The sequence below is a fragment of the Eptesicus fuscus genome, chromosome 15, assembly GCF_027574615.1.
Source record: "Eptesicus fuscus isolate TK198812 chromosome 15, DD_ASM_mEF_20220401, whole genome shotgun sequence".
Classification (NCBI taxonomy): domain Eukaryota; kingdom Metazoa; phylum Chordata; class Mammalia; order Chiroptera; family Vespertilionidae; genus Eptesicus; species Eptesicus fuscus.
The window spans coordinates 73,672,397-73,788,433 of record NC_072487.1 but is presented as its reverse complement, the minus strand read 5'-3'; the positions used below and the strand labels follow the sequence as shown (position 1 = coordinate 73,788,433).

Sequence of the window (116,037 nt, the reverse complement as noted above, 5' to 3'; positions counted from 1 at the left end):
CTGCACATGCACCAGCCACCCACATAACGTTACCGTCAAATGTGGTGGCACCTCAGATTCATCCTGTCATCTGAATTCTCAGACACCCCACCCCCAATCTGGCTCTTCCCCCATGCCCTGCTCCCTCTCATGACGCGTTATCCTGTGTCCCTGACCCAGCCAGAAGCCTTGGCTTTCCTCCCCGCCTCCGTCCACAAGACCCCAAATCCTGTCAATTCTAACACACACCCAGCCACCTTCTGGGAGCAAAGCCACCACTGCCCCAAACCACGGGGGGCTTCCTTGTCCTCTCTGCCCCCCCCTCCCCTTCCCCCCAAATTGACTGACTTTTCAAAACACCTGAGCCGCCCTGGGCAGTGTGGTTCATTTGGGCATCACCCCATGCACCAGAAGGTAGCCAGTTTGATTCCCAGTCAGGGCATGTGCCCAGGTTGTGGGCTCAGTTTCTGGTGGGGGGTATGCAGGAAGTAGCCAATTGATGTTACCCTCTCACATTGATGTTTCTCTCCCTCTCTCTAAAAATAAAAACTATTCTTAGAAAGACTAAAAATATTTGAGCATCTTTCTCACTCAATGCTTCTCCGGGCCCCCAGCCCTCTCCCTACATGGCCAACGAGAACCTGCATTGCTTGCTCACTCCACCCACTACCATGCTGGCCTTTCATTTCCTGGCACTCGCCAAGGTCCTTTGCACATCCTACTCATAGTGGTTCAACCTATACTTACCAAACACCAGTCCATGCCTGGCGCTGGTACCCCATTCTAGGAGGAGATTTAGTAAACAAATGAACAAGACAATCTCTGACAGAAAATAAAACAAGGACATGTGATCAAGAAGGAGGAGAGGGGCCCAGCCAGTGTGGCTCATTGGTTGAGGGTCGACCTGTGAACCAGGAGGTCACTGTTCAACTCCTGGTCAGGGCACATACCTGGGTTGTGGGCTCAATTCCCAGTAGGGGGCATACAGGAGGGGACCAGTCAATGATTCTCATCATTGATGTTTCTGTCTCTCCCTCTCCCTTCCTCTCCGAAATCAATTATATATATATAATCTCAACCAAGGAGACAGGAAGGAATAAGGAAATGGAAGTCTGAGGGAAAGGATTTCAAGCATTTGCAACAGCCCCGGGGTGTGGAAGTTTTTGACGACTAAGGAATAGCGGGCAATTCCTGTGGCTGTGCGGTGGGTGAAGGGAGAGTAAATTGGGATGGGGCTGGAGCGTGGGCAGAAGGGCCTGGGGCCACGGGGAGGGGGGAAGGCTTTAAGCAAAGAGAGTGACATCACCCAATTTTATGCTTTCAGATCTGGCTGGCTGCTGTGCTCCTCTCATTCACCACTAAATGCCCGGGGCCTAGCACTGCTCAGGCCCATAATATGTGTTAAAATACTTGTGTCGAATGAATGCATGCCCCAGACTTGGTCTGTGACCTGGAGTGCTGGTAGTCATTCTCTCTCTAGACCTCCTCACCTGAAAGACGGGTTGATGGGAATTTCACGCCAGAGTGGGTAGGCGGGACTGCATTTAGCTTACCCACCTCCCCAGGCGGCGCCCGAGTCCTCCACCCCTGGGGAGAATTGTGGGGGGTGGAGGGGGGTCCACCCTCCCTGGGACCCTGACCACCGCGTCGCGGCCCCACCCGCCCTGCACCGCTGGCCTAAGGATGCTGCAGCTCCGGGGGCGGGACCAGCAGGCGACTGCCGGGGACTCAAGCTCCGATTGGGTGCCGCCGTGAACCGCAGCGCGCGATTGGTCGGTCCAGAGCAGGGGCGGGGCCTGGCTCCTGCCGCGGGGCGGCGGGGCGGCAGGGGATGCGGCCAGAGCCCGGGAAGCTGCTGCGGGGGCCATGGCCGCCCCGAGCCCGGGGCCCCGCGAGGTAGGTGCGGACCCGAGAGAGGAGAGGAGAAGGAAGCGTCAGTGGGTAGGAGCCGGGCCTCCCCGCTCCGGGCGGGGTGGACACACCCCCATCCCAGCTCAGGGGGGTCCTGCACTGGGCGGGGACCAGGACACGCCCCACGTGGGAACGGCAGGTGTGAAGGGAAAGTCGGGCAGGGGTGCCCCGAGAACTTGCTCAGTTCTTTCACAGGGAAAACGGAGAGGATCATAGGAGCTTCTCCTTCATAGGGCTGTTCGGAGGTCAAGCTCTCAGCCAGGGCTGGTCACATGGTGGGTGCCCACCACCGACGGGTCAGCGGCTGACCTCAGCTTGGTGCTGATCTTCCGAGCTGGCCCGGAGGAACTCAGCATAGATGAGGGGAGTACTTGGTACTTGGCTGAACCTCTTGGCATCGCAGCTCCTATCGAGGGTCCCTGTGCCCAGAGCTCAAACTCAGCAGTAACAGCAGCTAATATCTGCCGCGATGGTATAGCTCTCATTCTGCAAATGAGAAAACCAGGCCCAGAAGGTTAGGTGACTGACCTGAGGTCACACAACTGGTGAGAGGATGTCTAGGGCGAGGGCTGGCTGCGGAACTGCATGCTCTAACCCACTGCTAATAATAACCATCACTCTGTTTTGGCTGCTGACTGCATGTCAGGGGCTGTGTGGCCCCTCATAACACCGAGTGAGCCGGGCACCAGCATTAGCCGTATTTTACAGCTGAGGAAACCGAGGCAGAGAGAGCTGAGAGGAGGTCTCACAGTAGTGGAGATGGGCCTCACACCCACGCCTTCCCTCTCTGCGATGCTGCCACGTGCTCGATGCTTCTTGTTCCTTCTGCCACCAGGTCCTGGCCCCCTCCCCAGAGGCTGGATGCAAAGCAGTCACCTCAAGTTCCGGCCGCCGGGGCCTTCTCTGGCGTCTCCGAGACAAGCAGCTGCGCCTCGGCCTGTTTGAGATCAGCCCGGGACATGAGCTGCACCGGCTGACGTGTATGATGCAGGCAGGGCTCTGGGCTGCCACCCAGGTCTCCATGGACCACCCGCCCAGGGTGAGTGGCCAATCTGCTCTATGCACCAATGGCAAGAGCAGGCCGGTGCCCTGTTTTGCGACTGCAGAGTTGGGGATCGGGAAGGCTATAAGGGGAGAAAATCAGGGGTTTGGTGCAGGGAGGGAGGGACATGCTAGGCTCGGGGCTGAGGCCAGGCTGTGTTGGGGATGTGAGAACACCCTCACCCCGGTGGTTGCTGTGTGACTCCAGATGGGCCTCTGCCTCTCTTTGGGCACCAGGGTCCCCATCTGTGTAATGAATGATGACTTTGGGGGAGGGGATTGCATGCCTTCGTCTCTCAGGCCCCCCAGCTCTGCCAGGGTGTGTGGTTGAGAAGGGTCCCCACTCCACCCCGCCAGCATGGCCCATCCCCCCCAGAGCTCAGGCCGGGGCCAGGCTGGCTCAGCAGAAAGCGTCGCCCAACTGCAGGCTCAGCAGCTGGACGGGCCCGGGGGGCACGTGTGTTGTTTGTGTGTGCGCACAGTGTGACCACATCCCATAGGCACAGGGACCTAGAGGTGGGTCCAGGGAGAGTATAGGAGCCAGAGGGCATCTTCTAAGTCTCATCCTCTGCTGACAATCTCAATCTGACCTCTGACCATCTCCCATGGCTCCCCAGTGCTCATCATGGCCTCGGGGTCCTGCTGCTCAAGCCCAAGGATCAGCTGTCCAGCCCATGCACACTCCATCCCCCCCTTTCTCAGTGAAGCCGCTCGGGCCCTCCTTCCCTTCCTGGTGGCCACCCACGCAGTCCCCACTGCCATGAGCACCCTCCTCCTCCTCCTCGCCACTGCCCTTCAGATTTCAGCTTGCAGGTCGCCTCCCCCAGGGAGCCTTCTCCGATCTTGCCCCTCCCAGGCTGAGGCCGGCAGGCCCCTCGGCTCCAAGGCCATCATCCTTTATTCGGATGACGTGCAGCTGCACTGAGCCAATGTGTGTGTCTGGGTGAACCTGCCAGGTGTTGGGGACCCAGCGGTGGAGCAGTCATACCCAGGCCCTGCCTCAGTCCCTCTCTCTCCTCCTCCCGCCTGAGAGGGTCTGCAGCCCCCATCTGCCCAGCTCAGGAATCAAACTGGGGGAAGGGGTGAGGCCAGGTGTGGGATGCTTGGAGATCCTGGGGCTGGCAATGGGGGGCTGAGACTTGCTCTGAGCCCTTCTGCCCTCCCTGCAGGGGCTGCCCACTGAGGAGGACTTCTCCGAGGTCCTGACCCAGGTTCACAAGGTAGGAACCCTCAGACTGTGCAGGGAGGGGCGGGTACCATCTTAGTTCTCTCTCCTCCGTTTCCCACGGGTCCAGAGCCTCAAGGCCTTCCAGAAGGGTGTGGCTCCCTGGACCGTCCCCCACTAGGGCCAACTGCACACACCTGGACCCCGGTGGACACTCTTGGGGTTGCTCTTCCTCTCCTGCAGGGCTTCGAGCTGGGCACCCTGGCTGGCCCTGCCTTCGCCTGGCTGCGCCACTCCCTAGGCCTGGCCGAGGAGGACTATCAGGCCGCCCTGGGGCCCGGGGGCCCCTACCTGCAGTTCCTCAGCACCTCCAAGAGCAACGCCAGCTTCTTCCTGTCGTGAGCGGGCAGCAGGGGTGGGGCGGGTGGCAGTGGTGTCCTGGGGTGGAGGGTGGCGTTTGGGGAGAGAAATAGAATGGCCAGGGCAGAGGGGAGGCTGAGGGCGAGGGCCTGGCCCTGGGGAGACAGCGCCACACATGGACAGGAGGGGTCCGGGAGCCTGTGGGAGCCCCTGCAGCCCGGCCTCGGGCCTAGGCAGTGACCTCTCCCTGCCCCCGCCCCAGCCACGACCAGCGCTTCTTCCTGAAGACCCAGCGGCGCAGGGAGGTGCGGGCGCTGCTCGCGCACCTGCCCCGCTACCTGCAGCACCTGCAGCGGCACCCGCACTCCCTGCTGGCTCGGTTGCTGGGTATGACGGGCCAGGGACCCTGCACTGGGGGGCAGGGAGGGGAGGGGGAAGGGAGTGGGGATGTCCCAGGATGTGGCACCGAGCCTAGCCCGGTGGTTGGGACTGGACTAGAGGCGGATCCAACTGCCCGCAGAGTTCCGTGCAGGGCGGGTTCTACGTGGCAGCGTCGTGACAGGGGGTGGGCAGGTGGGGCGGTGGGCGGGGCCCAAAGGGCGGGGTTGGGACTGGACAGTCCTGGGCCGGGCCTGTGGGCGAGGCCATGCCAGACCCGGCATCTCTGGGGCTGAGTCTAGAGGTGGATCGGGTCGGCACCACTACCCACTGAGGTAGGGGTCTGGGGGCGCAGCTGGAGGGACGGGCTCAGGATGCGATGGCATTGAAGAGGTGTGGCCTGGAGCTGGGACCGGGGCCCCGTGGACCCCGGACTGCAGAGTTTGGGGCCCCTCACCTGGTTCCCTATCCCCTTCCAGGAGTGCACAGTCTGCGGGTGGCCCGGGGCAAGAAGGTGGGTGAGGCCGAGGCAGGGGCGGCCGGAGGGGGTGGCTGCAGGGGGAGATCCTGTCCTTCCTCACTCCCTACCCCGTCCCCAGAAATACTTCATCATCATGCAGAGCGTCTTCTACCCCGCCGGCCGCATCGCCGAGAGGTGAGCTGGCCTCGCCGGGCCTGGGCCCCGTCCCGCTGGGAATGTGCCCCCGGAAGCCCCTCACTCAGCAGAGATGCTGGAACGGAGGCCCGGGGAGGGAGGACGGGGTTGGGGGAGACAGGAGGGTCTGAACAGTCACCAGTGGACGCTCCTGTCGTGTTATCACCCGTGAGAGTCCCTGTGTGTGTCACGCCCGTGGAAAGCTGGATTCTGTTGTGTCCCCCAAATCCTCGCCTCCAGGTATGACATCAAGGGCTGCGAGGTGAGCCGCTGGGTGGAGCCGGCCCCTGAGGGCAGCCCCGTGGTCTTGGTGCTGAAGGACCTCAACTTTCAGGGCAAGACCATCGACCTGGGTGAGCCCCGGAGCCGCACTGCCTGCTCGTCCCCCCTTCGGGGTGAACATAGGCAGCTGTCCTTGGCACTGCCCTCCGTCCAAGCTGTTAAGAACCCAGATTCTGGTTCAAATCCCGGCTCCACAATTTACCAGCTAGTTGACCAAGGCCAGTTACAGATGAGTCTCCGCATCTGTGAAATGGGGCAGGCGTGACACCTCACTTTGGGGGCAGATGTGTGGGGGGCCCGCAGCAGTGCCCGGCACACGACGGGCACTCAGGCGGTGCTGATGCTCCCTCAGGGCCCCAGCGGAGCTGGCTCCTCCGGCAGATGGAGCTGGACACCGCCTTCCTCCGGGACCTCAACCTGCTGGACTACAGCCTCCTGATGGCCTCCCAGCACCTGCAGGACGACGAGCGGGGCCCGGGCAGCAGCCTCGTCTTCCGCACAGCCAGGTGGGCCCCCAGGGGCCCCGGCAAGAATGAGGTGATGGGAGCACGGAGGAACAGGCAGGCGGTGGGTGAGGTGGGGGACGGGACAGGCAAGGACTTGAAGACTGGAAGGTGCAGTGTGCGTGTGTGCGGGGCAGGAATAAAACCCCTCAATGGCACCCCATTTTCACCTCTCCCCGCCCCCAGGAGCACAAAGTCAGGGAACTGAGCCTGCTTCTGGCTGGGACTGGCGGCCGGTCAAAGGCATCTTCTGATTTGGATACATTTTGATGGGGCGGGGGATGGCGGGGGACGGCGGGGGGGCGGGACACGCCATCTGCAAACTGGGGGTGGGCTTTGTTCTCAAGGCTTCAGCTTTGCCACACTGAAACTTCAGGGTTGGACGACCCCAAACCGAAGTTTAGGAAATACCCAAATCCCGGACCTACCCAAAGTGATGTGGCACCGAGTGCACAGCGGGGTCTGTGTGGCCCCACTGCTCTGGATCAGTGCTCCCCAATAGAAACATAATGAGGGCCACGCGTGCAGTTTTGCATTTTCTAGGAGCCTCCTTAAAAGAAAGAGAAACGGGTAGAAAATAATTTAAATATGTTTACTCAATACTTTCACATTTGTATCATTTCATCATCCAATCAATATAAACATCCATGAGATATTTTCCATTCTTTTGCTCACCCTGTCTTGGAAATTCGGAATGTACTTTGCACTTACAGGGTATCTCAGTTGGGACTGGCCACATTTAAGTGCTCAAAGGCCACACGTGGCTGGCTAGTGGCTGGCTATTGGCCAGGGCAACTCTAGGCCAATAACTACACTTTACTCAGTTTATCTGACTTCACAGGCCTGGCACTCAGAGCTGTGAGAATCCACAAGGGAAGCACAGGGTTAGGGCAGAGTGCCAGCTAAGGGCAGCCTGGCCACGCTTACGGGGTCAACTGGCTGGAGCCCCTGAAGCGGGTGGTGGCCTCACCCCTCTGTCGGCCCCTAGGTCTGTGCAAGGGGTACAGAGCCTGGCTGAGCCGGGAGCGCAGAACCTTCGGCTGCTGCCTGATGGCCCCAACGCCCTTCACATCGTGGACGGACCGGAGCAACGCTATTTCCTGGGCCTTGTGGACCTCGCCACCGTCTACGGGCTCCGCAAGCGCCTGGAGTACCTGTGGAAGACGCTGCGCTACCCCAACCGGGCCTTCTCCACCGTCAGCCCGGCTCTCTACGCGCGCCGCCTCTGCCAGTGGGTGGAGGCGCACACCGAGTGACCGAGTGACCGGCGCGGGGCCGCGCTCTCCCCGTCTGGACAATGGGCACAGGCCCGGAATGCATGTTCCAGCTGGGTCGGGCTCCCCCAGCCTGCTGTTCCTCCATCCGGCCTCCAGAGGGCAGCATTCTCCAACTAATATGACAACCTTATTTAATGGCGATGCTGTGCCTGGCTGGTATTTTGCCAGGGACTCCCCATGTTAGCTCATGTTAGCCTCAAAAAAAAAAAAAAAATGCTATTATTCTCTTTTTACAGACCATGAGATGGAGGCTTATGGGCTGAAGGGACTGAGCAAGATCACTCAGCAATAAATGCTGGAACCAGGACTCGACTGTGCCTTTTGGACTCAGGAGCCTGTATTCTTACCAGCTCCCACAGCCCTGTCCTCATGCTCTCAGAAAGGGGGGAGGCTGAAGGCGCCAGCCCAGGCCCTTTGTCGTACAGATGGGGAAACCGAGGCCCAGAGATGTTAAGGGGCTTATGCACGGGTAAGTGGCAAGGCTAGCCCAGAACTCCAGGCCTCCCTAGCCCCTGCCCCTGGCTCAAGGAGGGTCCTTTAAGGATGCAGGTAGGAGGAGGTGGGGTATTGAGGGGCCTGCAGCTCTGGGAAGCACTGTGTGGATCTTGAGTAAGCTCTGCCCTCCTCTGATAGTCACTTTTCTCATCTGAGAAATGGGGGCAGGGGCGGTGGGCAGACCCAGGGCCCTTGCCAAACAGACATCACCAGGAGCCGAGGAGCAAAGGGTCTGCAGAGCCCCTGATCACTCCTTCTCCCTCCTCCAGGAGACTCCAGCCCGGCCTCTGACCTCAGTCCACTCCGACCGTGCCCAAGCGGGCCTTTCCTCTAGTGCTGCGCTGGGGCCTGACTGTGTGACCAGGCCAAGGTGTTAACCCTCTCTGCGCCTCAGCGGCCTAATCTGTAAGATGGAAGGATGAAAATGGACCTCAGTAACTCATTAAATATTTGTTGAGCACCTGCTATGTGACAGGCTGGGCTTTGGGGACCTCGGAGTGGAGCACAGATTCCACCTTCACAGAACTCAGTCTGGGGGGGGCGGGGGTGGGAAGGCGGTGACAAAGGCGGCCTGGTGTAACAGACCATGGGGCCATGGAGCTCAGGGAAGGGGCCCCCACCTCAGTAGTTGATGGGTGGGGTTGTTTCTAACCTATAAACTGAGATCACAAGAGTCAAATGTCAGGCGCTGGGAGGGTCCCAGGCTAAGAGCACAGCAAAGGGCTGGGGTGAGAGAGCGCCTGACATCCTATATAATAAAAGGGTAATATGCAAATTGACCCTAATGGCGGACCCACCTGGAATGACTGGCTGCTATGATGTGCACTGACCACTAGGGGGCAGACACTCAATGCAGGAGCTGCCCCCTGGTGGTCAGTGTGCTCCCACCGCTCAGCCAGAAGCTGGGATGTCCATGGGGAGCAGGCCTAAGCCGGCAGGTGGACATCCCCTGAGCGATCCAAGGCTGCCAGAGGGATGTCTGACTGCCAGCTTAGGCCTGATCCCCTGGGGAGCGGGCCTAAGCTGGCAGGTGGACATCCCCCGAGGGGTCCCAGACTGTGAGAGGGCGCAGGCCGTGCTGAGGGGACGACCCCCCCCCCCCCCCGAGTGCACAAATTTCCATGCACCAGGCCTCTAGTTTGAAATAAAGAAACATTTCCCAGTGGTTGGTGTTGAGAGTGGGTGGGGACAGTGTGGTGGGTGGAGAGCTGTGTGGGCCAAGAGCTGGCCACCAGGACTGGATGACTCTGGACCTCGGGAAAGCCGCTCAGCTACACCACACACTGCCATTCCACTGGCCTTCCGAGAAAAGGAAGAAAAATGGCAGATGGGGGAGGAGGAGGAAAGGGAAAGCTTATGTTGCAGAACTGGACTGTGGTTCCTGGAGGTATAGATCTAGATACAGATACAGATACAGATACAGATACAGATACAGATACAGATATCGATATGTAATTGACATCCCCCCTAGATACTGGGTGGCCCTGGGTGACACTCTGTCTGAGCTAGCACAGGCCATGGGGAATTTCTGGCTCTGACTCAGCAGGAAGTTGAGACATGGGGTGTGTGCAGCTCATTGCCCACCCGGGAGGTGGGCGGGTTGTGGGAACTCCCGGTGGTAAGGCCGCACAGCAGGAAACTGAGGTTTGGCCCCACGTTTCCCTGGGGTTTGTATCCACACGGCTGAGTCCGAGCCCCAGAGTCCTGCGCTCCTAGATCAGGATGGGTCAGCCCCTCACTCCCGCTGGGTCTCTGGCAGCGAGCTGAGGCAGGGCCTGACGCTGGACGGGGAAGTGACTTGTCCAAGATCTCTCCGGGCCCAGACTCTACTCCCCTAAGTTGCTCATTCAACAGACGTGTATGTGCTGGGCTCTGTGCAGGTGCTGGAAATGCCTGGAGGACATGACTGGCCTGAGTGCCCACACGGAGCTTAGAGCAGTATAATAGGTGGGTAGACCATAAGCAAGAAAACCAGTTAATACACAGGATGATTCCAGAGTGTGACAAGTACTTGAAAAAGATGAGTCAAGGTGGGTCAGGAGGGATGGGTGCAGTGTTGGATAGAGTGGTTGCCAAGGAGGTGACATTTGAACTGAATGACAAGGAGCTGGCCACGTGAATAGGGCAGTCCCGGTAGAGGATGCAGCAAATGCAAAGTCCCTGAGCTAGAAAAGAGCTCAGTGTGATTGGGGTTGGAAAGGTGACCCAGGTGGGTGGATGGTGACTACGTGGGAGTCAGGAGTTCAAACTGCAGGGCCTTGGCCAGGGTAAGGGGTGTAGGCTTTTGTCAAAACCAAATTAAAGAGCTGCATCTGAAACTGGGGGGCGGGACTCCCAGTGTCGTCTGGAGGTGTATGACCCTCACCTGCTCTGGGAGCCCAGGTCATTTGGGCGTGTCCCTGTCTCCACGTGGCCCTAGCGAGGAGGGAGTTGCCTTTTTCGGGAGGAAATGTCACTTCCCCAGCCAACGTGGGTGATGAACGAACTTCTCACCATTGTCCCCTAGGGGTTGGGTCTATGAAAACAGAAACTGGACAGATGAGGACCTGGGAGAGGCTGAAGGGTTCTGGTTTGGGGACTCACCGTGCGCCTTGCCTTGTATGAATGACAGGCCGCAGAGAGAGACTGAACCTGGGCCACTACCCTAGAGGTGTGCCCAGGGCGGGGGCGGGGGAGGCAGAAGGGCAGAGCTGCTTCAGCAGGATGGGGAGAGACCCAGAGGCCTGGAACCCCAGCTTGGGCGACGTGGCTTTGCACCCCGAGCAGGGGAGCCTTGGAAGGTTACTGAGCTGAGGGCAGATACCCAGCGTGAATACCCTGAGGTTGTGCCCACGCCAGAGCCTCTGAGAAACAGGAACCTGGACTTTGGAATGGGGCCAGAGCAAGAGCACAGGCTGGTGCCAGGCCAGGCCCCGCAGAGGGTGGTGGGTGTGGTGGGGTGGTAAGGTGAGCTTTCTGGACCATGAAGTATTTTGTGAAAACAACACTTTAAATGGAAAGTATGCTTTCCACTTCACCACAGGCCTGCCCCTCCCCATTGTCCCATATCTGACCTCTGAAGGCACTTGAGTTTGAAATCTCTAAGGGACCCCATCTGAGCCTTCAAATGGGACACGTTTCAGCACCTGCCGGGGCTGCACTGAGTTGTGTTGGACCTCGGGAAAGCTCAGGGAAGGGGGCTTTTGGGAAGTGAAGATGGTGGTTGGAGCCCTGGATCTGGAGTGAGACTGCCCAGGGGGGGAATCTGCCTGCCACAAGCTGTCCCGCACCGTCTCACTAGGAGGGAGGGAAGTGCTGTTATCCCACCTCACAGAGAAGTGCTGAGGCTCAGGTGACGGTTACACCATCAGAGACAGTCCAAGCAGGGCTGCCACAGAAAATGCAGGACACCCAGCTCCACCGGAATTTCAGATTTTTAACTATTCGTTGTTTATATGAAATTCCAAAGAAACTGGGCGTCCCATATTTTACTGGTAACCCTACCAACTTGAAACTCTGGGCTGCCTGGCCCCAAGCCCCTGTTTAATTTTCCTACCGACTCCCCCATTTCGGAAATAGAGAAATTCAAGTCCAGAGGGCCAGGCAGGCCGCTCAGCCCGAGCTGGGCAGGAGCTTAGACAACTGTGGCAGGACAGAAAAGATGGGGGAGGATGCTGAGCTCAGACATCACCCCCGGGCTGAGGCCCGCCTCCCGCCCGCAGGCCCCGCCCACAAACCCCGAAGACCTGGCAACCGGCCGCGCAGGTCCCTCCCAAGCCGCGCAGGCCGGACTCGTAGCCCCGCCCATCCCATCAGGCCCCGCCCCACCTCGTCCCTGTCTCGGCCCGGGATTCGCTGACCCCGCCCCCGCCGCTCTGGCCCCGCCCCGCCCCAGTCTCCGCCCGGGATTCGCTGGCCCCGCCCCCGCCGCCGGCAGCGCACTTTCGCCTTCCAGCTGCCAAAGCTGCGGCTGGGGCGCTCCCTGTGCCCCGAGGCCCGGGGTTCCAGCCCGGCTCACCCGGCCCGCGGGCCATGGAGCTCCGAGCAGCGGATCAAGAGCAGCCGGCGGGTCCCAACCTGCCCGCGCGGTTAGCGCTCGGCTGGGGGAGGGAGCGGTGGAAACGGGTAGAGGGGCGGAAATCCTCCTGTCTCTCCCCAGGCCTCTGCATGCCCCGCGGGTAGTGAGGTAGGAGGGTGGGTGGGAGTCGGAGCGCCGGGCTTCTGGTTCCATTTGACCCAGATTCGACCGGTGACCTTGAGCCCAGGGTTCCCCCTCTCTGCCTCTCCTTCCTCATTTGCACAATGGGATTTGGGTTGGTGGACGTGTTCAAAGGACCGGGACAGCGCTGCCTGGTGTTTGGGGACTTCGATTTTCAGAAGATATTTGCCTTGACCCGGGCCTGTACCCTCCCCTGCCTCAGTTTCCCTGGGAAGTTTCCTCTGAGGCCTGGGACCCAGCTCTGAGTTTCTGGGTCTTGACAGGTGCCTGGCTCCCACCCCTTCCCAGCCCTGGAGACAGCAGCCCCCCTGCTGCTGAGCGGCAGCGACAGCATGAAGGCTCGGGTAAGTGGGAGAAAGGAAAGCTCACCGGGGACTTGGAGGTGGCTTCTGGCATAGCAGCCTCAGTAGCCTCGCACACCCCAGGACTGACTCACTTCTGACCCCACTGAGCTGAGGAGAGGGGCAGACTGGCCTCAAGGCCCAGCTCTGGTCTAGCGGGCGGTGTGGCCCCAAACAGGCGGCGTTCTCTCTCTGGTTTCAGTGCCTTGCCCCTATCCCATCCCCTGTAAAATGGAGGTAATAGTACTATCTTCCGTGAGCATCCTGGAGCTCACCCGGGATGGGAGTGGGCTATGGGGTGAAAGTTCAGTTTAGCTGTTCTTGACCTGATCCAGGAGCCCCGGTGTGGGAGAGAGCACTGGAGGTTGGGGAGTCGCCCAGCCCTGCCTGAATTGAGATCTCTGGTCCCTCGTGCACAGGGCACCAGATGCCAGGCAGAGCCTGAGTACTCAGGGGCTGGACATTCCCACCCCATCCCCCAGCTGGCCACACAGATTTATTTTTAGAAGCTGATATGGTTTGTGGGCAGAAAAAGTTGTGCTTCATCGAGATATTCCTGTGGGGATGGCGGGGGCTGCTTTCCCACCTCTGGTTTTCTAAGAGCACCAGCCAGCCGCTAGGCGACTCCTCACGGTGGCTGAGGGACCTGGGCCTGGGCAGGCTTGGAGGAAATTAGAGTCCAGAGAGGTACAGGTGGTGACAATGGTAGCCCAGGACAGGATGGCAGCCCTGGGTCATGACCCCTCCCCCCCCCCAGCCCCCAACCCGGGCAGCCCCTCCTCAAAGGCTTGGTTGGGGCTTTCACAAATTCCGATGGCAGGGCTAGCCCTCCAGTAGGGCTTCTTAGTTCAAGTGGCCTTTGGTCCATGGTTTCTGGAGGCAGAGCCCCTGGACAGCAGCTTTCAATTATTGAATCTTTCCTTCCTTCCTTCCTTCCTTCCTTCCTTCCTTCCTTCCTTCCTTCCTCCCTTCCTTCCTTCCGTCTTTCTTTCTTACTTTCTTGATTTTTAGAGAGTGATGAAGAGAGAATGAGAGAGAAACATTGATTTGTTGTTCCACTTATTTATGATTCATTGATTGATTCTTTTTGTAAATATATTTTTAGAGGAAGGGAGAGGGAAAGAGAGATAGAAACATCAATGATGAGAAAGTTATTGATCGGCTGCATCCTGCATGGCCCCTATTGGGGATCGAGCCCGCAACCTGGACATGTGCCCTTGACCGGAATTGAACCTGGGACCCTTCAGTCCACAGGCCGAAGCTCTATCCACTGAGCCATACTGGCTAGGGCATTGATTGATTCTTGTATGTGTCCTGACCAGGGATCGAACCTGCAATCTTGCATACCGGGATGATGCTCTAACCAACAGAGCTACCCGGCCAGGGCAGCCATTTCCTGAATGACGCATCCCTCACATCCCTTCTTGATCTCCCTTACTCACCTCGACTGCTGACCCAGATCATGATCATCAGCCTGGCGGGCTGCTACTGAGTCAGCGGGTGGAGGGGATGGAGGATGGTCATACCGGCAGCCACAGTCCAGGGTCTGCAGGGGCCTGGTTGCACTGCTGAAGAGCACTCTCCTGTCCTCACGTGCACAGTGCTTTACAGTATACAGAGCACTTTCACCCCTGAATTCACACCGGCCCCTATTTTGTAGAGGCGGAAAGAGGCCCAGAGAGGCGGAGAGACATACCCCAGGCTGCACAGTGCACCTCGGCTTCTGCTTAAGAGCATGGGCTCTGCAGCCTGGGTTTGAGGTCTCACGACCCAGTTTTCTCGCTGTATGGATCTGAGTTACACACTTCACTCAAATCCGTTTCATCTAGAACCTAAGGCTTATCTCCAGAGCCTCCTGTGCCCTGAGCCTGGCAGCCCAGAAGAAGGCCTGGTTAATGGAGACTTTGGATTCTGCTGATGTTCTAGGACAGTGATGGGCAACCTTTTCAGCTTGGTGTGTCAAACTTCGCCAAAAAACTGAGTGTAACTCGGGTAGTGTGTCACTTTGAGGAAAAAACATTATTTCGCAAATGTTTCATCCTCAGGAGCAGCAAATGTTTCATCCTCAGCATGCGGCCGCCTTAGCGGCCACGTGTCATCAGAAATGGCTATGCGTGTCAGTGCTGACACACGTGTCATAGGTTCGCCATCACTGTTCTAGGAGCTACTGAGCTGGAGTTTGGACCCATGAAGCTGGGATACAGCCCCCCTTATAGAAGCTTCTAGGAGCCCCAGGGACCCACATCCCCACCTTATTTATTTAAAAAAAAATTTAAATCTTTATTGTTAAGATTATTATAGATGTCCCTCTTTTTTCCTTCCATTGCCCTCCTCCACCTGGTTCCCACCCCACCCCAGGCCTTCGCCCCTCTATGGTAATACATATATAAGATCTTTGTTTAAAAAAAAAAAAAAAGATCTTTGTTTAATCTCTTTCCGCCCTTCCACCCGCTTCCCTCTGAGAATCCTCAGTCTGTTCCATTTCCATGCCTCTGATTCTATTTTATTCACCAGTTTATTTTGTTCATTAGATTTCTTATTTGTTTAATTTGATTTTTAGATTCAATTGTGGGTAGGTATGTATTTGTTGCCGTTTTGTTGTTCGTATTTTTTATCTTTTTCTTTTTTTTCTCCCTCTTCTCAAAGAATACCCTTTAACATTTCATATAATACTGGTTTGGTGGTGATGAACTTCTTTAGCTTTTTCTTATCTGTGAAGCTCTTCAATCCTAAGGTCTTATCTGACCTTCAATCCTAAATGATAGCTTTGCTGGGTAGAGTAATCTTGTTGTAGACCCTGGCTTTTCATCAGTTTGAATATTTCTTACCACTCCCTTCTGGTTTGCATAGTTTCTGCTGAGAAATCAGCTGACAGTCATATGGGCATTCCCTTATAGATAACTAACTGTTTTTCTCTTGCTGCTTTTAAGATTCTCTCTTTGTCTTTAGCCCTTGGCATCTTAATTATGATGTGCCTTGGTGTGGGCTTCTTTGGGTTCCTCTTGTTTGGGATTCTCTGTGCTTCCTGGACTTGTAAGTCTATTTCTTTAACCAGGTAGGGGAAGTTTTCTGTCATTATTTCTTAAAATAGGTTTTCAGTATCTTGCTCTCTTCTTCTGGCACCCCCATATTGTGAATGTTGGTATGCTTGGAGTTGTCCCAGAGGCTCCTTACACTATCTTCATATTTTTGGATTCTTTTTTCTTCTTGCTCTGGTTGGGCGTTTTTTGCTTACTCATATTTCAAATTGTTGATTTGATTCTCAGAATCCTCTACTCTACTATTGAATCCCTGTATATTATTTTTTATTTCAGTCAGTGTATGCTTAATTTCTGACTGGTCATTTTCCATTTTTTTGGAAAATGGAAGATTTTGGAGGTTTCTAGAAGATTCTTGAGTAACCTTCTAACTGTGGTTTTGAACTCTATGTCCAGTACTTTGCTTTCTCCCATTTCTTTCATTTGTGACATGTTTCTTTGTCTCCACATTTTGGCTGCTTCCCTGTGTTTGTTTCTATGTATTGGGTAGAGCTGCTATGTCTCCTTGAGTTGGTAGAGTGGCCTTGTGTAGTAGGTGTCCTATAGAGCCCAGTGGCTCAGCCTCCCCACACCTGAGCTAGGAGCTCTAGGTGCACCCCTTTGTGAGCTGTGAGCACAGTCTTGTTGTAGTTGAGACTTGATTGCTGTTGGCGTCACTGGGAGGAGTTGACCTCCAGGCCAATTGGCTGTGAGGACCAGCTGCAACTACAGTGGGAGAACTGCTATGCAGGAGACACTCCTATGGAGCAGGACTTGCTTCAGTGGGGCTTTGGTGCTCACTGAGTCTCCCCCTGAGTGTGTTGCTTATGGATGTGTAGAGTTATAATCTGATATGGTCTGACACTGACCACTGGGTAACACTGGCTCTTGGGTCTCCAAGGAGGTGCAAAGTCAGCCACTGCCTGGGGCCACCCAGCAGGAGCTACAGAGAGATCTGCAGATTCCTCCTCTTTGTATCGGGTTTGGAAGTGCCTGGATGTGGCCCAGCTGTGAAGCAAGGCAGGCTGATGCTGGTGCTGGGTCTTGGGCTTTTTATTGATAGGTTTGGGGCTCCCTGACCAGCTGCAGCTTGTTTGAGATTTTAGCTTGAGCAAGGACAGGCCATTCATGTGCAAAAGCCACTGCAGGCAGCTTGGGTGGGGTTGTAAATTGGATGAGGAGGGGTCTTAGGGAATCACCAGGGCGGAGAAAACAGAAATGGCTGCCTGTCAGCCCTGTGACTGGGGAGGTCCCAGCATAGGAGCAATGATCCCTGTGGGCACCTCCGTCTGAGAGAAAGCTGCCCCCAAGTTCCTGCCCCGATGCCAGACAATCCAGTTCCTCCTCGTATGTGTCTGTGTCCCCCAAAGCCTTGCCCTGGTGCTGGAGCTCAGAGGAAGCAGGACCTTGTAAGTTCAGTTCGTGGCGCTGGCCTCTTAAGAGCAACAGCTTGGTCTCCAGTAACCTCCATGTCACTGAGCCCCAATCCTCACTGGTTTTTACAGCCCGTAGTTCTTACTGCCTGTAGGGACTTCTTTTCCCAGCTCTGGGACCCTGGGCTGGGGGTCTGGTGTGGGGCTGGGACCCCTTGCTCCTCTGGGCGGCCTCTGCAGAGACAATCTCCCTCCCGATTCAAAAAGCGGCACATGTGGATGCTGGACCAGCCCGTTTCACACCTCTGCACCCCCTCCCAGCCTCAGTGGGCTTTCTTCTTTACCTCTCTAGTTCTAGGACTTCCATTCAGCCAGCCTTCCAGCGGTTCTGGATGACGGTTGTCCTGTAATTTGGTTGTAATTCTGATGTGGTTGTGGGAGGCGGGGAGTGCAGGCCGTCACCTTCCTACTTTGCATATATTCCCCACACCCCCACCTTATGACCGCTGTCCCCCCAGGGTCGGCTCCTGCTCGTCATCCTGTGCTCCGTGGGCTTCTCTGCTGCCTACGTCCTGCTGTGCTGCTGGGCCTGCCTGCCCTTCTGCCTGGCCTCCTGCCTGGGCCCCCGCCTCGCCACCGCCAGGCCCACGGCGCCAGGGCCCCTGCCCTTCAGTGGATATAGCCGAGTGCCAGATGGGAAGGTGAGTCAGCCAGGCGGCGTGCCGGGGGCAGTGAGACCTGGGCTCCTGCCAGGGCAGCCTGGGCCTGGCTGGGCTCCTCTGCTCACCAGCTGTGTGGTGTTGAACTTCACCTCTCTGAGCCCCAAATTCTAAGAGGAAATGGATTTAAAAAAATTTTTTTTAAATAATTCTTTATTATTGTAAATATTACACATGTCCCCCTTTTTCCCCCATTGACCCCCTCCCAGACCCTCACCGCCCCGTTGTCTGTGGCCGTGGGCCATGCATATATATGCATACAAGGTTCTTGGTTGATCACCTCCCCCGCCTTCCCTCCGAGATTCTGCACTCTGCTCCATGCTGAGGAAGTGGGTTTTTTAATTCAACAAATATCACCTGGCTGCTGTCAGCTGCGCGCTGGGGGTGGCTGGCCTGCTGGCGCTCCCGTCCCAGCGGGGAGACGGACAGACATCCTAACGTGCTGCTGAGAGGCGCATCTTCAGATCTACCTGTGGGCACACAAGCCGCTTGTTCAACAAGCGTGTGTTTGGCGCCTTGAATGTGTCGCGCCTTGTGCTGGTTGCTGCTGGGGGTAGAGATGCCACAGGGAAAAGTCGTGAAGACCCAGAGCTGTCCCTCTCATGGAGTGACGGGGGTGCCGGAGCCCAGGTGCCGAGGTAGCTGTGCCCCGGCCCTGACAGCACCCACCTCCCATGCCCGCTCTGCCGGGCGAGGTCAGAGCACGTTACACCCCTCACCCTCATGTCAGTGGCCCCACACGGTCGGTCGGTTTCTCAAAGGCGTCCTGCCTGCATTAGCCCCGGCGCCAGGAAGTCCCATTTCGGAGTCGAAGGCTCTCTGAGTGTTGGTCGCAGGGAGGTGCGCTCAGGGACCCTGGCTTGGAGGAGACCTATTTTGGGTCTTCATTCCTCCGAGTTGCCTCCTTTTCTGTAAAGGATGGTCGTTGTAGCTTCTCTCTCTGTAGGGCTGCTGTGAAGGTTCAGCTGGGTGCCCCACAGGCTTGGCCTGGGGTGGGGTAGGCAAATGCTGGGGTGGCCTGGGGGGACCCTTCCAAGGTGGTGACCAGTGTTCATTTCAGACTCTCAGAGCTCATGGGGAGGTGGCCTGATCCTCTGGGTTTGTTAAGAGAAGCAGGAAATTCAAGTCTTGACTGTCAAGGAGGCTGGTTTTATAAATTAGGGAACGATTAGGTATTTTGAAGACTGTGTGGAACACAGTCTGGGGCTGGCTGTGACCTTGGATCTGAACAGACCCCAGTTGTCAGGACAAGCTAAGCTGAGGGCAGAAGGAGGAAGTCTTGTTCTTTATGGCTGGGTTTGGAAATGGTCCTACGAGTTCTTAAATCAACATGTTAGATATGAAATGTCCCTGAGTGGGGTATGACAGCGTGTCTTTTATTAACTGGAATGAATGTTCCCTAGCCTTTACTGGCCTCCGTAACCGCCTTCCCCCCGCAGGGCACGGAGGCCTGGGTAGGGAACAAGACCTGTCCTGGGAGACCCGAACCCTGACCCCAAGTGAATATTTGCAGGCTGGTTGGCTCCGATTCTGCCTCTTGGGGGATAATGAGATGGGGGCTGGGCCCTCATTGTGTCCTAACTCTGTGCCATAACTCTCTAGGCATTTACAAATTTTATATATATATATAAATTTCAGAGAAGAAGGGAGGGGGAGAGAGAGATAGAAACATCAACGATGAGAGAGAATCATTGATCGGCCCTGCCCCACACTGGGGATGGAGCCCACCACCTGGACATGTGCCCAGACTGGGAATCGAACCGTGACCTCCTGGTTCATATGTGGATGCTCAACCACTGAACCATGCCGGCTGGGCTCTCCAGGCATTTTTCATTGAATTCTCAAAACCTGGCCAGGTAAATGCTATTTTTATCCCCATTTTACTGCTAAGGGAATTGAGACTCAGTGAGGCAAAATGACTTGCCTAAGGCCATGCATGCAGCTGGGAACGGGCGGAGCCAGGATTCAGGCTCAGAACCAGAGGTTCCCGACATTGCTGTGGACACTAAAGACTGCTTTAAACATTTCTTTTTAATTGATTTTTAGGGAGAGGGGAAGGGAAAGGGGGAGAGAGAGAAATACCGATGTGAGAACAGAACATGAATAGGCTGCTTTCAGCATACCCCCTAGTGGGGATGGAGTTTGTGACCCAGGCATGTGCCCTGACTGGGAATCAGTGCCCAGGATGGCGCCAACTAACTGAGCCACACCAGCCGGAGCTAAAGACTCTGTTTTTACTTACTAAACTGGACACATGAGTGAGGCTCAGGCAGAGGAAGGAGTGACTAAGAATGATTTTGAAGAGTTGGAGTTTATATTTACTTGACAAACACATATATGGCACCCAGCCTGTGCTAGACACAGTGCTAAGTGCTTTATAAATATTTGCTCATGTGACCCTACTAACGCATTCACGATGAAGAGCTGGTTGGGGCCTCAGCAGTAGGAACAAGGGCTGTGTGTGGCTAATGAAAAGCATAGGGCTCTGAACCAGAAGCTCAGCTCTGCCACCTGCTGTGGGTATGGCCTTGGGAAAATCACTCCACCTGCCCAGCCTCAGTTTCCTCATCTGTAAAATGGGTTGATAAAGTACTTTGATACTTTGATACAGAGATCAAGTGAGGTCAGTGGATGTTTCTAGGGGGAGGAAGCAGAGGGCGGAGGTTATGTGCCCACACCTCTCTCTCTCTCTCCCCCCCACTCTCTCCCCCTGCAGCCATTGGTCCGAGGGCCTTGCCGCAGCTGTGCCGTGGTGTCCAGCTCTGGCCAGATGCTGGGCTCAGGCCTGGGCACCCAGATCGACGGTGCTGAGTGCGTGCTACGCATGAACCAGGCGCCCACCGTGGGCTTCGAGGCGGACGTGGGCCAGCGCAGCACCCTGCGCGTGATCTCGCACACGACCGTGCCGCTGCTGCTGCGCAACTACTCGCACTACTTCCAGCAGGCCCGCGACACGCTCTACGTGGTGTGGGGCCAGGGGAGGAACATGGACCGCACGCTGGGCGGCCGCACCTACCGCACGCTGCTGCAGCTCACCCAGATGTACCCGGGCCTGCAGGTGTACACCTTCACCGAGCGCATGATGGCCTACTGCGACCAGGTCTTCCAGAACGAGACGGGCAAGAACCGGTGAGCTGGGCCTGCCTGCTGGGCCTCCCTGGTGGCCGGGGTCAGCAGGGATGGAGGCAGGTGTGGCCCTGCCCTCTCAGGGGGAGCAGGGATCAGAGAGACCGTCGTTCATCAGATTATCACAGAGCTCGAGGCGGTGGAGAGGGGCATTGGGCCTCGCGAGCACTGACCAGCGTGGGGCAGTCAGGGAGCTCTTCCCTCTACCCCCGCCGCCTCCTCCACACATCTGTCTCCCCCCGTCCCCCCCCTGTTCCCCCCAGCTCAGGAAATATAGCACCCGGGTTTCCACCCACTCCCCTCATTCCATCACCTGCCACGTACAATGGGTCTTGAATCTCACAGGTGCCACTGTCCCCCCGCCCCCCCACACACACCCTTGCAGCTCCTCCTCAGTGGTGTCTGCTGTGTGAGCTCCAGTCACCCCAGTCATCCGTCACCTGCCCTCTACCTACAGCAGCTTCGATTCCCATGGAGAATAAAGTCCAGATTCCACCTTCTCCCCTCCCCTGGCCTACAAGCCTCGTATGATTTGGCCCCTGCCTGTCCTGTTCCTGCCATACTGGCCGTCTGGGCTTCCTCACATATCCACACTGGTTCTCACCTTCATGCCTTTGCATACGTCGTTCCTTCTGCCTAGAATGTTCTCCCCCCAAATCTCCCATGACTAACCCCTTCTTGCCCTTTAGGCCTGCGTGGAAGGTCACCTCCTCAGAGAAGCCCTCCCTGATCACCCCGTCTGGTGATACCTCCCACCTGATGCTCTTTATTCCTTTGTTTCCTTGTCTTCTCAGCTGTTCTCTCCCAGCTGCCTCCTCCTTTGAGAGGAGGGTGTGGCAGAGTCCAATTTGAGGGAATGAACCACCTCCTAATGCCTCTGTGGAGGTGGAGGTGAGTGGCCCTCAGATGGGCGAGTTACCAGTGCTGGTGTCTGAGTGAGTGACGGTCTCGCTCCGAGTTAGGTGTAAAGGCACGGGAGTGCTCTGGGCTGACAGTGTTCCCTCCCCATAGCCAGCGGTAATTACCCCCATTTCACAGATGGGTCACTGAGGCTCAGAGAGGTTCGTGAGCAAATCAGATACCCCAGAGCAGGTGCAGGGTTTGAATCAAAGCCCGTTTGACTCCAGACCACCCCCTTTCCCACTTCCAACCACTGCTCTGCTGCCTCCTGCTCTTCCCCCCCAGCTCGGTCCCTTAGATCCAGAGAGGATGTGGCCAGGGCCGCTCCCATCTTCCGAAGGTTTGCTCACGCCCTGCGTGGGTGGTGAGGACTTGAACAGATCCGGTTTGTGTCCAGCTCTGCCTGTGGCCCACTGCAGACCTTGGGCCGGCCCTGTCCCCTTCCCGGCCTCCCCCAGGACCCCTCTGTGGGGGTCAAGGTGAGTGGCCTTCAGCTGGGAGGCCCACCAGCGCTGTGCCTGGAGGGAGCCGAGGGAGGCTCGGGCCTCCACAGCCCCTGGTTCTGAGGGAGGGGCGGCCGGCTGACTGTGTTTTCCCTGCCAGGAGGCAGTCAGGCTCCTTCCTCAGCACCGGCTGGTTCACCATGATCCTCGCCCTGGAGCTCTGCGAGGAGATCGTGGTCTATGGCATGGTCAGCGACAGCTACTGCAGGTCAGGCCAGCCAGGCCCCGGGCAGGAGGGGCGCCGGGGAGGCCGGGAGGACCGTGGGCCTCACGCTGGAGGATCTGGGGAGCTGCGGGGCGCAGGGTGTGTGGGCTTCCGGGTGGGTGGTGGAGGCATGGACGTCCCTTGAGCTGGTGCCCGGGGGGAAGGGGCTCAGCCTCTGGGACTGGCTCGATGCCCGTCGCCACTCTGCCCGTGTAGCCTGAGGCCAGACACGCCACCTCCGTTTCCTTATTGTGAAAGAGGGAAAACAATCACACTTCTTCAGAAGGTTGTGCAAACATTTACGGAGAGAATAACCTACAGAAGTGCTCATTGCAACGTTGGGGCCGAGCACAGGGACGTGACATATTCCGTCTGCGTTTTTCCTTTAGCTAGCCTTCGATTTCAGTACTGTTGTAACTAATGAGTCCAGAAAGGGTCCCATGTTCTCACCCTCTCTTCTCTTTGGAACTTACTTGTTGAGCACGTGGGTGAGATGGCAGGAGCCTGTGTGCCCTCTGCCGAGGCACCTGGGCAGACCACCTACGGGCATGATGCCAACGAGTAGGTGGGTGGGCGCCACAGGGCATCAGGGGTGCCTTACCAGGAGCCTAGCACCAGCAAGGCACTTCGTAGTCTTCATCTTTTTTAAAAAAATATTTTTATTGATTTTATTTTATTATTTTTAAATATATTTCAGAGAGGAAGCGAGAGAGAGAGAGAGAGAGAGAGAGAGAGAGAGAGAGAGAAACATTAATGATGAGGAAGAATCATTGACTGGCTGCCTCCTGCACACCCCACACTGGGGACTGAGCCCACAACCGGGTATATGCCCCGAATTGAACCGTGACCTCCTGGTACATAGGTCGATGCTCAACCACTGAGCCACGCCAGCTGGGCTGTAGACTTCATCTTTTGGACCTGTGGACTCAGCATGGAAGGTGGATGCCACCATCCCCATTTTACAGATGGGTTCTTGAGGCTCATGGGGTAGGCCTCTGCCCTCTAGTCAACCAGCTTGCAAGAGGCGGAGCTGGGGATCAAATACTGGCCTTTGGGATGCGTAAGCTGCCCTGCTCCTCCGTCTGCCCCGGCCTCCCCCCCGGACAGGAATGGGACCCCGGGAGGCTGTAGTTCCCGGTGAGGGTGGCCGAGGTCAGGGCGGGGTCTGGCGGGAGGCCAGAGAGTTCCGGTGCCCACACCTGTCCCTGCTCCCCACCCCACAGGGAGAAGAGCCACCCCTCAGTGCCTTACCACTACTTCGAGAAGGGCCGGCTGGACGAGTGTCAGATGTACCTGGCGCACGAGCAGGCGCCCCGCAGCGCCCACCGCTTCATCACCGAGAAGGCCGTGTTCTCCCGCTGGGCCAAGAAGAGGCCCCTGGTGTTCGCCCACCCGTCCTGGGGGGCCCAGTAGCCCCGCTGCCCAGCCGGCCGCACTGCCTTCACCAGGCCTCCGTTCCACTCACTCAGCCAAAAACCTTTAATTTATGGATCCTGCCTCTGCCACGTGCGGGCGCACCTAGGGTTCCTTCCTGCCTCCCGTGGGGACACGTGGAGCCATCTCGGGCTCCAGACTTGAAGGGGAGAAGAGGGGGCCATGGTGACCTGTGTACACTCCTCCCCATCCCCCCTCCCTGAATAAGCTGAATCTTTTTTTTTATTTTTAATATATTTTTATTGATTTCAGAGAAGGGAGAGGGAGAGAGAGAGATAGCAACATCAATGATGAGAGAGAATCATTGATCAGCTGCCTCCTGCAGGCCCCACACTGGGGATCGAGCCCGCAACCCGGGCATGTGCCCTGACTGGGAATCTAACCATGACCTCCTGGTTCATAGGTCGATGCTCAACCCCTGAGCCATGCCGGCCGGGAAATAATCTGACTCTTAAACTTTGGGGTTCATCCCACCTCGGTGTCTGTCCAGTGGCCTTTGCCCCAGGGCTGATGGTCCCCCACTCACCAGCTTCGTGACCTTCAACCTTGTACCAGCCGAGGCCCTTCCTCTCTACACGCCCCGCCACCCACCTTTGGTGCCACACTCCCCAAACTGGTCGCCCAGGTCAGGGCAGCCCGGGGCTTGGTGCTGGTTGGGTGAAGGGGCCTTTGAACTGTGACTTGCCAGGGCCACCTCGCGTGTACGGGTAAACGTGTTTTCTGGAACCCTGTCTGCAGTGTGGTTGTGTGTCTGGGGGTAGGAAGTGGGGCTCCTCGCCCCGCCACAATCCCATCACCTGTTGACCTGAGGGCAGGCCGAGTCCTGGGCCCCTCCCCAAACCCACAGCTGGCTGGGCTTCTGGCCATTTCATCTGCCTGCGAGTTTCTTCCCCAAGAGCCCGCCCCTTCCCCACCAGGTCAGAGAGTCTGGCCGGCGGCTGCGCTGGGACTCCGCCCCGCACCCAGTGGCAGAGGGCGGAGAGTCGGGCCTGGAAGGAAAAGACTCTGGGTGGGAAGGAAATTCCTCTACCCCACACCACGCCCCTGGTCCAGGGTCAAGTTCCAAGGACCTTGCCAGTTAAATTCCCTATTAACTGGGATTGGTTACACTGCAAGAAAAGAAGGCTGGGCGGTGGGGGGGTGGGGGGGTGGCCTGAGGCTTGCCTTCTCTGAGCTTCACTCTCCTCACCTGGGATGTGGAAAAAGCCTGCCCACCAGCAAACAGCTAGCAAGGGTGTGCAGCCACCTGGCAGAGGGGCTCTGGGAGCCCACTTTACAGAGCAGGTGCAGCCACCAGCTGAGCCCGGATGGAGTCCCGGGTCTCAGAGCTGAGCCTGAGCCCCACCGTCTGGGCCCTGAACCAAGGGGCAGGAAGGAGCCACAGGGCTTCACACCCCTCCCTTCCTCCCTCCCTCCCACCTTCCTTCATCCGGAGACCAGGAGCCTGGCTGATGGAGGACCAGCTGGGATGGAGCCTGGGGTTCTAGCTTCAGTTCCAGGAGTCCGCCCCTTCATGGGGGGTGTGACCCCCGAGTTGCCCAGAGGGCCCTACGCTTGTTTAGCTGCTGATGCCGACTTGAAATTCTAATGAGTTGTGTGTGTTTTTAACAAGGAGTGGCATGTTTTCATTTTGTACGGGACCCCACAAACCCTGTAGCTGGTCGTGCGAGGGAGTGTGGGTGACCTTCTCCAGAGAGGCTGGAGACCTGGCATCCAGCCCACAGCCTGCCTTTTGCGCCTGCCTCCCCCTGCCCAGTGCCAGGCAGGCCCAGAGGCCCTGCAAGCGTGGGAGGAGGGCGGAGGGCAGAGAGCCCTGAGCTGGGGGAGAGGGAGCTGTGCGGTGGGAGGAGCAGGCCGGCAGCTGGACCACAGCTGCTGGCCTGGCAGCGGTGGGGTCTGGGCAGGTGTCGGGCAAAGTGGGTGTGGCCTGGCAGGCAGGGGGCTGGTGGAGGAACCGGGCGCAGAGGGAGGCCTCTGGAGTCAGATCCACCTCATTCTGGCTCTGGATCCTGGCAGATTGGTGCCTCTCTGGGCCTGTTTCCTCGTCTGTACAAAAGCCGTCCTTCCCTCACAGGATGAATTCGGAGAGGTGGCTGTCCCAGGGCTGACAATTGATATGTGGAGTCGGTCGCCCTAGCTCACCCATCGTCCTTGGCGGTGACAGATGGGTGTGAAGACCCCCACTCCCATCAACCCCCCTGCTCACAGCCTCATCCTTGGGCTCAGGGCCCAGGTCCGCCGGTCCTGATGGACTCAAACTGACCCTCCTCCCCGGCGGTTGCCTCCTCCCTCTCCCTCCCCTGGAATACACTGGCTTCACCCTCGGGTGTAGGGACAGAGGTGCCTCTGTCCTGGCCCTGCCCACAGGCAAGGCGGGTGTTTACTGCTGGGTTGGTCCAAGTAACAAGTATTTCTGGGCTTTGTCACCCCAGCGACTTCCTCCAGGAACCCTTCCCCCCGGGGGCTCCTGGCCGACCTGGTGGCTGCCAGCCTGCAGAGGGCTCGCTGGGGACCCCCTTCTCTCCACGGCAGCTCCTGCAGCTTCCGGGGTGAGTTGGGGCAGGAGCCCCCCAGCTCTAAGGAGTGTGGTGGGAGCACCCTGGTGTGCAGCTCCTCTTCGGGCCTCTGTCCACATCCTGGCTCCTTTGTCCCCTCAGCAGGCCAGCTGGGACCTCCTAGCTCCTCCTCCTGGGGGCACAGGGGAAGCCAGGTGAGCCTCACAGCCTGGAGGTGTCCTAAGGAGCCTCCATCCAGGTAGGAACTTGGGGCCAGGTCAGGAACTCTCACCAAACCTCTCGCCAGGAGAGGAAAGGGATATTGGTTCTTGCAGGTTCTGGTCCACACCCATGTCCAGGGCACCTGGGCCAGTCTGACGGCTCCCATCTCTGCCCCTGAAGAACCAGGTACTTCCTGGTTCCAGACCCACCGCCCAGGGCTTGGGGACAAGAGCTGTGGAGCAGCTACTGTGTGCCGGCCCTCCCCCAGCGGCTCTCTCGGCCCCTCTGGAGGGAGAGAGGCCGCAGTCCGCAGCCTCTGGGCGTCAGGTGGTCTGGATCCATGGCCATCCTTCCCTTATCCTTCGCGGCATAAGCAGGAGGCTGTCTGGGGTTTCCATGTACGTACAGGCATTGATCCAGGCCTGAAAAGCGTAAGTTCCCAGTAAAGCAAGAATAGAATCATTTCCTCATACCTCAGCCTACTTGATTTTAGTAAGTTAGCAACTTGACCAGAGCGGCTCCTCCCCTGGCTCTGCCCGGAACCCAGTGGGGAGTTTGGGGCGAGTCCTGTTCCCTCGATGGGTCCTGGTTTCCGTCTCTGTAAAGTGGGGGCGAGGGTGGCAGCTGAGGTCTCTGAGGACTCTTTCCGGGACCCCGTGGGAGGGGAAAATCCTAACGGCAAAGACTGCCGAGGGCCAAGAAGGGAGGTCACGCCTGGGATCCCCATCCTGGGGTGGGAAGGGCTGAAACAGAGGCCACGGGGGAGCGGCTCAGAGGTGGGGGCACACCAGGAGTGGCCACAGCCACCCATCCGTGAAGATCCTGGCACGGGCGAGGGCCGGCCTGGGCCTTCAGAGCGGAACGGCTTGTGGTTATTCAGCCTGGGACCCGTGCACACTCTGAACCTCACTTCTCGCTCGGGGCGGGGCGGGGGCGGGGGGGGGCGAGGAGGTGGTGGTGCTGGCAGTGCCCAGCTCACCGGCTGCGTTAAGGATTCAGGGAGGGTTGTTTGAAAGTGCTGTCATAGGAGAAAGCACATGATGCGTGGGAGCTGATGTTTTTCTCTTCCTAGCCGTTATTGAAGTGGTGGTTACTGTTCTTGGGCTGTCGGGCGAGCTCAAAAAGAGTTTGGAGGCTTTGGCTAGAAATAAATGATAAACATTTATTCAAGAGCCTTAGGGCTTGCAAACTGGAAAGACAGGCCATAGCCAGGTGTTCCGAAGAGGAAAGAAAAGCTGAGGGTCCTTTTAGTAAAAAGTCCATTCCTGAGGGGAGGCACTCCTGCACCTCAGCTCTGGGCTGGTGCTCACCATGCTGGTCTGGACCCAGGGCCATCCTCCCCTATCCCTCGGGGCATAAGCAGCCCCCACCACAGAGCCTCTTGGCCTAAGCCTGGGCCGGACACATGGCAGGCCTGAGGGGGGAGCTCCAGGTCCGGATTTGGTCCAGGAGCTGGGCTGCTGCACCCTCATTTCCAGAGGCCATTGGCCTGGGTCAGGGAGAAGGGCTGAGGACAGGATGCCCCACCCTAGCGCAGCCTCCAGCCTGCCGGGTGACCTCTGGCGAGGGGCTCCCCCTTTTCTGAGCCCCAGCAGGCGGTTCATCAGGCTTCCTGCCTGCCGGCCCTGGCCCCGGCTCTGTGGTTTTCCATGCCGGCAGGCCGCCAAGCTGGGCCAGGGATGGGCTGAGGCTCAGGAAGCAGATGGAAGTGACACCAGAGGGGCAGGAAGCCTTGAACCCGTGGCCCTCCCCTCTTGTGCCCACTGCCTAGTGGCCATGTCTCCAGAGCCTGGATGCTGGACCTTGCCCCGCCCCCTTTTGTTTTCATTAAAAATAAAATGATAGTAACTTATCAAATTAGTCCAATGCAAACGACCCGGAAGTTTATAAAGCAAAGAGTGAAGGTAGCACCCACGCCTCCCACCCCGAATCCACTGCCCGTGGTCCCTCTTAGATTCTTCCAGGCATCTGCTGTGTGCATTTACAAACATATACACATCTACGGTGGTATTTTTTTAAAAAAGGAATCATGCTACATATGCAGCTTATTTTTAATATATTTTTATTGATTTCATAGAAGAAAGGAGAGGGAGAGATAGAAACATCAATGATGAGATAGAATCATTGATTGGCTGCCTCCAACTGGGGATGGAGCCCGCAACCTAGGCAGGTACCCTGACCGGGAATCGAACCGTGACCTCCTGGTTCATAGGTTGATGCTCAACCCCAGAGCCATGCTGGCTGGGATGCAGTTTATTTTTTATAAATTAAAAAATAAGTTTTGAGTATAAGCATTGTGTGACCATTATCTTAAAACTTTTAGAAAATATAGTTAAGCCAAAAGAAAGAGAAAAAAAAGCAGCTCATAATCTCACCATTCCAGAAATGACCACTGTTAACACCTTAACCACTGTGATAGGCAAAAGGTATTTCCTTATTTTCATTTCTCTTTCCTATCTCCTTTTATTTTTTTATTTTATTGATTTTTTACAGAGAGGAAGAGAGAGGGATAGAGAGAGTTAGAAACATCGATGCGAGAGAAACATCGATCAGCTGCCTCTTGCACACCCCCTACTGGGGATGTGCCCGCAACCAAGGTACATGCCCTTGACCGGAATCGAACCTGGGACCCTTGAGTCCGCAGGCCGACGCTCTATCCACTGAGCCAAACCGGTTTCGGCTCCTATCTTCCTTTTAAAATACGGCAGTACACAAATGACAGCATTGATCATACCTGTAAGTTATAAAACATAATACAATGAACCTCTCGAACCCATGTCCCACTTAAAGACCAGACCTTTACGAGAAACCCACCCGCGGTGCCTCCTCCCCTCTCCCACATCTCTCCCTCCCCAGCAGACAACTGTGTTCTTGACTTTTGCTTTGAAAACTTTAATCACTCTGATAGGCACCAGCTATCTCCTGCCCCTGGCTGTGAGAGGTGGCCTGCTGCCGGCTATATGCTCAGACAATATATTGTGTAGCTCATTTGTCTTCTGAGACTTGTCTTTTTCATCCCTTATGTCTCTAAGATTCATGCTTGTAATCGCCGCTCATTCATTCCCCCTGCTATTTCATATTCCACACTGTGAAAGGAACATCATGTAGAAAAATTCCCTTCTGCTGCTGATAGGTATAGGGGTTGTTTCCAATTTAGTATCATTTCAAGCAATGCTGCTATGAACTCTGTTGCTGACATTTGCAAGCATTTCTCCAGGGTCTATACCCAGGAGGGGAATGCACGTGTTCATGCCTTTGTTTCCAAAGGGGATTACAGAGATGCAGTTCTTTAACTTGCGTCCTTCACGTAAACATCCTCTGTGCATCCAGGCCAACGCTTGTCAGTACATATTGATCCACATCACTCATTTTAGCAGGCCTGCGCCTCTCTTCCGCTAGGCCCCTATAGGGCTTCTGGTTATTTCTCACTATCACGTAAAATACGAGCACCCGGAACATCCTAAGAAGTCCTAACATTTTGGATCCTTACAACACCCTCCGAGGCGGCGGTTCTCCCTGTGTGCCAGCGGCAGGCAGGGGAAGGGGCAGGGGCAGGGGAAGGAATGTGCCCAGGCCACACAGAAAGGGGGCAGAGCTGGACTGGAATCCAAGGTGGACCCTGAGGTCACTCAGGGTGACTAGGGGTGCAGGCTTCTGAAGCCCTGGGTAAGGGAGCCCAGGGAGAAACTCAGCTGATTCCAAGCGCAGCGCGCTCTGGGACTCAGTTTCCCCGTTTCGGCCGTGGTGACGATAAAGCGAGATCGAAGAAGGCATGTCCCACACTAAGGGGCCTGGGAGGCTTTTTTTATGGCCACTACGCGGCCCAGAGGAGAAAGCGAGGCGCTGGCTTGGCCCGCCCCCCAGGGTCGCCCGCCCCTCACCCTTCGCTCGGGCGCCGCCCGGGGGCGGAGCCAGCCTGCCCCTCGCGGCTCCACGCGCCTCCCCGGCCGGAGCCGAGCGGCGAGCGGCGGCGCTAGGACCCGGCGGCCGGGGCTGCGGCGGGGCCTGGGCGGCCGGAGGAGCGGGGGATCCCGGACCCGGCTCTCAGCCCCCGGCGCCATGTGAGGGGGCTCGGGGGCCGCGGGGGGCCGGGCGCTCCCCGGGGGAGGTGAGCGGGCGCCGAGCGGGGGCGGGCAGCGGGAGGGGGCACTGCCTGCGCCCGAGGGCAGTCGGAGCCTCCGGGGATGGGGAGTGATGGTGTGGGGGCCCGGGGGAAGGGGGTGCCCGAGACCCACTCTCTAGGCAACCGCGCCCGGAGGTCCCGGTCCTGGTGCCCAAGGGCTGTGGCGGGGTTCGCGGGGCCCCTGCCTCTGTCCACCCCCCTGGAGCTCGGGGACCCGGCCACCGTCCTCCTCCCAGCCGGGCCTAGGGCTCTGGACCCCCCGGAGTGCGGGAGTTTGGGGGTCGGCGCCAAGGGGATGCGGAGGATGAGTCGCCCCCTACCCCAGGTGGACCCACGGGCACGGCGCTGCCCCAACTGGGAATTAGGTGCCCCCTCCCCCTTCTCCTCCCACGCTGCTGCTCGTGGGGGCGTCCCGACCCTGGGGGAGGACTCCCCAGGCTGGGCGAGGCAAAGCCCCCAAACAGAGGGCAGGGTGTGGTCCCCCCCTCATCCTGAGGGCTCAGCCCTCCTGCAGGGCCCGCTTTGGGTCCGAGGCCACGCTCCTGGCCCAGTGCTCTGGGCTGCTGTCTTCCCAGCCTGAGCAAGGCGCTCCCCAGCAGGCCTGCCTCTGGGGCCAGGCCAGAGCAAGGCACACACTCCGGGGCCTCTGGCCCATTCCAGCCCTGCGTATCCTTGAGGGAGACCCCGTCCACCTCAGCCCTGGGCTGCTCCCTGGGCTCCCAGCAGGCTCTGACAGCCCCTCTCTGAACCCCAGGCTCATCTGTGAATTGGGGAGTGAGAGCCCCTACCATGCAGTGTTGCCAGGAAGACTGAGTAAGTGGGTGACGCTTAGCTGGCTCCTGCATCCATTCCTGCCAGAAGAGGGAAGTCGCTGGGCTAGGGGTCAGAGGAGAGGGGATGTTTTGCTGGCAAACTGGGTGAGCCAGGCCTTGAACAATGAATAACCACTGGATTAACAGCCGCTGGCGCCGCCCCAGCCCATTGCCAACCCTGTGCTTCCCTTGCCACATGGGCTTGAATCCTTCCAACATCCCCTTGAGTTACCTGCTCTTATTCCTCCCATTTCGCAGATGAGGAAACTGAGGCTCAGAGAGGTACATGACTTGCCCTAAGGCCTCTCAGCCAGTAAGTGGTGGAACCGGGATTCACACTTGAACCTGAGATGCTGTATTGACCATGGCCTTCTCAAGAGCAGGATTGTGACGGGGCTGACCAGGGGACCATGGTCCTGGCTGAGGGCACTGCTCAGGCAAAGGTGGGAAAATTGGGGGTGGGGGGGGGTGCGTCTGGGAACTGGAGTGCTCTAGAGCATCTGGAGCAAGGGGCATCTGAAGGAAAGAATAGTGAGGGAGGAGGCTCAGCGTGGAGGCTCCTGGCCCACGCAGCTCTGCCATTCAGGGCCTGGAATGCCAGAGGCCACTGGACTGATGGGGGCGACCCTGGAATTCTGGACTCCTGCCTTTTGCTCTAATGGGCTGAGTCGAAAGACAGGCCACCACTCTTCCCTTCTGATGAGCCTCAGTTTCCTGATCTGTACCTGGCGAGAGTCCCCGGGCCTCCCCGACTGGCTATGGGGGCCGGCCTGGGCGAAACCCCGAAACCTGAAACCCGGCCCGGAAGGCAGGCGGGGGTGGGGGGGCCGAAGGGGGCGTGGCAGATAGGGGGCCGGGTTTGGGAGTGGGCGGAGCCAGGGCTTAACCAATCAGGAGCACCGTGTGTGTGTTTGGCCTGAGGTTCTCTGGCTATTCCTGGTGGCGGTGTAGGAGTAAACAGCCGCTAGGTCAGGGGGCGGAGATGGGGGCGGGAGCTGGGAGGCCGGTGGAAGGGAGGACGGAGCTGGGGATCCCCGCGCCCCCAGCTTCTCCCTTTGCACTCTGCCAACCTTAGAGCCCTCTGGACTTGAATCAGCTGGAGGCGGCTGGGCACAAGTACTTGTTTCCGTGTGACAGGTGGGCACAGGGAGATCTGGAGGGGCTGGGTCCTGCGAGGAGAGGCTGGGTGTCGGTGGGGGAGCGGGGAGCAGACCTGGGCTTGTTCCCTCGCAGCTGAGGCGGCTGAGGCTGGGGCAGGAAGGAAGGGCTGCCCCAGGGTGTCTTGTCCCCTGCGGATCCCACACACCCTCTGAGGGTGGGGCAGTGATTGTCGCCATTTGACAGATGAGTCTGTGTCCTTAACCCCTAAGATCTTACCGTGAATGAATGAAATCATTCAGCCATCCTCTGGCACCCATCCTCAGGGCTGTGGCGGCACAGCAGAGGATGTGAGAGCTCTCAGCCTGCTGGGACGGTGACACGCAGGGGAAGTTCCTGGCCCACCTCGGGCTTGGAGGATGAGTGGGCGTGAGCAGGGTGCAGGAGGGTGTTGCAGACAGTTTATGCAAGACCTGGAAGGGTGCAGGTGCAGAGGAGTTTGGGACCTACAGGGAATGTTGCTCTATTCCAAGGCCCCGGGGACCTGAAGCAGGGTTTGGAGGAGGGGTTTCTGCGGGATGGGGGGGGGGCAGGCCCCCCAGCAGGGGAGCCAGCTGCCTGGGAGAGCCAGGGTAAGGAGAGGACCCCGCTGAGAGAGCAAGGGGCAGGGAGAGAGGCAGGGTTCTGCCGCCACGCGGCCCTGTGACCTCAAGCAGTTTCCTGCCCTTTTTGGGCTTTAGTGTCTCCATCTGCAGAATGGAGACAGCCCCGAGTCCTGAGGTCATGGGCAGGAGGAGAGCTGGCAGGGGTGGTAGGGACAGTGTAGCCTTTGACCAGCTGGACCTATGGGAGGGCACTCAGGCCATAACCCTTTCTGTGACTTGCAGGTGTGAGCCCACATCCCCGCCCCCTGGGCCCCGTGCAGGACGCTGGCTCCTGCCCCTCAGCAGACGCCGGAGAGAGATGAGTAGCAACAAAGTAAGTCCTTCTTCACTTCTTGTCCCCATCTCAGCCTCTTCCTTCTCTCAGTGAGATGGGCTTCTAAGGACCTCTCTCGGACCCGAGCCACCACAAACCTCTCTTCCTTGCCTAGATGAGGCTGATGCCTGGGCGGCCCTGGTTGGAGCCCTGCTGTGCTACTGATCTGCGTGGCTTTGGGCAAGCTCCTGCCTCTCTGGGCCCAGGTCCAAGCTGACTTGCAATGCTGCGCAGGGGGTGGGGGTGGGAGGTAGAGGTGAGTGGGAGTCTGGAGGAGTGGGCAGAGGTCAGTCAAAGATGACAGAATGTTGTGAGCATCCTTCTGAGGGTGCCCCCATCATCCATTCATTCATGCTTTCCTGAGCACCTGCTGTATGCCCGGTCCTGCGTACCCCCTTCCTAGAGTCCACTGCAGCACAGCCTTAGCAGAGCCTGGGGGCTGGGGGCAGGGTGATGTGGGTGTATCAGTCTGGGTCCAGTCGGCAGAGAGAAACCACATAGTAATTTGAACAGGGCCAGTTTAATGTAAAGAGTTATTAACTAGAATCGGGCATCTGAGTAATGAGGGATGGGAACTCTAAGGAACAGCAGGTATAAGGAGCAGCCACCAGCCCCAGGGCTGAGGTCCAGGCCTCCTGGGGAGGGCACAGCTATGGGCCCCCGGGTGGCAGAGAGCTCAGTGTGGTGAGTTCACAGGTCCAGCCCGGAGGCACCCAGCCTCCACACAGAACTGCTCCAGGGAGGCACGCTGCTGGTCCCTGGATGTTGCAGGTGGCTGGGTTACTGATTGAGCTCCACTCTGGGGAGGTTGTGATCACAGCAGGATTCGGAGGCACTGGGCTCCAAAAGGGCCTGAGGGCAGGCACTGCAGGTACTGGAGGAAATCTGCTGAGTGCCGTTGGCACTGGAGATAACATCTGCTGAAGAAGCCAGGAGCGTCAGATGCAGGAAGTAAAGGCCTTGCTTCCTGCAGTGTCTCTCCAGCACCCTCTACTGACAAAGCTTAATCAGCAGTTAGCTGGCAAGAAAAAGCCAAGAGCCCAGATCCATTCTCACAGAGCTGCCAACAAGGGTGAACTCGGAGCCGAGAAACAATACCCGGATAACCAGCACAGGGGGCTCAGCACTGGGCACGGAGCCAGGCTCCACGGTCTCAGCTAGCCTTGCAGACCCGCACAGATACATCCCGGTGGGCCATTTGGAGGTGACTTCCCTGCCCTGTCATCCCCATGGCGGTGCACTGTCTCCCCAGGCAGCCCAGTCCCTGAGCAGATCCCCTCCGGGGGTAAAGGAAGGATGAACATTTATGGAGAGTTGCTGTTTGGGGAAGGCCTGGGTCCTCTCATTTGACCATCCCACCTGTCTCCAAGCATCCTTCCCGCTGGAGGAATCCTTCTGACACCCACATTCAGTCGAATCCAGCAGACCCTCCTTCTGAGAACCTTCCATGCTCCAGTCCCCCCCCTGACAGCTGGGAAACAGTGGGGAGCGAGGCTGACCCAGGCCCAGCCGCGGAACTCAGGGTAGTGTGATCAGTGCTCGGGGCTGCGGGAGGCCTTCCTGGAGGAGGTGGTGTTTGGGGTGAGGAGCAGGCGTCAGCCAGGTGTTGCAGGCGGTCATGGGGCAGGGCGCCACGCCTGCACGGTCGCGGGGACCTCACCAGTCCTCTCCCCTCTCAGGAGCAGCGGTCAGCAGTGTTCGTGATCCTCTTTGCTCTCATCACCATCCTCATCCTCTACAGCTCCAACAGTGCCAACGAGGTCTTCCATTATGGCTCCCTGCGCGGCCGCAGTCGCAGGCCGATCAACCTCAAGAAGTGGAGCATCACCGATGGCTATGTCCCCATTCTTGGCAACAAGGTAGGGCAGCCACTTTGGGGAACTCCCTGGGAGCTGCCGGGGAGCTGGTCCTCCCCATTGCCTGCCACCCCTGCTCCCTCCTCCTTTTCTCTCTACTCTCGCCATCCCCCCTAAAGGGACGGGTGGGGCCTGGGAGTCAAGGCCCTGGTTCAGAGAGGATGGGAGAGGGGGAGAGGGATAGAAAGTGGAGTAGCCGAAACCGGTTTGGCTCAGTGGATAGAGCGTTGGTCTGCGGACTGAAAGGTCCCAGGTTCGATTCCGGTCAAGGGCATGTACCTTGGTTGCGGGCACATCTCCGGTAGGGGGTGTGCAAGAGGCAGCTGGTCGATGTTTCTCTCTCATCGATGTTTCTAGCTCTCTGTCCCTCTCCTTTCCTCTCTGTAAAAAATCAATAAAATATATTAAGAAAGTGGAGTGAAAATCATAGACCAGCTGCCTCCTGCACACCCCCTACTGGGGATCGAGCCCGCAACCTTGGATATGTGCCCTGACCGGGAATCGAACCATGACCTCCTGGCTTGTGGGTGGATGCTCAACCACTGAGCCACGCCGGCCGGGCCAACCACGAGTTCTCGAAGGCAGGAGTGGGGTCCCTTTTGCTGGTTGCTCTGTCCTGAGTACTTGACCATTACCAGCTTCTTATGAATAGTTGTTGAACGCATGGGCTTCAGTTTCTCTGTCTTTAAAATGGGCATAATTACTTTGGCCTCCGGGAGGCCTGAATGTCCAGAGCCCAGGGCCTGGCACAGAGTGGTTGTGACAAGTGTTGACTTTCCTTGCTCCCCCAGACACTGCCCTCCCGGTGCCACCAGTGTGTGATTGTCACCAGCTCCAGCCACCTGCTGGGCACCAAGCTGGGCCCTGAGATTGAACGGGCCGAGTGCACAATCCGCATGAATGACGCGCCCACCACGGGCTACTCGGCAGACGTGGGCAACAAGACCACCTTCCGCGTGGTGGCCCATTCCAGTGTCTACCGCGTGCTGAAGAGGCCCCAGGAGTTTGTCAACCGGACCCCCGAAACCGTGTTCATCTTCTGGGGGCCCCCGACCAAGATGCAGAAGCCCCAGGGCAGCCTGGTGCGCATCATCCAGAGGGCAGGCCTGGTGTTCCCCAACATGGAGGCCTACGCCGTCTCTCCCGGCCGCATGCGCCAATTTGATGACCTCTTCCGGGGTGAGACAGGCAAGGACAGGTACCAGCCTTCTGCCTGCCCCTCTGGCCAGCCCTCTGCTCTTCTCAGCATGCTCTGTGCTGAGGGCCTGTTGCTCCCAGCAAGCACTGCTCTGAGGGCGTGGTCACTTCTCGGCGACCTCTGGTCAGGTTTCCTGGGGGAGTTCTCTTCATGTTTAGCACGAGTCATTTCCAACATGCTCTGCATGACCCCAGCTTCCCAGGAGGGCTTTCTCCCAGCATTCATTGCTCTGGGCGAAGGGTTCCCAGCATGCTCTTCTCTAAGATGGCACAGTCGTTTCTAGCATCTTTCTAGGAGAGCTCCCCGTAGCGTGCCTCCTGGAAAGTATTGACTATTCTTGCACTTCTTGCTTTAGGCACACCGTTGCTCCCAGCATGCTCTATTCTAAGTACACATCACTTCCAGTCCTGCTTTAGGTAAGCTAGGCTAGTGCCATCCAATAGAAATATAATGCAAACCACATACATAATTAAAATTTTTATAGTAGCCACATTAAAAAAGTAAAAAGAAACAGGTGAAACTATTATTTTTTTTTTTTTTTGAGCCTCATCCGAGGATATTTTTTCCATTGATCTTTAGAGAGAGAGTGGAAGGGAGGGAGAAAGGGGGAGAGAGAGAAACATCTATATGAGAGAGACACATTGACTGGTTGCCTCCCGCACACGCCCCAAGTGGGTCAGGGATCGAACCTGCAACCGAGATATATGCCCTTGACCATGAATCGAACCCGAGACCCTTCAGTCTGTGGGCCGACACTCTAACCACTGAGCAAAACCAGCTGTGGCTGAAATTATTTTCAATATAGTTTATTTAACTCAATGTGTCCAACATGTAGATCCGGTACATATTTTGTTTGATTTATACCTAAATATTTTAAATTTTGGAACTAACGTAAATGATATTTTAAAAAATGTTGGTTCCCAATTATTCTTGCTAATATTTAGAAATACAATTTTTTGTGTGGGGACCTTATATCCTGTAATCCTGCTGAACTTTACTTATTGGTTCTAGGAGGTTTTTGTAGATTTTTTAGGATTTTCTGTGCAGATGGTGATGTAAGGACATGCAAATAGGACAGTTTTACTTCCTCCTTTCTAGTCTGTGTGCCTCATTTCTTTTTCTTGCCTTATTGCACTGGCTCGGAACTTTCAATTCAACGTTGGAATGTATTGGAAGTGACAAGAGTAGCTTTAGTCCCAGTCTCAGAGGGAAAGTGTTTAGTCTTTCATCATTGAATAGGAGGCCAGCTATGGGTTTTTGAACCTATATTCACCTCTTCCAGGTGAGACAGGCGAGGACAGGTACCAGCCCAGTATTAGGTTGAGGAAATTCCCTTCGCTTATTAGTTTCCTAAGAGTTAGTTTTTTGTTTTTTTTTATCAGTACTGGATATTGAATTTTATCAAACGTTTTTCTGCATCAATTAAGACTTTTTTTAAAAAGGACTAGTTTTGTGTGTTTTTTAAGACTGTGGATTATATTGATTGATTTTTAAATGTTGAGTTAGCCTTGCATTTCTGGAATAAACTCCAGTTGGTAGCGGTGTATTATTATTTTTACATATTGCTGGACATGATTTGCTAATACTTTTTGAGGTTTTTGTATCTGTGTACATGAGAGACATTGGTCTGCAGTTTATTTTGCACTGTCTCTGCCTGATCTTGGTATCAGGGTAACGCTGGCCTCATAAAATGCATTGGGACATGTCTCCTCTTCTGTTTTCCAGGAAAGGTTGTGTAGAATGGTGTCACTGCTTCTGTAAATGTTTGATAGAATTTGCCAGTGAGACTCTCTGGGCTTGGAGTGGTGTTTTTTGTTTGTCTGTTTTTCCCCCAGAAGATTTTGAACTATGAATTCAATTTCCTTAATAGTTATAGGAATTCAGGTTACCTATTTTATCTTCGGTGAGTGTTGGTTGTTTGTGCTTTTTGAGAAATCAGCCCATTTCATCTGAGTTGTCATGTATGTGGTTGCTTTTTGTGGTTTTCTTATTATTTTCAAGTTTACAGAGTCTATGATGATGTTCTCTTTCATTTTCGATATGGTTAATTTGTGTCTTTTCTCTCTTCTTTTTTGTCAGTCGGAGGTTTATTTTCTTTTCAAAGAACCACCTTCAACCAAATAGATGCAAAATATTTTCAGCTTCACATGTAATCAATATAAGAAATTATCAGTCACATGTTCCACATTCTTTTCTCACACTCTCCAAGAAATCCATGTGTGTTTTACACTCACAGCACATCTCAGCCACGAGTCAGGTGCTCACACGTGCCCACATGTGGCCACAGTAGTGAACAGCACGGTTCTAGGCCCTTAGCCACTTCTTCCAGGCCTTGCTCTGAACTTGTCACTCAGCATGCCTGTCTCTGCTTGGTCTCCCCATGGGGTTTGCTCCGAGCATGGGCACAGCTGCGGCTAGCATGCTCTATGGTCATGGTCACGCCTGGCCTACCCACGTGTGACCCGTCTCCTCAGGAGTTTATCCCCAGCCTGCCTTGTTCCTCCTCTTTCCCTCCAAGGAGCTCTCTCCACACCCCTCACCTCTACCCAGACAACCCCCCCGCCGGCAAACCCGTGCTCCCCCAGTGGGCTGGATGGGGGGACTGAAGTCGGGGGATGAGTTCTGTGAAACTGGGTGGTTGGCTGTTCCTCCCTGCCCGGCCCCCCCCCCCCCCGCCGGCGTGCCCTCATCACGCTCCCTCTCTGCCCCCAGGGAGAAGTCCCACTCGTGGCTGAGCACGGGCTGGTTCACCATGGTGATCGCGGTGGAGTTGTGTGACCATGTGCACGTCTACGGCATGGTCCCCCCCGACTACTGCAGGTGAGCCCCCCGGGACGATGCCTAGCCACGGCCATGGGATGGAGCCGGGGCCTGGAGACCGGGGCTGGTGGCCTTTAAGATTCTCTGTTTGATGGTATTGGGGCTGCTCTGCAGAGATGTAGGCTCCTCAGAGCTGCCTCAGCACCCGCCCCCCCTCCTCAGCCAGTCCCGAGTTTATGTATTAATAACAACTATTATTATTATTATTATTATTACTATATGCAAAGCCCAAGAGGTGACAGCTGTTCTGGATTGAGTGCTGACCATGCCCCAAGCATGACTCAGAAAAACTGAGGAAAGTTGTTTTGTGAGTGGTCTAAGGTCCTACAAACTGTAAAGGGTGGGGGTCAAGTTCCAGAGCCCTTACCTCTACCTACTTTGCCACCCCCTCAGGGGCATGAAAAGATCCACAGCCTTAAAAACGAAGTTTGGTAGTCACAAAACCTAGTCCACCCTATACCCACTTTACAGATGGGGAAACTGAGGCCCAGGGCGGGGCAGGTATTTCCCCACTAAGGTCCTACGGCAGGTCAGGGGCTGGAAAGGGCAAGGGCCCCGCCAGTGCCCACCCTGCCCTCACAGACACCTCTGCTCTGCCCCAGCCAGCGGTCCCGTCTGCAGCGCATGCCCTACCACTACTACGAACCCAAGGGGCCGGACGAGTGTGTCACCTACGTCCAGAATGAGCACAGCCGCAAGGGCAACCACCACCGCTTCATCACCGAGAAGAGGGTCTTCTCGTCCTGGGCGCAGCTGTACGGGATCACCTTCTCCCATCCCTCCTGGACCTAGGCCGCCCCGCCTGTGGGGCCCCCACACGGGACACAGGAGAAGTGGCTTTTGGCCCAGCCACGCGACCGAGGGCCACCCTGGCCAATGAAGGCCGGCTGGCGTGTCTTCTGGCCAATCAGGGCCTTGAAGAGGGTGTATCCTCCAGCCGGGCAGGGCCTGGGAGCATCTCTTGGCCATCAGGGATTTGGGCTTCTGTGTGGTTAGTCAGGGGTGTCAGGAAATTTGTCCAGTCAGGGTCTGAGCATAGTCAATCAGGGTATTTCTGAGTAATGTGAGGCCAAGGACATGTCCTTTCCCATGAGGCCTTGGTTCCGAGCCTCAGGATGGTCCCCAAATCATTTCCTATTAGCTGGGACAATGGGGTCCTGTTCCAAGGACCTGGGAACTTTGTGTTGGCCCCTCACTTCCCAGAGCCAGAAAGAAAGGTTGCATGAGGAGTGGGAAGGGTCTGGAGGTCAGGCTGGGGCAGTTGGGGGTTGGAGGGTCCCAGAGGTGGGGGGCCGGTGTCAGTCTTGGCTCTGCCCTGAGTGGCCTTGGACAAATCCCTTGTCCCCCTTTCTGGCATCCTTCTGCCCATGTCAGGTTCTAACGTGGAGCCTTGGACCCCCTCCCACCTCTCCCACTACTGCCTTGGGTCCGTCCTCCATAATGCTGGACCCCGCCAGCCATTGCTGGGGGTCTCAGCTCCCTAGGGCCTGGGGTTCCCTTCCCCACCTCTTCCTGGAGATGAGGGTATTTTTGTGCAAACTCTCCCCGGTGAGCTGTCCACCTGTTGGAGGAGCCTTTGGGGCTGAGAAAGGGGGGGCCCCAGCCCAACTGAGGTTTCAAGCAGCCCCTTTGTCTGCAGCTGCTGGAGTCATCCGGGTCTCCCTCCAGCGGGGCCTGGGAAAGCTCTCATTCTGTATCAGGCACTTTATTGCTGGGCCTCAGCGGGGTGGGTTTGCCCCTTGCTCTTCTGAAGCCTGGAAGGGAAGACCAGAGGGCTTCCTGGAGGAGGCTGCAGAATGGGAGGAGCTAGAAGAGGAGAAGGAGGCCAGCACAAGCCATTGCACATGGGGTGGGGAGTGGGGGCTGGTGACTCCCCCAGACTTGGTTTTGTAATGATTTGTACAGGAATAAATGCACTTACGCTCCAGCTCCTGCGTGTCCCCATCAAGCTGGGCTCTCTGGCCCTGGGCTCCGGGCCGCCTTGGGACAGGGCCCATGCCCTAGGTTGGGCGCTCACCCACAAGCAGGACAGCCAGCGTTCTCAGCTGGCCGGTGAGTCATGCACTGTGCAGCCTGGGCGGAGAGCTGGCCGCTCAGGAGGCTGGGGCGGTGTGGGTTTCCCGAGTCAAGCCCATCTGGCTCTTCCAGTCCTGCCTCCCGCTGCGTCTGTGACCTTGGGTAAGTCACTTCCCCTCTCCCAGCCCAGTTCCAGGACCACGCACTGCTCTCAGGGAGCTCAGGACCTGGGGAGGCCACCGCGGGGAGGCAGGGCGACAGTCAATAATCCAGGCGCTGCGAGAGGGCTTTGGGGTAGGTGACATTCTTCTGAGGCCTGGAGATGGGGAAGAGTCCTGCAGAGTTTGGGGCAAGTTTCTGGGGGCGGGGGCGGGGGCGGGAGGAGAATGCCATCCCTGCCATAGAGAGCAGCTGGGGGGGGGAGGGGGGGAATAAGAGAGGAGGCCAGGACAGGATTCAGGGGGAGAGGGCAGGCGGTGGGGTCAGCGGTTGGGTCAAGGGCCAGGGATGCTGAGGGCTGGGAGCCCACATTTCCCGGGGCCCAGCAGGCAGGAGCCAGGCGGGGCCGCAGCCCTGGGAGGGGTGTGGGGAGCAGCAGTTGAGTGAAAGGCCTTGTTTACAACTCCAGGTTGGCAGGAGGAAGGGGGTCCGTGACTCGGGGAGATTACAACCTGTTTAGGCAGATAAGATACCCCTGGGAGCAGAGGCCTAACAAAGGGTGGCTGTGAGACAAGGGCAGGCGGCCTGCTGGGGACGGGGAACGAGCTCTCCCCGGGCGCCGAGCCAGCCGGGATGGGGGGCCAGGGAGCTGGGAGGAGAGGAGGGCTCGCTGCCCTTGTCTCTAATTCACATGTACATTCTAGTAAGTAGCCACGTGCCAGGCGTGCCAGGCGCTGCCTCAGGTGCAATTGAAGAGGGAGGGAATGTCAGGCGGGAAGAATGGCCCGAACAATAGCCCAGCCCGGTGGTGGGACCCACAGCCTCTCCCAGGAGGCAGGGAGGCGGGAGCACCGGGAGATGAGGCCAGTTGGGGCCAGATGGCAAAAGGCCATGGGAGCCAGCCCGACTGGGCCAAGGCTCCATCCCTCTTGCTTGGAGAGGCCACCCGTGCTTGGGCAGCAGTGGGACCGGCGGGCGGCTGGGACGTCACGGGGCCCACGGCAGTGGTGGTGGTGGGCGTGTCGGAGGGACAGGGACTCCTTGCAAAGTCGTTAGGTGGGGAGCCTAAGGCCCTGCGTGGGGATGGAGATACGGAATGCGGCACGCACTGGCTCTGTGCAAAGGCTTCTGGGAACCGGCCTGCCCTCCGGCGGGCATGGAGGGAGCCCCAGGGGTGCTTCAAGAGAAGGTGGCTTGCTAGGGGTAGACCCTCCGGAAGTTCGGTTTAGCATCAGGAGGCAGGACTTTGGTGAGGGCAAGAGGTCTGGGGCCTAGTCCTCAACCCCACAAACTCCTCCCCTCGGAGACACCCCCCCCCCCCTGCAGACAAGTATACTCATTGTCAAAGTTATCTTCCTGAGCCCACCTCCTCACGGTCCTGTATTGCTCTGAATCCTTCACCTGCTCCCCGCCGTGGTCCAGACAAACCCACTCCCTCAGCTGAGGTTCAGAGCCCTGCCGCGCTCCTGTGTGTCCCCCTCACCCTGTGACCCCCCACCCCGCCCAGGCGACACCTCCCACCGGCTGCACGCCCCGCAGGTGCTTCCCGGAGTGGCCACCCCCGCTGCTTCCTGCCCATGCTCAGCAGTCCGGCCAGGCCCCCTCGCAGCCCCTCGCCTCCCTGTGAAACTCAGGGCGAGGCTGTCCCAGGTTGACCCCCGTGCCGGCTCATTTTCAAGCCTGGGAGCGCTTTCTTTAACCGGAATATTTTTAAAGTGTTTTTAAAAATTGGTTTCATTTTATATGATTATATTTTTAGGGTTTTTTAAAAATGTTATAACTTTAGCCATACACACCATGTGAGATAGAGAGGGAGGGCCTCGCCCAGTCCTGCTCCCTGTGAACAGCCGAGGGTACGACCTCCCGGGTGTTTCCTCCAGGCATTTTTTTTTCTTTCTCTCCCTGCCTCTCTCCCTTCCCCTCCCCTCCTTCCGTTTTCCCTTCCATCTTCTCCTTTCTTCATTCCCTCTTTCATCCCTCCCTGCCTCTCTTCCTCTTTCCCACCGTTTTTTCTTTCTTTAGGTTAGAACTGAGAAAAAAAAAAATCCTGAAACTTTAATATTCCACGATTGATAGAAAATCCATAGGTCTTATGGAAATGAAAGAATTAAAACAGGTACTTAAAATAGGTTTTTACAATGTTTAAATTTACTTTTTTATTGTGCAAAAAAACACATACGATTTACCAGTTAGCCATCTTTATTTATTTTTAAAAAATATATATGTTATTGATTTTTTACAGAGAGGAAGGGAGAGGGATAGAGAAATAGAAACATTGATGAGAGAGAAAGATCGATCAGCTGCCTCCTGCACAACCCCTACTGGGGATGTGTCCACAACCAAGGTACATGCCCTTGACCGGAATCTAACCCGGGACTTTTCAGTCCGCAGGCCAATGCTCTATCCACTGAGCCAAACCGGTTAGGGCCAGTTAGCCATCTTTAAGAGTGCAGTTCAGTGGTGTTAAGTACGCGTGCATTGCCATGAAACAGCTCCAGGACATTTTCATCTTGCAGATCTGAAACTCTATATCAGGGGTCCTCAAACTTTTTAAACAGGGGGCCAGTTCATTGTCCCTCAGACCGTTGGAGGGCCGGACTATAGTTTAAAAAAAACTATGAACAAATTCCTATGCACACTGCTAAGTCGGCTGCTAAGCAGGACAGGCGGCGGCGGCAAAAACACCCGGCGGGCCAGGTAAAGGTCCTCGGCGGGCCGCATGTGGCCCGCGGGCCGTAGTCTGAGGACCCCTGCTCTATATCCATTAAACGCCAACTCCCACTTCCCCTGCCCCTCAGCCGCAGGGGGCCCTCCCTCTACTTCCTTTTTCTACGAATTTGACGACTTCAATACCTCCTGTAGGTGGAATCATACAGTATCTGTCTTTTTGTAACTGGCTTATTTCATTTAGCATAATGTCCTCAAGGCACATCTGTGTTAAAAGTGTTTTATAGATAAAATAACAGATGCTTGTTGTATTAAAAAAAAAAAAAAAAAAAGCACGGGGAAGCCTTTAAGAAAGAAGCAAAAGTCCCCCCTCTCCCTGGGGGATCATGTGCTTCATTGCATCACCTGCAAGATGCCATCGCCTGGATGATAAGAGAACACGTGCCAGAGATGTTAAAACGCCAAGAAAAAATCTCTAGGAATAGATGTCACACACGTGACCCTGCGTGTTCAGAATTGTTGGTTGACTTCACCAGTTCGCTTTCCCCAGAGGTCGTGCCATTGTGCACAGCCACCGACAGCTGTGGGGAGGGCCTTTGGAACAACTTCGAAGGCAGACCCTCTGGCCCAGCACCTGCCCCTCTCACAGATGGGGAAACTGAGGTCCCAAGGCGTAAGGATCTTGTCTGATGTCACAGGTGGCAGGGCTGGGACGAGCTCCAAGCCTCCTGGTGTCTAGGCTGCTGTTGTTGCTAAGAAACTACCCACCTAAAACGGTCTCTCTCTCTCTCTCTCTCTCTCTCTCTCTCTCTCGGTAGTTTCACTCTCTTGCTGCAACACCTTTCATGGCTCCCTGGTGCCTACAAGACAAATTCCAAATGTAACCCACCCCACGACCTGGGGCTGCTGCTTTCAAGGCTGTGGTGTGTCTAGCGGTCAAGTCCCCGCGTTCCGAAGCTGCATGGTCCTGGTCCCTGCACCTTACTGAGCGCCTACTACCACGTGTCAGTCTCCGTGGGTAAACACGTCCCTTTCCACCTGGGAGCCTCCGGCAGGCAAGCTGATTGACAGTGTGAACTCACTGTCCTCCATGCTTCAGGATTCGCGGACATGGCCCGCGTCCCGTGGTCTTTCTGCCCAGCGCCCGGCCCACAGCGAGTGCTCATTACGGGGGCGCTGTTATTCTCAGGACCATCGGCCCGGTCCCCCACCCGCATACAGCACTCTGAATGGCCCACATCCTCCTTGGGAGTTGCCTGGCAGGGCTGGGGTTTTTAATAATCTACACAACCAGCAGCTGGGAGAGGGTTTTGTGGATGGTCTTTGGGGTCCTGGGGAGTGTGTGTCCCAGAGTTCTTGGAACCGCTTCCAAAAAGGGAGGAGGCATTCCAGGGGCCTCCGGGCCGGTCTGAGAAGGGGCCGGGGACTGGTGTGGCCAGCAAAGCCCCGGAATCCAGGCCTCAGTCCTCCCCTCCCTCATCTGGCCTCTCCCAGCTACCAATTTGCTGTGGGATTTTGTGCAAAGAGCCACGCCTCTCCGGGCCTCAGTTTCCCCAGCTGTCACATGGGCAGCCTCGTCCCATCCCCGGGAGTGTGTGGGCACAGTGGAGGTAACACGGGAATGGAACACCCCCGGGAACAGTCCTGTGCGGTGCGCACAGTGGAGGGCGCCAGTCCTGCTCCGTCTCCCATCAGGGCTCCGCTCCGGTCCAGCCCTCTCCCTTCCCGGCTGCTCCCCCCTCCTCCCTCCCTCCTGCGAGCACGGGGCTGGCTCCCGGCATGCCGCGCGCTGCTGACAGCCTTATAAATAGTCGCCTTTGCGGGCGGGTGGCTGGCGAGGACGGGCAGGGCACGCACTGGCCCCAGCGCCCACCCGCACCCCACCCCCAGGTCAGTGTGTGCCCCTGGGTCTGTCTGTGCGCGCGGGGGGGAAGCGCCTCTGCGGGGAGCGGGGGAGCGCAGGCACCTGGGGAGTGCGCCTTGCTGGGCGCCAGGGTATCCTGGGGATGTGTGGGGCTCTGTGTGTCCCTGGCTGTGCCCTGTGCGTGTCCGCCTGTCTGCACTCCGCAGACTCTGCTCTGGGGGGGCGTGTGCCGCCCTCCGTGCTGCTTTGTGGATGTGTGTGTGTTGCAGTCCTTCCCAGCCTCTGAGACAGTCACCCCTTTGTCCCAGCCCGTACCCCTGGGGCTCCAGGTTCCTGTCCTTGGCATGTCCCAGCTGGGGCCCTGGGAGGGGGGCTGTGACCTGACTCCCCGCCCCTGAGGACCTGGGTGGGGCAGCCTGTGTGATTGGTGGAGCTGTCCTGTCACATCCCTTTGAGTGCTGGGCACAGGAGGCCCCCTGGAGGTTGGCCCCCTGCCCCAGCCTCTGAAAGGGCAGGGGCCTGGGGGAGCCCTGGAGGCAGCACCTGGGCCTGTCCTGCTCAGCTACCCACTCAGGACTCCTCAGCAGCAGTGGGACAGGGCCTGGGGTGCAGGCCCAGGCAGGGGACACCCGCTGCCCAAGGTCACACAGCTGAGTGATGGGGTTGGGATTTGAACCCTAGTTGATTGCCAACCACCAGCAAGGCTGCTCTTGGTCAAGAGACGGGAGACCTTGGTCTTGCCCTGGACCCGCCTTGTGATGGAGGTTAAGTCTCTGTCCCTTTGGCCCCAGCGCTCCAGACCCCGTGGCAGACCACCCGGTTATAGACGGAGTCACTGCGGCCCTGACCCAGGGGCCCAATGAGACCCGGGTGCTGAGCCCGTAACCTAACTCTGTCCTGGACCCCTGACCTCTGCGAGGCCTCCTCACGGCCCAGGTTATTTTGGACCAAGGAGGTGGCAGGTTCCAGCAGGACAGCGGGGCTTAGGTTACTGGGAGGGGGCGGGGCAGGATGGGGTCACTGCAGGCTGTTCCTGGCCTCGGGACCCTCCTCCCCCACCAGCTGCTGAGCAGTGTTGGCAGCGACTACCCTTCCTTCGGCATCCTCAGCGGGAAAGAGGCTCACCGTGCCCCCACAGGCAGCTGCCGAAGGACCTACTGGGTGCTAGGCCCGGAGCAACAGAAAATGCAGGCCTGGGTTGGAACCCAGCCAGGCCCTGGAGCAAGTCTATCTTCTTCAAGCCTCAGTTCCCTCCCAAGAGGGCGCTGAGGACGGAGTAAGGCCCCCGGCCCTCTGACCAGCCCGGGCCGGGCCCAGTCTGGTGGGGAACAGGCCTGCACTACAACAGAGAGTCCAATGCAGTGTGGTGTGTGGTGTGTGGCTGTATGACGCCAGGGGAAGTCCAGAGGAGGTACCTGTCAGTGTGGGAGTGGAGGGTAGAGTCCAGGAGGGCTTCCTGAAGGAGGTGACGCCTGAAGTGAGTCCTAAACATTAACACCTTAGGGAAAGGCATCCGGGCATTGGGTGCAACGTGAGCTGGGGCCTGGAGGTGGGACACGGCCATGGTGGGTGAGGGAGCTCAGTTTAAGCAGCAGCTGATAAAGTCGCAGAGGTTACGGGGGGGAGGGCTTTATCTTGGGAGCTGAGTGGCCACACATGGAAGGGTCTTAAGCAGGAGAGGGATGTGGTCTTAAGCTTGTGGGGAAATCCTGCGGATGGGCTGGTGGGTATGGAGGTTGGGTTGGCCCCTGCTTGGAACAAAGAGGTGGCGGCGAGGACAGATCAGAGAGAGGTTCAGGAGCAAGAGGGAGGGCCGTGCTTATGCGGGATGGAGGAGGGTGGGAGGGAGGGCTTGTAGCTGGGACACAGGCGGCGTGTCAGAGCTGGCAGGGTCTCCAAAGCTGGATAGAGCGTCCTGGGCTGGCTGGGCAGGATGGAGGGTCCTGGGACCCTGAAGCCAATAGTGAGAGGGTAGAGTGGGGGTCGGAGGTGAGGTCCCAGGCAAGAGTCCAAGGTCAAGGCAAGAGTGGCTGAGATGGTTGCAGGTGGCCTTGGGGAGGGCTGGTGGGTGAAGGCCATGGGAAGGGGAGGTTGAGGGAGGTCCCTGGGGGCTGTGGAGGTAGAGTGGGGTCCCAGGAGGGGTTGGGGTTGATTCCATGCTGGGAGGAAAGAGGGCAATGGAGCAAGGTCCTCCAGGGGGTGAGGGGGCAGGGGCCACACGGGGGGGGAAGTTGGTCCTGTGGCAGGGGGAGCCTGGGAACCCCCTCATTGGAAAATTGCAGGGCTGTTTCTATGTGGACGCAGCTTCCTCCCTTCAGACTTCCGTGTTCCTCTGAGCATCCTCTTCCAAACCCCAGCAGAGATGAGGACAGACAGCTCCAGTCCCTCCTCCCGCTCCTGGCAGCCTTCCCCTCCCTCCGCCCTGGGGAGTGTTGTCAAGGTGTGGGCAGAGGACCCCGCCCTGTTTTCTGGGACCTGGGAGAGCAGCTCCGTCGCTGGTGGGGCGGGAGGGGGCTGCTGCCCTTGACAGGTGAGGAAGTGGAAGCACAAGGAAGAAAGAGGACTTTCCCAAGGTCACCCAGCCTCCTGGGCCTTCCTGCCCGCAGCGGCCCCCTCCGAGGGCGGGGCAGGGCCTGGCACACCTGTGGCTGTGGCTGTGGCTGTGGCTGTGGCTGTGGCTGTGGCTGGACCGGAGCTCTCTCTCACCAGCCCCGCCTGCGCCTTATCTTGCAGAGTGCTGACTCCACTCCCAGGACCTCGGCAGGATGGAAGGTATGGAGGCTCCTCTCTCCTGCTCTCTGCCTGGGCCTCAGTGTGCCCGTCTGTTAAGGGGGTGTACTTTGGGGAGACACTCCGGGAGGGGTTGGAGGCGGCTCTGGGGCTGCCAGACAGGGCTTGCCTGGGAGCTCCCACACCCGCCTCAGGCCTCTCCTGGGATGTGCCAGCTTCGAGATTAATTTTAGAAGCGACGGGGCCTCCTGGGCTCCGAGGACCCCGCAGCTCACCTCCTACGCGGGTATTTTTAGAGCTGAATCCCTGCCTCTCTCTGGAGAGGGCGGGCCCTGGTGAGGGGAGGCCTGCCCCGTGGAGAGGCCCCAGGGGTGCAAACGCCCCTCTCAGGGATGGAGTTCCCCATTGTCCAGGGGGCGGCTCTTGGGCCCTCCCGGCTCCTGTGGGCCCGCCTAGAAGGAGTCATGGGCAGAGAGCCCAGCTGGCCTGTCTCCTGGCAGCACCACCCGCCCCATCCCTGGCATTGAGCCTGGGCCTGGGCAGTTCTTAAAGGAGCCCAGCCGACCTGGCTGCGGCTGCCTGAAACCAGTGCTCACCCTTCCACCCCGGAGGCTCTGAACGTCAGCTGCCACCGGGCTGTGCCCTCCCCCCCACACCCAGGCTATGCCCCTCACACGCGGGCCGGCGGGTGGCAGGAAGCCCCGAGAGAAGTTCTGACAGCTCCTCTGGCTGGGAGGCCCTGGGGGCTTTGAGCTCACCCCCTCATTGGACCGGGGCAGGGGGCCAGAAAGGGGCGGGACCTCTCCCCAGTCCTGCTCCAGGGAAGGGAAGGCAGCAGCCTGGGAAGGGGCCGGCTTCCAGTTCGCGTTCTGGCAGCCCTAGAGCGGGCCCCTGCCTCTTCAGGCCTCAGTTTCCCTCTGTTGGCGGGGCTGTGGCGCTGCTGAGTCCTAAGGGTGGTGAGGCAGAGGTTGAAATGTAAGCTGGCCTCCCTCTTTGGGCAAGGGTTCCATATGCCCACCACGGCCCTCTTCCCCGGCAACTGTCTCCAGGGCAACATATGTTGTGGTTGCCAACTCCACATTGGTACCGCCCAGGGAAGGCGGGCAATGGGCAGGCCCCGGGCCTGGGAGGGGAAGGGTAGGGGACACAGCAGAACGGGACCATGGGTGCCTGCTGCTCCTCGGAAAACCTCCGCAGTGAGGAAGACTCTAAGGCCAGAGGTGACTCCCACAGGGACTGGGGTGGCTGAGCCCCTCAGAGTCCCTCTGACGGCCTGTGCCCGTGGCCTCCAGGTCTTTGCCTCGGCTGGTCCCTCTGCCTGGGCCGCCCTCTCTCCCCCGACCTGTCCCAGCCTCTGAGCTTCCCTCGCCATCAGCACCCACGCTGGGCTGGGATGGTCTGCCTCCCTGACGGGCGCGTGAGCGGTCTGGCCCTCTGCCTCGGGCCCAGCACAGGCCTGGGATCAGAGGTGCTGCCCAGCATTGGTCGTGCGAGTGACTGAGCTCTGCCCTCTTTCCTCTCCCACAGAGAAGCTGAAGAAAACCAAGATCATCTTCGTGGTGGGTGAGTCCAGGGCAGGCGGGCTGGCACTAGCAGGGGGGTCTCTGCAGGCGCTGGTGGGAGCCGGGCCGGGGACTGCGCCCTGGGCTCTGCCCCTCCTTCGATGGGTGACCCGGGCAGACCCTGTCCCTGCGGGGGACCCGTTTCTCAGGGCTGTGACCGGGTGGGCGCTTGCAGGCGGGCCTGGCTCGGGGAAGGGCACCCAGTGTGAGAAGATTGTCCAGAAGTACGGCTACACCCACCTCTCCACCGGGGACCTCCTTCGGGCCGAGGTCAGCTCGGGCTCGGCCAGGGGCAAGATGCTGTCGGAAATCATGGAGAAGGGGCAGCTGGTGCCACTGGTGAGTGGGCCCCAGCGGGGCGGGGGCGGGGTGATGGTGGCCCTGAGTGGACGTCAGCCAGCAAAGCCCATGACACACTGGCAGGCTGGCCATGACCTTCCCTGGCCCTGAACCCTTTTGCGGGTCCCCATTGCCCTTGGCACAGAATTTCTCCCAGAAGCTCCCAGGAGCCTCCAGGACTCTGACCTGCTGACCCCTCCACCCTCCCACCACCCCGGCCTTTCTGTCCCCTCAGACTCATCACACTCCTTCCTGCCTGGAATGTTTTTCCTCCTCAGCTTTCAGACCTTCTGGTTCATCAGATTTGGGCTAACCCCCCCCCCCCCACCGCCCAATTTTATACTCCAGTAGCCCCTTCCTTTGCCCATACAACCCGTGTCATGCCTGGGAGTTGATAATTCGGTTTCCTGAGGGCAGGGAAGGCCTGCTTTGTCCACAGCGGTGTCCCCTGGGCCCAGCTGAATGCCTGAGCTGAGCCATCCATCAGCTCCATGGTTCAGAGAGGCCCGGGGGGCTGGTTTGGGAGAGCTGTCCGTGCAGAGGGCGGGGCAGCACACACCAGAGGAGGTGGGGACCTGGGGCTCATGGCCCCTCCTCCTTGTGCTGTGCCCGCAGGAGACAGTGCTGGACATGCTCCGAGATGCCATGATGGCCGCGGTGGATACTTCCAAAGGCTTCCTGATCGATGGCTACCCTCGGGAGGTGCAGCAGGGGGAGGAGTTTGAGCAGAGGGTAAGGCACACCTGGCGGAGCTGTGACGGGGGCAGTCAGGCAGAGGCTGCTATGATGGAGGAGGAAGAGGAGAGAGAGAGAGAGAGAGAGAGAGAGAGAGAGAGAGAGAGAGAGATTGATTGTGGGTGATGGGAGGTGGGGAAGGAGGGAAACCTGGGAAGAGCTTCTTTCTGGGATTCTTTCTAGAAGTCCAGAAGAAAAAGTCTAGAAGAATGGGAAGCACCAGGCTGAGGAGGCCAGGCTCAGGTTCCAGCTCACCTGCTGGAGGCCTTGGGCTGTCATTCTGCCTCTCTGAACCTCAGTGTTCCCATCTGCAAAATGGGGATAGGCAGGGCACAGCTGCCTTGCGGGGCAGCATGAGGATTAGAGAGAATGCACTCTTCAGCAGACCTGGGGGCTTGGCACCTGTAAGCACGTGGTCGGAGGGGCAGGGAACAGCATGGACAGGGCTGGGAGGGCCGGGCTCGTGCAGAGAGAACAGAGCTGATGGGAGAGAGCAACTGGGGATGGTGTGGGAGAGGGAGGCTCAGGCCCGGCTGGAGGCTTCGGCTGCCGGGAGGAGAGTCCGGTCTCCTTCCGGGGGCCAGCGGGAGTGTGGCCGGAGAGAGCGGGCCTTGAGGATGATGCCTCTGAGCTGCCTGGAGGGGGTGCCCACCAGGAAAACTTTCCACAGGGCAAGAGCATCTTGCCCAAACACTCACATGTACAGGCATGTGCATGCACACACATGCACACAAACACATAGGCACACATGTGTGTGCATGAAGCCATAGGCATATGCACCCATGCACACAGGCCTGGGTACATGTGCACACATCTGGCAGTGTACACACATGCACCTCAGGCAATGCATATACGTGGACTCGGTGCACCTATACACAGAGATGCACACACATGGGCACACACATATACACACATACACCCATACCTGTTGGTGTTATACGCCATATGGGGGAAGCAGAGGCGCTGTAAGTGCCAAGGAGGGAGAGGTCATTAAGGGGACATGGGGGCTCAGCTGGGGGGGGGGATTCAGGGCAGAGGACTCCTTCCAGGCCTCGCAAGGAGGACTGGGCATCCCAGTGGCTGGGGGCTGGACCAGACCTTCATCCCCACTCCCCAACTCTGTGAGACAGGGGCCATCTTTAGGCTTCCATAGCTTTGAGCCACATCCAGAGGCAGGATATTTTATTTCCTGCCCTCTAACTGGCTGCAGGACCTCAGGGAAGTGTCTACCCTGATTTGGGCCTCAGTTTCCCTATCTGTGAAATGGGGGTTGGCTGGGCTTCCTTCAAAGACTGGGAGGCCATGGGCCTAGGCACCAGCCGTGTGACGTCCCCTCTGGCCCTCAAAGCCACGTCTAGAAATTGGGGTTAGTGGAAGTTCCCATCCCTCCTGGGGCTGTTGTGGGTGTTGGCGTGAGTGCCTGGCTCTGCACAGGGCCCAGCACCTGGTGTTTTTGACTCTGGACACCAGGGGGCGCCAGGTCCTCACCAAAGGAAGATGGTCAACCTTATTTCTTCTTGCCATTCCCAGTCTTCCCGGTGATGAAACACGCATGCCAGGGACAGTGACACTGTTCAGAACCTCCCAGGGCGTAGCTGCCCCTCACCCCTTCCCTCAGCCCTGGTTCCTCTGTCAAGTCCTTACCCAGGCCTGCCGGTGTAAGAGCCCATTGCCCTCCGGACCTCGGGCCAGGCCGGGAGAGGGATGTTAAATAAATAACCGGAGGCCCTCCCGAGAGGTGCTGAGGGCCGAAGTAAAGGGTCTGGAAGAGCATGTCGCAGGGGGCGGGGTGGGGCGGGGGTGGCATCTGGGGAGGCTGCGCCAGAGGAATGAGATTTTAGGTGAAATCTGAAGGTGAGCACTTGGCCTTGAGGGAAAAGGTTCCTGGGAGGTTTCCGGCATGAGCAAAGGCCTGGCACAGGAGGCGGGTGATCAGAGCCAGGCGAGACTCGAGTCAGCGTGGCTGAAGCAAGAGAGCAAAGGCGTGAGCAGCACGCGCTGAGGAGGGGGACAGGGCCCAACGCACAGGCCCTCCAGGCCAGGAACGGACTTTGGATTTTCTCCCGAGGGCACGGGGGAGCCGTGGACGAGGTCTGGGCAGGGGAACGGCAGGGCAGATTGGTTTTAGGAAGGCCTGTCGGGCTGTCTCAATGTCCGAGTGGATCTCAAGGGCGGCCCCAGAAGTGGGAAGATGGGGAGGAGTTGGGCTCGGGGTGGGCAGGACAGGGGCCCCTGTGACGGCTGCCCTGCCCACAGATCGGACAGCCCACGCTGCTGCTGTACGTGGACGCAGGCCCCGAGACCATGACCAAGCGGCTCCTGAAGCGGGGCGAGACCAGTGGGCGCGTGGACGACAACGAGGAGACCATCAAGAAGCGGCTGGACACCTACTACAAGGCCACGGAGCCCGTCATCACCTTCTATGAGAAGCGTGGCATCGTGCGCAAGGTGCGCCCCCTGCAGGCCGAGGGGGCCCTAGGAAGCCTGGTGTTTTTTTCCTGGCTTGGCCTCAAATCGCTGTGACCTTGGGCCAGCCGTCCTGCCCGGCCTTGGCTTCCCCCCTGGTTTGACGAGGGGCTGCTGCCCGCTGTGGCTGGACTCCGGACCCAGGCCTGGCTGCTGGGGGTGGGGCCTGGCACAATGGGGTCCGCCCGGCCCACGGCGTCTCTGCTCACCACCGGTCTCCCCGCAGGTCAACGCCGAGGGCTCCGTGGACAGCGTCTTCTCCCAGGTCTGCACCCACCTGGACGCCCTCAAGTAGCAGCGCCGGAGCCCCTTCCCCAGCTCGGAGCCCAGCCCCACCCCTGTCCTGACGCAGGAGTCCTGGCCCCAGCTCAGCGCCTCCGCCCTGCCCGGCTGGAGCACAGACAGAGGAAGCCGCGTTATCCTGTTTTCACGGACAGCTGAGCACTAAAGGAATTTCCGAGGACATTCGGTTTTACTCCTTTTTCTTCGCTTCCATTGGGGTTGATTTATGTCGGACGGCCGCCCGGCCTTGAGTCCCCAGCCCCTCTTCCTCCCCATCCCCTCGGTCCCCCTGCGCCCCCCTCAGCCAGCCGCTCCTCCCTGGCTCTGGTGGAAGGCCCAGGACGCTTCCTTACGTAGGGCATGCCGGGCCCGGGCTGTGCCAGGCCTGGGGACCCAGGGTGGCCGAGGCAGGGTCCTTGCCCTCCGGGACTCGTGGTCAGGCAGAGCTGGGCCCGGCCTGGGCTCCTCTGCACCCTTGCTGTGCGGCCTTGGCCCTGACCCCTCATCTCTCCGAGCCTGTTTTCTGTGCCTGACTCCTGCTGGGGACTGAGCTCTCGCATGCAGCCAGGTCATGGGCTGTGGGGTCTTCCTGGGCAGCGGGGGTGGGGTGGGGGGAGGGGCTCCCTGGCAGTGGTGGTGGCACAGAGTAGCCGGCCAAGTGGGCGGTGAATTGGCCTCCTTGACTCGAGAAGCCCTGAGGCCCGCGGGCTGGCCCTGAGGGTCATGGTCACCAGCGCCTCCCTGAGGAGGTGAGATCTGAAGGCCTCCCACCAGGCGGCCCTGGGCAGGTCACAACCTGTCCTTTCTTAGCTGCTTCAAAGTTCAAATTAGGCTTAGTTTCCCCTCCTCCCCCGCCCACCCCCAGGTTAGGAAGAGAACACACTGAGCCAAGGGTGAAGATTAGTGACCCAGGCCTGTGGGCGCCGGAGACCAGGGCAGCCTCGGGGACATGCCAGGCCCCGGTGCTGTGGGGAGGCCCCCGGGTCCCCCCGGGGAGAAGCATCTTCCCTCTTCTGTTCTCTCATTCCGACCTCGTCATGGAGAACGGCTCCACTCGGTGCTCATGGTCCTCACCGCCTGGCCCAGCCCCGGAGGCTCCTTAAAGCCGAGCGAGCCCGCGGCGGCCACACCTGGTGGCATGAAACCCCGGGCGGGCCGCCTGTGCCAGCAGCTGTGGCTGGTTTCCCGTTTACATTAGTTATTTAAAGTTTCCTTTAAAATAAACGTATTTAAGTTCTAAAAGGTGGGTCTATTGAAAGAACACGAAATAAATAAATGGTAATACAGGGGAGAGAAGGCAGGCAGCATGCGGGGTGAGCCGGCCAGTCTGGGGGGGGCGCAGGTGAGGCCTCCGCAGCTGCTCTCTCTGTTCCCCATGCCGGCCCGGGTGTGGGGGAAGCCCCAACTCAGTAACCTCCCACCTGGGGGGTCCATGTCACATCTGGGCCCACGCACAGACACACGCACACACACACATGCGCACACACACACGCTTCCACTCACATGCACATGCCCCTTCATCACGGGGCCATCTGAGGAGCCACGTGCGGGTGAGTGGGAAAACAGGCCAAGCCAGAGACGATAAGGAGCCAGGGAAATCCACCGTCAAAACCATCATCGTCGTCTTTATTTTCTTATGACAGCTTCCTGAGCCCCGCTGTGTCCCATTGGACGAAAACCTACGCTGACCCAAATTCTTCACCACAGAATCACTTTGTTCACTTAAAAAAAGGTCTGGGAAACTTCAAGAAAACAAACAAAAATTTTAAAAGTTCCCGTAACCATTACCCAGTCCCGCCTGGTTGCCCTGTTAACCTTCCTCGGAGGGTTTCCTTCGTGGCAGCTCCTCCAGCAGCGATCCGGCACCTGCCGTGCTGGACGCTGCGCTGTGACTCCCGGCGCCATCAGACCTCCTCACCTGAGACCAGTTCTGGGCAGCTCAGTGCACCGAGCTCCGAGGGGTCCCTGGGGCAGAAGGCTCCTTGACCTGGAGCTCTGGGGTGGGGCCCTCATGGTACCTAGGAGTTCACTTCACCACATGACAGAGGGCATGGAAGGGCAGAGGGAACAGCGCTGCAGAGCTGCAGAGGTGGAGAGGACCCACTGAGTGAAGGGAGGGCTGAGGCATTAGCGGGGGCTGGAAGGCAGGCTAGAGGGGGGTCCTAGCTGGAGGCAAGCTTGGCGGGTGATAGAAGCCACGCTGGCAGGGCCTTGAATGCCAACCCAGGTATCTAGTCCTCCCCCAAAGGGCAATGGGAGACTCAGGAAGTATTGTTTTTAATAAATATTTTCAAACAAAATTGGAGGAAATAATATAATGAACACCCATATACCATCACCAACATTTAGTAGTTGTTACCCATTTCCCCTACTTCCTTCACTGCTGGCTTATTGTTGTCAAACGATTTTAAAGTAAGTTACAGATATGAAAACAGTTCACTCCGGAAGTGGGGCTTCAGTATGACTAATAAATACAAAAGGACATTTTGCTCTACAACCACAGCTCAGTTTCGATGACACTAAGTGAACACTAATATCATAGGTGACAGTCAGTCCACATGTAATTCCCCCCAAAGTGTGTCTTGGCCAAAACTGGGAGGCAATCCAGGACCACACGTTGCATCTGTGCCGTCCGTCAACCTTTAACCTCTGACTGACCCCCTCTTCTTACGACATTGACCTGTGAAGGGACCGTTGTCCCGCAGAGAATTCCTCCTCCCAGCTGTGTCCGTGGCTTCCTTGTGGTGTTGCTCGGCCCGTTCCTCCATTCCCTGAGTTTCCTGTTCCCGAGGTTAGTGTCCAGGCTCCAGAGGTTCAGAATAAGAGAATACCGAATAGGTGAGGCTCACGAAGGGTTTTAAAACCCGGCGGGATGGGCAGATGGGCAGCTTCTGGCTTTAAGGGCACACAAATCTCCACAGCAGGGGTCCTCAAACTTTTTAAACAGGGGGGCCAGTTCACTGTCCCTCAGACCGTTGGAGGGCCGGACTATAGTTTAAAAAAAAACTATGAACAAATTCCTATGCACACTGCACATATCTTATTTTGAAGTAAAAAAACAAAACGGCAAAAACACCCGCATGTGGCCCGCGGGCCGTAGTTTGAGGACGCCTGGTCCACAGGGTCTCGTTAAAAAGCTGCTTCTGAGGCAGCGGGTGGGTCTGGGTGGTGAGGCCTGGCTGGGCTGCTGGTCCAAGGCCCACACTGGGCAGCTCAGAGAGGGGGGCCGGGGGAGGGGGAGGAAGGGTGGGGAGGAGGGGGCACCTCTAAGGTCAGCGTGTGCTCATCCCCTACTGGTGGGCCGAGAGGTGGGCGTGGTGTCGGATGCGGGACAGTCGATGCTGTCATAGCCTTCTTGTCTCCAGCGGCACTCCAGGAAATGGCTGGTCCCAAGGTGCCGGAACATTCTAACCAGCAGAGGGATGGCCTAGCGCCTCGGTGACCTCAGGGTCTCAGAGAGAGAGAGTGCTCCTCAATAGGCCCTCTGGGGTGGTGGCCTCAGATGCCCCCACTGGACTATGCCCCTAAGTCTTGGCCCCCGGGGGCCCCGAGGGCCTGGCCGGAGGCGCTGAAGTGGGAGAGGAAGGAAGCGGGGAGCAGAAGAGGCCAAGGCTGTCGCCTCCCAGCCTCCAGAGGGGCCTCGAGTAAACAGGAAGGCCTGGCGGCTCCACGGTGGGGGGGCTTCGAGGGTGGGGCCAGAGCCCTCCTGGACCTGCACAGCCTGCGACACAGAGCTCCTTGCTGGGGCAGCAGACGCAGAGAGGTGGTGTGGCTCGCCCCACGTCACACAGCGAGGCCGGGGGACAGGGCCAGAGCCTCGCCTGCCTCTCCTCGTCTGCCCGCTTCCTGGGGTTCCGGTGCGGGGGCCCCTGCCCGTGCTGCCCATCATGGTTCAGAGGGTGCTGGATGGGCCTCACCTTTTGGGGCCTCAGTTTCCCTTCTTATGAACTCAGAGCCCTTACAACTGACTCAAAGTTTCGAGACTCCTGGCCCAGTGGCATTCCTCTGCCTCCGAAGTGGCCTGCAGGGTCCCTCAGACCTGGGGGTGGGTTGGCCAGGCGGGCCCCCATCCCCGGAGGCGGCAGCTGCCGGGCCGTCCTCTGGGGAGAGAGCGGGACACTGCGGGGCTTTGCTCCTCTGGCACAGAGTCTGGTGGGACCACTGACTCCTGTGAGCTCCCGATCCCCTTGGGGAGTCATTCCCCCTCTTCAGAGACCCCGTCCCTGGGCTCAGAGGCCCCAACACCCACACCTGGGGACTCAGAACCACAGCCTATGTCACCTCAAGCTGTGCAGTCCAGTGGTTAAGCCGTTTATTTATCGCCTAAACCAGTGGTCGGCAAACTGAGGCTCACGAGCCACAGGCGGCTCTTTGGCCCCTTGAGTGTGGCTCTTCCACAAAATACCATGGCCCGGGCGAGTCTATTTTGAAGAAGTGGCGTTAGGAGAAGTTTAAGTTTAAAAAATTTGGCTCTCAAAAGAAATTTCAATCGTTCTACTGTTGATATTTGGCTCTGTTGACTAATGAGTTTGCCGACCACTGGCCTAAACATATGCCAGAGGCCAGGCACTATTCCAAGCAATGGGCCTTTGGAACTTGAGAGAGAGAGAGAGAGAGAGAGAGAGAGAGAGAGAGAGGATAAATAACATGTAACATGTGAGAGGGTGATCTGGGCCATTTGTGGAGGAGGGGGAGGGCTATTTAAAATTCCGTGTTCAGGGAAGTCCTCACTGATCATGTGACATTTGACCTGCAACTTAAAGGGTGAGGAGCAAGCCCTGTGGTTCTCCAGGGGGAGAGCATTTCAGGAAAAGGGAACAGCACGTGCAAAGGCCCTGAGCTGGCCATGTGCTTGGCACATTCAAGGAACAGCAAGGAGGCCGTGGCTGCGGTCGTGTGAGCGAGGGGGTAAGAGCAGAGGGTGAGGCTGGTGAAGGGAGCGGGGAGCCTGGCTTTTATGCTGAGATGGTTGCCTGCACAGGGCGCTGAGCAGAGCAGGGATGGGAATTTAGGGGATCAGCCCACAGGATTTGCTTGTGGGTCAGATGCGGGGTGTGCGAGAAAGAGTCAAGGTCACCTCACCCTCAAGGCTTGAGCAATGGGAGGAGGGAGCTGTCCGTGTCCGAGATGACGGACCGAGGCAGGGGCAGCTGGCGGAGAAGGAGTGGAGCCCAGAGCCCAGTTTTGGACGCCGGGAGCCTGGGGCCCGGGGAGAGTCCTGGCTGGAACTTCGTATCCGGAACATAAAGTCGGGAGCTGTCAGCGTATAAAGGGGAGGTAAGCCACTTGGATGAGGCACCCAGAGCCGTATTTCCCGGGCGGACGTTGCTGTAGTACCAAGCCCTGGAGACCTGGGTAAGGTGCAGAGTCTGGGCCCGAGGCCTGGGCAGGGCCGGAGAGAAGGTGCCGAGACCACACTCTGAATACCACGGTCTCAGGCGCTGCATTGTCCAGCAGGACCTGAGGGGGGGTGATGAACCCCACAGAGGGGCCTGGCTCCGTATTGAGAGAAGATGGAGCAGGACGGGTTCATGTCACAAGGTGTCCATCGGCTCACAAAACCTGGTTTCGGTTATTTGAGCCTGAGACCCGGGGACTCGATGCTGTCATGGCCACAAAGGTTTGAGAAATCCTGACTTGGGGGTGAAGGTAGCAGAGACGGGGGAGGCCCAGGAGCCAAGCGTGAGAGGATGAGGAGGAACCGGTGAGGAGGCACATAAGGCGACCCGGGAGGTGGAAAGGGAAACCAGGACAGAATGTTCTAGAAGCCAAAGCAGGAAAGAGACCTAGATTTTAATGATCCTCTGCTTCTCCGCAGCCCTGTTGCCATGCACATCTGAGCCTCAGTTTCCTCCCTTGTGAAATGGGGACCTGACAGTCTCAGCTCGTTGAGGTGGCACTTGGCATGGGGCTGGGCAAGCGTGTGAATGGAGGAGGGACGCCCGTCCTGGTCCTGGGCTTTGAGCTCCTCCGGCCCAGCAGGCTGCCCCCCCCCCCCGCCCCCATTGTGCAGATGAAGAAACTGAGACCAGACTACGGAGGGGTCTTGCCTGAGGCCACTCAGGGCAGAGCCGGATACCCTGACTTCCAGCCGATGCTCTTTCCTCTGCCCCCACTTTCTGCCTGCCTGTGTGGGTCTGACCCTGAGGTGCTCCCCAGCCCTGGCTCCTGGCCTGTGCTGGAGCCGGACAGCCGCCTGGGGGGGGCCCTGGGGGCCGCCAAAATTCCTCCCGTGGCCGGGGGCCAGGGTGGACGTGCTCCATCCCTTCCTGCAGCCCCGGCTTCCTGGCCGGCGAGGGGGAGGAAGAGGCAAATTAGTGCACCTGCCCGCCTTGGGGTCCGGGCCCAGGGGCCTGGCCACCGGCCACACGTCTCCCTGGCGTGTGGGTAGGCGGCACCTGAAAGCATCTGCACCGGCGGGAGCCCCGGCAGGAAACAGTTGGCACACTCCGCTGGGATCGGGAGGGTTTAATGTGGGGTCTGTTTACACAGGTGCGGGCTGGGGGTGGGGGGCCACCAGGGACGGCGCTGAGTCCCAGGCTGGCAGCGGTGGGGCCATGGCCAGGCTCAGCGGAGGGGCCGCGTGGAGAGGGCTGGTCAGGGCCACGGCCTTCGGCGCCCCTGCAGGGAAGGAGCCAGAGGAAGGAATCCTCCTCCTCCTCCTCTCCCTCCTTCCTCTCGGTCTGTGCAGGCGAGGGGGCTGGGAGAGGCGGATGTGTCCATCCGGAGAGAGGGTGCATCGGGGTGGGAACCTCCTCAGGGTCTGCCCCCAACTGTGAGACCCAGTGATCATCAAGCCTTCCGGGGACAGGCGCCCCAGTCTGGGAACTGGCCCCCTCACTGGGAACAGGAGGCAGGCCTAGCTCTCTGTGCCTCAGTTTCCCTAGGCCTCCGCCTGACCTGTCAGGGCACCTCCTGCTTTCGATAACTGTGTCTCCAGGGTCAAAGGGTCCCGGGCTCTGTGCCGGGGACACAGCTCTGCAGAGGCATCAGAGCGGAGAGACTCACATAGCACGACCCCACCCAGGCCGGGGGTGGTGTGGGTGGCCTCCTCTCCACCCCTGGGACCCCAACCTCCTCATCCCTCCTCGGGGTCTCTGGGGGCAGGTCCAGGCTCTCCGGTGGCTCCTGTAGATGTTCTCTCCCTGGCCGTTTCCTACAAGCTCGTGGGCAGGTCCACCTGCAGCCTCTCCTCCTCGCTGGAGAAGCCGGGGGGCCTTGTTCACAACAGGGGTGGGGGTGGCTGCGCAGGGTGGAGGGAAGCGGGAGGTGGGAGAAGGGCTTCCTATGGGATCCCTGTTTCGGCCCAGGTGCCCTGACTCCCACTCTGGACAACCATCCCCCTCATCCTGTGACACCCACAGCCCTGGCGACCTCTGTCCCCATGGTCAGCTCAGGGGGTGGTGGCAGAGAAGGGGGTGAGCCTGGACGAGGCAGCCCTGGGGTCTCTACTCTCCACCCCAGGGGTCTCTCCCTTTGCCGGGAGCCGTGGGTTCCTGCTCTGTGAATGGCTTATGGCCCCGGCCCCCAGGGTGGCAGCGAGGATTCAGAGCTGATAAGGTGAACGCCTAGGGCGGGCCTGTGCACGGAGCGTTCAGCCCCTGGGGCTGGATTAACTGTCCCCGGTCTGGAGCCTGGGGAAACCTCACCGCCACCCCGTTGTCCCCCACGGAGACCATCCTTTCCTGTGGTGCCCCCTCCCCTCTCTGCACCCACAGCAAAGGGCAGAGGACCTGCTACACTCAGCGGACGCCTCACCCCATGCAGCCTTCCCGGCCTGCTGGGCATGGCTGGATCTTGGATCTCCTGTGACCGGGAACTAGCTGGGCGGCTGCAGGGCTGGGCGAGCGAGCCTTCCCCAACTCCCTGCCCGAGGAGCCACACCCGCCCTTCCCTGCCTGTGGCAGCTCCTACGGGCAGCACGCTCCCCCCCCCACCCCCCCTCCAGAGGCCCCCAGGCCTCCTGCCTGCGCTCCCCTCCTGGCCCTGGATTTCGCCATCTGCCACTCAGGACAGGTATAAAGGGAAGGACCCCTGACTCCACCCCTCTGTGGGTCCTGCCAGCTCACATCAAGGTTTATTTCCTCAAAGCCCAGCCCGACCAGCACCGTCGGCTCCGTTACCCTCCAGGACCCCCTGTGGCCTCTCAGGATAAAGTCCTGGCATTCAAGGCCCCCTCCCAAAGCAGGGCCAGAGTCTGCCCCTCCAGGCTTCCTGTCCCCACCACACCCCTGCTTGTCCTCCTCACCTCTTTCTGCCACCCCACCCCGCTCTCACCCAGTCTTTCAAAGGCCGGGCCTCAATGCCACCTCCTCCAGGCAGCCCAGGCCTCCTCCTCTGAGCTCCTTTGGGCCTGACCCTAGGTGCTACCCATAACGAGCGCCACAATGGACACAGAGTTGGCACTTACTGTTTGCAGAATGACCAAGGGACAGTTCTGGGCTCGTCTCCCAGGCTCAGGGAGCACTTCCTGTGTGCCAGGCCCAGGGCTCAGCGACGTGGTGACTCGACCTCTGGAAATCTCACACTAGCCTGGCGAGGAAGGCACTGTCGTGCCCACTGACTGGGTTAGGGCACTTGTCAGGGTCTCATGGCGCAGGGTAAGCAGGGCAGATTTTGAACCCAGGGCCATCATCAGAGTGTGTCCTTTCATTTGGGGCTGCCTCTGGTCTCTGAAGGGTTTTCCGCCCATGGAGGGGGCGGGCACAAAGTGTGACTCCCTGGGCAGGTCCCCTGTTCTCTCTGGGCCTTAAGACTCTGCCCCAGCTGCCATGTCGTGCCATGTGCCATGCTGGGCCTGATTCCCCGCCGGAAAAACAAAGAAATGACAGCCACTGTCACGCTGCGCGCTAAGCCAGCTTTGGTGCCTAATGAGATCTGTTCGAATCCCAGCTGCACTGTCTTTCTGGGCCAGTGATCTCACTTCTTTAGGCCTCTGTTTCCTCGTCTGCAAAATGGGAACGCTGACTTCACTGAGCTCCATCTGGAACGCCTGGGCCTGCCTCCTGAGAGGTTCCCTCGGGGGGCTATTAGGGTGATTGTTTTCATCTGCCCCGGGGGCTGCCAGCCAGCCCAGGACAGGGTGGGATGGGAGGGTGGGGTGCACGGGGAGACAAGCCTGGAGCCTAGGCCCTCCCACCCCACTGCCTCCCCCCTCCCCAGGGCCCCCCACCCAGCGACAAAGCTCAGTGGCACTTCCTCTCGCGCCTGGCAGGCCGCCTGGCCCGGCCCCTTCTCTAAGGAAGCGCATTTCCTGCCTCCCTGGCCTGGCTGGATGAGCCAGGAGCTCCCCACCGCTGCCGGTCAGACCCCAGCCTCCATCTGCAACCCGGGCCGCTGCCGTCCACAGGAGCCCAGCAGCCCCTTCCCACTCACCCCTCGGCCAGCGACCCCCTGCCCGGCCCTGCGCCCTGCGCCCACTTCTCCTGACCAACTTGGCCGCCACCTTAGAAGGCTGGAGCAGGGACGCCGTCGCTCCGGCCGCCTGCTCCCTTCGGGTCTCCGCCTGAGCCCACGCCGGCCCCTGCTCCTGCCCGCAGCCCTGCCCCTGGACACCGGATAAGGCCCAGCGAACAGACCCCCGGGTGGACAGCATGGACCGCCGCACGCTCTACCCGGTCGTGGCCCTGCTGCTGGCCGTCTGCAGCCTCAGCCCCACAAGTAGGTGCCAGGGACCCGGGGTGGGGAGGCCACGCTCGTGGGCAGTGGAGCTGGCCTGGGGGGGTCAGACAGCCCAAAGCAGGCGCTGTAGAGTGACCACCCCTCCCGGCTTGGCAGGAGCAATAACTTCCAGCCCTAAGAGTCTGGGGCAAATGGAGGTGCGTTCTGTACCGTACCCCTGGCCTCCGGCCCCGGCTTCCCGGCCTCTCCCCAAGAAGCCCAGAGCGCTGTACGGCCCCGCTCCGGGCCTTACGCCCCCATCGGAGGACCGCGTGGGGAGGAGGGCGAGAGGCCTCACGTTTGGATCGGGCTCTAGGCTGTGGTTAGTTCCTTGTGGTGTGATCTTGGGGAACTGCCCCGGGCCTCTGAGCAAAGTGGGGATGGTAACAGACTCACCGGCTGCTGGGAAGTCGGCGTTGCGGCAACGCCTGCAGTGAGATGGCTCAGCGGGCTGGCCGCCTCCGTGCTGTTGTTGTTGCTGTTGTTTTAGGATTAGCCTGAAATCCTCCGCCCTCGCCTTTCCTGGGGCCTGTGAGCCGCCCCAGACCCCTTCTGAATGGAGGGCTCTCCCGGCCACTGTCCCAGCTCTACTTCCCAAGAAGCCTGCAGGTGGGGGCGCAGTCCCAGATGAGGGTTTCTGTGGGGGATTCTTGGCCTGGGGTCTTTTCCAGGGGGTCATGACCTCAGCTGCCTTAAACTGATCAGATGAGGGGCGATGGGGAGTCCGCATCCACTTACTGTGGACACCCCTTCAGCCACCGCGCACCCAGGAACGCCCAAGGATCCGGGGGGCGGTGAGAAGGGGAGCAGGGCAGCCTCCCCTCCTCGCCTTACCCCACTCCACAGCATTGTAGAGTCCCTAATCCTTGGTCTCTAAAGTTCTTATCGCTGCCCTGGCTGGCGTGGCTCAATTGGTTGGGCCTTTGTCCCATGCACGGAAGGGTCATGGGTTCGATTCCCAGTCAGGGCACATGCCCAGGTTGCGGATTCCATGCCTGGTCTCGGTGCCTATGGGAGGCAACTAATCAACTGATCGATGTTTCTTTCTCTCTCTCTCTCTTTCCCCTTCCTCTCTCCCTCCCTCCTTTTTTCTCTCTCTAAAATTAAGAAACATTTCCTCGGGGGAGGATTAAAGTTCTTACCGCTGCCTCACTGAGAGACCGGAACCAACCGGAGCCTCAGACACTCAGTGACTTAGCAGGGATTTGACCCCAGGCCTGTGGCTCCATGGAGCTCTTGCTCCTAACCAGGGGGATACAGCAACCCCTTTGGATACAGCTCCCGGTCACCCTGCAAGATGGCTGCCACTATGGCCCCATTTCACAGGACAGGAAGTGGAGGCTGAGGCCCGCCAAGCTCCCATAGCTGGGTAGGAATCCTATTAGAGCGCTCAGGGAGCGGCCCCGCCTTTCTCCCCGCAGCCCCCACATTCCTGGCTGCATGACATTCTCTTCCTCTTGGTCATCAGAGAGAGATCCCTGCGGATCCTTGGGGCCTGGTTTTCTAGGATCAAAGGCAGCGGTGTGATGGCAAACAATTAGCAGGGAGGAGGGGTAGGGCCCGCACTTGTTAATTTCCGTGGTATCAATGTTCCCACGTGGCTGGTTTCCAGCTACCAACTCGCCAAGCTCAGAGCTGGTCAAGGTGCCCTTATCTCATATTTCCATCACACGCGACTGACATAGATAACCTCAAAAGCACAGATAATAGTGACATGGAGTAAAATAATTAGGAAGTGAGAAATTTGATATGTAGTGCCTTTGAAAAAATACAATTTATTTCATTGTAAGCTTATAAAATTTTAATGTTAATAATGTTTGACAGCCCATTGGAAAATCTCTTGATGATTTGTCCGTCTGTTCCTGCGAGCAGGTGCTGGCACCCAGTGGTCCCAGGGTCCCAGGGCGTTTCAAACCATCCAGCCCAACTCATGGTCTGGGAAACTGAGGCCCATGGAGGGCAGATGGGGCGTCTGGCCAAGGCATGGAACCCAGATTTCCATGCTGGAGCTTGTGGGGAGGGTGACCCCAAGCATTCCCATTCAGGCGGGAGGGGGTGCAAATGGGTCCAAACCAGGTCCAGCCTTCTGGGGACACAGCTGGGCAGGATTAACTTGTAATAACAACCCAACCTTCAGAACTCAGACCTAGAGAGTTGCCTGCCCGGCTCTATAAAGATGTCTAGTGCCCAGGTAGCTTAACCAAAACTGGAGGCCGCCCACACGTCCGCCAGCCTGGGCCCATTAGCTGAATTGTCACGCAGTGGGACAGCATGCAGCCATTGTCAGGAAGAAGCTAGATCTGTGTCTACACGCTGTGGACAGGTATCTGGGACATACTGTTAGGTGCCCAAACAGCAACGATTCATCTCCGTAAGAATAAGACCGCACTAAGGCATAGTATACATGGAGAACCCTGAGGTCCCTGTGGTACTCGCTAGCATCAGGGTTTTCACCTTTCTGAGACACGTGTTTCTGTTATGTTGGAATTTCTTGGTTTGTTTTGTTTGTTAATCCTCACCCAAGGATATTTTTCCATTGATTTTTAGAAAGATGGGAGGGAGGGGGAGAGACTGAGAGAGAAACACATCGATTGGTTGCCTCCTGCACATGCCCTGAGCGGGGCCGAGGATCAAGCCTGCAATCCTGCAACCGAGGTACATACCCTTGACTGGAATCGAACCCGGGACCCTTTCGTCTGTGGGCCGATACTCTATCCATTGAGCCAAACCGGCTAGGGCTTGATGGGATTTTTTTTTTAAAGAACAAACATGTAGAGATTTTTAAAAGCAAGTTAACTATATATTCACTTCCATTTGCTTCTCAAAGGATAACGGGAAAAAATGTTAGCATGCTGGTGGGTCGCTTACTAGTTTTTCTCTAGTTTTTAAAGGTAATTTTCATGCAGGTGGATTAACATTCAGGTGCCCTGTGTACCTTTCCTATGTCCCAAAGGTTTCTATGTTGTCATGGGGACTCCATAACCATCCCGTTGTGGTCTGGAATATTCTCTCCCGTAAATGTGCTTTCCATCGTTGACCTAATAAATTCCCTATTGTTGAATATTTAGGTGATTTCCCCTTTGGGGCTAATTATAAATACCACCTCCGTGCACATTTTTGGTACATGCACCTTTTCCTGTATTTTGTAATATTTCACTTGGATAGAGTCCCAGAAGTGAGGGTGCTGGGATTGGTGGCCCGTTTTGGGTGGCTGGGATCAAAGGGTGTTTTCTAAGTGTGGATGAGTGTTCACTGGAGGACAGGCCAGAGGCCGGACTTGGAGACCCTGTGTGGGGGTCTGGGACTCTCTGGAGGGGGGGCCAGTGACACACGACAGAGACTACAAATATGCAGGCTTAGAGGCTGCATTCTGTGGCAGCTCCCCTTTTTGTTTCTTTCTTTATATTATTATTATTTAATCCTCGCCTGAGAATTTTTTTAAGTGATTTTAGAGAGGGAGGAAGGGAGAGAGAGAAAAAAAACATCGATGTGAGAGAGAAACATTAATCGGTTGCCTCTTGTACAGGTGCAGATAGGGATCGAACCTGCAACCTGGGTATGTGCCCTGAGTGGGAATCGAACCTGTGACCCTTTGGTGCACGAGACGATGCTCCAACCCACGGAGCCACTCTGGCCAGGGTAGGCAACTTTCCTCTTGCCAGGAGGAAAGGAGGTTGGAACAGGAACTGTGTGAGCCAGGAGAAGTTAGGTCCTGGAGCCAGTGGGGACATGGCCGTTAAGACTCTCTCTCGCCTCAGCCAGACCGATGGTAACACTAAGACCCAGAGGGAACGAGAGACCCATCTCTCAAGGTTACAGCAGGGTCAGTGCTGGGCCCTCTGAGAACAGGCCTGGTCTATTTGCTCAGGTGCCTGAGGGGCAATCTGGGCGAGAGGGAGGGAACCACTTCTATGTCCACAGTGCATCAGGCAGCTTTGTCTCCAGACCCAGTTTACAGATGAGGACATTGGAGCTCAGGACAAGTGACAGGTCCAGATTTATTTTTCTTTGTTCTAATATATTTTTATTGATTTCAGGGAGGAAGGGAGAGGGAGAGAGAGATAGAAACATCAATGATGAGAATCACTGGTCGGCTGCCTCCTGCACACCCCCTACTGGGGATCGAGCCCACAACCCAGGCATGTACCCTTGACCAGAACCAAACCGGGGACCCTTCAGTCCGCAGTCCGACACTCTGTCCACAGAGCCAAACCGGCTAGGGCAACAGGTCTAGATTTCAACCCCAGATAGTCTACTCCCAAACACAGCTTCCTTTCTCTGCATCTTTTTGTTTTTTGTTTTTTTCTCTGCATCTGTGGGGGCCTGGTGTGGGGGCCTGGAGAGCTGATTGCCCTGGCTCTGGGCCCTCTCCTCCAAGCTCCAGCCCCGGCGTTGGGCATCAGCCCTGGAGGCTGAGAGGACCCTCATCCAGGCCTGAGCTGACTTCAGTGCCTGGGATAGGATGGGGGGAGAGACAAATATAAGAGCCCGCATTGATTCAGTGCTTACTGTATGCCAGATGCTGCTCTGTTATCAGTACTATCAGACCTTGTCAAGGTCACAAAAGCCCAACGAAGCAGGCGCTCCTGTCTCCCCCATTTTACAGCTGAGGAGACTGGGGCACAGGCCAGTGAAAGTATTTGCTCAAGTAACGCAGCTCAGATATGAGCAGCTGGGGCTTGAGCCCTGGGCCTACCCACTGTCCACGCCGCCTCAGGGAAGCTGGCAAGGATCTCTCTGTTGCCAGGTCTTCTCACCCTGGGCATTCGGTCCCTTTCCTGCACCTACAGTGGCCCTCCCACCAAGAACACAACTGGATCAGTTCTGGTGAGGAGATTTTCACAACAGGGTTTTGAAGGATGAGTAGAAGTTGAATAAGTGGTCAAATAAAAGAAGACCATTGATTTGGGAAAGGGCATGACAAAGGCAATGAACAAAGTCTGTTTGAAGGCAAAACTCACATCTACCCACTGACTGGGCTTAAGTAATTGTGACCCCAATTGCCAGTTCCTGCTTAGCACTGTGCACGTATCCTCTTAACCAACATTCTCACCAACCTCATGAGAACGGTATTATGATGGTCATCCCCATTTTATAGACAATAACACTAAGCCATGGGAAGGAAGCTGGAAGGTGGCAGAATCAAGATTTAAACCTTTGGCATCTATCAGATCCCTGTATGTGTGTGTGTGTGTGTGTGTGTGTGTGTGTGTGTGTATATATATATATATATATATATATATATATATATATATTGATTTCAGAGAGGAAGAAAGAGGGAGAGAGATAGAAACATCAATGATGAGAGAGAATCATTGATTGGCTGCCTCCGGCACACTCCCCACTGGGGATCAAGCCCTCAGCCCGGGCATGTGCCCTGACCAGGAATTGAACCGTGACCTCCTGGACCTCCTGGTTCATAGATCAACACTCAACCACTGAGCCACGCCAGCCAGGCCAGATCCCTGTATTTTAAAAAAATATATATATTTTATTGATTTTTTACAGAGAGGAAGGGAGAGGGATAGAGAGTTAGAAACATCGATCAGCTGCCTCCTACACACCCCCCCCACCGGGGATGTGCCTGCAACCAAGGTACATGCCCTTGACCAGAATCGAACCCGGGACCCTTCAGTCCGCAGGCCGACGCTCTATCCACTGAGCCAAACCGGCCAGGGTCCAGACCCCTGTACTTTTTAACTCCACTTTAGGTTGTGGAATGTGGTCCTGGCTCATTGGGGAGTTATGAGGAAGACTGGAGAAAGGAGTGTGGAGGCCTCGCTAGCGGCCAGGCCCAGGGGAGTGGTTGGCCTAGGAGCTGGGGGATGAGTGAGGGTACAATTGGGCCCTGAAAGGAGCGAAGGGTGGCTGGGTGACTAAAGAAGAAGAAGGCAGGAAAGACCCGTCATGAAGGGTCTGCCCTGGCGATTCAATAGCCACAGGCCACTTGCTGGGTCCAGGCGCTTTCCATGGGTCCCTCACCTTGCGGACACACAGCCTAGAAGTGGGTGCTGGGTGCTGGGTGCTGGAGCCGGGCTGTCCGGGTTCAAATACAGGCCCTGCCACTGAGTAGCTGGGTAAGCTCGGGCTCATTCTTGCACCTCCCTGAACCCCAGTTTCCTCGCGTGTCAAATGGCTCTAATGACAGTACCCGCTCCGTGGGCTCCTGCGAGGATCAGATGAATGAGCTCATGGGGAGCCTGCAACAGTGCAGGGCCCAGTGAGCATGATGGAAGCTGTTTTGCAAATGGGGAAACTGAGGCTCGGCTAAGTCAGGCTTTTGCTCGAGGTGACCAGCTTGTGAAGAGGCAGGGATTGGACCCAGGACATCTGACTCCGGAGATGCTTCTTCTCCGGATGCATGATCATCTGTGGCCTCCCGAGGTTCTAGGAGTGGCATCTGGAAAGCCCGTGGGGTCAGGGAACACCAATGTCCGTGGCTGTTGGTCAGGGAGGAGGAGGAAGGGGGCAGAGGTGGGAAGGTAGCTCCCCAGTTTCTCACTAGGCGGGCGGTCACCCAGGCCCCCAGTGGCGCCTCCTCCAGTGCAGGTCCCGGGAGGCCCAGAGTTTCCCTTGGTGCCAGGGGATTGTTTTCAGCTCTGTCTGGACCCGCCTCCGGCTCCAGGAGACAGGCCTGGGCGTCACACTCCCTCCTGTCTCCCCATTCTCGTCTGCGGGGTGGGGGCGGCCAGGATTCGAAAAGGCCCCAAAATAAATGGGCCTCTTATCTGATCTCCCAGCCTGGCCTGTTATCTGATCATTACATAATGGCCGTGCGCTGACGGCATGGAGGAGGTGGAGCAGGCGGCCCGGCAATCGGCAATCTGGGAGGAACTGGGGTTCCTGGAAGTCTGGGGAGGGGGCAGGGAAAGTCCGAAGGGAAGGAGGAAGGCGCTGTGCTAATCTGCAGACCAGACCCTGGGTCATGCGGGGCGAGGTGGGTCCGAGGCCCAGCCTGGTCAGCCGTGTGCAGTGCGGCTCCGGCACCGTTAGCCTCTCCGGGCCTCAGTCTCCCCATCTGCATAGGAGGTGCTTGGACTAGGTAACAGCCAAGAAGTGTGTTCAGTGGTTGGGAAAGGGAGAGGGAGGGGAGCTCTGAGAGGCCTGGTGGGCCACAAGGGGCTGGTGTCACGGTTGAGTGTCCTGGGATGAGGGATGGCTGGCCTGACTCCCCCATCAGACCCTCTCGGAGTCCCTCGCCTGCAGGCTGCCCCTCCTCCCCCCACCAGAGAGCCGATTCTCCAGGGTGAAGTCCATCACGTAAATGTGATAAAGGAGCCAGCAGATGCTCTTCCTCATGGAGTCCTCCCCGCCTCTCCGGGTCGTGTTTTCTCTTCTCACTGTCCTTTCACAGACAAGGAGACGGAAGCCCCAAGTGGTGAACTCATTCACCAAAGCCATGTGGCTGTTGGGCCTGAGGTTCGCACCCAGGGCAGCCTGGCTTCAGGGACCTTGCTTTTAACCAAAACGCTGCATTACGCAGGCTCCCTGGAGTCCCTGGCACAGGACAGGTCCAGGCAGGGCCCCGTGGTGGCCAGACGTCCTCGTGCGGGACGTCCCCTTCCCAGCTGCTGCTGGGAGATGGCTCCGTGGCCGGGCGGCCACCCGGTGTTCTCCTCTGACCTCTGGTGGTCCCGATGTCCTCTCTGACCTCTGGTGGTCCCGATGTCCTCTCTGACCTCTGGTGGTCCCGATGTCCTCTCTGACCTCTGGTGGTCCCGATGTCCTCTCTGACCTCTGGTGGTCCCGATGTCCTCTCTGACCTCTGGTGGTCCCGATGTCCTCTCTGACCTCTGGTGGTCCCGATGTCCTCTCTGACCTCTGGTGGTCCCGATGTCCTCTCTGACCTCTGGTGGTCCCGATGTCCTCTCTGACCTCTGGTGGTCCCGATGTCCCCTCTGACCTCTGGTGGTCCCAATGTCCTCTCTGACCTCTGGTGGTCCCGATGTCCTCTCTGACCTCTGGTGGTCCCGATGTCCTCTCTGACCTCTGGTGGTCCTGAGCCCACGGCGGGCGGCGGAAAGGTGGGGGAGAGGAGGAAAGGTGGGGGAGAGGCCGGGTAGGCCGAGCGCTGATTCAGAAGAAGCCTCCCTACTCCCTGCTCTGAGCTGGCGTCGGCTGGACGGCTGGACGTGCGACCAGTCCCTCCTCGCCCAACTTTGATCTCCAAGAAAACAGGAAGTGAGCGCGACAAGATGGAGACACAAACTTCCAAACAGTCTCCCCTCCTCTGTCCTCCTTCCCTCCCCCGGAGCCCCCCTTCCCCCGGCACATTCCTCAGGACGAGGTGTAGGGGCCTCATTTCCTCTTCCTCCTCTGCCGGGTCGGGGTGAAATTCCATTCCCTTCCCTCAGGACCCGCGCTTCCGGGCAGCCCCGTGGCAGGCTCGGCGCCTACCCTACCGCAGCCGCCTGCAGACCTGGGCTGCCCCCCGCCTCACCCCTCCCTGGGGACCAGGAGCGCTCAGCCCTCCTTGGCCCATGCCCCCGGCCCCCTCGAGGCACAAGAGAGGAAGTTCTGTGTTCCAATCTCAGCTCTCGCCTTCCTTCCGAATTTCACCCAGACTGCAGGCTGGGGTGTGCCAACGCGTGCCCCCCCCCCCCCCTGCACAATTAGAGTCGCCAGGTGTAGCAAGTAAAATATAGGGTGCCCCGTGACATTTGAGTTTCAGATAAACAATGGAAAAATTGTAGGGTAAGTATATCCCAGGCAATACTTGGGATATGCTCGTACTTTAAAACTTATTCATTTTTTTACTTACTCACATATAACGGGGTATCCTGCATTTTATCTATCCACCTGACACCTAGGAGCACTGTGGCTTCAGGCAAGAGACTTTTCCTTTCTGAGCCTCGGTTTCTTCATCTGTGGAATGGATACAATGATATCCACCCTGCAGGGTAGCTGTGAGGATGCAGTAAAGCCCTTAGTCAACGCCCAGCACCCAGTAGGCATTCAGAAAGTGGGCGGCATTGTCACCACCTGTTCTTACCGGCCCTCTCTCTGGCTGTGCCTCCCTAACAGGTGTTGCAGAAGCAGTCCATTGCGACCTACAGCCTGTGGACAACGAGGTGACATACATCACCAACCAGGTTCCTGCGGGCTGCGTGGCACAGGTCCCCAATGCCACCGTCGAAGTTCACATCCTCTTCTTGGAGTTCCCAAGGGTGAGTGCCGGATGGCAGGGTCGGGTAGGGACTTAGAGGTAGGCCCAGGCCCGTGGGGGGAGGGGAGTCTTCCTTGGGGCTGTCCCTGGAGCAGCGGGCCGAGTCCTCACCAGGGACCCTGCCAGGAGGGAGACCTGACCATCTCACAGGGCCTGCAAAGGGTGGCATTTCTGGGGCCAGCCTTGGGGCAGTCCTCTGGCCGTCACCACGAGGCCCGGGCAGGAAGGGCTGGGTTGGCCGGAGATCGAGTGGAGGAGAGCCGGGTGGGCAGCGGAGTGGGCCAGGTGAGTTGTGGTTCATGCGTCCCCAGTGCCGGGAGCTCCTCAGCAGACACAGCCCCGCTCGAGGCAGCGCTGACTTTGAGAAAGTTCTTTCCTCCGTGGGGCCTACCTCTCCCTCCCTGGAATGCCCTTCTCCGAACACCTGTGGCCTGGCAAGCAGCCACTCGCCGCAGACCGGAAGCCAGTAATGCCAGCCCCACCCGAGAACCCTCCTGCGGCCCACCCCTGAGTTCTTCCAAGTCCCTCCTCATAACACACCTACTAAGTGTTCACTGTGTTAGGTACTGTGCTAGGCCTACTATGTACAGGAAGTGAGTTTAAAACCATGACATATATTAAATCTCCCACGGGCCCATCTGGCAGGGTCTGTTATGAACCCCATTTTTCAGAGGAGGAAACTGAGGCAGGCCTAGAGAGGCGAAGCAACGTGTCCACGGCCAGAGTTCACCCTAGATCCCCAGGGACTCCAAGCCAGGCCGTCACCTGGCCCCCCAGGGGATCTCCGTGTTCAGGCGTCGCCTGGCCGCCTGGGCTGGTGACCACACCTGGCCGATGTGGCCTCGGGTCCTGATAGCGATTTAATGGTGTCAGCTCCGAGTGAGCTTGTGGCCAACTGGCCCCCGAAACTGTTAAGTTGCCCTGCGTTTGTGCGATGATAAGACAGTTCCCAGACCACCAATATCGGGGGGCCTGCTCCCCACCGCCCTGCCTGCCCTGAGGACTGTGGGGCTCGATAATCCCCGAACGGCAGATAGTGCCGAACACACGTTGTGTGGTTTTCAGGGCCATTGTAATTTTTTTCACGTTGGTGATGATGTGGAAAACGAGATTGCCCTCTGCAAGTTCACTGTGCTTGTTCTACTGTCTGGGTCTCCGTGCCTCCTCTGGGTGACGGGGACTCCCCCCCACCCCTTCCCCGCCCCTAATCAATCCACAGTGAGCCAGAGTCAGAGAAAGGCCACCTGCCAAGCACCCCGGTCTGTGGGAGGCAGGTGTGTGGACAGCCAGCCAGGGTCCGGGCGATGGATGCCTCCTTGGTCAGCACAGGGCAGGGGCACCCCCGCTGCTGTGGGGTGAGGGAGGGCTTCCCGGAGGAAGCAACAACAGAAGCTCATGAGAGAAGGCGGCGGAGGGAAGAGCAGAGGGTAAAGTGAATGCACAGGCAGGCAGGGAGTGGGCCGAGGCTGTGGGCAGCGTGTGGTTCGCTGCGGTTGTAGCATGTAGTTCGCCTCGGGGCAGGGCTGGGGAGATGGAACAGGCCCCGGCGTCATAGTAAGGAGTTTGGTCTTTCTCCTGGGGGCAGTGACAGTCATTGGAGGGTGTGCGGGGGAATGGCAGGGTGCCCCTGTAACTCATCATCTGAGAGCTCACGACAACACACCCTCCCTGTCACCCTCGGCCTCTTCCAGAGAACTCAGTCCATGGGGCGTCTGGCTTTTGGTTCCGGGGGCCGGGCTGCAGGCTCTAGGACTGCCAGGCATGTGCGTTGGAGGGGTGGGGAGAGAGCTGGGATTCGAGGGTTCGGGGCTCCAGTCCTGGATCTGTCACTGGCCAGCACCTCGTGTACTGTTGAGGGGGCTCCTTCTCCCCACTCTCCAGTAGACACACATTTCTTGTGCTCAGGGACTCACCAAAGAGCATCGGAGTATCGGGATCTGGGCCAGGGCCTGGCATATGCCCAACGGCTGTTGAAGGTCTGAGTGAGTGAAGGAATGGAGACATACGTGCACTGCTATGTGACCTTGATGAAGGGCTTAAGAACATGGGCTCTGGAGCCAGCTAGCCTTCGAATGGAACTTTGGCTCCTCCACGTATGACAGCATGGCTTTGGACTGCCTCGGTTTCCCCGGGGGAGATCTGGAGACCCCAGTCCCCCCTCCCAGGGGCCTGTGGGAATCCATGGGACAGCGCAGGCCATGCACGGAGCGCAGGCCTGCCCAGAGGACTGCCCGCCACCCAGTGGCCGTGCTTGTTTCTATACCGGCTGCTCTCTGGGCTCCGGGTCTCACCTGTGAATACCCCATGGTGCCCGGCCTGCCACAGAACATCCTCAGAGCAAATCAAAAATTAACTTGATCCCCGAAGGTTCTTGCTATCAGGTAGCGGGGGCCGGGGCTGTGCGTCTGCTTTCAGAGGGGGGACCTGAGGTCCCGCCTGCTGGAGCCCCTCCACCCCCTGGTGCTCCTGGCCCCCCTACCCCGAGGGTCTAGCCCAGCAGTCGGTCTCCCCAGATCCTCCTGCTGTGACGCCGAAGGGCCTGTGGCTCCCTGGGCAGCACCTTCCTCCCCAAGCAGCACCCAAGGATGAAGTCCCCGGCTCCCTAGCCCCCCTGAACCAGTCCTTGCCAGGTGCCTGCTCTGTGCCTAGAGAGAAAGCGGACCTGGGCCCTGCCCTTGGCCACTTCTAGGCCAAGGTGGGTGCCAGCAGCCCCGGTGCTGAGTGATGGAGTCGGCGATGGGGGACCGCGGGTGGAGGGGGCTGTGGACCCCAGGAGGACAAGCACTGAACGTGGAGGGAAGGGGACTTCAGGGAAGCGGCTCCCCGTGCAGTCAGACAGAGAGGAAGGTCAAGGGCATTCCAGGCAGAGGGCACCGCCTGAGCAAAGGCTTAAAGGCGAGAGGCACGAACTGGCAGCGGTCGTGGGGGTGGCGGCCGTCTCAGCCACCAGCCCAGTCTCCCCCGAGCTGCGGGCACGTTCTGCGGGCGCTGGCACAGCGCCCCGCTTTCCCGTCCATCCCCGCGTGGCCTCGGGTCCTCAGATTTCCTGTGCGTGGGCGGCACATGAACTTGGCAGCCGAGAGCCTCAGGGAAGAGAGGTCCAGAGAGAGAGAGAGTGAGTGTGTGTGTTGGGGAGGTTTACAGACAGACAAGGGGGCCACTGGGCCGGGGCTCTCTCTCGCTGGGTCCCCGAAGGGCAGGCCGGAGCCTGGGTTCCGGGAGGGGGCCCAGGGTCACATCCTGACCCGCGGAGACAGGAAGCCAGCCTGGTGTCTCAGAGATTCCCGTCAGGCTGACTGGACTGACCTGCTGTCCGCCCAGCAAACCCCAGGCAGCCGGGCCAGAGCTGGGACAGCCCGTGATTCACCCCGCTTCTTGGCAAACTCGGGGAGCAGAGCACGCCCCCCACAAGCCGATGGAACCTGCTGGGCTCTTGCACTGACTTACTCCTGGCCTGAGGGGCAGGCAAGGCTGCTCAGACAGAGGGAGAGCAGGAGGGGCCCCAGGTTCCCCCAGAATGTCCTGGGAGGTTGTGCCCTCCGACCTGGGCAAAGGGGGATCCGCCCGGACCCCACAATTAGATCCTCTCTGGCCCTCTTCCAGCTGTGGGTACCTAGGACTCCAGAGATCCCTGCTCAAATGCACCGAGCCTAAACCCCCAGCGGCATGGGGCTCTCTCTTGTCCCATCCTCTAAGGGGGACACAGCGTGGCTGGTTAAGCTCCCCTCAACCTGGAGGCTGACAAGGTGACTATTGCAGGGGGTGGGAATGGCAGAGCTTGGGCACCCGAGCTGGGTTGTTCACCTGTGAACGTGTGAAGAGAAGGGGGTGGCCTGGGAGCCAGGGCCTGCCATTTGTACTCTTGCCCTAGGGCAGTGGTCGGCAAACTCATTAGTCAACAGCGCCAAATATCAACAGTACAACGATTGAAATTTCTTTTGAGAGCCACATTTTTTTATCTTAAACTTCTTCTAATGCCACTTCTTCAAAATAGACTCGCCCAGGCCATGGTCTTTTGTGGAAGAGCCACACTCAAGGGGCCAAAGAGCCTCATGTGGCTCGCGAGCCGGTTTGCCGACCACGGCCCTAGGCCTTGCAGGTATCTGGGGCAGGCTTGGTGGAGGGGCATGGTTTGGGGGTCAGACAGGATAGGCAGGGATGGCGTCTGCTCTCACTGCTGTATCCCCAGTGTCCAGCTCAGGGTCAGTCTGGGAATAAATATTGGACGGATGGATGGATGGATGGATGGATGGACGGACGGATGGATGGATGGTTGGATGGGTGAGTGAGTGAATAATGGGAGAAAGGAGGGGAAGAATATACACATATAAACATTTGCTATTGGCCATTTCCAAGGGGTTAGTGGTGTCACTTGTCCTTCATTATTGGTTGTTTGGGAGTGTTCCTCTTGTTCTCTGCCAAGGTCTGACGGACAGAGCTGTGCCTCCTTTCTGTCCCCCACTGAAAGCACAGAAGCCCTAGCTGGGCCCAGTTCAGGCAAATGAAGTAGGGGTGGGGGGCGCAGGCTGACCAGGGCCCTCAGCTAGGGAAGGTAGCATCTCTCCCCTGGGGGTTCTGGAAGCCCACTCCTGTGGCCACTTGGCTGGAGATCACACCTCCCAGATGTCAAACACTGGAACCCCTAGGAGGCAGGATGGAATCCAGGGGCCACACTGATCCCAACTCCTCCCTACCCAGATGGGGAGACGGAGGCTCAGAGAGGGGGTGCCACAGTGAGGTGTGACTGAGGCATGTCCCAGTTCCAGCTCCCTGCTGCCCACCTCTATGCTGACCTCCACAGGGCGCAAACCATGGCATCTCTGGATGAATGGGCAAGGAGGGGATCGGCGCTAGTGAAGGCTGTCTACTACTCTGTTTAGGTGGGCACTGGACAGCTCACCCTGCAGGCAGAACCTCACTGAATCCTCAAAAGTCTATGAAGTGGCCATATTGTTCAGCCCATTTTCCTGATCAGGAAACTGAGGCCCAGAGAGACATAACTGCCCAGGGCCACTGGTTTGAATTCAGATCAGCCTGGCTTTGACCCCTTCCCCTGCCAGCCCGCCTGTATGTACCATCTGAGTCTGCTGGGCTGGACAGAGGGACGTCTGGCTCCAATCTGCCCGGCTCCAGTCTGACCCTAGGAGGGTGGGAGCTGCAGGCAGCCCCGAGGCTCCACGCCTAGAAGAATTGCTGGAAGCAACTTTCTATAAGTGGCTACTAGTACTCAGGGCCTCCTCACCGAAATCCCCCCTTCCCGCCACCGACCGCCCGGCCAACAATGGCATCTGTGGGACACTGGCCCAAAAATAGAAACGTGGTCTCCCGCCCACCCATTCAGGGAAGAGGCCGGGCAGACCCAGGCTGGCCCGGGTTGCAGAGCTGGGGGTAAGGGGTGGCTGGCCATCCCGCCTCGGCTGGGCTCTCAGAATTCCCAGGATGCCTTAGGAAGACTGGGAGCTTGAGGGTGGGGGGCAAGGCAGGCCCCTGTCTTTGCCTTTGGGCTCCCGGCGGGGAGGGAAGAGGGAAGTCAGTGTGCGTGTGAGCGACCGTGTCGATGAGTCAGGGCCACGGGCTGGAAATGTTTGCTGTGGAAACCCAGACTGGGCTTTTCTCGTAACCAGCCGGACTCAGCCAGTCCCAGGAGCTCGGAGATCCTGGACAGCCTCCCCGAGTGTCCACACTGCTCGCGTGCTGTGTGGTCCTGGCCCATGACGATCTGGCCTCAGACCCCACCCCGCTCCAGCCCCCAAAGCCACAGGGAGGGGCTTGGTGACAACTGAGTGGGCGTTTGGGGTGTGAGCTCTGGGAGAAGAGCTGAGTGTGGTGACAAAGGTTCCACTCTTCTCGTCCCCTCCCCCTCAGCATGACCCGACCCTGACCTCCACTTCTCTTTTCTAAAAAAATATGTTTTTATTTATTTTTAGAGAGGAAGGGAGAGAGAGAGAGAAGCATCGATGAGAGAGAGAAACATCACTCGGCTGCCTCCTACACGCCCCCTACTGGGGATTGAGCCCACAACCCGGGCATGTGCCCTGACCGGGAATCGAACCTGGGACCTCTTGGTCCATGGAACGAAGCTCAGTCCACTGGGCCACACCAGTTCTCTTTTTATTTCCTTTATCCAGAGCCCCACCTGGTGTTGGTTCCTAACCTCGTCCTACCCCTGTTTCACAGATGGGGAAACTGAGGCACAGGGGAACAGGGGCATTTGCAGAACAGCAGCAAGAATGAATGTTCAGGAGGCTCCTTCCTCCCAGCCCAGGGGCTGCGCTCCCAGCTGCTCTCTGTCACCTGCAGTGCTCTCGGCCTGTGGGAGTTCACCGAGGGCCAAAGGATGGACCTCCAGACCGTGGGGTCCATCGGTTTGCCGTGTGTGGAGTCTCAGTGCTCACTCCTCTGGGTGATTTGGGGGAGAGAAGACTAGGCGAGCTGCCCAGAGGTCCAGGGGCTGTGGGCCCCACTCGGGCACCAGGCTGACTTGCACTGGGTGCCTGACGTCGCCACTCTCCGGCAGTTCCCTGAGCCTCACTTGCTGCATCTGTAAAATGGGAGAATACCCAACCCCGCTTCGGCGAGAGGGTGTGCATCATGCTCAGTACAGGGCCAGGCATGGATTAGGCTGACGCATGTGAAATTACTGATATTCAATTGTTGTGTGTATGTGAACAGCTTTATCGAGATAAAATTAGTCCGTTTAAAAGGCACAGTTGAGTGGTTTTTAGCATATATACAGAGTTGTGCAATCATGTTCCATTGTTGAAGCTAACAGTACATTCGCAGTCAAGGTAAGGAAGCTGGGTGCGCCCATTGTCAAGGTTCTGGCAGCTCGGCTGAGCCGGGCCTTTCTCCCCATGACGAGGTGGCTCTCCCTTCTCTTCCATTAACTTCAAGCGGTGACACAATCCTGGGACAAAATGGCAGTTCTAATATTTATATTTGTATCTCCTGTTTGACCAAAATATGATATTAAATCCTGTACTTAATTTTTAAAGTTTAGAATGCATCGTATTTTGGAAAATTGATGAAACATGAGATTTCAAAAATCAAAAGTTATAAACCCATCAGACAACACTAATTAACAAAAATTGTGAACTTATACATAAATTTCAAACACTCATTCTGCTATAAATTAGCATAAAAAGAATTCTTCAAAAATAAGCTCCCTAAATAGCTCCTTAAAATGAAAAAAAAAAAAAAGTTACTTGTGAAACATTGAAAATGGAATGGTATTTGCTCTTTTGTTTTAAGGCACACACGTACAAACAAAGAGTGACTATGGTGTCGTTCCTGAGGAACGGAAACACTTCTCGGCAAATTTTCCAGCGGCTAAAACATTCTGTCCAGCTCTGTGACATCATTTGGGGAAATGGCCAGGAGATAATTAGAGGTTAAATTAAAAATTTTCCACTGATCTCTCCATCTTGAAATCTCTCCCTCGTGTTTGATAAGTTTGAGGAGATGTTTGGGGTCAGGCTGTGTCTTTGCGGAGATTTCCAGCTTTCGAGAGCAGCTGGAGTTAGGGTTTCAGTTAACTCTGGCCCAGAACGTCTTCGAGTAGAGCAGATAGCCCTTCAATAGAAGCTTTGCCTTTGTGGATCGCTGTGTTCTCTTTTCTTCTTGGGAATAAAGAGACATAGAAAACTGTGGCTGGCGGTACAGTGGCTGAGAGGAGAGGCCTGCCCAGGACCACATCCTAAGCTCCATACTTATTTGCTGTGTGTTCGTGGGCAAATGACTTCCCCTCTCTGTGCCCTGTTTCCTCATCTGTGAGACTTATAATGGTACCTACCTCTTTAGGAGTCATTAGATAAAGTACTTAGAACAGTCCTGGCACATAGTAAGCACTATATGTGTTGTTGCTGTTGTTGTTATTATTATTATCTGTTGTTGTTATTTGTTGTTGTTCTGGAAGCGTTCTAAATACATACACCATGATCAATTAAAAATTTTAATGCAGTACCTATCTCTCAAGATATAAATAATCACAACTTCACATTCTTAAAAATATCAAGACAATGGTAGTATATTGACAAAAAGATGAGCATTTTAGTACTTTTTAATATAATATAATAAGGTCAGCCTGGCTGGGGTTGCTCAGTGGATAAGCATCGCCCTGGGAACCAGGAGATCACGGTTTGATTCCTGGTCGGGGCACATGCCCGGGTTGCAGGCTCAATCCCCATCACCCATAGGGGCTGTGCAAGAGGCAGCCGATCAATGATTCTCTCTCATCGTTGATGTTTCTATCTCTCTCTCCCTCTCCCTTCCTCTCTGAAATCAATAAAAAAATATTTTTTAAAAATAATAAGGCCGCCAAAACCGGTTTGGCTCAGTGGATAGAGTGTCGGCCTGCGGACTGAAAGGTCCCGGGTTCGATTCCGGTCAAGGGCATGTACTTTGGTTGTAGGCACATCCCCAGTCGGGGGCGTGCAGGAGGCAGCTGATCAATGTTTCTCTCTCATCGATGTTTCTAACTATCTCTCTCCCTTCCTCTCTGTAAAAAATCAATAAAATATATTTTAAAAAAAATAATAATAATAATAAGGCCAACAGGAATATTGCAAACTGGGGAGGAGTTGATGCCTGGATACTGCTGCATAGGGACAGGCAAGGCCCAGGGTGCCCTCTGAGTCACACGGACACTTGCAGGCCTGGTACACAGCAGGCGCTCCCCAGGAATAAACCTTGATCAGGCTCATCGCGTCTTTTTCTTTCTGTCTTTGGATTTGCTGAGAAGAATCTCCTTCATTCGTGCAGCAAGTATTTCCTGAGCACCTCTAAGGGCCAGGCTGTGCTGGGCCCTGGCGGGCAGGGTGGACAGGCCGGGCAGGGAGAGCTGAGTGAAGGCAGATGGGACAAGGGTCGTCACTACTGCTCTGGGGGGCGCAGTCTATGTCAGCCTGATTGGCCTGTGTCTGTGTGTGTGTGTGTGTGTTTCCCCTGCCCACACCCCAGGCTCTGTCCCAGCTGGATCTGACTGTCCAGATGCCCAAGCAAAATGGCACCCGGGCCCGAGAGGTGCTCCTGGCCCTCGGCCTAGACAAGATGGTCCACCTGCGGCTGCAGGCCCCCGGAGTCCCGCTCCAGCTGGCTTATGTGAGTCACCCCAAACCCTAGGCGGGGGCACCGGCCACGGGAGGCCCCTGCCTGGTGAATCCTGTGGGGCCCCGACAGAGAGAACCCAAAAAGCAGCGGGGTCGGGGGTAAAGAGTTTAAACCTGGAGATGGGGTGCAGGTGGATGGGCAACGCTGGGCAGCTCCATCTTCTCACAGAGCCTCAGTTTCCCCATCTGTTAGGTGGCAGAATGGGGACTCGGTGACATCCCATAAAATAACCTTGTCACTGTCTTTGAAAAAATTCCAAGTCGTCTATTTGAAAATGTTTAAATACAGAGAAAAAGGTCAGGAGGAAACCTAACAAGGCAGTAACAGGAGTTAGGGCTGGAAAGCGGGAGTATGAGAGACATTTATTTTGTTCTTTGCACTTGGTGGAATTTGCAAGACTTGCTCTAATTAACGTGGCCTGTGTCGGAGAAAAATTATGTTTTAAAAGCTCACATTTTAAAGAGAAGAGGTAACCGGCGGGGACTCCCAGCAAGGGAGCTCAGGGCTCCTTCCCCCACGTGGGAGGCCCTAGGAAGTGCCCCCCAGATGTGAGCAGCTGTTGTTTACGGCCAGAGAAACGGGGGGAGGGGGTGTGTGAGGACTGAGGACAGCAAATATAATGGCGGGGGGCGGGGGGGCAGAAAGAAAAATGGAAATGGAAAAAAGGAGGGCCCATGTGGGAGGGACAGCCAGACACCGGAAGTCCCGAGGCAGAGGTGGGGGAGATAGAGACGAGGGACAGGAGGACAGAGCCAGATCCAAGCTGCCTGGGAGACAGGCCCAGAGGCAGAGTGAAGTTGCGGGGGGCGGGGGGGCGGTTGGGGGGGGGCGCCTGGGACAGAATCCAGACTGGCAGCGGGGACACCATGGAGACAGACAGAGATGGCCAGCGTGAAAGATCTGGGAGGGGAGGAGCACCGGGCTCAGGCCCAGGAACAGCACCCCGAGCCTCCGCGTGTCTCCCCAGGACCCCAAGCATGTCATCGCCGAAATGCCCCAAGGAGTCAGCGCCATACCTCTGCCAGCCTTGAAGAGCCAGCTCCTCACCTGGGCAGGTTCCAAGGGAGCCATCACCTCTGTCGCTAAGCTGAGCGACCCCAAGAACATCCTCCTCCGCCTGGACCAAGGTCAGCTGCTCCCGCCGCCCCTCTGGGCTCCAGGCCGGAGGGATCCGCATTCCCCTGCCCATTCCTCCGGTGGGGACACCAGCCGCCAAGCAGGGCCGTGATTTGCCCCAGGCCACATCGAGCAACCAGGCCCTTATTGGGACAGTTATTGCCTCTTCAGCAAATACGAGCGGGAACCATGGGAAATTGCTAGCTTGTCCGCTTTTTGACCCAGAAAAACAGCATGTTCATATTATTTACTGTGTGCACCTACTGTGTGCCAAGCCCTGTGCACGGCATGTGGGGACTCTCTGGGAACAGACACAGTCCCTGGTGGGGAGATAAAGACCCCATAAGTACATGGCATGGCTTCAGGTCACGGGCAGCGAGGTGCTCTGGCCTCAGGGCTTCCTCCCTAACCTGCGCCATGCTCATCCCCGTGTGAGCCCCGGGTGGGTGACAAGGAAACAGAGGCGGGGGGACGTGCCCTGGGTCTCTGGGCAGTACATGGTGGAGGGGAGATTTGAACCCTGGTCCTCCCATGCCCCCCACTTCCCATGCTCCATCCTGTCTGCCCCAACTCTACGGTGGGGAAGGGTGGGCCTCGGTGTTAGGTGCCGGCTGCTCCGGAAGGGGACTGAGGACGCTTGTCTCTGCAGCCCCGAGGTCGCCGTCCTCCTGCAGTCTCCAGCCCAACATGGACATGGGCCACAGGCTCGAATGGGGGCCGCACACCGAGGGCTCCGTCCGCGGCTGCTCCTTGGAGGGTGTGGCTGGTCACAAGCAGGCGCACATCTTGAGGGTCCTGCCGGGCTCCGAGGCCAGGTAAGGGTGCCCGGCCCCGTCGGCACCCCTCCCCTACTAAGCACCCCCCTGTCCTCCCCGCTCCAGGTAAGAATAGAGTGGCCCCCACCTCTCTCTGGGCCCCGCCCCTATGAGCCCAAGCCCCGCCCATTCCACATCCATTCCTCACACCCACGTCCCACCAGGTAACAGCCTTGTGCCCACTTGGCCTGCCCCCGGCAGGACCCTCCCGATCCGGCCTTCCCGCCGGCGCTGACGGGCGGTCTGTCCCCCCGCAGGCCCCGGACAGTGACTGTGGAGGTGAAGCTGAGCTGCACTTCAGGGGATCCTGACGCTGTGCTCATCCTGCAGGGCCCACCGCACGTGTCCTGGCTCATCGACGCCAACCACAACATGCAGATCTGGGTAAGTCCTGCTCCCAGACCGGACAGCCGTGCGGGCCTCTCCAAGGCTCCGGAAGGAGAGGGCCCAGATGCCCTGCACCAGCTCCCACCCCTGAGCCTTTGCACCTGATGATGATGCTTCTGGCCCCACCCTGTTCCTCTGTTCACCGCCTGTCCTTCCTTCAGACCTAGATGCCGCCTCCTCCAGGGAGCTTTCCATCATCTCCTTGGGAGGCCCTTAACCCCACCCACAGGCTCATGGAAAGTTCCTAGAACAGCGAACCGCATGCTGAACTGAAGGACAAACAGTAGCCAGTAGATGAGGGGAGGGGGCCCCGGCAGAGAACACAGCAGGAGCAAAGGAGAGGCCTGGCCGAACCCTGGCTGGGCTGCGGCACCCGGCCAGGCTGTGTGCCCCTGACTCGGACCCCCTGCCCTGCCTCTCGCCCTGTCATTAGGCCACTGGGAAATACTCCTTCAAGATCTTTCCAGAGGAGAGCATCAGTGGCCACGTGCTCCCAGACACACCCCAGGGCCTGCTTGGGGAGGCCCAGAGGCTCAACGCCAGTGTGGTGGCGTCCTTCGTGGAGGTCCCTCTGGCCAGTGCCATCTCTCTTCAGGCCAGCAGCTGTGGTGAGCAGCCGGCTCCTTTCCCTCGCCCTCCTGCCTTCCTTTGCCCTCTCCCTGGATCAGTCGCCACCGTGTGGTGTGCACCCCGTTCCGCTGTGTGAGCCTAGCAGGTCGCATCAGCCCGTGAGAGCCCCGTTGTCCGCTCCTGCCACGCGGGGACAGTGAGAGTAGCTACCTACAGACACGCTTGGTGGCTGTCCCTCGGTGACTGTGCACCTGGCCCGCCTCTGCTGCCCCGCAGGTAATCCGCCGCCCTCACCCACACCTGTGCCCACCACCCCTCCCAAGGAGAGCTGCAACGAGGGGCTGCTCATGACCCTGCTCCAGCCCAACTGCTCCGATGACACCATGACGCTGGAGCTCAAGAAAAACCTTATCTGGGTAAGGGAACCCCTGCCCCTCTGGCCTGGCTGACAGGGCCCAACCGGTCCCTCCTCTGACCTACGAATCTTGGGGTCCTAACCCTGGATTTCTCACATCCTCCCCAAGTTTCGGTTTTCCCGCTTGTGAAATGGGGTTGAAAATGGTTCCTACTGTGTGGTGAGAACTAAATGAGGCCTGACACGCTGAGCCAGCTGTGGTGCGCAGTGAGTGCTCAATACATAGCTCCGAGGTCGTTGTCGGTATTCATTCTGAAAGCAAGCTGAGCCGGGTGCTCAGAATACCTCCACAATATGAAGAACAAGGATATTTATTAAAAAACTAGAGGTCCGGTGCATGAATTCGTGCACAGGTGGGGTCGAGCCAGCCCACCCCCGATCCAGCTGGATTGGGCCTGGCCCCGCCCCCTGGTCAAACTCCTGGTGGAGGGGACAATTTGCATATTAGCCTTTTATTATATAGAATTATGTAGTATAACACAGGCTTTAAAAAATGTGGAAAAAAGTAGAAAAGAAGAAAATCTCAATCTCTCCATCCAAAGACAATGGCTACCAACATTTTGGTTTGGTTCTTTCTAGAATGTATTCCCTGTGTGTGTGTATGTGTGTGTGTGTGTGTGTGTGTGTGTGATATTTATATATATATACACATATATATATTTTTTTTTATTCACTTCAGAGAGGAAGGGAGAGGGGGAGAGAGGTAGAAACATCAATGATGAGTCATTGACCAGTTGCCTCTTGTACACCCCACACTGAGGATCAAGCAGGCATGTACCCTTGACCGGAATCGAACCTGGGACCCTTCAGTCCACAGACTGATGCTTTATCTATTGAGCCAAACAAACCAGGGCCTCTGTGTGTTTCTTATATGGTGGAATCATATCATATGCACTTGTGTGTCTCCCTATATAGTCTCTTAACGTATTTTTGAACTTTGACATATGTACTTAATATCGCGTTTAATGAGCACATATTATTCCATCATATTGACAGGCCATCATTAACCCCTCCTCCCTTTTAGACATTTAGCTTGTTTCCAGTTCTGTAATATTATAAAAATGCAGAAAATGTCACTGTGCAGACTTTTTAAAATATGGGGTTGTTTTCTTAGGCTGGATTTCCACATTAGTGAGATTGCTGGGTTAAAGTGAGTGAACTTTCTGGGAGTTTTGATACATGTTGACAACCCACTTTCCAAAAGATGATTCCAGCTTTTACTGCTGATTTATGAGAGCACCGTGACTCTCTCTCTCTCTTGACTCTAATTTTTGTTTAAAAAAGCCTTTGCCAATGTGGGAGGTGGAATGTGGTGTTCCAGTCTTATTTTAATTTATACTCTTTGCTTAGTAGTGAGTGTGGGCATGGCTCCATATGACTGATAATAACCTGAGGCTCTTTATCACTGTGGCTTGGTATTTTTCTTGATGATTTTTACGAGCTTACATAAAAAAAAAAAAAAAAAAAAAAAAAAAAGTGGGTCCTTTGTCCTTCATTCTTACCGAGATAATTCCTCCCGGTTTGTTATAGTTCTTTAAATTTTGGCTACAGTTGTTTGTAACATTTTGGGTATTTGAAAAAACTGGGCCATTCTAGCTCCCCATCTTCCCTTTTGTGACGTCTTCTGGCTGTTCTGAGGCCAGAAACCTTGCTGCTGGAGCCTCAGCAAATCATCCATGTCCTCTGGGACTTGTAGGACTTTTAAGTCTATGCTTAAGTCCATGGGGGAGTTTTGGGGTGTTTTTTTTTTTGGGGGGGGGGAGTGGTATAGCGGCCTATATGAAGCTCTGTCTGTCTGCTGCCTCCTCCCTGCCTGCACCTGCCCCAGCAGATGTCGGGGAGGGGGGGGAGGTGGTGCGGTGACCAGCGATAGGTGGCATTACTGTTACCCAGTGCCAAGGGGCTTGGATGACTACATTGTCACCCATCAATCTTGGGAACATGACACTGCACTAAAAAGAATGTGCTAGACCTATACATGTAGACACAGAGAGATGTATATAATTTATTGTTCAGTAAGAAAACCAAGCCACAGCATAAAGGACAGTATGGTGCCATTTGTTAAAAAATGCAAAAAAAAAAAAATAGCCCTGGCTGGTTTGGCTCAGTGGACAGAGCGTTGGCCTGCAGACTGAAGGGTCCCGGGTTCGGTTCCAGTCAAGGGCACATGCCCGGGTTGCAGGCTCGATCCCCAGTAAGGAGCATGCAGGAGGCAGCCAATCAATGGTTCTCTCTCATTACTGATGTTTCTGTCTCTCTCTCCCTCTCTCCCTTCCTCTCTGAAATCAAAAAAATAAATACAAAAAATAAATCCACACATTTCCTCTGAGTACGTACATATGTCTGTATAGAAGAAAACAGAAAGAAAAGGGTCTGAACAGATTCACCCCCAAACACAGGGCATGCAGCCTCTCATGGGTTTATGGAAAGCGGTCAGCGTGCATGCGGATTTGAGCCCAGGCCCGGGGTCACTGGGGCTTCCCCTTTGTATTTGGGGGGTTAATGTCTCCTCAGGTGTCCTGGGCAGCGAGGGGCAGCAGCAGTCAGGGACAGCGTTCTGGGGGTGGGTGTGAGCTGGCTGACCTCACGGGGGACCTCTAACCACCCACTCACCTCTAAGACGGAGATTCTTTGATGCTAAAAATGTGACTGAGAAACTTTAAGATTTGATTCTTCTAAAACAGGAGCTGGCAAACTAGGGCCCACTGCCTGTTTCTGTCAATAAAGTTTTATTGGCACACAGCCACAGCCACGTGTACATATGGTCTGTGGCCGCTTTCAGACTTTGAAGGCAAAGTTGGGTAATTACAACAGAGACCACCTGGTCTGCAAAGCCTCACATACTCTCTGGCCCTTTCAAGCACAGGCAGGCCCAGGAGCCCATGGTTCTGAGATTGGATTATGCTGGTGAGGTCTGCATACCCCTGGGGCCATGAGCAATGACTGTCGAACTCACATGAATTTTAAAATTGTAATAGTTCTGCATTTATTTTAATATATATTAGAAGGAAAACAATACATAGTAAATCCAACGCACAGTGTCGCACACTGTATTGCTTAAGACAAGATTAAGTACAAAATCGGTCAAATTCGGGAAAGGGATCATCTTAAATGGTGCAGGATGACAAAATCTAACACAAACGGAGAGGGGAGCAGAGGAGGGCTGGGGCCCTGGGTTTTGATCCGCCCTGGGTGCTGGGGTGGACAGACCCCAGGGAGCCGGGTGCCTCCTGACGGTGTCCCCCAACCCCGGCCTAGTCTCTGAAGTGCAACATCAGCAGCCTGACCTTCTTGGACCCGCGCTGCCAGGCTGAGGACAGAGGCGACCAGCTCGTCCTGCACAGCACCTACTCCAGCTGTGGCATGAAAGTGACGGAAAATGTGGTCACAAATGAGGTAAGAGCTGGGGCAGGAAAGGGAACAGCCTACGGGGTGCCCCCCTCAGGCGCCTCCTGGATCTGAGGGGCTGAGGGCCTTTGGGGGGCGTGGGGCGTGGTGCTGGGTAGGAAGACAAGGCCCAGGTGGCCAGGGATGGCTCCGCCTGCCCATCTGTAAACCGGTGACCGGGTGGGGTCTCCTCGGTCGTTTTTGGCTGACCGGCTCCGTGGCTCTGTCTCTGCAGGTGGTCGTCCGCCTCCTGTCCAGCTCATCACCGCAGCGGGTGAGATGGATGGTCACCGGGTGAACATCCGGTCCGGGTCCCCGGGTCCCGTCCAGGCCTGGGAGGGAGCAGGCCCAGGAAGCTCGCCCTCACCCTGGCTGCCCTGTGCCTTCAGCGGGGCTCAGCCTCGCCTTCTGTGCAGCAGAAGCAGGACTGTTGAGGGTTATGTTCTCGGCCTTGCGAGTCAGCAGGTTCTAGCAGATACTGGCTGTGTGGCCTTGGGCCAAACACTCACTCTTTCTGGGCCCAAGGTCATGTGTGTGAGCAGTGGCATCAGAGGATCCCCTGTGGGGTGCTCATGAGCAGCCACTGAGATGACACAGGGAAAGCATTTCACACAGGCCAGGTCCGGAGTGAGTTCTTAATATTAGTTTGGTGTGGGCTTTTTGTTTGTTTTAAATATATTTGTATTGATTTCCGAGAGGGAGAGGGAGAGAGAGAGAGAAACATCAATGATGAGAGAGAATCATCGATCGGCTGCCTCCTGCACGTCCCACACTGGGGATCAAGCCCACAACCTGGGCATGTGCCCTGACCGAGAATCGAACCCTGACCTCCTGGTTCATAGGTCGATGCTCAACCACTCAGCCAGCCAGCCAGGATGGTGTGTTTTTTTTAAAGATGAGGGTGAGGGTCAGGCAACTCCTCTGGACCATGACCCCTGCTCCCATCCCCACCCCTCACCTCCCTGGGGGCGCCTCCCGGCCTGACCACCTCCCTCCACCTCCCGCAGAAAGCAGTGCAGTGCATCAGCATGAAGGGCCTCTCCTTGCAGCTGGGCCTCTACCTCACCCCGCAGTTCCTGCAGGCCTCCAACGCGATTGAGCTGGGGCAACAGGGCTTCGTGCAGGTACTGGACCTGACCTCCCAGGGCTGCCCACTCCCGGGGTTTCTCCGAACCTTGCTTCCCACCGTTAGTACAGAGATGAGAATGCAACTTCCCAGAGAAAGGAGGGAGCCAGGCGGAGCACGATGGAGGGGAGAGATAGAAAAGGCAGAGCTCAGAGACGTGGAATGGAATGTCACCTCCTCCAGGCAGGCCCACGACTGTGCCACCATCGGGGCTCAGGGCAGGACCTCTAGAATGAATCTCGCTTATCTCATGAGAGCAGGCAGGGCGGAGCGTGAAGAGGAACCGCTCACGCCTGTCCCCTTGCCTACCTACGCAGGTGAGCATGTCCCCGCCGACCGCTGGGATCATGCTCAAACTGGACAGCTGCCAGCTGGACTTGAGGCCTGAGGCAGACACCGTGGAACTCATCCAGAACCAGGCAGCCAAGGGCAGCTGTGTGAGCCTGCTGGAGTCCAGCCCCCGTGGTGACATGCGCTTCAGCTTCCTCCTCCGTGGCTACATGGTGCCCACGCCCAAGGCTGGCACCCTCAGCTGCACCGTAGCCATGCGTCCTAGTACTTCATCCCTGGTGAGTGGGGCCTGGGCCAGGACCAATGTCAGGGGTGGCTTTCGGGTGTGAGGGTTTCAGGAAGGGACACACAGCCCAGGAGGATGTGAGACCAGGTGGCGAGGGGCAGAGCCAGTCAGGTGCGGCTCCTGCTATCAGGGGTACTCCTTCTGCAACCCCACAGCCTCTGAGGACTTTGCTGTGTGCTCAACATTGGTAGGCTATGTAGCTGCAACCGTCCGTTCATCCATCCGTCCACCCACTATCCCTCCCAGTCATTCGTCCATAGTCCTTCCACCATCCCAGTCATCCACCCACCCACCCACCCATGAAGCATGATCACCAGTGTAATATCTGTGAACAGGAGGCCTCGGGGAAGAGGGCTCGGACAGAGGAGACAACCTTCTGACTTTCTGCATTTACTAGTCACAGCGCTTCACCGTCCAGTGGATCTCCACTCCGGGCACTCGGCCTGGACACACGGCCCTCTCAGGCCCTTCACACACAGGGTCTCTGGTTGTGTAGAACATTCCAGTAGCAGCCAGGGGTTGTCCCCGAACACACCTCCATAGCACAGCTCTCCCAGGGCCTGCTCGAGGGCTCCCAGCTAGAAAGTGGTGGGATGGGATGCAAAGCCAAGGCCCAGGGGGGGCTGGGACTGGGGCCTGGTGCCGGGGAGGAAGCCGGAAGGCTCCCGCTCAGAGGCTGTGCCACACCCGCTCTCTTCCTTCCCCAGGAGGTCCGCAGGCCCGTCTCCATGCGCCTGAACATCGTCAGCCCTGACATGCCTGGTGAGCTCTCCCCAGGTCTCTCTGGGGTTCACGGCTGAGGTCAGAGTGGGGCACAACAGACGACCCAGAGGGATGGGGGCCTAGGCTCACAGCAGGGAGGACCCGAGAGAGAGCAGCCCTGGGGGGAGGGCAGGGCACCCCAGCTGCGTCTTCCAGATGGAGAGACTCCTCTGCTCATGACCGCCCTGTGGGACGGGACTCTGGACCCCATGTGGCTAGTTGACCTCATTGGGGGGGATGGGGCCTTCAGACTCAGGTCTGGATGGGACAGGGGACAGGAAGCACCATGGGGTGGGGCTGGCCTCGCCTTAAGGCCCCCAGTGCGGAGGATGCCCTTCAGCCCAGCACCCTCCAGCCTCTGTTAGTTCCCAGGCCCCCACCAGACAGAAGAGTCCCTGACCCTGGAGGCAGATTGGGGATACCCCCCTCTTGGCCACCCAGGCCAAGCCAGGATGGAGCCCCACTCCCGGCTCACAACCAGGAGACAAGGGCTAATAACCCCAGTGCATGGAGAGGGACTCAGGCCCAATCACACTGGAGTCAGGGGTGTGGGAGGAATGAGGCTTGGAAAACTCAAGAGCCGAGCTAGAGAGCCCTCAGAGTTGGTCTGCCTGTCCCTACCGGGGCATCGGGCTCAGAGGGGGCAGGGCCTGACCCAAGGTTACACAGTGAGGAGGGCCAGGCTCTGGACTCCCAGGCCCCACTTTTTGCTCCGATTATGCCAGCCAGCCTCCCTAAAATGCATCTCCCTCAGCGGAGGGAGGCAGGGCATGGCCCAAAAGGCCTGGATAGGCCCTCTTGGTGAATGGTCAGAGCAGTCACAGCTGAGTGCCAGGCGTGGGTGTGTTGAACCCATTTGCTAGATGAGGAGACTGAGGTTGCTAGAGAAGTCAGGGCAGTGGGTGAGCTGGGACTCACACCAAAACCTGTGCTCCTGGCCAGCACAAGAGCAGGGAGCCAGGGTGGGGGCCAGGGAGGAGGCAGCAGCGCTGACCTAGCCGTCCCTCCCTCGGCCGCACAGGCAAAACCCTCGTCCTGCCCGCCGTGCTGGGCATCACCTTCGGCGCCTTCCTCATCGGGGCCCTGCTCACCGCTGCGCTCTGGTATATCTACTCGCACACACGTGAGTATCCCAGGCCCCCACCACGAGTGCTCAGGACCCCGCTACCACCACCCGGGGGAGCCCAGCAAAGCCTCTGGGGGAGTGGGGAGCCCTGGCCGGGGCCCTGACCTCCGCCCCTGCCCCCAGGTCCCCCCAGCAAGCGGGAGCCCGTGGTGGCGGTGGCTGCCCCGGCCTCCTCAGAGAGCAGTAGCACCAACCACAGCATCGGGAGCACCCAGAGCACCCCCTGCTCCACCAGCAGCATGGCGTAGTGCCCAGCCTGGAGCCCCGGGGGCCGCCCGGCCAGCCCTTGCCCAGCCGGAGAGACTGAGCAGCCACCAGCTGGGAACCACTGATCATGAACTCACCCCAGGATCCCAACCCTTCTACTCGGCCAAGGATGGACCATGCCCTCTGCCTCTTTCTCAGAGGCCTGCTGCCGGCGGGGGCACCAGCCTGGAACACCTTGGGGTCCCCCCACCCCACCCTGCAGAACCTTCAAGCTCAGTGGGCCTGGGGTACGGCTGCCCAGGACCACAGAGAGACAGAACACTGCCCTATATGTCCACATTGTTGTAGAAACCCACGTCCCTGTTATCCTGAACTGGATCCAGCCCTCGATGATCTGGGCTGGGCTGGGCAGGAGGTGAGAACTCAAAAGACTCTGCCCAGCCTCCTCAGGCCAAAAGTGCCTCCTCCGTGACCAGCCCAGAACCACCAGGATCTGATCCCAGCAGCACAGCTTTGGACCGGCACAACTTTGGGGGGAGGGGGGGAATTGAAGCCGAGGAATGCCCAGCCTGGGAACGGGGGAGCCTAGCTCCTTCCTGCAACTGTCACATGGAGACCCCCTCCCTCCTCGCCCATCAGGAAGGCAGCAGATAGGAGTGGCCAGGCTGCCTGACCTGGGCCCACCCCTATATACTCATCACCAATAAATCAGACCATGAAACCAGTGCTAGGCTGGGAGAAGGGAAGGGGCCCCTAAAATGATGGGGGGAGGCAGCTCTGGGTTCAAATCCTGAACCTGTCACTTGTTGGCTGTGACTGTGGGCAGGTGCCACGGCCTCTGTAAGCCAGTCAGTTCCCTCGTCTGTGAAATGGGAATGAGAACTCTCAGGCACGAGGTCTCCGTGGGGAGTTGTGCAAAGCGGTGGTCGACAAACATCAGGCCACTGAGGCTCAGAAGGGAGAGGCCTGTCCCAGGCCACACAGCCAGGCTCCTACACAGTCCATTTTCTGTGCCACCACAGCCCCCATCCCCCTATTGTCTGCTGAGGGAGCTAGAGGCCAAAAATTAAATCAAAGTGAAGATTTTCTTTTAATCCAGCCACCCTCTGACCCCACGGGCCCCCAGGCAGGGGCCCTCTCCTTTTCCAGGCCACTGAGAGGAGGGAAACTAGCGACCTACAGCTGGCAGGACCCTAGGCCTGGCCAGGATGCAGTCTGCTGGGAGCTAGGCTGGACAGCCGGGCCTGCTACCCCAGGAGACCCCTCCCCCCACTCCGCCCGGCTATCAGGAGGGAGCACGGAGAGGCCAAGCACCACAGGCTCAGAGCTCAGAGACAGGATGTCCGATCTCAACCTCCCGCCCACCAGCCATCTATTTCACTGCCCCGAGCCCCGGCCCCAGGGCCAGTCTAGACAGACTCAGGAAAGCAGAAAACAAAAGGCACCTGATGTGGGAGTTCCCAGAGAGGAGAGACGCAGGGCAGGTGTGGGAGGCCCCACCTCCAACGCCACTGCCTCAGCTACTGGGACAGGGAGGGATCCAGCAGCTTGAGGACGCCGCCCACCAGGTGCAGGCTGCCTGTGACCAGCACGTGGACGGCAGCGGCCTCTCGGAGCACGCTGGCCCCGCTGTTGGCCACGGGGTGGGCGAGAAGGTCCCTTGGGGAACTGGGTGTCTGAAAGACAGGGTCCCGGCCCTGGCTGATCCACTGCAAAGCATGGGAGATGCAGCTGAAGACGAGGGAGCTGGTGCCGTGGGTGTGGGGCGGGCGGGGTGCCAGCAGCAGGGATGCCGGCCCACCAGCCTCCGGGCGGGGGCTGCTCCAGAGGTCCGGGCTGGCCGCCTCCTCAGCCAGGCGGCTCCAGTGCTGCTGGTGTTCCAGGCAGCGGAGCAGCACCTGGTCCAGGGTCACCATGAAGTTCTGCTGGTCTGCAGGACACAGGGGCGGCGCATCAGCGAGGCGGATGGGGGAAGGGCAAACACGCTGTGGACACCTGCTTGATTCAGGGCCTTTCACATGCACTGCCGGTCCTCAGAGTGGACACTGGGAGGAAACTGAGGCTCAGTGGCTTGCCCAGTGTCTCAGAGCTGGTGACGAGCAAAGCCAGGCAGCTGAGCTCCAAAGCAGGGGCTTTTGCCCACTGAGCACATCTCCCACCCTCGCCTCTCTGCCCTCACTGGACAGGGGCCGTCACGGGCGTGCAGGAGCCTTTCCAGAAATGCTGGTTCCCGGGCTCTCCAGACTCTGCCCAGGCGGTCTGATGTGGGGCCCGGGGAGCTGTATTTTTTATATTATTATTTCAAAAAATTTTTAATGGGACCCATTGTAAAAAAAAAAAAATACATTTTACAATGGCAACCCAGTACTCACATATGTGTATATTAATGTCTGGAACAGAATCTCCATAAAATAGCACCTGCCCTTACTTTGTGCAAGATACACAGATATTTTCTATTCGATTTCATTTAAAGTAGAAAATGCTGGTTGAGACCCACTAACTGATTTCAAGGACCATCAGTAGGTTTTAACCTGCATTTTGAAAAATGTTTTCCCCGATAATTCCTTTTTAGTGTTGCAGCCACATGCAAAATGTATCAAAGGATATTTACACCGTAAGACAAATCCAGCTCCTACCCCAGACCTCCCCCCCGCCCCGTCACCAGCGGAGCAGCCCACCCCAGGGCCCTCCACGCCCTGCCCACCTCAGGGACCATGTCGCCACCTCTCACCTGCGTTGCCCGCGGATGACACCTCTGTCAGGTTCGGGCAGAAAACAGCATAGTCAAACTGGCAGGGCTAGAAGGCCAAGGGGGAAAGCTTGGGTCAGAGCCCTGAGAGGATGCCCATCCCCACCCCCACCCCCGTCTTCCACGCAGCACAGGGAGTCCCCACACACACACCCATCTCTGGAGATGCCCTCCGCTGGGGTGATGCTGCATAAGCCCAGCCACAGCGCTGCAGTGCCACCCCCTCTCCCCAGCTCCCCCAGGACCCCCTGCCTGGCCTGTGGCCCGGGCAGTACAGCCCCATGGTACAGATGGGGAAACAGAAGCTAAGGTCACCTAGCTACTGAACAGGCTCCAGATCCAGGAATCAGCCCCACGCTACAATTGAGGAAAGGAGGTTCAGGGATGTGGGGTGCCACACAGCCAGAACAGGGCTGGGCTGCCTGTCGCCCAACCACCCGCCGGCCTCTCACCTGCAACAGCTTCAGCAGGGCCGCCGGGTCCCGGTCCCCCGTGGAGTTGAAGAGCAGGACACGCACCTCGGGCCCCCTGCGCGGAGAGGGGAGGAGGCGGGGAATGGCCGCACCGCCCACCTTTCCCGCAGAAACTACCCTCCCGCTACCGGCCCGGGCCCGCCCCTCCGGACCCCGCCCCTCCGGACCCCGCCCCTCCGGACCCCGCCCCTCCGGACCCCGCCCCTCCGGACCCCGCCCCTCCGGACCCCGCCCCTCCGGACCCCGCCCCTCCGGACCCCGCCCCTCCGGACCCCGCCCCGCACTCACCTCTTGCGGTGGCGGGGCAGCGCCTGGCGGAACCAGCGCACGCAGGCCTGCACGCTGCTGGAGGTGTGCGCGCCATCCAGGTACCAGGTGAGCGGCCCGCGGCACAGTATCTGCGTCCGGCCTGGCCACTCCGTGTCCCGAAGCCCTGGGGGACGGGGGCAGGCAGCTCTTCAGACTCCCATCTTCTTCAACTCGCACACATAACCCGCCCCGCAGCCCGCACCCCTGTCTGAGCGCTCCAAGCAGCTGATCAGCCCAGCAGCCTCTGGCCGGTGCCAGAGGGATCAGCAATTCTGCCTCATCTGATGGAATCTTCTAGGCAGCCCTCAGGGGGGCTGCTATCATAGATTAGCCCTTAGCTCAGAGAGATTAGGTCACAGAGCATATGAGTCTTGGGACTGGGATGTGATTCAAGATCTACCTGGCCCCAGAGCTGTCTCGTGGCCCTGACATGGGGCCTGGCACACAGTGGGCACACTGGAACCATGTGCTGAAGGGGTTTAACAGCCATGAGCACCTACTGTGTGCTGGAAGCTTTGGGGGAAGCCTGACCAATATCACCATTCTTAAGAATCTCATGGTCTTGTGATGATGATGACAAGGATGACAGTAACAGCCGCTACCACCGGCTGGGCACTTCATCCCATACTGGACAGGCTCTGGGCTCAGTCCCCTGGTGACGTCACCTCACAGTGGGTCCTATAATCGTCTCATCTGGCAGGTGGGGAAACTGAGGCTCATAGAGAGCTCTTCACCTCAGGCTCTGGTGACGTCACCTCACAGTGGGTCCTATAATCATCTCATCTGGCAGGTGGGGAAACTGAGGCTCATAGAGAGCTCTTCACCTCAGGCCCTGGTGACGTCACCTCACAGTGGGTCCTATAATCGTCTCATCTGGCAGGTGGGGAAACTGAGGCTCATAGAGAGTTTGTGAACTCAAGGTCAAGGACGCTTACTGACTTCAGAGTCCTTTCTCTTGGGCACCATATCGAATTGACCCCACCTCTCAAAAAGCAAAGTGAGAGGAACACCTGAAGGGACCGGCTGGGCAGGAGGGTCTAACTCACCATGCCGCATGTGGGCTGTGGGCTGGAACACGGGTGCCAGGGGCAGCTGACACAGGAGGCTGGGCCTGGACACTTTCAGCTCGCCAATGCCTGGGGGCAAGGAAGGGCGGTGTGGCACTGAGTGTTCTCAGAACCCTCAGAGGCAGGCGCCACGTGTCCCTGCCCACCGGCCCTCCGAGGCCGGCTCCTCGTGTCCCTGCCACTCACCTTGGCGGTCCTTCCGCTGCAGCCAGCAGCGGGCCAGCTGCAAGGCCAACGTGGCATTGGACCGCTGGTGCTCTCCCTCCAGGCCCAGGGTCAACGGCGGCCCCCCTTCCTCCAGGGCTTCCAGCGGTGGACACAGGTAGAGGGGACACTGCAGAGGAAGGAGGCAGAGGAGCTGCCGCCGCCTCCCTGGCAGGAGGCCCTTCCTGATGCCGTCAGCTCCTCCCTCTTTCCCCACCAGCCAGAACCCAGCCCTGCTCCCGGAACCCAGCGTGCTCCCGCTGGGCGAGCAGCGGCCCAAGGGGGTGAGGCAGCTCCCCGGCACTTCCCGGCACTCACGGCACTTCCCGGCACTCACGCAGATCTGCTCAGCACGCTCCCTCAGCACTGCCAGGGGCCCATCAGGCTGGGGCACGGTGAAGGCAGGCACGCCACGCTGGGAGGACAGAGAGAGACAGGGCTGCTGAGGGTCCTCCACCTCCATCTCTGGCCCCCGCATCCCTGGGTCGGAGCGGCCCATTTAGCCTCCCCCACAGTACCGATGGGAACCACTTGACGGGGAGACTGAGATTGGAGATGAGGCTCACTTGCTCCAGTCACATGCAGAGCTGAGACAAGAACCCAGACCCCACCGATGCCCAAGTCCCCTCCTGAGTCAGGACACCAAGGACCCTGCCCCAGCCCCACTTCCCTGAGCTTTAAGGGCCAGGCCCAGGTACCTCCCCTCCCTGGGGCTGCCCAATCACCTTGAAGATGCCCCCTTTCTGCCATGCGATCTTCTCTATCGTGTCCCCCAGAAGGCTAGTGTGGTCGATGCCAAGAGAGGAGACCCCACACACCACAGGCTTCCTGCAGAAGACGAAAGGGCGTGATGCCCTGCCCTGGGCCACCTGGGCCAGGGGCCATCCTCCCTCTCCCCAAGCAGCCGCCCTCACCTGACTATGTTGGTGCAGTCATAAGCCCCACCAATACCCACTTCCATCACTGCCAGGTCCACCTGCAGAGGGTCAGAGGGCATGGCAGGGGGTACAGGGCACCTGGAGGCCACATGGGAGCCCCCAGCCTGCTTAAGATTCCCCTCCCCAAGGCCTTAGACACAGGGCTCTGGGGAGCGGGCACACACCTTCTCTTGCAGGAAGACATGGAAGGCCATGAGCGTGAGGAAGCGGAAGTATGCAGGCATGGAGACACAGCTGCTGCCGTCCTGTGGATAGGAACACGCCAGAGCCTGAGGTCCATGCCGCCTCTGCTCTGGGGAGGTGGGGTCCTGGGAGTGCAGTGCCTTCTGGGTCCCTCCACCCGCTCCAGTGCCCGCTCCAGTGCCCGCACCAGCCCTCCTGTGTGGACACCTTGGTCTCCTCCAGCCGATGGTAGAGGCGCCAGAAGTGCTTGGTGAAGTGCTCGGGGCTGATGGGCTGCCCGTTGATGCGGATCCGCTCGCGCACCTGCACCAGGTGGGGAGAGCTGCCGGGAGACCTGAGGTCATCGGGACTCTCTGCTGGAGCCCCCCAGGCCTTCCCCCAACCCCCGTCAGAACTGTCTGTCAGAAACACAAATCTGATCATGTCACTGTCCTGCTGAAAACCCTTTCCCCTGCCCTCAAGAGTCCCAGCTCTTCACCTCGGCTTCCCAGGCCCAGGGGAGGCTGATGCTACTGGCCTGTGTCTCACCTCTCCCGAGTCCCTCGACAGTTCCCTGTGCCCCGGCCCCGCTGTGCATCCCTGGGTTGGCCCACAAGGTTACATAGGCTCTGGTCGAAGCCTGGGCTTTTCTTTCTTTTTTTTTTTTTTAATTTCTTTATTGATTAAGGTATCACATATTTGTCCTCATCCCCCCATTCCCATCCCACACCCCTCCCCACACATGCCCCCACCCCCCTGTTGTCCTTAACCGCTGGTTAGGCTCATAAGCTTGCACACAAGTCCTTTGGTTGATCTCCCCCTTTACCCCCACCCTTCCCTACCCTCCCTCTGAGGCCCAACAGTCTGATCGATGCCTCCTTGTTTCTGGGTCTGTTCTTGTTCATCAGTCTATGTTGTTCATTATTTCCCCTAGATGAGTGAGATCATGTGCTATTAGAAATACACTTATAAGAACCGCCAAAACCGGTTTGGCTCAGTGGATAGAGCGTCGGCCTGCGGACTGAAAGGTCCCAGGTTCGATTCCGGTCAAGGGCATGTACCTTGGTTGCGGGCACATCCCCAGTACGGGGTGTGCAGGAGGCAGCTGATCAATGTTTCTCTCTCATCGATGTTTCTGGCTCTCTGTCCCTCTCCCTTCCTCTCTGTAAAAAATCAATAAAATATATATATTAAAAAAAAAGAAAAGAAAGAAATACACTTATAAGAACCGAAAATGAGACAAGCAATAATGGTTATGGTGACAGGCAAATGAATCAGTGTGTAGTGAGTTTCTTTCTGGGCCAACAGTTCTTTTGAGACTCAATTTCAATGTCACACAGCTCCTTATGTGTACATGTCAGCACTGACATTTCAGCTCTGGATGGTGGACAAATGGTGGTGATGCTGGTCTGACCCTCTCTGGTTTGGTCCCGAAGCCTGCGTTTTTCTCCAAAAACTTATTCTAGGTGTTGGCTGGTTCTACAGCCCCCCCGAGAGCTGGGAGAACCACACGCCTCCACAGCTCCGTACCTAAAGAACCCCGTCTTCAGGCCGTAGCTCCGGAGGATCCGCTCGGTGAAGGCACAGGTGGAGCCCTAGGAAGGAAAGGTCTTGTCTGGGCAGTTCCCTCCCCACCCAGTGGACACGCTCTCCCTCCCCCGGGTCCCGCCCTTCACCTTCCCCTTCGTCCCAGTCACGTGGATGATGTTCAGCTGGTCCAAGTCCTCCACCTGGAACAGAAAGACAAGGTCCTCAACTCAGCAACAGGACTCAGAGTCAAAGAAAAATGGGGGGTGGTCACAGGCCCTGCCCACTTTACCTGCAGCCCACTCCGTGCCAAGAACAGCTTCATGGCTTCCAGCTGTGCCTGGGGGTCACCCCGCTGGCGCTTTACCTGCTCCAGGTAGCTGGCATTGGTCTGCAGGGTGTTGAGTGTGCGCACAGCATCCTGGCAACAACAGTCCCCGGTGGCAGGTTAAGGATCACTTGGGGTCCACAGGGACAGAGGCACCCAGTTACCAATGGCCAGGCCAGGGCACCCGGCTGCCGGACCAGCCCTGTTGCCCAGCTTTGAGGTTAGACACCGGTGAGAGAGAGGTGGCAGCATTCCAGCTCTGGCGCCAATGGGAGCCTGAGGCAGCTCAGCCCCACCCAGGGAGTGCCAGGCTAGGCAGGCAGCATGAGTAACGGGATTAGCCCTGCTTTTGGTTCCAGTTGCCCAGGCTGCACCCCTGGGGCCTTTGCTCTCATTCCCTCCAATGGGGTCCACCACTACATTGGGGCCCCTACTGGGGTGGGGCTAGAACCACAGAAGGTTCTAGAACGGGAGGTCTAGAACTGGAGGTCTAGAACTGGAGGAATTAGCATAAGGAATTCCTAAAGTCTTTCTTCCATGCCTAACCCTGATGATTGAGATTCCATATTCTGGTCAAAAGTAAAGCTGCCTGAATATGAGGTAGTTTCTCATATTAATGGAGGAGTGAGATAAGGTGATGGTTGTTTAAATTTGGTGGGTTTTTTGAGATAAGATGATGGTTATTTAAATTTGGTGGGGTTTTTTGAGATAAGGTGATGGTTATTTAAATTTGGTGGGTTTTTTTGAGATAAGGCAATGGTTGTTTAAATTTGGTGGGTTTTTTGGCCTGCAGGGATATTTTGTGTTCATGTATGCAAAAATAATAAATTGGCATTCCTGCGCCACTCCCCGCCTCTCAAAAAAAAAAAAAAAAAAGAAGAAGAAGAAGAGTAGAGCTGCTTGAAGCCACCAGATGGAAAAGAGAAGGAAGGTGGGAGGGAGGGTGTGCCCAGGGTCACCCAGCCAGGAAGGCAGGTAGGTCAGCCTCAGGAGGGTCCACACTGGAGGTAAGAGTGGGGGCGCTATTTATTTTCCCTCGGGACCCTAATGGTTGGTTGGAGGCCCCACCCCATCAAACTGGTGCCACCTGTTCTGGTCTCTGGCAACTGGCCCTTGGCATAAAGCCAGGTGGAAGTTTTCTGTTTTCCAGATTCTTGCCCCACCCCCACTCCACGGCCCCGATTCCTAACTCCGGAGATTCTGGAACACCGGGACCCCAGCTGAGCCACTGGACCGCTTGGTCCTATCACCGGGCGCGCCTTCCAACTCCACCGTTGGGCACGTCAGCCTCAGAATTTCCAGATGGGGCGGTCCAGGCCAACTCCCGGGTCCCAGTCCCCACTCCCGGACTCCAGGATGCCCCCGCCCCCGAGCTCCCCAGCCTCGGGTTCCTCGGTACCCTCCCCGGCGGGCGCCGGGATGCAGCGCAGCCCAGCCCGGCCCACGTGTCATCTCCGCGCCGCCGGCCCGCCGCCCGCCTGCGGGGTACCTGGTACTCCATGCCGGGCTCCTGCGGCGCGGGCCGCGCGCTGAACTCTCGCCTTCCCGTGACCCTGGTCGTCACACCGCGCGGGAAAACCGCTGCCAGGAAGGGGTTCGCGCGCAGGTGGCTACGTGCCCGCGACATAGTCCTGGGGCCGGGAGCCTCACCCGGAGCCCGAGCCGGAGACTCGCCCCGGCGCTCCTCGTCCCGCCCCGCCCCGCCCTCCACCAATCAGCGCCGCCCTAGGAGCCCACCGGAGCCAATGAGAACCCGCGGATGCCATCCTTGTGAGGGGCGGTCTCCCGAGCCCAGGGCTTCGCCCATATTTATGAGGGGCACGTTCCCCCGGGCGGCCTCTGCCTTAGTGAACTTGCACTGCCTTTGTCATCCTCCTCCCAAGGCCACATCCGTCGAAAGAGCCATTCGCAAAAAAAAAAAAAAAAAAAAGAAAAGAAAAAAGAAAAAGAAAGCCATTCGCAGGTAGCATCCCTCAGCCTCGACTCCAGGCCAGAACCAGCTCCGAACCAGCTCCGAGCCGGATGAAATGACCTTACAGATGTCACTGAACCACGGCCCCAAATGTCCCAAATCAACACAGACCACAGGCAGCCGGGGTACGGTCCCTGCCCTCGCGAATCTGACAGCCCGATTGTGGGCCAACAGAGCAAAAGCCGGGCACCTACGCTACTGGGGTGCCGGGGAGTCTTTCTGGAAGAAAGCCACACCCTGGGGGAGGCCTGGGGGGACGGGGGCGTCGGCGAGGTGTAGGGATGGGAGGCAGGTTTCCAGGCAAATGGAGGGAACGGAACGATGTGTGCAAGGCAAACGATGGGAGAGAGAGAACTAGGCCCCCAAGAATTGCACTTCCACCTGGTTGAGCCCCGTAGAGCCAGCATGCTACTCCCAGCAGGACCGTGCAGCCCGCTAAGAAATTTGGGTTCAATTTGGATGACAATAAGATGGTTTTAAAAGAGATGACTGGGTTAGATTTGCTGTGTGGAGGAGCGCCTTTCTCCTCCTTGGAAAAGGTAGGATGGAGAGTCCCTTTTTTACAGCTGAGGTCCAGAAAGGGGGGTAGGGAGCGGCTGCAAACACCCCTGTAGAGAGGTTCCCACAGATGAAAGGCAATCCTTCAGAAAACGGATGGAATTTCAGGACCTGTCTCCCTCTTTCCTGCTGGCATTGGGGTAACTATTTATCAGAGATTGATTTTGAAATAAACAAACGAGGTGTTGGGAAGACTCCTTCATTAGCTGGCTGGGTTTCCCCGCTCTTCACGGCAGGGCCAGGTGGGGGCACCTGGGAGATAAAGAGGTCCTTTCCTCTCTTGGTTTCTTTCTCTTTTTAATAAGTGAAACTCTCTCTATACGTATTCATGTATATAACTTAGTAACTGCATAACAATTATCATAAATAAGTTTTACATTTCTTTTGCTTACCCCTCCCCTCACTTCCTCCTTTGGAAATCATTGACAACCGTGTGTCCCACAGTTGTCTATGCTCATGAAGTCAAAGACACACCTAGATATCTACAGGGCCTTGTCAATGCAGATGATAATATTTTCTGTCAACTTTCTTTTTTGTTTTACTGTCTAAAGTTTTACATATGTTTCCTTTTCCCCCCGATTTGTCAACTTTCTTACTCAACAATAGGCGTCTAGGGATTCTTCTAAGACAAGGACTTAGCAAACAGTTAAGTAGCACTTCTCTGGCCAGGCACTGCTCTAAACACTTGCTACATAGTTGCTCATTTAACCATCACAATCCTATGAAGCAGGTGGAAGTATTATCTTCTTTGTTTCACAGGTGAGGAAACTGAGGCACAAAGGGATAAAGGGACATGCCCAAGTCACAAAATCAAGATTTTTACTCTAGCCTCCAGGTGCCAGCATCCTAACTCCGCTCCCCTCAGAGCTGTCAAAGTTCTGTTTCTTGTGATCTTTCCAGAGAAATTTTATGTATTTAATACAAGCAAATACACATATATAGAGATTTTCCTTTTATAGTCACAGGTAGTGGGCCTATACGCAGGCCTGTGTTGCACTTTTACCACATGCCTTTACATCCTGGACCTGATCCTGAGCCGTGTCAGTACATTAAGAGCCTCCCCATGCGCTGGTTTGTTCTTCGAAGTGCTGCCTGGTGTGGAAGCACTGCTGTGTATGGGACCAGTTTCCTACGGAGGGACATTCAGGTTTCCAGGGTTTTGGCATCACAGGCAGGGCTACCATCAGGAGCATTTTGTCCTCGTCATTTCTTCATGTGCCAGAGTGTCTGATGCATACACTCCAAGAAAAGCAACCGCTGGGCTGGAGGTGATTTGCATTGGACACTTTCATACTTATTGCCACATTGTCCTCCACGCCCCCCCCCCCCCCGCCACCCGCGGGCACCAGCCAGCCCTTTCTCTCCCCCACACAGACGTTAGCCAATCTGGATCCTTGTCAATATCACATGTGGAAAAATGCATTCTTGGGTTAGGTATCAGTTGCATTTATTTTATTTGGAGGAGGCTGAGCACTTTATCTTATTTAAAAAAAACAACCTTTTGTATTTCCTTTATAGTCTGCTCACCTCCTTTGTATCATTGCTTTTTATTTGTAAAGTCAGAGGTGTGAATCGTGATATGAGACTATTCAGGGAACAAACCCGTTAGTGAGACAGTGTGGAGAGTGGGATCCCATTTTTGTGAAAATAATAATTTAGAAATAGCCTGGAAGTTATGCCCCAAGTGGTAACGGTGATTAGTTCCAGGTGGCCAGGCTAGAGGTGACCTTTGCCCCCTTTCGCTTATGTGGATTTTATAAAATGTCCCCTGGAGCAGGCATAATTAGGAAAAAGGACGAACAATTCCTACCACTCTGGGTGGCTGCACCTCGGCGCACCTCTTGTTTGACTTTCTGGTCCAACAGGTCAGGACATTGAGGCCCAGCAAGGGGCGCAAACTGACCTGGAACCTGGCGTGGCTTCCCGGAAGTTCCTGGGGTCCCCACTCATGGCCACGAGGGGCCCTTAGGAGGGCACAGGCGTGTGGTGCGGGGCCGTGAGATAGCCAGGCCACAGACAGGCTGGCTCAATCCTGCCTCCTCCCCTCGGAGCTGGGCAAAGCCTTCGCTGCTGGAACCGGAGAGCAGCTGGCTTTTCAGAGGGAATAATGCTTGTTTTTTTTCAATTTGTTATCTCACCCTCTGTGACCATTGTCTGTGGCACCTGCTCCTTGGGGGTAAGATTTCCTGAGCCCCCTCCTGGCCAGGCGCTGTGCCGAGCCCATTTTACAGGCGAGGAAACAGGCCCTGGGGAGTCACCCGTGAAGGGGACCAGCCAGCAGGTGCAGCTCTGTCCCAGCTCCTTTGATTCCCGTAACTACTGACTTCACCCCTCCGATCAAGCTGGGGAAACCCTGGCTAATTTTTTCCATCTGTAACTTGGATTTTCTTAAATAATAGTTAACGTGGGTGAGTTCTAGACCCTTTACATGCACCTGTCTTCTTGGATCCTCACCACCCCCTGCAAGGAAGGTGCTGTTCCAGGACCTATTTCTCAGAGGAGGCAACCAAGGCCTAACAGGGGAAGTGACTTAATCATTCACTGGGCACCAGACTCCACCCCCAAGCCACCCCTGGACCCTGCCCCCCTCCCTGCCCTGTGCCTACTCAGAGTGAGGTGACCTGGTCATCTGGTCAACAGAGCTGCGGCCTTGAGCCAGCTCTTACTTCAAAGGGAGGCCCTGGGGCTGCTGAGGAGCCCTGTAAAGTGCAACCCTCACCAGACCCTGGGGCTTCCCTCAGCTCTTTCTCCCCCAAAGGACCCACACCATGTGACCCGGGCAAGTCACCTCCTCTCTCTAGGGCTGTAGTCTCAAAGTGAGAAGGCCTAGACAACCTTGTAGGAGCCACTGTTTCCAAACCCTGGCATCTGGGCCTGCCCCTCCTCTGCTGCTGGGCACAAGGTTCTGTCCAGCGGGCTCGGGAGGCATGGCCCAGCCTGGCGTGCAGCCCCAGGCAATGCTACTGCAGCCTTGCATTCTCGCCTGGGCTTCAGACTGCACAGGGAGGGAAGGAGGGAGGGAGGCACCTTCTCATGGTACCCATTCAACAGAAGAGGAAAACTAAGGCTTGGTGAGGCTAAATGGCTTGTCTAGTGTCTTATCAGGACATGAACCTACATCCATGCTCATCTCATCCCTTGTAGCCAAGCCCAGGGTCCCCATCCCCAGCCCTAGCCCGTCTCTGCCCCAGCCAAGCTGGAAGGCTTCCGTTGCTTGGTGAGCCTCCTCACCTCGCTGAGCCCTGTTGCTTCACCTGTAAAGTGGGGGTTGCAGTGGTGCCCACCTCAGGGAGCTGGATGAGGCTGAGGGAGAGGGTGCTGGGCCCAGAGCACAGAGCCAGGGCTCCACCCATGTGCCAAGGTTAGAAATCTTTAACAAACTAAGTCCTTAACGGCTCTTAACCACACCTGCCAGATCTATAGACTGCAGGCAATAATGGTTTCAGATCTGTAAGATGCAGATAACAATGGGCACAGGGCCAGTAGGTAGTGAACACTTGATCCATGTGGCCTTTATTGTTATTGGGTTTTTTTTGCAGGTTACTGAGATCATCAGTGCTGTTTCTGTTTTTTTTTAATCCTCAGAGGAGGATATTTTTCCATTGATTTTTAGGGAGAGTGGAAGAGAGAGGGAAAGACAGAGAAATATCCATGTGAGAGAAGAACATTGATTGGTTGCCTCCTGCAGGCACCCCAACCAAGGCCTGGGCCGGGGAGGAGCCTACAACCAAGGTACATGCTCTTGACTGGAATCGAACCCAGGATCCTTTGGTCCACAGCCCGATGCTCTATCCACTGAGCCAAACCAGCCAGGGCTGTTATTGTCTATACTAATAAAAGGGTAATATGCTAATTAGACTGGAAGACCTTCTGGACGTCCTTCCGGACAAAGCCATGGTGGCAGGGCTGAGGCAGAGGCGGTTAGGGGCGATCAGGCCAGGAGGGGAGGGCAGTTGGGGGCAAGCAGGCCGGCAAGAGGGGGCAGTTGGGAGTGATGAGGCTGGCAGGGGGGGCAGTTAGGAGTTATCAGGCTGGAAGAGTGGAGCAGTTGGGGGCAATCAGGCTGACAGGCAAAGTGGTTAGGGGCGATCAGGCAGGCAGGCAGGCAGGGTGAGCAGTTAGGAGCCAGCGGTCCCGGATTGCAAAGGGGATGTCCGACTGCCCCATAGGGATCGGGCCTAAACCGGCAGTTGGACATCCCCAGATTGGAGAGGGTGCAGGCCAGGCTAAGGGACACCCCCCCCCCCCAAATGCACGAATTTTGTGCACCAGGCCACTAGTTATTAATAATGAGATTAGCAGTCCTCTTCACAGAGTAGTCCTGAGAGTTCAATCAGTTGAAACCAGCCTACAGATCACACAGGCCTGGCACACAGGACCCTGGAGGTAGCCTCTGCCAGCAGCCCCGCCTCAGGGTTCTGCTCTGAGACCCTCCACAGACACACTGGGTGGGGCTACTGTGGAGCCTCCACCGGGCAAGCCTCAGGACCCTTGACCACCCTGAGGCCAAGGCTTATCAATGCAAGGTTTTCCTTCAAAGTGTGGGCTTATCATTGCTGATGATCTTGGACCCCTGAGGTATATTTACACCAATTTGTACAAAAGAAAGAACAGAGTCTGAGAGAGGCGGGCTCCCTGCCCAAGGTCACAGCGCCCTCCTACCTGGAAAGAGGCAGATTTAGCCGAGAAAGGCCCCCCGGATGGGCTCAGCTGCTCCATGGTTGCTTCACACCCCAGCTTCTCAGCCACTGGCCAGGAGGTAGCCAAGGACCTGGCACCTTTCATTCCTGGCCGTCATGCTCCCACCCAGGCGGGCAGTGATGGCAGGCCACCTCTGCCAAGCCAAGCTCGCTCTGCCCAGGCTTCAGCTGGGCTGGAGATGGGAGGGGGAGGGAGAGGATACCCAAGATCCGCCTTCTCCCCACCCAGAAGCCCAGGGCCTCCCGGGGTGCAGGGAGGAAGGTCTCACCTGATAGGTTCCTGCTCTCATTCTGGGACCTGCCCAGGGACATCTTGTCCTCCCTGGGTTTCCAGAGTGCAGTTCCCATGAGTTAAATAACAACTGGGTGGGGGTTAAAGGTGAGGAGGCATGCGGGGACACTGAGGGGAGAGGCATGTGTGGGAGGCTTGCAGCGCTAGGGGCTGGCTTTGCTGGGCCTTTTATCACAGCCTACCTCCCCTTATTCTTAGGGCCCATTTGCCCTGGCCCTGCCCAGCTGGGATCCCTGAGCACAGGGGAGAAGAATTCAGGGGTGAGAGGCTGTGGTTCTCCAAATCATTTGGTCAAAAAGCCAGGACACATACCTCCCTCCACAGACTGGGATGACCCATCACACCAGGGCTGGAGGCTGAAGCAGATGGACCCATGCCTGCCACTAGTCCTGACCTCCTCTCTGGGGTGTTCTATGAGGAAGTGGGGTGTGGGGGGAGCTTGGAGCCAGAAGCTCCAGGGTTTGGGGCCTGCTTTGGTTGTTTTAAAATATGGTTGAAGTGCATGAATAAAAACATTAATTCAGGGAATATGAGAAAACAGGGGAAAAAGAGCCACTCCAAGTAACCATGGGTAGTTTTCGTGATTGTTTTTCCTGTAAAATGAGCTCCAGCGGCGTATTTTCCACCTGCGGCCTTTGGAACCACTTCCCGGCACAGAGCCTATACCTGGACCTCCTTCCTCCTCGCCCAGCATTCCATCCTAGGGCCCTGCCCGGTCCAGGCTGCACAGATGCGACCAGCGGCTAGAGGTGCCCTCCCCGGCCGAATGGGGGTTTGGACATACACTGAGGTTAAAGCACTGTTCTTGTTTAAGCTGATGGAGGTTTACGCTTTCCACATGTAGGGCTGCCCTGAGCAGGTGGGTGCACGGGGCGGAGGTAGCAGGAACAGGATAGGGGTGCGGCCTTTCAGGTCACAGTCCTGGCGTGGCCACATGGCCCTTCTGTGGGACAAGAATCCACACCTGCCTTCTCTACCGGGCTTGGGCTCTCTTCTAAGCCTATGAAGACTCGCTTGTTCCTAATCCCCCTCCATGGGAGGGGCTCCTACTTACTGTCCTGGTCCCTCCACCCAATGGCTCTTGCCGAGGTCACCAAGACCTCGCCGCAGGTAAGCCCAACAGTCAGCCCTCACTCCTCTGGACCCATCAGAATTTGTGGAAATGATCACTCCCTGCCCCCAAAACACTGCCCCTTAGCTTCTGGAACCCACTCTCCCTCTCGTCACTTCTTACTTCATCTGTTGTCCTCAATCCCCGGACAACGTCTAACACTGGAGTGCCTGGTGGGCCACGTCTCGCCTCTTCCAGTGGGGACTCCACGAGAAAACAGACTGGACAACTGCTCCGAAGACATTTCTCTAAGTGGAATCGCTGGGCCCAAGAATATGAACCTTTTATAGGAACCTGATCCTTCAGAGGAAAAACCCGGACCTTGAACAATTACAGGACCTGTGAGCTTTCCCGCAACAGTCATGTCATTTAAAACCTAGCGACCTTGTTGCTGTAGCTGCAGGACCCCTTGCTGGTTTTGTCCTTTGATTGCTAGCTGTACTGAGTTGAGTAGCATCCTCCCAAAATTCATGTCCACCCGGAACCTCACAATGTAACCTTGTTTGAAAGGGTCTTCATAGACAGAATTGGTTAAGATGAGGTCATGCTGGGTCATGGTGAGTCCTAAATCCAGTGACTGGTGTCCTCGTAAGAGAGAGCACACAGAAGGTAAGACCACCACGTGAAGAGAGTAGAGTGATATGTCTACAAGCCAAGGGCACCAAGGACGGGGCAGCCACTGGAAGCTAGGAGGCAGGGAGCAGGGTGTTCTCCCTCCGAGCATAAGCACAGCCACACCGATTCCGGACTTCTGGCCTCCAGATCCAACAGAATGGAGGTTATTGTAAGCCACCTATCGGTGGCAACTGGGTATGGCAGCCTCAAGAAACTAATCCACGCCCTAGCTGGTTTTGCTCAGTGGATAAAGCATCAGCCTGCAGACTGAAGGGTCCCAGGTTCGATTCCGGCCAAGTGCACATGCCTGAGTTGCTGGCTCGATCCCCAGTGGTGGGGTGTGCAGGAGGCAACCAATCAATGACTCTCTCATCACTGATGTTTCTGTCTATCCTTCTCCCTTCCTCTCTGAAATCAATAAAAATAAAAAATAAAAGAAACTAACCCACTAGTCAAGAACTTTTTACTTCCACTGGTATGAAGCTGTGAGCTGGGCCAATTTTCACAAGGACAGTTCTGGTGAAAGACCTTGCCAACCTTTCCACCTGGGCCCTCACGAGGCCTCCACCGGGGGAATACAGAATTCACCTCAAACACACCTGCCCCCAACTTGACTCAGGATGTGCTGCTCCTCAAAGGGTCCCAGCTCCGAGCCCCCAAGATCCAACCTCCACCTTATCCAAGCTACCGCCCCTTCCTCAAGCCCCTGCAGACTCTTCAGCTCGCTGGTCATCTCCCCTCCACTGTCTCCCAAGAGCCGGAAGGAACTTTGCAAACTCCAGGTCTAACTGTTATTCCATCGATAGGGCTTTTTGCAGCCGCCTGTGCTCATGGGTCAAGTTTGAACACGGCTGTCTGTCGGCCACAATGGACTGCGCCCAGCTAGTCTCTGCCCACGCAGCTCACCAAAGACCCTCTCCAGTCCCCTCGCCGAGGAGACCTTGTCTCACCTGTCTTCCCTCTGACAGAGCGGAGAGGAGCCGGAGAGCTTCGTAGCACATGCCCTTTGGGAAGCAAGATGGCAAGTCTGGAAGGGACCAGACGGGGGGAAAAAGACAGAAGTCCTGTACCATTCTGCCAGGGGACAAGAACTGGGACAAAGATGAGTTAAGATCTGACAAATCAAATTTCAACAGTGAGGCCCAACCTGTTGGCTGCAGGGTAAGAGCTGGGAGCCTGAACACAGAACAAAGCATACAGCCACTTAGTGAAAAAAGAAAAAAAAAAGTCAACTTTAATTGTAACTGGTCAAACTGTGTCCAGGAATGTCTTTAAACAACCGACTAAAACAAACATGATCAAATTCTCCTACTGAAGAAACCAAGGTTTTGCCAGCCCCAGCGCCTCTGAGGCTCAGGCCACGAGCAGCCCATATTCCAGGCTCGTTGTCCCCATGCAAGTTTCTTGGGCCAAGAGAAAAACCGGGGATGGGTGAGGACCTGTCTTTCCTCCCATCATGCTGGGAACCTAGAAAGTCACTGGTGGGGTGCACCTCTCCGCACACCCCATCCCTGTCCTAAGGTAAGTGGAGACGCTCTGGACCTTCTCCGGAGATCCGGGAACCAGGGAGGCAGCCGCAGTGCCCTCCTGGACACTGAGCCCAAGCTTCACTCCAGTCCACTCGGATGGCATTCCCAGTGCCCAGACGGGAATAAGACAAAACATGCACTGGAGGAAAACTCCAACGCCCCGCCGTCTCCACAGGGCGAGTCACACAGCCGAAGAAAAAGACGACGAGAGCCCCCAGGAAAAGCAGCAGCGCCGCCACTCAGAAGACACGCTCGAACTCCGTCTGGTTGGTATTGGTGGGATTGCGGCTCTGGTTAGTGGAAGGCTGGGTGATCTGGCTGCCCTTCCGGCGCGGTGGCGCCAGGTACTCGAACATGGATGTCAGGTGGGTGGAGAGCATGCCCTTGAGGTCCGAGGGCATGGGGTCAGACCAGAAGAAGTCATGGTTGAGGGCATCGTCGCTGTCGATGCGCTGCGCAGGGTCCAGCACCAGCAGCTTGTCGATGAGGTCCAGTGCGTAGGGGTCGCGCACATAGGCCTTCAGCCGATCCTTCACCTTCCGCTTCTGGCCCTTAACCAGCTCCAGTTTCTCGAACAGCTCGTACTTGTCCACATTTGGCCACACCTGGGGGAAGGCATGGAAAGAGGATGAAGTTAGTTCAGGAGATGAGTGGCTTGTCCACTGGTCAAGCACCTGAAGGGACTAAAACTCCCCTGATCAGATGCTTCCACACCACCCCTGGAGGGTGAACTCGACCCCTGTAAGGTCAAAGCAGCAGTGACCAGGTGGAGTGCCAGGCCCTTTTACATAAATCGCCCGGAACACGTGTGCCACAGCGGACACAGGCAGTTGTTTCACGGAAGAGAAACTCAAGTCAGGTGAGAAGCCCAAATGCCTTGCCCAAGGCCACAGAACTGGAGATGGAGCAGACAGCCTGTGCGGCTCTAAAGCGCAGGCCCTGTCCCTCCACCTGCCACCTCTCCAGAGAGGAGCTTTCCTTCTGTTCCACTCCCCCTTCCTCCCCTGCCAGGGAGACTTCTGGGTCCCTGCATCCTGCAGGGACCAGGGGCCCGGGCAGCCTGGCCACGCACCTCAGGGGTGATGGAGCCACAGAGCTGGCTGATGAGGGCAAGCTGGTGCTGCTCCGTGTTGCCCTGCATGATAGGGCTGCGGGTCCACATCTCCGCCATGATGCACCCAGCACCCCACAGGTCAATGGGGGGGCCGTAGTCCCGCTCCCCTGGGAAGAAGAGCGCACCAGGAGGGCCCCTTGAGCCCGAGGGCCTCCTGAGACGCAATGCCTCAGGGCCGGCGGCTCAAGAAGCCCTGGCAATGGGGGGGCTGAGGCCAGGCTAAGTGCCTAGCCCCTGCCCCCTCTGCCCACTCGGGGGTCCTCACCGAGCAACAGCTCCGGGGGCCGGTACCAGAGTGTCACCACACGGTTGGTATAGCGGTTGGGCTGGCTGTTCTTGGCCAGACTGAAGGCCCTGGCCAGCCCAAAGTCTGCCAGTTTCAGGACCCCGTCTCGGGTGATGAGCACGTTCGCTGCCTTCATGTCCCTGTGCAGGATCTGTAGGAAGGGCAAGAGGGCTGTCAGGTTCCCAAAGGTCCTTCAGCCAACCCACCCAGCAGTGGGGGCAAAGGTCAGACCAAGCCTTGGTCTCTCCTCCCCCACCTTGTTCCTATGGATGTAGTAGAGGCCATTGAGCAGCATCTGCATGACCTTCTTGATCTCAGACAGTGTGAACTTGACTAACACGTTGCTCAGCAGCCCAGCAAGGTCATGCTCGCAGAAGTCGAACACCAGGTATATACTGCCTTTGCAGCGGTTATAGGGGGAAGCTGAGGCAGAAAGAATGGGAAGAAGGGAAGGGGGTAAGAAGAAAGTAAAAAATCCCATATGCAACTCATTTTTCCACAACCAGCTCCTAAACCCCTCCAGCCCATGGACACCCGGCATCGTCTGTGTGTTCCTTCACTGGTCAAGCATGTCCTGAATGCCTCCTCGGGGCCGGGGGCCGAGGCAGCCCTGGGGAAGGACCAGCTACGACGAAAGGACCGGAGAAAGCAGTCTCAGTAGGTATGCTTGGGTTAAGAAGAAGCGATTTAATGTGTCAGTTCCAACTTGGCAAACAAAGCCTTAAGTTATAAGCCTCATTTTCTTCATCTGAGAACGGGAGTAAGAGCCAAGCAACTTACCTTTGGTTCGACAGATCTCAATCAAGTTGACCACGTTCTCATGTTTTAGGAGCTGGAGGATCTTGATTTCCCGCAAGGCTGTAATGGGGAACTGTGTGGGAGAAAGACAGGGAGGGCCCAAAGGCAGTGAGCGCACTGCACACCAAGGAACTGGCCACAGTCTGTGCGAAGGGGCACAGGTTGGGAGACAGAGTAAAATCTTGGGCTCTGCAATCAGCTATCTCAGATGCCCTCTCTGAAAAACAGGTGTAAAGCAGTATGCACTCCTCAAGGAGTTGGTTTGAGACAGTGAATCGAAATAGTGATACTTAATCACTTCACTATTAGTCACTAAATGCCCCACTGCTTCTTTAACCTTTAAATGTTAGCTCTGCGCATGTTTAACTTGGGCACGAACAAAAACCACAAAAAGAGCTATTAAGAAACGTCCTTGCTAAGAAGTAGGTCCCTGGAACTGCACTAGGGCTAAGTGGGGCGAGGGACCTGCTCCTTTCCAGTTGAGCACTAGACACTCCTTTAAGTCCACTGCACGTATTTTTCATTTTATATTCAACAAAATTAAACGCTAAAGAAAAAAGGTTTAAAGACTTCCTAATTTCATAAACCGCTCTGCACTCAGTGCAAGCATGAGCTCCCCCTCCTGGCCCTAACCATATTTGCCTAAGAATAAAATTTCAAATACTTTAAAACATTTGAAGTAGAAAATTTAATGTAGAAGTCAAGTTCCCTGCACTATGGAAATTCCAGCACTGCTGTACCTAAGTTAGGTCTCCACGTGAGAATCCTAGAAGCAGCGAGGTGGAAACCCAAGTCGGCTGCCTGCCATTTGACCCATACTCACCCCCTCCTTCTCATTCTCCATCAGTACTTTCTTCAGAGCCACCTTTTGGCCGGTCAAGCGATGCTTTGCCTTAAACACCTCCCTGCAGGTGGAGAGGGGGATCCAAAGCCCATCAGGCCATTTTCGCAGGGCCCGCCCCTCCCCCACCAGAAGAGGAGGGCAGGAAAAAGGGTCTCACGGGCGGGGCGGGGCCTGGTATCGAGGGCACTCGGCTACCCCACCACCAGCTCTTTGCGGTCCCTCTCCGAGCCCCTACTTCCCCCCCCTCAGTCTCTTCTCACCCAGGCCGCTCTCGGGGAGATCCTGCTCCCCTCACAAGCTCCTCTCTGCAACCCCTCCCCATTTCCCATCACGGGCCTCAGGCTCCTCCCCGCCAGCCAGCTCCGTCGGGCCCAGGCGGGATGGAGCGCAGCCTAGCAAGACCAGGAGACAAGTCTAGGGCTAGGTGGCCTCCTGGCCACCTCGGGCCCGGCACCGTGCATCCCGTCGCAGGCCCTGAGGAGTGCAGGCCCAAGGCACCCAGCCCCTCCGGGCCCAACCTTACCCAAAAGTGCCTTGGCCGATCTTAGTGAGCTTCTCATATTTGGTCACCTCATCACAAAAGGGGCACTCCACTGAGTCGTATTGCTTTGCCATGGCCGCCTCCAACGCGCCACCGCCGCCCCCAGCCGCCGCCGACGCCGCCGCTCCCGCTCCGGGTCCCGCCGCCGTGCTCCAGGCCCCTCCGCGGCCGCGCCACTTCCGCCTCCACGGCCACTTCCGGCCTCGCGGCGCCGACCCCGCCTCTTCCGTTCGTCGGCCGCCGCCAGGCCCCCTGGGACTTGTAGTTCCCGGGAGGCCAGGAGGCACCGGAGCTGCAGAGGCGCCTCCGCCGCCACCGCTGCCCCCGCCTCCGCCGCCGCCACTGCTGGCAGCGACCCCGATCGGGGGCGCGGGGAGCCGAGGCGCCGGGGCTGGGGCTCGGGGCGGTGCGTCCCGCTGCATTGGCCCGGGCCGCCGCTGCTGCCGAAGCCGCTGCCGCTCTGGCGCCCGATCCCGGGCCAGCCGCAGTGCCCTGCTCCTCCTCCTCCGACGGCGCCGCCTCCGCCGGGCTGCGCGGGGCGGCGAGCGGGGGGGCGGCCCCCAAGCCGAGGCCTGGGGGCTCCCTGGCCGGGCTCGGGCCCGGGGCGGCCGGGAGAGGGGGCGAGACGGGAAGAGCCGACGAGGAGGCGGCCCCAGAGCCCGGGAGGGGGCGCGTTATAAAGGGGGAGGTGCCCAGACCTCTCTCCCTCCCTTCCCCCTCCACCCGCCCCCTCCCTCCCGCCCTCCGCGGCCGCACCTGCCGCCGTCGCCCGCCCGCCGTCCGCCAGCGGCCCTCGGCGCGTCACCGCCCGCGGCCCCTCCTCCGCCTTCGGAGGTGGGGCCCACAGTCGACACCTGGCTGCGGGGCGCCTCGTCGCGTGCCTCAGTTTACCGCCACATTCCAGCTGCCGCGGGGAGCCCCTTCCTCCCCGGCTCGGAGTGCCCCCCACCCAACCCACACACATACACACACACACACACACACACACTGGTGAAGGCGGGAGGTAGCCTGGGAGCGGCCTCAGGTCCTGGGAGGAGAGAACGGCCCCGCCGCCGCCTCCCCGGGCCTTTGCCACCGTTGACATGGCAACCGATGGCCGCCAGGGGGCGCGGCGACACTGGAAGGGGCCAGCAAGCAACGCTCGGGCCTTGCAGCCTAGGACACCCCTGTTCTCTGGAGACAGATGAAACCACAGGACCCTCCTCGCCGAGCTG

At 57.6% G+C, this 116,037-nt stretch overlaps 7 protein-coding genes across 19 annotated transcripts; 5 read left to right on the top strand and 2 right to left on the bottom strand.

Moving 5' to 3' along the window:
• The first annotated feature begins 1,845 nt into the window (after positions 1-1,845).
• PIP5KL1 (phosphatidylinositol-4-phosphate 5-kinase like 1) lies at positions 1,846-7,872 on the top strand. Its single transcript, XM_008152591.3, has 10 exons — positions 1,846-1,875; positions 2,726-2,929; positions 4,101-4,151; positions 4,340-4,494; positions 4,719-4,843; positions 5,314-5,348; positions 5,434-5,489; positions 5,730-5,842; positions 6,124-6,277; positions 7,263-7,872. Exons 1-10 carry the CDS (start codon positions 1,846-1,848, stop codon positions 7,528-7,530), a joined length of 1,191 nt encoding a protein of 396 aa, XP_008150813.2. The 3' UTR covers positions 7,531-7,872.
• A 4,116-nt stretch (positions 7,873-11,988) lies between these two features.
• Positions 11,989-24,581, top strand: ST6GALNAC4 (ST6 N-acetylgalactosaminide alpha-2,6-sialyltransferase 4). Its single transcript, XM_008152592.3, has 6 exons — positions 11,989-12,113; positions 12,508-12,588; positions 17,494-17,676; positions 20,411-20,823; positions 22,324-22,431; positions 23,652-24,581. Exons 2-6 carry the CDS (start codon positions 12,577-12,579, stop codon positions 23,839-23,841), a joined length of 906 nt encoding a protein of 301 aa, XP_008150814.1. The 5' UTR covers positions 11,989-12,113; positions 12,508-12,576; the 3' UTR covers positions 23,842-24,581.
• Positions 24,582-30,539: 5,958 nt separating this feature from the next.
• ST6GALNAC6 (ST6 N-acetylgalactosaminide alpha-2,6-sialyltransferase 6) lies at positions 30,540-41,391 on the top strand. Of its 8 annotated transcripts, none has more exons than XM_054727455.1 (9): positions 30,626-30,640; positions 31,457-31,515; positions 31,773-31,957; positions 32,590-32,651; positions 33,500-33,590; positions 35,270-35,449; positions 36,238-36,644; positions 39,357-39,464; positions 40,071-41,391. In XM_054727455.1, exons 3-9 carry the CDS (start codon positions 31,925-31,927, stop codon positions 40,342-40,344), a joined length of 1,155 nt encoding a protein of 384 aa, XP_054583430.1. In that variant the 5' UTR covers positions 30,626-30,640; positions 31,457-31,515; positions 31,773-31,924; the 3' UTR covers positions 40,345-41,391. The 8 variants fall into 8 exon arrangements, with proteins under 8 accessions (XP_054583431.1, XP_054583433.1, XP_054583428.1 ...); XM_054727454.1 differs by having other exon boundaries at positions 30,626-30,687; XM_054727456.1 differs by lacking the exon at positions 31,457-31,515 and having other exon boundaries at positions 30,540-30,640.
• A 366-nt stretch (positions 41,392-41,757) lies between these two features.
• On the top strand, positions 41,758-54,467 carry AK1 (adenylate kinase 1). Of its 5 annotated transcripts, none has more exons than XM_054727550.1 (7): positions 41,758-41,774; positions 48,904-48,942; positions 50,428-50,463; positions 50,638-50,801; positions 51,417-51,533; positions 53,793-53,984; positions 54,229-54,467. In XM_054727550.1, the coding sequence occupies exons 2-7, from the start codon at positions 48,936-48,938 to the stop codon at positions 54,295-54,297; spliced, it is 585 nt and encodes a 194-aa protein (XP_054583525.1). In that variant the 5' UTR covers positions 41,758-41,774; positions 48,904-48,935; the 3' UTR covers positions 54,298-54,467. The 5 variants fall into 5 exon arrangements, with proteins under 5 accessions (XP_054583525.1, XP_008150818.1, XP_054583523.1 ...); XM_008152596.3 differs by lacking the exon at positions 41,758-41,774 and adding an exon at positions 46,142-46,196; XM_054727548.1 differs by lacking the exon at positions 41,758-41,774 and adding an exon at positions 48,641-48,700.
• A 9,087-nt stretch (positions 54,468-63,554) lies between these two features.
• ENG (endoglin) lies at positions 63,555-93,430 on the top strand. Its single transcript, XM_054726760.1, has 15 exons — positions 63,555-63,944; positions 72,969-73,111; positions 82,069-82,209; positions 83,186-83,345; positions 83,984-84,149; positions 84,407-84,533; positions 84,970-85,144; positions 85,383-85,522; positions 88,780-88,917; positions 89,144-89,182; positions 89,916-90,032; positions 90,352-90,603; positions 91,319-91,373; positions 92,395-92,496; positions 92,623-93,430. Exons 1-15 carry the CDS (start codon positions 63,878-63,880, stop codon positions 92,745-92,747), a joined length of 1,947 nt encoding a protein of 648 aa, XP_054582735.1. The 5' UTR covers positions 63,555-63,877; the 3' UTR covers positions 92,748-93,430.
• A 347-nt stretch (positions 93,431-93,777) lies between these two features.
• FPGS (folylpolyglutamate synthase) lies at positions 93,778-107,866 on the bottom strand. 2 transcript variants are annotated; one of them, XM_054726762.1, is made up of 15 exons: positions 107,656-107,866; positions 100,428-100,556; positions 100,285-100,338; positions 100,139-100,203; positions 98,837-98,951; positions 98,611-98,691; positions 98,423-98,484; positions 98,234-98,336; positions 97,846-97,923; positions 97,491-97,638; positions 97,284-97,373; positions 96,217-96,361; positions 95,908-95,983; positions 95,438-95,504; positions 93,778-94,636 (listed from the first exon to the last, which is right to left on the bottom strand). In XM_054726762.1, exons 1-15 carry the CDS (start codon positions 107,776-107,778, stop codon positions 94,227-94,229), a joined length of 1,746 nt encoding a protein of 581 aa, XP_054582737.1. In that variant the 5' UTR covers positions 107,779-107,866; the 3' UTR covers positions 93,778-94,226. The 2 variants fall into 2 exon arrangements, with proteins under 2 accessions (XP_054582737.1, XP_054582736.1); XM_054726761.1 differs by lacking the exon at positions 107,656-107,866 and adding an exon at positions 101,953-102,152.
• Positions 107,867-110,915: 3,049 nt separating this feature from the next.
• On the bottom strand, positions 110,916-115,493 carry CDK9 (cyclin dependent kinase 9). The gene is made up of 7 exons (XM_008152602.3): positions 114,806-115,493; positions 114,262-114,343; positions 113,421-113,511; positions 112,897-113,063; positions 112,620-112,791; positions 112,313-112,461; positions 110,916-111,845 (listed from the first exon to the last, which is right to left on the bottom strand). The coding sequence occupies exons 1-7, from the start codon at positions 115,243-115,245 to the stop codon at positions 111,480-111,482; spliced, it is 1,467 nt and encodes a 488-aa protein (XP_008150824.2). The 5' UTR covers positions 115,246-115,493; the 3' UTR covers positions 110,916-111,479.
• Between the last annotated feature and the right edge of the window lie 544 nt (positions 115,494-116,037).

What these genes read in the sequence shown, in the direction of transcription:
- PIP5KL1 (XM_008152591.3), top strand. Translation starts at nt 1,846, where the DNA reads ATGGCCGCCCCGAGCCCGGGGCCCCGCGAG. An exon ending in CCATGGACCACCCGCCCAGG is followed by an intron (nt 2,930 to 4,100) that starts GTGAGTGGCCAA and finishes CCCTCCCTGCAG; the next exon opens with GGGCTGCCCACTGAGGAGGA. An exon ending in TCCTGACCCAGGTTCACAAG is followed by an intron (nt 4,152 to 4,339) that starts GTAGGAACCCTC and finishes CCTCTCCTGCAG; the next exon opens with GGCTTCGAGCTGGGCACCCT.
- ST6GALNAC4 (XM_008152592.3), top strand. An exon ending in AACGAGACGGGCAAGAACCG is followed by an intron (nt 20,824 to 22,323) that starts GTGAGCTGGGCC and finishes TTTCCCTGCCAG; the next exon opens with GAGGCAGTCAGGCTCCTTCC. An exon ending in GTCAGCGACAGCTACTGCAG is followed by an intron (nt 22,432 to 23,651) that starts GTCAGGCCAGCC and finishes CCCACCCCACAG; the next exon opens with GGAGAAGAGCCACCCCTCAG.
- ST6GALNAC6 (XM_054727456.1), top strand. Translation starts at nt 31,925, where the DNA reads ATGGTCCTGGCTGAGGGCACTGCTCAGGCAAAG. An exon ending in AGGGCACTGCTCAGGCAAAG is followed by an intron (nt 31,958 to 32,589) that starts GTGGGAAAATTG and finishes TGCCAACCTTAG; the next exon opens with AGCCCTCTGGACTTGAATCA. An exon ending in GAGAGATGAGTAGCAACAAA is followed by an intron (nt 33,591 to 35,269) that starts GTAAGTCCTTCT and finishes CTCCCCTCTCAG; the next exon opens with GAGCAGCGGTCAGCAGTGTT.
- AK1 (XM_008152595.3), top strand. Translation starts at nt 50,063, where the DNA reads ATGGGTGCCTGCTGCTCCTCGGAAAACCTCCGCAGTGAGGAAGACTCT. An exon ending in CAAGATCATCTTCGTGGTGG is followed by an intron (nt 50,464 to 50,637) that starts GTGAGTCCAGGG and finishes GGGCGCTTGCAG; the next exon opens with GCGGGCCTGGCTCGGGGAAG. An exon ending in AGGGGCAGCTGGTGCCACTG is followed by an intron (nt 50,802 to 51,416) that starts GTGAGTGGGCCC and finishes CTGTGCCCGCAG; the next exon opens with GAGACAGTGCTGGACATGCT.
- ENG (XM_054726760.1), top strand. Translation starts at nt 63,878, where the DNA reads ATGGACCGCCGCACGCTCTACCCGGTCGTGGCCCTGCTGCTGGCCGTC. An exon ending in CCAGCTCATCACCGCAGCGG is followed by an intron (nt 89,183 to 89,915) that starts GTGAGATGGATG and finishes CACCTCCCGCAG; the next exon opens with AAAGCAGTGCAGTGCATCAG. An exon ending in GTCCTAGTACTTCATCCCTG is followed by an intron (nt 90,604 to 91,318) that starts GTGAGTGGGGCC and finishes TTCCTTCCCCAG; the next exon opens with GAGGTCCGCAGGCCCGTCTC.
- FPGS (XM_054726761.1), bottom strand. Translation starts at nt 102,090, where the DNA reads ATGTCGCGGGCACGTAGCCACCTGCGCGCGAACCCCTTCCTGGCAGCG. An exon ending in AGAAAGGGGGCATCTTCAAG is followed by an intron (nt 97,924 to 98,233) that starts GTGATTGGGCAG and finishes CTGTCCTCCCAG; the next exon opens with CGTGGCGTGCCTGCCTTCAC. An exon ending in CCCTGCTGAAGCTGTTGCAG is followed by an intron (nt 95,505 to 95,907) that starts GTGAGAGGCCGG and finishes TTGGCCTTCTAG; the next exon opens with CCCTGCCAGTTTGACTATGC.
- CDK9 (XM_008152602.3), bottom strand. Translation starts at nt 115,245, where the DNA reads ATGCAGCGGGACGCACCGCCCCGAGCCCCAGCCCCGGCGCCTCGGCTC. An exon ending in TGGAGAATGAGAAGGAGGGG is followed by an intron (nt 113,512 to 114,261) that starts GTGAGTATGGGT and finishes TCTCCCACACAG; the next exon opens with TTCCCCATTACAGCCTTGCG. An exon ending in ACTACATCCATAGGAACAAG is followed by an intron (nt 112,792 to 112,896) that starts GTGGGGGAGGAG and finishes CCCTTCCTACAG; the next exon opens with ATCCTGCACAGGGACATGAA.